Here is a 109,800-nt window from a genome sequence, read left to right as displayed (position 1 = left end):
TCTGCTTAACCACTGCAAGCTTGTATGTTACCTTGTATCCTTGGTATCCAATGCCAGCAACTCTTCATAAAATCTTGATTCATGCTGGAGAAATAATAAGACATTGTACTTTACCAGTTGGTGTATATGGAGAAGAGGCATCTGAATCGAGAAACAAAGATTACAGAAACTTCAGACTCAGGCACAGTAGACAATGTGATAGGAAAACAAACTTAGAGGATCTCTTTAATCGATTACTAGATACTTCTGATCCATTACTGTCTAGTATGAACAGGTTGTCTAGAGCTACAGAACACGTTTACCACTTTCAGCAGAAGTTAAACAGTTACTTTTGTTAGATACTCAAAATATGGAAAATGATCATAGCAGTGCCAGTGCAAATGAAGACGAATATGAATCGGAATATGAAACAGAGGCCGAACGCGATCATGAAATGATTGCGTCTAATGACGTTCACAAACTTCTAGATGAACTTGAACTATCAGAAGAAGAAACTTCTGATTCTGAATAAATTGAGCTTAAATGCAGATTCAAAAATTAAGTCAAATTAAAAAAAATTAAAAATTACAAAAATTACAACAAAAAAAAATTGAAAATTACAAAAATTACAAAAAAAAATTAAAAATTATTACAAAAATTACAAAAAAAAATTAACAATTACAAAAAAAAAATTAAAAATTACAAAAATTACAAAAAAAAAAATTGGGATACTAAATCGTACTAGAATCCTCCTCGCGGTGTATCCTGGGTGTATGAGTACAGCTAATTCTAGACATATTTTCTTTGTCTAAACCCCTAGATTCTGAGTATGAAACAAAAATACTGATTTTTTAAAATTCATGTCCGCCATTTTGGATCCGCCATTTTGAATTTCTCAAAGTTGACATTATATTCGTAATGTGCATTGTTCTAAACCCCTAGATTCTGAGTTTGAAGCAAAAGTACGGATTTTTTAAAATTCATGTCCGCCATTTTTGATCCGCCATTTTGAATTTTTTAATTTTGACTTCAGATTCGCATTCATAGAGTTAAAAAACTATAATAAACGTGGTTTTAATCGGTTTTATGGCCTTTTCCTAAGAAAAAAGAGTTTTGGCCACTCACTCGGGTCTTCTGGCCCAGTGTGTGCGCCTATGACTGCATTTCGTTCTTGTAGTCGCTAGGCATAGAATTTTAGCTTTGAACGGCATACGCATTTTGAAGAATAAAGTGAGTGCCCTGTGTGTGCGGTTGTATGCACATGCATATGTGTATATTAATAAGCATTGTTTTGCTTGAATTCAATTCACATATTTATATTTGCATATGCCATCTTCCTGTGTGCCTGGTAATGAAGCGTTTTGTATACAGAATTTTTTGATTTGATCAATTGAACGTACATAGTTAGGGCATCAAGTGTGCATATACGCACATGCAAATACGTCGATGCATATGCAGAAGAAATTGTTTTAGCATTTGCAGGAATTCGATCATTCGAATATTTACTCCCTAATTATTGCATAAAATTTAAGGCGATGCGGGTGAGGTGGGTCATGGTTGCTTCAGTACATACATATGCGTGCAACACTATATTTAATAAAGATGCAATTGAACTTAGTTGTCCCATACATGCAAATACGTTTCTTTGAAGTTTTCCTTTATTTATTTTAAAGTTTTATACTGTCTAGAAAATGCATACATACAAATGTATGTATGTATATTATTATTCACTGTAATGAAATGTAAATTGAAAAAAAATTTGGTTTGCCAAAGGAACAAATAAATGCATATTCAAATGTAAATACATATGTCGATATACCAAAACACTTGTATGCTATGAATTAATTTCGACTCAAAATATTAGTAAAAATTTTCATCAAATTTGTTTAGTTTTAAATTTACCAAAACGCACATACCAAAATGTGAGAGGTCGTTTTATAATGTATTTTTTTAAATTAAATCAAAATATTAAAGTTACTTTGATTTGAAATGTTGGCGCATATAATAAATATTCAATCATTTTTTTTTTCATCATCTTTGTTTGAAAATACAAATTGAATAAATTTTCGTTTATCAAGGGAACATAAAAATGCACAAGCAAATACTTTGCAAAATGACGTCGGCTATTCGTCAATTTGATTTCCTACAGAAGCCAAAAACTGTGCAGGGCCAATATGCTAAAGGAGAAATCGCTGTAAACAGCTCTGTTAAAAGTTTCACCACACCCCGGCGGCGGTTAGACTTCATTTTTGACAATTCACACTATTCGTAGCTCGTGAGAATTCTCTATCATTAACGTTCTCTGTTAATCCTTTGTTGGTAAGCGGCGAAAACGGAACAACTTAACGATTATCAATTTTAATGTCCAGCTGATTAATTTGGCTATTGTTGACCATCCGTTGCCATCAGTGGATCGCCGGCATTAAAGTTTATAGCATATGATTTCATTGAACACTCTTGCGGTAAAATCGTGACGATCAACAGGTGATTGGCCAGGAAATATTTCTTGTCAAATTTCTGTCGACTGTGCATGTGAATGTTATAAACAAATATGGTGGACCATAATGACGTACATACGATATAGTATCCTGAACGTATTCATTCATATGCCGCGGATTTACTACGTATGTTGCTGTAAGAATAGTTGTTCTACCAAGATTCTGTGCATTATCATCAGCATTGATGGCATCCCGAAGATGAATGTAATCTTCAGAACGTAGTTTCGCTTGCTTCAATCTGATAAATATCAATCGCTCAGTTTCAACATTTACGTATAGTTAGGAATAGAAGTAAGTATACACCGGACACGTTTTCAATTTCCCCCCAATCGATTCCTTCAAACAACCTAAGTTATAACAAAATTTTGTTTTATTTACATGAATGAAATACAAAAGTCATATTTAATCCAAATATTGACAAAATTTTAAAAAGGAACAAAGTTATAGCTTTTTATATTAAACTTTATAAAAATTCATGTTCTCTCGCAGGACACAATGCGCGAGGAGTGCATGCTGTTAGACTTGGAATCACCTCGAGTCCTTTTTGCGCTGGATGTATGGAGAATGAGGTTGAATCATCTCAGCACCTTATCCTTAGCTGCCCTGCTCTGGCGGGACTAAGATCTAGGCATCTTGGCACCTACTTCTTTGCCACGCCTGCTGATATAACTGGCGCTGACATTAAAAATCTGATGAATTTCATCAGCAGCATTAAGCGGTCGACGCAAACATAGTCATCGTTCGTAATCCGCACGCTCCTAACCATCCCAGCACCACCTCTCCCCGCTCTCTCCCTGTATCCCATCGGTATTTCTCTCTCGCGTCACCCCCTTCATAATGGTATCACAAAGGACGAATCTTTCTTCGTCCAAGTGTGCCCATTCCCTGGGCAATCATACCAACCTAACCTAACCCAGGTAAAAGTGCAACGGTTTGAGTTTTCCATTTTTTTAGGAAAGTGGCTTCGTTGATGCACGTTTGAAAAACTCCCAAAAATATGTCTTGGCGTTTTTAAATCGCTACTTTCAGGGCTCTATTTGGTATGTCAACCGAACTTGGAGCTTTCTTGGTCTTAATTTTACAACATTACACGCTGCTTAGAATTCTTGTTAGGTAACTCGATGGATATCATCTGCTTCGTACTGTATGCCGTGCGGCAGTAGGTTTTCAGTTATTTTAAAATAAAAAGTAAGAATATTGTATAACCTCGCTTTGCAGGTAACTTGAGGTGTTTGTACGCTTTTTGTTTTGATAAGCTGTGCCCCAGGGGTAGATATCAGCTTCTCCACAAAATTTCTTCAAACTTTTTTGTTTGTTGATTCTAACAACTGTGACCATTTTCGGCGTGATCGGGTCTTCCTGCATCTTACGTCGAGCGCGGAGGCAATGTGAACTTGAGCCTCCTTTTTGCAAATGTCCGTTACGATAGCCTAGTGGGCACTGTGGGTGTGGCCCTAGTTTACTATCCATTCGATCTTTTGAGTAAGGGATCTATTTTCCAGTGTAATACCTGTGACCGAACCCATTCCTATCCTTCGGTAGGTATACATAAGTTGATCCGCTATACAATAGTACAATAAGTACAATAGTAAATTGTCGTAAAGCTCGTATTTTACTTGTACGCCGGCTGCCCCATTCTGTTGCCCAGGTGGTAAAGTCACCTGCTATGAGTATAGGCGATTTTTCCACTAGCTAGTACAGTATTTTCAATGAGCTGCTTGTACTGGACTATTGTCAGACTGGGAAGCGAAACCTCCGGAAAGCCAGATAGCAGCGCATTCATTGCTGTCGGAGGCCCATGTGCTGTTATTTTCGCATCTTTCCTGAGCCCTACATTTGTAATAGCAATATCTGCTTTATTGGAATGTTTGTTATGGTAGGTCTTCAACGGCCTTACAGTGGTTCAAACTTATTTGAACAACTAGCTGATCCGTGAATCCTGTGAATCTAAAACTTTTAACTATGAATATTGAATTCGAATTGATTTAACTAATTAAAAAATAAAAACAAAGTGTTTATTATTCTAATGCTTCATACTAAATATTCTTAGTTTTGTTTTTTGATGTGTATGTAAATAGTTTTGTTGGTGTTCTGACACGGAGACAGGAGGCATATAATTGTGAAATGTGAAAAACATGGATTTTCAAGATTGATGCCACAAACACGATTGCCCTTTAGATTTATTTATCGGGACTGCATATGCTAACCGCACTGCAAATTGTAACCGCTTGAAGCCGAATTCGATGTCGATCGGAATCTGATGAATGCGCGGAATCAAACCGTCTTCGCCTTTCCACTTCCCGTTCAAAATTGTGGTTTCGATGACGTTGCTCTATAATTTCTTCCCTGCAAGTCGGATTTCATGAGAAAGACGTGTCTGGTTTATATTTCACAACATAATGATTACCTATCGGATTTTTAATTGCAGATTATAAGGTGGTAACCCAGGCAATTCAAGCGAATTTAAGAAATCCGTTGGATATTTGACAACATCATCTTGGTTAGTAACGGAATCATTTGATTTTCTTGTCATCAATTCGCCAGCTATGTTATTTTGAATTTCAAAACTCATTTCGTTGACATTAAAGCTGTTTGCAGCCAATATACCTGCACATAAATCTTTCTCTCAACCATACATGATTTTTGTAATTTTGAGCCAAAGTGTTTCAGTAGAGTCAATTGGTATTTTGCCATTACTAATATCGAGCAAATGTTCGTTCTGCAATTCAACTCGCATGTTCATATTTAATTTGATCGTTTCAAATTATTTCTATGAAATGGGTGACTTTAAACATGCGTTAAGCTCGTCGGCTAGTATTGCTTGGTGAAAATCAAGTTTGCAAGTTGGTGTTTCATTTATTTGCAAGTTCAACGACTTGAGTTTGGAATGAGCTGTTCGACCACCTTTCAACAACCTAACTGCAATACCTGACGAAGCAAGTGCAAGTGCGATATCATTTTGCCATCGAATTGTTGCTAAAATTTATGATAATAAAAACGATTTCTCAGTCCCACCGGGAGCATCTAAGAAAAAAACTGCCAGTTGCATCGTTCACTACTTTCGTTAGCGTATCGTAGGCATATTTTTGTTGCTCTTTTAAAAGGGGAACGTTTCTAGGAACAGTGTCTTTTAATGCCTCGGAATCATATTGGGTTTCGCGTCTCAACTCTAGATTAAATGCGTCGTGCATTAAGCGATTGGGCGTTGTCATTCCTAAATGTATTAATCCAGAGAACAGAGAATGACAGGAACGTGTGTATGGAATTTTCAGGGGTACTCGTTTTGCGCGCGAGGTACACCACAGCCACATTTTTCACCAAAAGTTAACAGTAAGGGGCTGAATTATGTAAATTTAGCAGCAGTCCATAAGAATTTGTTGGTGATTAGAAGCAAAGAATGTTAGGTAGCTTTTTATGATGACCTATATATTTGAATTTTTCCAAATCATCCAAAATTATATATGTACATATGTTATGTCTGTCTGTCTGGTGTCTGTAAAACTTTGTTGAATCCCTTCAACTGAATCAAAATCCTCTATAGAAAACGCTTCATTACATTTGCGCATACCCTACAACACAGTGCTGAGTACTTTCGCCAAAAATTCCAACACATTGACAAATATTTTATTAGTCTCTAATACATGCGCATTGACAAATTGAAAATTGTCGAATGAGCAAAAGAGATAACTAAATGTGAAACTTTTTTTTTCGTGAAAGCGCTGTTGAAATGCTCCTTTTTTATACTATTCGTCAGTAATGCCACAACGGGAGAAATATTGATTGGGTATTTTTAGAACAAAAATTGGGAATTTACAGTTTCCTTATTTTCATTGATGTAGATACATATAAGTATAAAAAAATAAGCACACTCAGTATAAAATACATAAATAAGCAAAAAATTAAAAAAACATACATATTTACATACAAAAACCAACACTCAGTTTTCAATAGAATTACATGTATTCAAAATGTATTCAGGAAAGTGTGATTGATTTTGACAGTGGTCTCATAAAAATTATATTATAACCCAAAAAACATATTATATAATATTTTAAAACAATTAATTATATGTATTACATTTAAATCGCGAAATTTTTCCTTTAACGTTAAAACGAACTGTTTTCGTCAATTATTTTTTGTGCTCTATTTCTTGCAGCTCGCCATTCCGACTATTAGTTGTTCCCAGGAATTGGCAATACTTAGAAGTATTGAAAGGAATTTCTAGGCGCGCTTTCAAACAAAAAACCCATCTAGTTATCCATAATTGTAGAAAATTTCCTCCTGGAAGGCGGTTGTACTTATTGTGATATTATTTAAAATATTGCCGCAGTGAAAAGTGGATTGTGAATAAATCGAGTGTAAATCAGGTATGCATATTCAAATTCTAACCAAATGTGATTCTATCGTGGTTTCATAAGCATTTTGGTAAAATAAGCATTTTTAACGTTCTACGTTACCGGATTTATATCCGGCCATGGACTGTCACTTCAGCAGTATTCTCCGTATATGTATGGATAATGCTTATGCTGCTTCAACAACAACGTGTGAAGTTGCAGTTTTGTGGCTGCTCTGAAGAAATTGTGATATTTTGTTGAAAATACTGAAAAGTGCGATAAAATAATATTTTCATAAAAAGTAAAAATAATAAATATAATAACATAAAAATAATAATAATATAGAAATAATAAAAATTTTCTTTTTTTCAGAAGATTATACATTCCTTCCTTCGGAGTTTTGCAGAATATCCAGGAATCTTAATGAAATAGGCAATTGGAAGTCTATGGAATTTAGACAACCATTTTACTTTATTGCATGCTGGAATTCGACTTCTTTCTTGTGAAAAGTCTTATAAGGTAGAATTGAATATCGCAAATGAAATTTTGAAAGAATTTGTAAAGTTGTTTGGGGATTTATATGGCGACTATTTAATAAGCTTTAACGTACACAATCTGTAAATATGTAAAATCTTTACACCTGTAAATATGTAAAATCTTTAAATCTGTAAATATGTAAATTCTTAGTTTGTAAACAAGAAATGAAAAAAAAATATATATTATTAGAATAAATTTAAATATGTAAATATATAATCTAAAATTTTAAAATACTTAGTTTGTGAACAATAAATGAATATAATACTATAAATGTAATTTTGCTGATGAGTTTATGATGACAACAATGAGGAGTTTAGGCCATTTGTGCTGATGAGTTTATGATGACAACAATGAGGAGTTTAGGCCATTTGTGCTGATGAGTTTGTGATGACAACAATGAGGAGTTTAGTATGCCTTTAGAGCAGGGCAGATATATTTTTCAGTTATAAGAAATAGCTATTGGTAAAAGAGAGATAGAATGTCACACCGACAAGGGGAAACTATCAGAAATTTCCCATGGCTAGAACAAAAATGTGTAGTTGGATGAGGATAGTGATGATGATAATATGAGTGCTTATATGATAGTCAGCTGTCTTGTAGGGTATGTATATGCTGTGTGTATGTATGCTCACTAGCCATGTAAAACTTCTCAAGAAATCTAGGCGCAGCGCACATTCATAGGCACACCATTGTACATATACACATATTTTCGTACATATATTGATGCATACATATGTACGAAGCCGCGGCCACTCGACTTGACAAAAATTCAAGATTTACCAAATATTGGCAAATAATTCTACGCGAAATATTCCAATATTGACTATTTTCGAATTGTCGAGAAAATTGGCATATGGGCGGCTCGTTTTATGAATGAAAGTACTTGCTCTTATAACTATGAGCTCAAATTTATCAATGAATTTTTTGATGATGAGTTTTTGTTGTACAGTACAATAGTTGAAACTGTTCGGCGCCGCCGCGACTGTTCAGCGCTATGGCAACTAGAATGATGGCCGCTACGCCTGCGCCTATGACTGCATTTCGTTCTTGTAGTCGCTAGGCATAGAATTTTAGCTTTGAACGGCATACGCATTTTGAAGAATAAAGTGAGTGCCCTGTGTGTGCGGTTGTATGCACATGCATATGTGTATATTAATAAGCATTGTTTTGCTTGAATTCAATTCACATATTTATATTTGCATATGCCATCTTCCTGTGTGCCTGGTAATGAAGCGTTTTGTATACAGAATTTTTTGATTTGATCAATTGAACGTACATAGTTAGGGCATCAAGTGTGCATATACGCACATGCAAATACGTCGATGCATATGCAGAAGAAATTGTTTTAGCATTTGCAGGAATTCGATCATTCGAATATTTACTCCCTAATTATTGCATGAAATTTAAGGCGATGCGGGTGAGGTGGGTCATGGTTGCTTCAGTACATACATATGCGTGCAACACTATATTTAATAAAGATGCAATTGAACTTAGTTGTCCCATACATGCAAATACGTTTCTTTGAAGTTTTCCTTTATTTATTTTAAAGTTTTATACTGTCTAGAAAATGCATACATACAAATGTATGTATGTATATTATTATTCACTGTAATGAAATGTAAATTGAAAAAAAATTTGGTTTGCCAAAGGAACAAATAAATGCATATTCAAATGTAAATACATATGTCGATATACCAAAACACTTGTATGCTATGAATTAATTTCGACTCAAAATATTAGTAAAAATTTTCATCAAATTTGTTTAGTTTTAAATTTACCAAAACGCACATACCAAAATGTGAGAGGTCGTTTTATAATGTATTTTTTTAAATTAAATCAAAATATTAAAGTTACTTTGATTTGAAATGTTGGCGCATATAATAAATATTCAATCATTTTTTTTTTCATCATCTTTGTTTGAAAATACAAATTGAATAAATTTTCGTTTATCAAGGGAACATAAAAATGCACAAGCAAATACTTTGCAAAATGACGTCGGCTATTCGTCAATTTGATTTCCTACAGAAGCCAAAAACTGTGCAGGGCCAATATGCTAAAGGAGAAATCGCTGTAAACAGCTCTGTTAAAAGTTTCACCACACCCCGGCGGCGGTTAGACTTCATTTTTGACAATTCACACTATTCGTAGCTCGTGAGAATTCTCTATCATTAACGTTCTCTGTTAATCCTTTGTTGGTAAGCGGCGAAAACGGAACAACTTAACGATTATCAATTTTAATGTCCAGCTGATTAATTTGGCTATTGTTGACCATCCGTTGCCATCAGTGGATCGCCGGCATTAAAGTTTATAGCATATGATTTCATTGAACACTCTTGCGGTAAAATCGTGACGATCAACAGGTGATTGGCCAGGAAATATTTCTTGTCAAATTTCTGTCGACTGTGCATGTGAATGTTATAAACAAATATGGTGGACCATAATGACGTACATACGATATAGTATCCTGAACGTATTCATTCATATGCCGCGGATTTACTACGTATGTTGCTGTAAGAATAGTTGTTCTACCAAGATTCTGTGCATTACCATCAGCGTTGATGGCATCCCGAAGATGAATGTAATCTTCAGAACGTAGTTTCGCTTGCTTCAATCTGATAAATATCAATCGCTCAGTTTCAACATTTACGTATAGTTAGTAATAGAAGTAAGTATACACCGGACACGTTTTCAATTTTCCCCCAATCGATTCCTTCAAACAACCTAAGTTATAACAAAATTTTGTTTTATTTACATGAATGAAATACAAAAGTCATATTTAATCCAAATATTGACAAAATTTAAAAAGGAACAAAGTTATAGCTTTTTATATTAAACTTTATAAAAATGCATGTCTCAAAAGTAAGTATACAGTTCAATATTTTATTAATTTGTGAAATAAAAAACATAATTTAAATCAAATCCTAGTATTTGGTAGGATAACTATTAGACTTTACAATCGCCTTAAGTCGTGATGGCATTTATTTCACCAAGTTTTCAGCTACAGCTGGTGGTATTTTACTCCATTCCTCTTGAAGGACGTTTTTCAGTTGTTCCTTATTTCTAATCGGATGTTTACGTATTTGCCGCTTTAAATGTTCCCATTAATGTTCGATTGGGTTGGTGTCCGGGGAGTGTGGCGGTGTTTTCAGCTGTTTTCTCACATTGTATAACAGCTACTCTCGTACAATGTTGGATGTAAGCTTCGGGTTATTATCCTGCTGGAAGATAAACGTTCCTCTAAGGCCCAATTTCGTAGCGCTTTCTTTTAAATTATTTTTCAAAATATTTAAATACCCATATCGGTCCATAATATTTTCGATAAATACCAAGTTTCCCCCTACATGCTTCACAGTGCCGGTCATATTGTTTGGATCCAATTCCGCGTTAACTTTTCTCCAAACTTTTTCACGGCCATCAGATCCACAGATACTGAACTAACACTCATCAGAAAATATGACTTGGTTCCAAAACGTTTGGTCATATTTTTCATGATCTTTTTTCGAATGAAATCCGTTTACTCCAATTGACACTACTCACGAAGGGGTTTTTCCTAACATTGCTCCCATGATAACTAGCACTATGCAAAACCCGGCGAATAGTTTGGTGCTAAATTGTTTTCCAGGCTCATTTTCAACTTCAGATTTCAATTTGGGGGCACTTATTTTGGGGCTTGTCCTGATTTTCCGTAAGTCTCAGCTTTTTTCTCTGTGACTTAAGAGCGGCGGACGCCCACAACGCTCTTTATTAGTGGTGCTTCCCACACTTTTATATTTATTCACAATCTTCTGAACTGCAGCAAAACTCCTATTTATCAAACGACCGATTTCTCGCAATGATTTATGTCCCTTGTGATATTTTATAATCAGTTTTTTAAATCATCAGAAAGCTCTTTCCGTCTTGGTGCCATTACTAAAAGTGTCGCAAAAATTAATACAAAACCTACTTCCCTAAATTTTTATACTCACTTTAATTATTTCCTTTTAATCGCTTTAAATTTTTAATCTATACGTAAAATAAATGTTATGCTAACTGAACAATCGTTTGCTGTATACTAACTTTTGTGTCATAAATATCGCTAGCATCAAAGACAAAGCAAAGCGTGGATAACGCTACCTAAAATTTACAGATAAATTAAGGCGCATATGAAAGCTTATCCCAGTACACCTTTACCATGTGTAAAATATTTTGATTACCAATAAAGGAAAGCGTTAGCGTCAAACCATTCCATAAATCATATCCGCAGAATGTTGGTGGAAGTGATGCCATTTCCCCGAACCACAAGCCTATATGAAAAATAATTCGTTGAACTAACGTTTTTGTCACAGACGTTGCAGTTGATTGTTACGAAAATGTAAAACAATATTCCGTTTTTCTAATTTTCACCCGCGCATTAAATCGTCTTGCGTGTTGTCTTGTATACGTCTTATCTGCTTTGATGACAATTTGATGGTTACTCGGCGGCTTGCGCTCCAATGCGGTCGTAAATAATGCAGCCAATTGGTCTTTTCATCGAATTGTTGTGTGCAAAACGCTGATCGACTCGACTTGCTCAATTGCCCATAAAATGAATTACTATTCGGCGTTAGCATTAAGGCACCTGCTAGATGATATATTTGACCCTGAGTCTTGAAAGTTGGCATAACTTTTATTGCGCCAAATGACGTCATTTGAAAACAATTATTGTATTGCTGGATATGCTCATTTCCCTCGCTCAATACAAACCAACTTCATTTTTAAACTTAAATTGCCTTACAATATTGGCACGAAACGTTCATTGGTCTAATAGCAACCATTTGCTGTGAACTGTAATCGACTTGCACGTTATAATTGAATGCAGCTCGATAAGGGTTAAATGCATAATTTCTACATATGTTGTTGGTTTCGATTCCATCGACTCCGATCAAGTTCATTCCACTCTTCGTGTTGCTCAACAGCAGAGAACATTAATGTATAGAGAAGTCTTAATGACGGGAACGCATGGAATTTTGAGGGGTACTCGTTTGGCGCGCGTGGTTAACTACAGACATATATTTCACCAAAAGTTAACAGAAATATACTCAACTGGACAAATTAAACAGCAGTTGAGTAAAATTCGTTTGTATGTAGGAAGAAAGAATGTTAACACTGGAGGCTAGCTACAGGCACTTTATCATAAAAAACAAATATGCTAAGTTCAATAGAGTTTTATAATACGTTCACATATAAGTAGATGACCTACTTTTTCGTGTTTAACTCCCAATCCGTAATTAAAAAGCGAGATATCCCATACAAAATTTTTCTCCCAAAATCTGAAATTATGAAATAATCCTAGATAATAGCCATACTTTTTGACATACAACCCTGTGTTATCGATAATTACTATTACGAATGTAGGGAGAAACATCAAAATAAAAACTAAATGAAATGGACGCCGGCAAAGAAAATAGGCCTGTAAACTTCCTTCTAATAAGATATGTATTAAATATTATTATATATGGATTCATTTTACAGAAAAAAGCGTGTCCATACACGTTTTGTCCTCTTATTACTTATTATAAAATGTTATATAGAATTTCCCACGGCGGCCGCCGTAGCCGAATGGGTTGGTGCGTGACTACCATTCGGAATTCACAGAGAGACCGTCGGTTCGAATGTCGGTGAAAACACCAAAATTAAGAAAAACATTTTTCTAATAGCGGTCGCCCCTCGGCAGGCAATGGCAAACCTCTGAGTGTATTTCTGCCATGAAAAAGCTCCTTATAAAAATATCTGCCGTTCGGAGTGGGCTTGAAACTGTAGGTCTCTCCATTTGTGGAACAACATCAAGACGCACACCAACAGCTGACAGCTGCTTTGCTTGCACGTGTTTCGGCTCGTCTTCGATTTTTACCTATTCAAAAAGATGGATCAAAGAACCTGTATCAAATTTTGTGTGAAAAACGAAGTTAACATAGAAAAACAACACACTAATGATGCCACAGAAACCGTATTCCCCAGATCTGGCCCCCTGTGACCTTTTCTTCTTCCCGAAACTGAAGAGGGCCATGAAAGGACGACGCCACGCTACGATTGACGAGATAAAAACGGCATCAAAGGAGGAGCTGAACAAGATAGAAAAAATGATTTTTTGAAGTGCTTCGAAGATTGGAAGAAACGTTGGCACAAGTGCATAATATCTCATGGGGATTAGTTTCAAGGTGACAAAATATATATTAATGAATAAAAAAATAATTTTTGAAAAAACACATAACTCGCGATACTTTTTGAGCACAACCCGTACATTATGTCTGTCTAAAACATCTACTGTTAAAACGTTGTTGAATCCCTCCAACCAAATCAAATCCTTCATAGAGAATTAATTCATTATCAGGCACACAAGAGGAGGACATATGCAAATTTAAATATATGAAGTTATATACATATGCGCATATATATATACATACTAGCGGACTCTCACCCGCTTCGCTGGGTGAAAGAAAAGTATAAATGAAAAGTGTTCTTTGTTTTTTTCTTGTTTCATCATTTAATTCATGCTCGGCCATTATTTTGTGACTTATTCTAATGTGGAGTTGCCTGATCTCCCATCGGGCGCGTCCCAGGTGGTGGATAGGAAAGCCCCGGGCATCACAAGAGTGGAAAACAATGGTATTATTACTCCAGGTGGAATCCACACAAGTGGCAATCCACCCGCTTCGGCGGCAGGGGCATGGATTCTGGAGGCCTCAACCATTACCCAAGTCTCTCAGCTCTACGAGCGAGAGCGCATCCTGGAGGAGACGTGGGTTGCTATCGCAATCTCCTCTCCTTCAGAGTCTGAGAAACGTTTCCCTGCTTCGGAGGGCCTGAGTAGTGAGGTCTCTTCGGTGGCTGCACGACCTTCCAAAGAAGCAGGGAAATCGAAGAGCGTGGCAAGGAGGAAGAGAAGAAAGCGGCGGGCAAGGCTCATGCGCGAGAAATCCTCATGTGGCTCTGCCGGCCCTTCTGCGTCTGTGTCTTCCAAAAGACCTCGGTCAGCGGAAGTGACACCCACGGAAGCTACCGAATCCTCGGTAGGCACGGGCACTCTCAAGTTGTCTCGCTCTCGAGGTAAGCGGGGAAAGACGGTGGCTGAAAGCAGCACACCTCCTTGCGCTGCGGTTGCCGCCAATGGCCGAGCCACGACCCCCCAAGGTACGAGCGCGGTCTTGGGTGCGGCCAGGCCATCTTATAGCGAGAAGGCTGCTGGCCCACGACCTGTGGCTGTGATTGGAAAACTCGGGCCTGACCATCAGCTGATGGATGCAGAAATCAAATACTGCAAAAGTCAACTGATGCGTCAGGTTATTGCCTCCGGTCCGGAAGCCAGCGCAAGGACAAAGGACGGCACCAGAAAGGTGACGTGCGCGTCTCTGGCCAACTTCGAGTGGATCAGGACCATGGTCAATAACGTGCCCCCCATGGGGACCACTCGCTTCGCAGTCTACAGTCTCGCAGTGTACCCCTCAGGCAGGTCATCTGCTGGATTCCGGATCCAGACCTGTCTACGGCGGATGTCCTATCCTGTCTACGTGCCCAGAATCCGGGCATCAACAAGAGGCTTTGGCGAGTCGTCTCGTACACCAAGAGCAAAAACCGGGAAGGGAAGGAAGAGGCTGCTCTTGTGGTGGCTTGAGCGATACCGTGATGTTCAGAAGATCTACAAGAGGCTTATTCGGGAATCGAAAAGACCCTCATTTAGGGAATTCTGCAGCGGTATTGAATCTCTGAGTGACACGGCGAAATTGATTAGGATCCTGAAAAGGAACCCAACTGCAAAGCTGGGGTCACTTAGGAAATCTGATGGCTCCTTCATGGAGCGGAAAAGAGAGACACTCAGCTTGCTGATGGAATCTCACTTTCCTGGTAATCAGATAAGCATCTGCCGGCAACAGCCCTTATTGATAGAGGCAGTTGTCAGAGCTGTTTCACCTTATCGGCATGACTGGTTCGTTGCCAGATCTGCGGTGAATGAGGCCGCCATTCGATTTGCCATCAAATCTTTTGGCGGCTACAAGCCGCTCGGACCAGATGGCATATATCCTGCCATGCTGAAGGAGGGTGCAGAGATCGTGACAGTAGCCCTGATGAAAATCTTCTCGGCATGCCTGGCACTGGCTTGCATACCACGCTCTTGGAGGATGGTGAGGGTCGCTTTCATCCCAAAGGTTGGAAAAGACGACTACACCAGCCCCAAAAGCTTTAGACCCATCAGCATGACCTCTTTCATGCTGAAAAGTCTCGAACGACTGGTGGAACTGCGCATACGTCAGAAGTCGCTGAAGACTCACCCTCTGTCTCTATTTCAGCATGCCTATCAGAGTGGAAAATCCTGCGAGTCGGCACTGCAAAACCTTGTTGCTAGGGTAGAGCTGGCCATCGACAGGAGGGACTACGCTATGGGCCTCTTTTTAGACAAAGAGGGGGCGTTTGATAATGCCACTTTTGATAGTATGTGTAACTCTGCTAGTAGGCACGGCGTTGACCGGGTGCCAGTAAATTGCATTCGTTCGATGCTGGCCCAAAGAATCGTTTCGGTGTGAGCAGAGGAAGATCTGCTGGTGTCATCTGGGGTTTATAGAGGCTGCCCCCAAGGCGGTGTGCTGTCTCCATTGCTCTGGTGCGTGGTAATCGATCCTCTACTCACCACCTTAAACGAGTCGGGAGTCTACGCACAAGCATATGCGGACGATGTTGCTTGTTTGGTAACAGGCCCTTCGCTTATGAACATCTGCAGGAAAGTGCAGAAAACTCTGGATCGGATTGACACTTGGTGCTGTGCGAACGGGCTATCGGCAAATCCCGCCAAGACTGGTATTGTCCTCTTTACAAGAAAGAGGAAGCTTGATGGACTCGTTCTGCCAAAGCTAAAAGGAGTCACAATCCAGCTATCCCAGGAAATTAAATATCTTGGAGTAATCCTCGATAGTAAGCTCCTATGGAAATCACACGTTGAAACAAAGGCATCCAAGCACTGACAGCTTTCTGGCAGTGCAAAGGTGTCTTTGGGAACAAGTGGGGTCTCTCTCCTAGCAAGGTCCTATGGATCTACACGGCTATGATAAGAACCATTATCACCTATGCATCAGTGGTCTGGATGAGTAGACTTTCTCTATTGGGAGTCAGGAGGACCTTATCGAGACTACAACGCACTGTGGCCATCTGTTGCACCGGAGCTTTTCCGACTACTTCAGGCCCGGCACTATATGCTCTGATTGGTTTACCACCACTTGATGCTTTCATCCAAGGAGAGGCCTTGAAGGCCATCTGCAGACTGAAACACAGTGGGAACTGGTACGGCCCTTGTCCGGCATTGGAACACAGAGAAGGCATGGACATCGATTCAACGATTCTCTCCATGCCCCTTGACTCCATGTAATCAAGAGTCGTACTTGAAAAGAGATACAGTGTAGTGCTACCAGAGGCTCAGTTGTGGGGGGACTCAGAAAATGAGCCCGGCAAACACTGTTTTCGCATTTTTACGGATGGCTCCAGGACCGAGCAAGGCTCCGCCTCTGGGGTCTACGTGGAATCCAGCGGGATAAAACTGCACTTTGCTCTTGGAATGCATGCATCAGTGTTTCAAGCGGAGGTGTATGCAGTTCAAGAAGCGATGAACTTTGTTGTGGAAAAACGATGGAGAAGCAGATCTATATGTGTCTGCAGCGACAGCCAAGCTGCGCTTATGGCCTTAGACAGCCCTCCAACCACATCAGGGGTAGTGAAGTCCTGTAAATCCAGGCTGAACTATGTCGGTAGACATAATAGCCTGATGCTAACATGGGTCCCGGGACTCCTGGGTATCACGGGTAACGAGACCTCTGACTCCTTAGCTAAGATGGGCTCTGAGGCCAACTTCTTTGGGCCAGAGCCCGCTTTGCCACTCCCTTCTGCGGCCATCACGGCCACGGTTAGCAAATGGGTAACTACCACCCACAAGCAAGCTTGGCAGGCTGAGAGAGGCTGCAGATGGACAAAACTGATGTTACCTGTCATGTCCGATCGACTGTCGCAAACCCTTCTGTCATTAAGCAGAGGGGAGTGCAGACGGCTGGTTGGACTGATGATGGGCGGCAAAGCACATGGAAAGGTTGTACCCTGCCCAGCTTGTGAAGAGGAGGATGAGACGCCGGACTTCCTGTGTGTCTGCCCCGCCTTCGCTCGAATCGGGTTTGAGGTCTTTGGCACTGATGTGTTAAGAAGCGACCATCTTGGCTCCTTGGCACCACAATATCTACTCAGATTTCTTCGGAGATCGGGTAGATTTAAAGAAAATTAAAAGGGAATCCAAGTGTAGTACAATGGACTCAATTAATGTCTGAGTGCTGCACGTGCTAATAACAATGTTTTATTTATTTTAGTGACTTACTCTAATGATTGTAAACTAATAATTTATTCTAAAGCCTTCTGATACACAAAATTTTTGGTTTTATTTTCATGCGGTGTATAAATATAAAGTAACGATGGTTTCCCTACTCGAGAACATCCTACATACAGTTGCCCATGTCCAAAGCATGGAAAAGTTAGGTCAATTAAACATAATTGAAGTGTTTGACCTTGAGACTTATTGATTGTAATAGCAAAAGCAAGGCGAATGGGAAATTGAAGTCGCTTAAAATCATTGGAATGCGCGGAATCAAAACATCTTCACCTTTAAATTTGCCTTTCAAAATTGTTGCTTCAATTACATTGTTGATTGTCCGTTTCACTGCTTATCTTGTCCCATTGCATAGTTTCGGCTGATTGATATTTCGCAACATAATGATCACTGCGCCGACTTTCAATTGCAAACGATGTGGTGGCAAGCCAGGCAAATTAAGTGAATTCAAAAATTCAATTGGATAATTCATTACATCGTCGGGATTAGTGATTGAATCAATTGATTTATAGATGACAACTTCACCTGGAATTTGAGTCAAAATACTGGCATTGATTTCATTGACATCGACATTTTTGGCAGCTAATATAGCTCTCTCGCTTAGCCAATCTTGATTTCGATAGTTTTGTGCAATATTTGGGAATACATTTTGCACTAATTGTACTCTTGATTCTGTTACGGTACAAAAATGAGTTGGAAGTGTGATCATGCCTGTATTCTTATCAATTGGCTTTCGTCCATTTCCAATTTGCAACAAATGTTCGGAAAATTCAGCAGCTGTTGGATCATTCTGTAACTGCACACGAACATTAGTAGTTAATGTGGGTTTTTGAATATATCTCCACAGATTAGAATTCAATTCATCAGCTGCTGTTGATTTGGGAATAACAGGCAAAGTTTGTCGAAAATCACCGGCCAATAGAATTAGTGCACCACCAAATATGTTTGTGTTATTTCGAAAATCTTTCTGTGTTCTATTTCAGGCTTCCAGTGATTTTTTATGAGCCATCGTACATTCATGCCATACAATAATTTTACATGTTTGTGAAACCTTTCCCATTCCAGAATTTTTAGAAATGTTGCAAGTTGGTTCTTCATTTACTTGCATATTTAATGGTAACTTTAATGCAGAATGTGCAGTGCGACCGCCGTCCAATAAAGTTGCCGCTATTCCAGATGATGACAAAGCCAGTTCAATATTATTTTGTGATCAAATGGTGGCCAAAATTAACGACAACAAAAACGTTTTTCCAGTCCCACCTGGTGCATCTAAGAAGAATATTCCTCCCCTTTCATTTGCAACATTGTCTATAATTGTGTCATATGCCTGCCTTTGTTCTGTGTTTAATTTTGGTAGGTTTGTTGTTACAAATGTGTTCAGATCATTTCGAACATTTTCTTTTTTACGTCTTAATTCTGCATTGTATGCATAATGCATCGGACGATTTGGTGCGATCATACCTAACTCACTCAGAGTTTTATTTGCAATCATCAGGCAAAAGTCTTCGATTTTAATTAATGCCTCATTATATAATTCATCTGTATAATTCAAATTTGGATTTGCAGTAATGCGACGTACTTGATGTAGGATATCTTCTGTCATGTATTCTTGGTAAGTACTCCACAATTCTTTTGGGTTTGCTGGGAAACATGTAGCAGTAATGATGGCAAATAGTGTTCTTATTTGGTGTGGAGAACTTGTTGCACATGCATCCATAAGAGTTGCATCCCACTGATTATCATTTTCAAGCAAATTCAATTCTTTGCATGCTTGCTGATAAGTACAACAAAAATGACCATTAACTCGTTTCAAACTTTCGAATGATCTTGGGCCGGGAATATCAAATAAGAGTAAACGTAAATAGAAACATTCCACTTTACTTGGATGCACAGTGTTAAGTCGTCCGATTGGATATCCATCTACAGGTATTCCTCGTTGCCTCCGTACCCAGGACCTTGATGATGCATTCCAAGTATAATATTTAGGAACATTTGAATAAAGCAATGTTCTTGCAAATGAATCTGCTTCACATAAGTTGAAAAATGCAGTTAATGTTGTTGCTGGTGGTCGTTCGGCCATTTGTTGAGCAGTATTTTCAGTGAAATAAACACTTTGTTCATTTTCTAAATGGACTGACGAATGAATAACAGCTGGATGGCGATCATGAATCGGAAATGATAATATTCTCCAAACTGCTTCGTTTCTACTAATGTATCTTCCCATTTGGTAATTAGTAATTTCATCATTTCGATTTACAACTCCAAATACTGCCATGTCACTTCCTTTATTGATATATTTGCATATGTATTTGATGGATTTTACGGAGTTACAATATTCAACATTTATATGTGCGTTAAATGTTTTCGATAATAATTTGGAATACGGAACTATCCAACGGTTATCGATATCCACATCTTGATTATTTATTTTCACAGTGACTGTTTTTCCATTATCTTCTGGTGATCTTCTACGGTACAATGGATATTCATCATTTCCAGTCATTGTTTCACCAATTAATTGCCTTGGGTAGTTTTTTGAACATTTACCACCAACCATACATGGAGAATTTTGATTTAACGTACCACACGGTCCATGAATCATGTTTTTGGTTACAGTAGTATGTAATTCTGGATCTTCATTTATATCTGGAATTTCTGCACATATAATATGATCAATTTTATCTGTGGTTAGTTTTTGTTTTAACCAAATCAAAATATGCGCATGAGGCAAGCCTCTTTTCTGCCATTCCACAGAATACATGAAACATTGTACATCTCCGTAAACTTTATGTTTTACAATGAAATCCATTAGAGACTGTAGCTTTCGTCTAAACACTCTTGCAGTAATGTCATGCCCATCAGTAGCTGATTTCCCAGTATATAAACTACTAGCAAACCCGGCCCCCTTCGCTAGGCACACTAAAATAGAATAGATATGGTTTAGAACAGAAAATATATGGTTTTCATATTATTTATTTCTTTATTCTTTATTCAAGCGCTTTGGCATAAACAATATTTTTTGTTTTTCTATTTGTTTTTGAGTAAATATAAAATATAAATTGAAAATCAGGAAAAAAGAAGATTGTTTTTAAATTTCAAATCAACGCATATGAATAAACAATCGTCTTGTTTCCTGATCAGCCATGAATTTTTCGTTTCAATTTATATGTTTTATTAAGCATTGGAGCTTTTTTAACCATTATCCATTTATATTTAAAAAAAAAAAAACGAAAAAAATTGTTTTTTCCACGAACACATAATTTCATTCGGATTTCACATTAAATTCTCAAATTTCGTAAGAAATTATTCACTGTTCCAAAATCCACTCCAAAAAATTCACAAACAATTTTTACATGTTGCACTTACGTTTTTTCCTTATGGCATCCAAATCAGAAAGAAATATTGACACATTGCAACTCACACTGTCAATTTGACAGTTCAGTTCCGCCCCAAGCGTTAAAAAAGTAAACCACATTATGGCTGGTTCAAAACAACGCTGTACGCGTTGCCAGTGTTCCGAATTACTACCAAACTTTACGAAACCCATTTTCAATACTTACTTAACAATGTGTGTAAGTTTGGTTTTATTCGGTGCAAAGACACGGCGGATCCACGTTTTGGCATATATTTCGAGACCCTAGTCATCAATAGGTATGAAAATTACCCCGTATTAAAGCACTTATCAACAGCTTTCATTTGATACCCATATTGTACATACACAACCAAAGGTTACCCGGGTCCACGTTTTGACCTATATCTCGAGACCCCAGTCACGGAGCGGCATGAGCAGTACTCTGTACTAAAGCATTCACCAACAGCTTCAATTTGATATCCATATTGTACATACACAAGCAAAGGTTACCCGGGACCATGTTTTGACCTATATCTCGAGACCCCAGTCACGGAGCGGCATGAAAAATACTCTGTACTAAAGCATTCGCCAACAGCTTCAATTTGATATCCATATTGTACAAACACATTCTAGGGTCCACGCTTTGGTCACTATCTCGAGACCCTAGTCACGGAGCGGCATGAAAAATACTCTGAACTAAAGCATTCACCAACAGCTTCCATTTGATACCCATATTGTACATACACAACCGAAGGTTACCCGGGTCCACGTTTTGACCTATATCTCGAGACCCCAGTCACGGAGCGGCATGAAAGATACTCTGCACTAAAGCATTCACCAACAGCTTCAATTTGATATCCATATTGTACAAACACATTCTAGGGTCCACGTTTTGGTCTCTATCTCGAGACTCTATTCACGGAGCGGCATGAAAAATACTCTGAACTAAAGCATTCACCAACAGCTTCCATTTGATACCCATACTGTACATACACATCCGAAGATTACCCGGGTCCACGTTTTGACCTATATCTCGAGACCCCAGTCTCGGAGCGGCATGAAAAATACTCTGTACTAAAGCATTCACCAACAGCTTCAATTTGATATCCATATTGTACAAACACATTCTAGGGTCCACGCTTTGGTCTCTATCTCGAGACCCTAGTCACGGAGCGGCATAAAAAATACTCTGAACTAAAGCATTCACCAACAGCTTCCATTTGATACCCATATTGTACATACACATCCGGAGGTTACCCGGGTCCACGTTTTGACCTATATCTCGAGACCCCAGTCACGGAGCGGCATGAAAGATACTCTGCACTAAAGCATTCACCAACAGCTTCAATTTGATATCCATATTGTACAAACACATTCTAGGGTCCACGTTTTGGTCTCTATCTCGAGGCCCTATTCACGGAGCGGCATGAAAAATACTCTGAACTAAAGCATTCACCAACAGCTTCCATTTGATACCCATATTGTACATACACATCCGAAGGTTATCCGGGTCCACGTTTTGACCTATATATCGAGACCCCAGTCTCGGAGCAGCATGAAAAATACTCTGTACTAAAGCATTCACATAGAGCTTCGATTTGATATCCATATTGTACAAACACATTCTAGGCTCCACGTTTTGGTCTCTATCTCGAGACCCTAGTCACGGAGCGGGATGAAAAATGCTCTGAACTTTCACCAACAGCTTCCATTTGATACCCATATTGTACATACACAACCGAAGGTTACCCGGGTCCACGTTTTGACCTATATCTCGAGACCCCAATCACGGAGCGGCATGAGAAATACTCTGTACTAAAGCATTCACCAACAGCTTCAATGTGATATCGATATTGTACATACACATCCGAAGGTTACCCGGGTCCACGTTTTGACCTATATCTCGAGACCCCAGTCTCGGAGCGGCATGAAAAATACTCTGTACTAAAGCATTCACATATAGCTTCAATTTGATATCCATATTGGGCAAACACATTCTAGGCTCCACGCTTTGGTCTCTATCTTGAGACCCTAGTCACGGAGCGGATGGAAATACTCTGAACTAAAGCATTCACCAACAGCTTCCAATTTATACCCATATTGTACATACACATCCGAAGGTTACCCGGGTCCACGTTTTGACCTATATCTCGAGACCCCAGCCTCGGAGCGGCATGAAAAATACTCTGTACTAAAGCATTCACCAACAGCTTCAATTTGATATCCATATTGTACAAACACATTCTAGGCTCCACGTTTTGGTCTCTATCTCGAGACCCTAGTCACGGAGCGGCATGAAAAATACTCTGAACTAAAGAATTCACCTCGGCAGAATACAAAGATCAGCATGTGCAATATTGGTCGGTGCAATCAGATCATGTCCTAGAGCGGCTCTCAATGTACTGACACACGTTATTCCAATAGACCTACATATTAAGAAGACGGCAACCATGAGTGCATTTAGGTTAAACGAAGCGGGTCGCTGGAGAGAAAAAACTTATGGTCATCCCAGTCTATTATTGCGACAAACTCAGTTAATCTCGGTGAGAACTGACTACATCGTCCCGACGGTAACTTTCAATAGGAATTTTGCCACTCTCTTTCCAACTAAGGAAGAATGGAATAAGGGATTCTCTCTAAACAACTTCGACACTACAGTCTATACGGATGGAAGTAAAATGGGCTGCGGTGTTGGAGCTGGCATATATTCTTACAGACTTAAAATTGAGAAATCTGTGCGTCTCCCTAATACCAGCAGTGTCTTCCAGGCGGAAGTAAAACTGAAAAAAATCTTATATATAAAATAAAGTCAACTTTTTGAGTATGTTCGCTAACCGGCCGTGTCTGCACCGAATTAAACCAAACTTACACACATAGTTAAGAAGGTATTGAAGATGGTTTCCGTATAGTTTGGATACCTATTGGTGGATAGGGCTCGAGATATAGGTCAAAACGTGGACCCGGGTAACCTTCGGATGTGTATGTACAATATGGGTATCAAATGGAAGCTGTTGGTGAATGCTTTAGCACAGAGTATTTTTCATGCCGCTCCGTGACTAGGGTCTCGAGATAGAGACCAAAACGTGGACCCTAGAATGTGTTTGTACAATATGGATATCAAATTGAAGCTGTTGGTGAATGCCTTAGTACAGAGTATTTTTCATGCCGCTACGTGACTAGGGTCTCGAGATATAGGTCAAAACGTGGACCCGGGTAACCTTTGGTTGTGTATGTACAATATAGGTATCAAATGAAAGCTGTTGATAAGTGCTTTAATAAGGGGTGATTTTCATACCTATTGATGACTAGGGTCTCGAAATATATGCCAAAACGTGGACCCGCCGTGTCCTTGCACCGAGTTAAACCAAACTTACACACATTGTTAAGGAGGTATTGGAGATGGTTTCCGTATAGTTTGGATACCTATTGGTAGATAGGGTCTCGAGATATAGGTCAAAACGTGGACCCGGGTAACCTTCGGATGTGTATGTACAATATGGGTATCAAATGGAAGCTGTTGGTGAATGCTTTAGTTCAGAGTATTTCCATCCGCTCCATGACTAGGGTCTCGAGATAGAGACCAAAACGTGGACCCGAGAATGTGTTTGTACAATATGGATATCAAATGAAAGCTGTTGATAAGTGCTTTAATACGGGGTAATTTTCATACCTATTGATGACTAGGGTCTCGAAATATATGCCAAAACGTGGACCCGCCGTGTCTTTGAACCGAATTAAACCAAACTTACACACATTGTTAAGTAGGTCTTGAAGATGATTTCCGTATAGTTTGAATACCTATTGGTAGATAGGGTCTCGAGATATAGGTCAAAACGTGGACCCGGGTAACCTTCGGACGTGTATGTACAATATGGGTATCAAATGGAAGCTGTTGGTGAATGCTTTAGTTCAGAGTATTTCCATCCGCTCCGTGACTAGGGTCTCGAGATAGAGACCAAAACGTGGAGCCTAGAATGTGTTTGCACAATATGGATATCAAATTGAAGCTGTATGTGAATGCTTTAGTACAGAGTATTTTTCATGCCGCTCCGAGACTGGGGTCTCGAGATATAGGTCAAAACGTGGACCCGGGTAACCTTCGGATGTGTATGTACAATATGGATATCACATTGAAGCTGTTGGTGAATGCTTTAGTACAGAGTATTTTTCATGCCGCTCCGTGACTGGGGTCTCGAGATATAGGTCAAAACGTGGACCCGGGTAACCTTTGGTTGTGTATGTACAATATGGGTATCAAATGAAAGCTGTTGATAAGTGCTTTAATACGGGGTAATTTTCATGCCTATTGATGACTAGTGTCTCGAAATATATGCCAAAACGTGGACCCGCCGTGTCCTTGCACCGAATTAAACCAAACTTACACACATTGTTAAGGAGGTATTGAAGATGGTTTCCGTATAGTTTGGATACCTATTGGTAGATAGGGTCTCGAGATATAGGTCAAAACGTGGACCCGGGTAACCTTCGGATGTGTATGTACAATATGGGTATCAAATGGAAGCTGTTGGTGAATGCTTTAGTCCAAAGTATTTTTCATGCCGCTCCGTGACTAGGGTCTCGAGATAGAGACCAAAACGTGGACCCTAGAATGTGTTTGTACAATATGGATATCAAATGAAAGCTGTTGATAAGTGCTTTAATACGGGGTAATTTTCATACCTATTGATGACTAGAGTCTCGAAATATATGCCAAAACGTGGACCCGCCGTGTCTTTGAACCGAATTAAACCAAACTTACACACATTGTTAAGTAGGTATTGAAGATGATTTCCGTATAGTTTGGATACCTATTGGTAGATAATGTCTCGAGATATAGGTCAAAACGTGGGCCCGGGTAACCTTCGGACGTGTATGTACAATATGGGTATCAAATGAAAGCTGTTGGTGAATGCTCTAGTTCAGAGTATTTTTCATGCCGCTCCGTGACTAGGGTCTCGAGATATAGGTCAAAACGTAGACCTGGGGAACCTTTGGTTGTGTATGTACAATATGGGTATCAAATGAAAGCTGTTGATAAGTGCTTTAATACGGGGTAATTTTCATACCTATTGATGACTAGGGTCTCGAAATATATGCCAAAACGTGGACCCGCCGTGTCTTTGCACCGAATTAAACCAAACTTATGCACATTGTTAAGTAAGTATTGAAAATGGGTTTCGTAAAGTTTGGTTGTAATTCGGAGCAGTGGCAACGGGTACAACGTTCTTTTGAGCCAGCCATAATGTCGCTTACTTTTTTAACGCTTGTGGCGGAACTGAACTGTCAAATTGACAGTGTGAGTTACAATGTGTCAATATTTCTTTCTGATTTGGATGCCATAAGGAAAAAACGTAAGTGCAACATGTAAAAATTGTTTATGAATTTTTTTGGAGTGGATTTTGGAACAGTGAATAATTTCTTACGAAATTTGAGAATTTAATGTGAAATCTGAATGAAATTATGTGTTCGTGGAAAAAACAATTTTTTTCGTTTTTTTTTTTTTGAAAAATATAAATGGATAATGGTTCAAAAAGCTCCAATGCTTAATAAAACATATAAATTGAAACGAAAAATTCATGGCTGATCAGGAAACAAGACGATTGTTTATTCATATGCGTTGATTTGAAATTTAAAAACAATCTTCTTTTTTCCTGATTTTCAATTTATATTTTATATTTACTCAAAAACAAATAGAAAAACAAAAAATATTGTTTATGCCAAAGCGCTTGAATAAGGAATAAAGAAATAAATAATATGAAAACCATATATTTTCTGTTCTAAACTATATCTATTCTATTTTAGTGTGCCCAGCGAAGGGGGCCGGGTTTGCTAGTCTATATATATAAAAATTAAGCTTAAAAAAAGTGTGCATTTGTCTCCGGTAATCTCAGCAACGCGTGTAAGGAAAACAATGAAAGTTTCACACATTGTTGGTGTTTCTTTGGAAAAGGTTTCTGTGAAGTTTGATTGAAAGCCGAGAACGCGTGTGTGTGCGGTGCGTCGGTTAAGTGAGTGTGTTTTTGCTATTTGCCGCACGTATTTTTTGTACCGCACATAGCATTCATTAGAATTGAATACATTTTGGTCGTGTGTGTCTGGGCCGATTATTATGAAAATTGGTATATATATATATTTTCCCACGGTGAAGGTTAGTATAATATGCTTATTGATTCCACTCGCCACCAGGTGGCGCTGCCGAAGGCCAAAACGAGGACCCGGGTAACCCTAGGATGTGTTTTTACATTGTGGGTATCAAATCAAAGCTACTGATGAGTGCTTTAATACAGAGTATTTTTTAGATCTCTGAGTGACCAGGGTCTCGAGATATAGCCGAAAAGGTGGACCAAGGTACCCTTGGATGTGTTTGTACAATATGGGTATCAGATGGAAGCTGTTGATGAAAGCTTTTAAGTGAAGTAATTTTTACTACCCATTTCTGGGATAAAGGAAGGAGATGGAGCTGGAGATGGAAGAGGAAAAGGAATAGCTACAGGAGGAGGAAGAGGAAGAGGAAGAAGACCACTTATTATTAAAAATTAAAAAAAAAAATTCTAAACAAATTTTAAAATGTTACATATACGCTTATTATATAATATAAACGTTAATCTGAAGTCAGTTATAGTGAAAAATTCATTGTATCATTGCCGGCGTTATTGGTCATCGTTTCCTTAATTTTTTTGCAGAAAGGTTATGCTAATATGAGATATTACCTATATCATTCATATATTTACGTATTACCTGTGTACTCACAAATATACGGTTGAAGCAAATATATGTCAGTTTTTTTACTTCGCCTGGAAAAGTTTATATAAATTTAAGAAGAGTAAATAGAACTTATTTTATATCAGACTTCACGCAAAAAAGCCATTTGCACCTGAACACATAGCTGGGTTAAAGCGGGGGGGAATAGAACAGTTCTCTTCTCCTCCTCCGCTTTTACGCACACGTATTTGTATGGGATGAGTGCACGATGGCACATAAAAAGTCACTGGAAGCACTTGATAGGACATTACGAGATTTACGTAGTAAAAATGAAATATTTGGTCGTGCCTTAGTGCTGCTGGCAGGTGATTTTAGACAAACACTGAATGTTATTCCTCGAGCAACTGTAGCAGATGAATTGGTTGCATGTTTGAAATCATCATATTTGTGGAGAAATGTTCAAACACTCAAACTAACTACAAATGTACATGTTCTAATGCAAAATGATCCATCAGCTGCTGAATTTTCACAGCAATTATTGGATATTGGAAATGGCAAAGTTCCTGTCGATAATTTAACTGGCTTAATAACTTTACAACCAAACTTTTGTCAAATAAGTCAAACGAAAGAACAGTTAATTCAAAGTATTTTCCCAAATTTGCCTCAAAATTACAAAGGACATGATTAAAAGATATGATTGGCTTAGTGAGCGAGCCATCATGGCTGGCAAAAATAAAGATGTGAATGAAATGAATGCGGCTATTTTGGCTAACATACCAAGTCCAGAACAAATATATCGATCCGTTGACACTGTTACAAATAAAGATGATATTGTAAATTATTCCACTGAATTTTTGATTTCCCTTGATTTACCTGGATTACCGCCACACATGCTAAACTTGAAAATAGGAGCACCGATTATTATGTTGAGAAACATAAATCAACCACGACTATGTAATGGCACTCGATTAACAGTTAAGAGATTGATGAATAACGTCATTGAAGCAACAATTTTGAATGGAAAATACTCTGGTGCCGTGACCGAGGTTTACTTGAAAACGATGACCATTGGGGAAACACTTTAAGCGAAGCTTCGTTGTCACAGTGTCCAAAAAAACTAAGGGAGTTGTTTGTAGTCATACTTTTATTTTGCCAACCATCGGAACCATTGAAGTTATGGGATACTTTCAAAGATCAGTTCTGTGAAGATATTAGACATCGGAGCAGACAACAGAATCAGGATAAGACTTTACCCTTCACTGAAGTCATTTATAATGAAGGATTATTTGAAATTGAAAACAAACTTATAGAATTAAACGACAAAAATTTAAGTGATTTTGGATTACCTTCTCCCGTTCGTACCCAGAATAATACTATTGACACAATGGTACAACAGTACAACAGAAATGATCTAACAGCGTTTGTTAATGACAATGTGCCCAAATTAGTACCGGATCAAAGACATGCTTATGAGACTATTGTGGACAGCGTGAACAATAACATGGGGAGATAATTTTTTTTGGACGCACCAGGAGGCACAGGAAAGACTTTTCTCGCAAATTTGATACTTGCTAAGATACGGCAATCAGGGAAGATAGCGATTGCAGTTGCTTCGTCAGGAATTGCTGTAACTCTCTTGAACGAAGGAAAAACTGCTCACTCTACGTTTAAACTCCCGCTATCCGTTTCTTTAGATCAACGGTCTACATGCTCTATTCGGAAAAATGGGCCTCTTGGTAAGTTGCTACAAAAACCAAAAACCACCTAATGCAAATAATTCATTTATCTTTAGTTACATCATGCAACATTGTTTTTAAGTTAATTTAATAAAACTTATAATTTTTCTAAGTTTATTTTGTAAATGATTTCAAAATGTACTGCTTGGTAACACTACGTAGTGAGAGAGCAATCAGCTGACACGATTCTACGGAAAATTCCAAAATCCCACGATAAAATCTACGATATTACGGAACGGAAAGGTGGTGATTTTTCATCTACATGGGGCTCTCGATAGTTTCATTGTAACAGCTGACCGGGGCCTGCGTTTACGTCGGTGACTGATGGCAACATTTCGTTGGCAACGAAGTAGCATTGGCGGAAATAGTATTGATTGTTTTCGTATTTCACCAACATAATACTCGTATATCACCGGTGGCGTCCATGGGGAAAAGAAATGAAAAGATGTGCTCAATAACAGACCGTTGTTCTCCCAAGTGACGTGGCAGCCAAAGTTCAACTTACAATTTTCTTTTTCACCGCAGCTAAATAGCATGCCTGGTAATCACCTATCAACCTTCTTGAAAATCTATCATCCTTGTCGGTGACGGTACGTTTTCCAACATAGCTGGAGGGCAAACCTGTTAGTCTATCATTCGTTCTGCGGTACATAGCTGGCGGGGATTATAATGCTAAAAAAGTCAATTTGGGGTTCAAGATTGACGAACTCCAAAGGACGTAATTTACTGGACGCCATCAAAAGGAACAACAGGAAGTTCATAAGTAGTGGCGACTCAACATACTGGCCAACTGATAAAAAAAAAAGTCCAGATCTGATCAACTTTTTTATAACCAAAAACGTTAACCACGAAGATATGTCAATTAAATCGTTAATTGAATTGTCGTCTGACCATTCCCCAATAATAATGATAGTATATCAGAGCTCATATACGAAGGAATCCTCGAATAGAAACATATATAACAAAAAAAGCTGCTGGGATACATTTAGAGAAATAGTCATCCGTAATCTTAACAATAAAATAAGCTTAAAAACCTTTGACGAAATCGACAGTGCGATAGCCTATTTTAATCACAAAATAATGAACGTTGCTATGAAATCAACTCCACAAGAAACTATCTGTTCCTCGAGCTACAACATACCTGCACACATCCAAGAAAAAATCAAAATCAAAAACCCCTTACGTAAACGCTGGCAAATAACAAGGCAGCCACTTGACAAAAGCAAGCCTTCTTTACACAGCTGATATCCCTACACCGGCCACTAAGAATTCTCTAATAGCAACATTTGCAGACGACACTGTCTTGCTAGCATCAGACAAAGATCCAAGAACGGCTGCTTTTAACTTCAGGAATTACTTGACAACACCACTCAATGGTTCGAGAAATGGGGAATCAAAACAAACGAAGATAAAACCGCCCACGTCACATACATTAACAAGAGAAAAAAACAATACAATCCAATATTCATAAAGAATAAACAAATCCACCACGACACAAGGGCAAAATACTTGTGTATGATTAAAGACAATAAACTTAACTCGAAGTTACACATTGAACAAAAACGACGCAAAATCAAGACTAGGTTTAATCAACTTCATTGGCTTTTGGGAAAAAATTCAACGCTCTCACTAGAAAATAAAATACTAATATACAAAGTAATTATACCACCAATATGGAAACATGGCTCAGAGCTTTGGGGAACTGCGAGCAGTACCAGTACAAATATAAAAATTATACAACAAACGCAAAATAAGATACTCCGTATACTATCAAAAGCAGAGTGGCATATACTAAATGATAATATCCATCGAGAAGTTAAAGTAAAAACAGTCCATGAAGAAATCCGCAACAACAGCTTAAGACACACAAACCGACTACTAGAATATTCTAACAGGGAAATTCGGCAACTTCCATTAAAACGAGGCTTAAGCACAAACGACCAACTGACCTGCAGATGTAAGTGGTGTCACAATTTTAGGAATATATTTATTTATTAAATAATTAAGTTAATTAAATAACGAGTTAATTTTTTTTTAAATAAATGTATGTAGTGGTATTGGCTTCTAAATACTGTTGAAACCCAAAAAGAAAGAACAATTGTAAATATTTTAAGTTGAAATAGAAACAATAATAAGGGGTTAAGAAAAAAAAATTTTTCTGCCCGCTAATTTTATACGTATTCACACACTCGTCCCATCAGTCGTTGTTCAGACTAGATATCTGGAACTATCGATGGTGAGCGATAGTTTTCGATAGTACATATGATACAAACAAGGATGTATTTATGGGGAAAAAGCAACCACTTAGTTTCATTTAAAAATACGATCACATTCATTATTACTATAAGTACAGAGTAGTATAGAAATGCCAGTTCTAGCTCAATTTATGAAAGGGAAATTATGAAAGGCGCGTGCCTGCGGTTGTGGCAGGTGCCTGCGGCTGCGGTTTGTTGCTTTGGCAGGTGCCTGCGGCTGCAGTTTGTGGTTTTGGCACGTGCCTGCCGCTGCGATTTGAAGTTTTGGCACGTGCCTGCAGTTGTGGCAGGTGCCTGCGGCTGCGGTTTGTGGTTTTGGCACGTGCCTGCGGTTTTCGGTGTGTGGGCGTGTGCACGTGGATGTTTTTTTTTAATCGAAGGGGGAATCTTACATAGATACCGTCAATATAAACGGCATGCACGATTCATACTGATCGGCATGCACGATTTCCCTTTCGGGAAAACGCACAGCCAGCATTACTACTAAACTGGACTTGCGAAACAGTACACCTACGTTCTAAACCCTACCACCGACTTCTGTAGCTTTAGTTTGCCCTGCGGTACCGCCGTTTATGCATTGAATCGCAGGGCCAAGCTAGCCAGTATGGCTCTTCATTTATATTTGTGCCCTCCGTCTGCCCTTCATTACTTCTTTGTCTTCTTTGTTTACTGCGCTTCCATTACTTTTTCCGCAGTTCCTGTAACGCATTTGCGGACCATTCTCTCATTTTGGTCCACAACAACTTCGAGTGCAGCATGTGATTTACAATGTTGCCCGGAGCTATTCTTTCTTTTATGATTTCTTCAATGGACATTCTTTCATATGCATATCTCGGGCAGAGACGAAGACATGTTCCACGTCCTCTCTACCATTGTCGCAAAACGAGCAGTCTACTGCGTCCTCGTGGCCGAGTCTTTGAAGATACTCTCTATAGCATCCACGTCCCGTCAGACAGTAATCTGTGTCACCATGTCCTCTCTCAACCCAAGCCTGCACACTTCTGATAAGTTTGTGCGTCGACCTCGCTTTTGTCAATTGTCTCAATTATGCTCCCCCGTCTTTCTTCCTTACGCTCTTCCGCCGTTAGTCGCCTGTTTAGGCTTTCGGCTTTGTCGTAGACTCTGCCCAGTTCAGAGGCCATTATATCTGGTATGATAAGACACATACTGCTTCAAACGAATCTGTCCTGAAAGCATAGGCAATTCTAAAGGCACTAAGTCTAAAAACTATTTCCGCCTTCTTGGCGTATGTTTTTTGCATCAGGGCTTTCCCCCATATGGGGGACCACCAATGTTGGCCATAATTTTCGACAGTGCCGCCGTCACCATGGCTGCTTTTCCGCATGCTTTTCTAATGTGATCCTTGAAGCTTAGTCGAACATCGATCATTACACCAAAATATTTTAGTGCTGCTTGGGTTGTGATGTTAAACCAATAAATGTTTATTGTGGTCGTTTCTAACTTTTTTCTACTCGTATTGAGAACTGCTTCTGTTTTTTGTCCTGCTAGTAGGAGGTTTACCGCCATTAGCCATTGTTTGACCTTTGTTGCTGCCCCGCTGCAGATGCTCTGAATCTGAGGGATTGTTTTGGCGACTATGGTCAAAGCAATGTCGTCTGCGTATCCTATTATTTGCACTTCTCTTGGCATTCGTTGCAGTACCCCATCATACAGTACATTCTATAGGATCGGAACCAGTACAGATCCTTGCGGTACTCCGCCCGTCACTGCATATCTCTTAGGACCCTCATCTGTATCGTATAGAAGTACTCTTTCCCACAGATAACTGTATGCTGGCGTTTTTTTCTCTTCCAGAGCCTTTATAATATGGGGCCAGTATGCCGAGTTGAAGGCGTTTTCGACATCCAGAGAGACAACTGCACAGTATTCTTTATCACCATGCATCCACCTGCCTTCCTCAATAGACTTGTTGCAATGTTTGTCACCCTCCTGAGGGCGTCGATGGCCGAACGACCTCTTCGGAAACCAAACTTATGTTGGGATAGTTCAGCTGGCACTTTCTCCAGATGCTGTTCCAGGCGCGTGCATATTAATTTCTCCAAGATTTTACCCATAGTATCTATCATGCAGAGCGGCCGATAAGAACTTGGGTCAGCCGCTGGCTTATTTGGTTTCTGAAGTGGGACTAGTTTTTGATTCTTCCATACTTTCGGAAATATGCCTTCATTTATACACTTGGTGAAGTGTTCTGCAAATGGCTTTGCGTTGCGCCTGATAGCGATCTTCAGCGCTTTGTGCGGAATGTCGTCAGGTCCTGGTGCCTTAGCATTGTCGAAACTTTCCGTTGCAAAATTACATCTGCCTCATTGATTGTTAAACTGTTTTCTGCTGCGTGGAATTGGGTCTAGTTTGGTTGCATGTCTTGCTTTGGAAAGAGTGTCTGTAAAATCTTTTGTAAAAGAATGGGGTAAGTTGGTGCCTGTCTTCTCCCTCCTTTGACCTTGGCCATAACGAGTCTGTAGCCATCACCCCACGGGGTTTCGTCCACACTCTGGCACAGTTCTTTAAAGTTGGCTGCCTTTATTTCTTTCCGCTCCTTTTTATAATTCTCTCGGAGCCTGTAGTATTCTGCGACAGTAGATGTACAAGGCTTTAAAGCATGTGACAATCGATTCTTTGTAAAGGGTATAGCTGTTGTTTTAAATAATGAAGAATTTAATAGTTTTCACATTAAAGCCTCTTTTGAATTTGCCGACCTAAACAAGTATAATCAACGGCAGGCTAATTGGTTAAAACTGCACGACCATAATTTAACATGGGCTTATGGCAGAGACAGTTATAAAGCCGTTAGAAACTATTTTATATCAAACTTAAAATTTCTAAATGTTTATGTAAAAGGGGAGAGAAACAAAGGTGGATAGCAGAATTCCTCCAAATGCCAGTATCCAACATTGAAGCAACTCTGGAATGTGATGCAATAAACCTATCTAGATTATATAATTTATATCCAGATGCTGTAAGTCAATATCATTTTAGAAATTGGTGCCATGAAAAAAGCACCCAACGTCAAATTCGTTGCGCTTTAAAGACAGCACTTATTTTTTACCAACACATATTGAATATTTAATCAAACTATTTTTAAATAAAAAGTATTAAGCTCAATGCTTTTATTTCAAAGGGTGAAACAAGGTAAGTATATAAATATTATATATATTTTTCCTGTGTCAGCCACATTTTAAATTGATGTGCGAAAAGGGATATATCACTTGCAAAGAAGTTTATATTTTACTTATTACTTATATACATATATTTATTGATGCTTTCCATTTCAATTCAACCGGGCTATTCGGGTCATGTTCTTCGATTTCGATGTAACTTAAATATGTTGCTCTCTGGTCAAAATAATGAGACACGTATTTTTTTTCGCCCGAAAAAATTTTTTTTCAAGCTTTATCGACAATTTTGTTTTTCGGCTCAAAATCGATTTTTTTTAATAATATAAGAAAATTTTGTTTTTAAATGCTCATAACTTAGTCAAAAATGAACCGATTTTAATAATTTTGGGTTCAAAAGGATCGTCATTACTTACACGAGCGATTTCATGTAGAAACAGTTGCAAAAAAGTAGTTGCAAATTTTTTATTTTGCAAAAAACAAAAAGTGCGAAACAGGTTTTTTACTCAAAAATTCATTACTCAAAAACAACTCATTTTAGCTACTGGGCATTCAGCTTAATTGAAGTTTGAGGTGTCCTCTTGATTTGGAAAAAGTTATAAAAAAAACAAGAATACACTTTTTGAAATATTGAATTTCGAAAAAATTTCATTCTTTTTTCTTTTTTGCTAAATAAAAAATTTTTAACTACTTTTTTGCAATTGTTTCTACATGAAGTCGCTCGTGTAAGTAATTACGATCATTTTGAACCCAGAATTATTAAAATCGGTTCATTTTTGACTAAGTTATGGGCATTTAAAAAAAAATTGTTTCTTATATAATTAAAAAAAATCGAGTTTGAGCCGAAAAACAAAATTGCCGATAACTCTTGAAAAAAAATTTTTTCGGCCGAACAAAAAAATATGTGTCTCATTATTTTGACCAGAGAGCAACATATTTCAGTTACATCGAAATCGAAGAACATGACCCGAATAGCCCGCTTGAATTGAAATGGAAAGCATCTCGAGTAATTAATGACGATCATTTTGAACCCAGAATTATTAAAATCGGTTCATTTTTGACTAAGTTATGGGCATTTAAAAAATTTTTTTTCTTATATATTTAAAAAAAATCGAGTTTGAGCCGAAAAACAAAATTGCCGATAACTCTTGAAAAAATTTTTTTTCGGGCGAACAAAAAAATACGTGTCTCATTATTTTGACCATAGAGCAACATATTTCAGTTACATCGAAATCGAAGAACATGACCCGAATAGCCCGGTTGAACTGAAATGAAAAGCATCTATTATTATTATCTATACTAATATTATAAAGAGGAAAACTTTGTTTGTTTGTTTGTTTGTAACGAATAGGCTCAAAAACTACTGGACCGATTTTAAAAATTCTTTCACCATTCGAAAACTACATTATCCAAGAGTAACATGGGTTACATTTTATTTTGGAAAAAAATAGGGATTTTTCGGACACAAACTGAAAAAAATCTTATATATAAAATAAAGTCAACTTTTTGTGTGTGTTCGCTAACAGGCCGTGTCTGCACCGAATTAAACCAAACTTACACACATTGCTAAGAAGGTATTGAAGATGGTTTCCGTATAGTTTGGATACCTATTGGTAGATAGGGTCTGGAGATATAGGTCAAAACGTGGACCCGGGTAACCTTCGGATGTGTATGTACAATATGGGTATCAAATGGAAGCTGCTGGTGAATGCTTTAGTTCAGAGTATTTCCATCCTCTCCGTGACTAGGGTCTCGAGATAGAGACCAAAACGTGGACCCTAGAATGTGTTTGTACAATATGGATATCAAATGAAAGCTGTTGATAAGTGCTTTAATACGGGGTAATTTTCATACCTATTGATGACTAGGGTCTGGAAATATATGCCAAAACGTGCACCCGCCGTGTCTTTGCACCGAATTAAACCAAACTTACACACATTGTTAAGGAGGTATTGAAGATGGTTTCCGTATAGTTTGGATACCTATTGGTAGATAGGGTCTCGAGATATAGGTCAAAACGTGGACCCGGGTAACCTTCGGATGTGTATGTACAACATGGGTATCAAATGGAAGTTGTTGGTGAATGCTTTAGTTAAAAGTATTTCCATCCTCTCCGTGACTGGGGTCTCGAGATAGAGACCAAAACGTGGACCCTAAAATGTGTTTGTACAATATGGATATCAAATTGAAGCTGTTGGTGAATGCCTCAGTACAGAGTATTTTTCATGCCGCTCCGTGACTGGGGTCTCGAGATATAGGTCAAAACGTGGACCCTGGTAACCTTTGGTTGTGTATGTACAATATGGGTATCAAATGAAAGCTTTTGATAAGTGCTTTAATACGGGGTAATTTCCATACCTATTGATGACTAGGGTCTGGAAATATATGCCAAAACGTGGACCCGCCGTGTCTTTGCACCGAATTAAACCAAACTTACACACATTGTTAAGGAGGTATTGAAGATGGTTTCCGTATAGTTTGGATAACTATTGGTAGATAGGGTCTGGAGATATAGGTCAAAACGTGGACCCAGGTAACCTTCGGATGTGTATGTACAATATGGGTATCAAATGGAAGCTGTTGGCGAATGCTTTAGTTCAGAGTATTTCCATCCTCTCCGTGACTAGGGTCTCGAGATAGAGACCAAAACGTGGACCCTAGAATGTGTTTGTACAATATGGATATCAAATGAAGGCTGTTGATAAGTGCTTTAATACGGGGTAATTTTCATACCTATTGATGACTAGGGTCTCGAAATATATGCCAAAACGTGGACCCGCCGTGTCTTTCAACCGAATTATACCACACTTATGCACATTGTTCAGTAAGTATTGAAAATGGATTTCGTAAAGTTTGGTTGTAATTCGGAGCAGTGGCAAGGGGTACAGCGTTCTTTTGAGCCAGCCATAATGTCGCTTACTTTTTTAACGCTTGGGGCGGAACTGAACTGTCAAATTGACAGTGTGAGTTACAATATGTCAATATTTCTTTCTGATTTGGATGCCATAAGGAAAAAACGTAAGTGCAACATGTAAAAATTGTTTGTGAATTTTTTTGGAGTGGATTTTGGAACAGTGAATAATTTCTTACGAAATTTGAGAATTTAATGTGAAATCCGAATGAAATTATGTGTTCGTGGAAAAAACAATTTTTTTCGTTTCTTTTTTTGGAAAATATAAATGGATAATGGTTAAAAAAGCTCCAATGCTTAATAAAACATATAAATTGAAATGAAAAATTCATGGATGATCAGGAAAAAAGACGATTGTTTATTCATATGCGTTGATTTGAAAATTAAAAACAATCTTCCTTTTTCCTCATTTTCAATTTATCTATACTAATATTATAAAGAGGAAAACTTTGTTTGTTTGTTTGTAACGAATAGGTTCAAAAACTACTGGACCGATTTTAAAAATTCTTTCACGATTCGAAAACTACATTATCCAAGAGTAACATGGATTACTTTTTATTTTGGAAAAAAATAGGGTTCCGTAAGACATTTGGCTTTTTCGGACACAAACTAAAAAAAATCTTATATCTATACTAATATTACTAGCAAACCCGGCCCCCTTCGCTGGGCACACTAAAATAGAATAGATATGGTTTAGAACAGAAAATATATGGTTTTCATATTATTTATTTCTTTATTCTTTATTCAAGCGCTTTGGCATAAACAATATTTTTTGTTTTTCTATTTGTTTTTGAGCAAATATAAAATATAAATTGAAAATCAGGAAACAAGGAGATTGTTTTTAAATTTCAAATCAACGCATATGAATAAACAATCGTCTTTTTTCCTGATCATCCATGAATTTTTCGTTTCAATTTATATGTTTTATTAAGCATTAGAGCTTTTTTAACCATTATCCATTTATATTTAAAAAAAAAAAAAACAACGAAAAAAATTGTTTTTTCCACGAACACATAATTTCATTCGGATTTCACATTAAATTCTCAAATTTCGTAAGAAATTATTCACTGTTCCAAAATCCACTCCAAAAAAATTCACAAACAATTTTTACATGTTGCACTTACGTTTTTTCCTTATGGCATCCAAATCAGAAAGAAATATTGACACATTGTAACTCACACTGTCAATTTGACAGTTCAGTTCCGCCCCAAGCGTTAAAAAAGTAAGCGACATTATGGCTGGCTCAAAAGAACGCTATACCCGTTGCCACTGCTCCGAATTACAACCAAACTTTACGAATCCCATTTTCAATACTTACTTAACAATGTGCATAAGTTTGGCTTAATTCCGTGCAAAGACACGGCGGGTCCACGTTTTGGCATATATTTCGAGACCCTAGTCATCAATAGGTATGAAAATTACCCCGTATTAAAGCACTTATCAACAGCTTTCATTTGATATTCATTTTGTACAAACACATTCTAGGGTCCACGTTTTGGTCTCTATCTCGAGACCCTAGTCACGGAGCGGATGGAAATACTCTGAACTAAAGCATTCACCAACAGCTTCCATTTGATACCCATATTGTACATACACATCCGAAGGTTACCCGGATCCACGTTTTGACCTATATCTCCAGACCCTATCTACCAATAGGTATTCAAACTATACGGAAACCATCTTCAATACCTTCTTAGCAATGTGTGTAAGTTTGGTTTAATTCGGTGCAGACACGGCCGGTTAGCGAACACACACAAAAAGTTGATTTTATTTTAATGGTCTATGGATAAGTTCGTGCGGTTTTACAACAGATGGCGTAACTTGATTATTATTCCATCGATCCACATTTCGAAACATTCATTGGAGAGCTACTGTCGTAAGGCACAAACGTCAGTATAAGTTTTTTATTTGAAGCGTAAACAACAATATTTTTACCACACTTGAAAATGTCGAATTTCGTGCCAAATAATGTGTTTTTGCGGGGAATTTTTTAATATGAAGAAAAAAGCAGCCGAAAGTCATCGTATCTTGGTGGAAGTTTATGGTGAGCATGCTCTAGCTGAGCGAACGTGCCAGAAGTGGTTTGCACGCTTTAAAAGTGGTGATTTTGGCCGCGCCGCCAAAGTTCATGGATACCGAATTGGAGGAATTGCTCGATCAAGATCCGGCTCAAACGCAAGAAGAGGTTGCAAAAACTTTGGGAGTTGATCAATCAACCATTTCCAAACGTTTAAAAGCCATGGGAATGATCCGAAATTCAAATTTCGAAAAAAACCGCACGAACTTATTCATAGACCTATATATATAAGATTTTTTTTCAGTTTGTGTCCGAAAAATCCAAATATCTTACGGAACCCTATTCTTTTCCAAAATAAAATGTAATCCATGTTACTCCTGGTTAATGTAGTTTTTGAACGCTCAAAGAATTTTTAAAATCGGTCCAGTAGTTTTTGAGCCTATTCGTTACAAACAAACAAACAAACAAAGTTTTCCTCTTTATAATATTAGTATAGATAAGTATACAATAAGCAGAGGTGTTAGTAGGGATCGCCTTGTGAAATTTTAATTCAATACTAATGCTGATGAGCCCGCTTTTTATAGATTCATTTTGATGTGAAACATCTAAAACAATTATTGGAGCAGTTTCTTCAAATTGTTGAGGAGATAAAAGTGGTTGAGGAGTGCGTCCATAGTAACTTTGTTGAAATTTTAAATACATATCATCTAATAAAGCATAGCGATTTCGATCAAATCTAATATTAAGATCATCATATGGATATGAAGTGGAGTTCAGGTGAACTTTAGCATCCAATAAGTCACAATGTTTAAATTTCTTTTCATTTTAAAATCCTAAAAGAATATATCGGGGTCTAGCATTTTCGCTAGCTACTTTCCTGTAGGGAGGGCTTGTGATAAACATGCCAACTTCTAAACGTAATGCTTAATGGTTGTTTACTATTAGTTGTTCGCAAGATATTTCACCGATCAGTGAGTAATTGACTGTCTACCAGTTCACATCTTCTTACTGTGTTTTGTGTTGTTGTATCGTGCTATTCTAATTTTCACTTGTTTAATTTTACACCCAATACGTGAAACTTAACTATATAAGTAAACGCAGTGTGATTAAAAAAAAAGTATCCACCATGTCCTCAGAGCGAGGAGGGAGGGATCATAATTACTTTGCAATTCTCGGGGAAGAGCCCCCCCCTAAACGTAAAACCCTTAACCTTAACAATACACGTGACTTTCCTTACCTCAAGAAAAACAACAAACCATTAAACGTCAACCCAACAATTTGCCCAAAATTTATTATTGTGAAAAACAAAGACAACACGAAACCACTAAAAACATTTAATATATTTTTACTACAAAAGGCCCTAGAGTCAATCACTACAGAGCAGCCAAACTCAATTTCGTTTACCAGAGATGGAGATCTCCTCCTATTAACAAAAAATAATCAACAAACCACAAAATTTCTTAAAGCTACTAAATTATCAAATTTATGTGATATTTCAGTGAGCCTTCACCTCACACTCAATACTATAAAAGGTGTGATTTACTCTACTTTTCTATCCACCTTAACAGAAAATGAAATCGTTGAAGGTCTACAAAACCAAGGAGCCACAGAATGCAAAAAAATTACTAAATTTAAAGACGATAAAGTCATAAACACTCCCTTGCATATTATTACTTTTAACGCATACGAACTTCCTGTCGAAGTCAATGTAGCTTGGCTGAAAGTAAAGGTGGAGCCCTACATCCTATCCCCAATGCAATGCAAAAATTCCTATACTTTAGGTCATACATTAAAATATTGTAAATCCGAAAATAAATGCAACGTGTGTTCCTCTACATTTCACGACCCCTCACCATGTATAAAAGTTGAGTGCATTAATTGTAAGCAACAGCATAGATCCAACAACATCAAATGTCCAACATTACAAAAGAGGAAAGATATACTTACCTACAAAACATTAAACAAGTGCTCTTTTCGCCAAGCCACTGAAGCAGTTAATCATAATCAAAAAGAATATATTTCCCCACGGGAAAATCTAGAAGAAGCAATTCAAAAAAAGGTAACAAAACCAAAAGAACAGAAAACATATACTCAAAACAACAACAGCAATAATCTGCTGACTATACCCAACATACCAAATCTCTCCCATACTACTGAAAGCACAGAAACCACTCAAAGAGCCACTTTTAATCCATCCACTACCCAACTTGAAAACTCTATAATAGAAACACAGAATACAGTTAACCAAGATAACTCACCAAATCACTCTCCTTTACCCAACAATACTATTCCTCTCTCTAACAACTCAAACTACACAAATACTATAGAAAACCATTTAACTACTCAAAACCACATGCTTAGTTCATCCACAAGCCAACAAGCAATAAACTCAACAATAAATAGCAACTCTATGAACCTCTCTTTATCAGACAGCAACAATCTCACTATTCCCAATGTACAAACATTATTGTCTCAAATAATTAATAGCACGCCACAACTACACAATACTGATAACATAACGCTTCCCAACAATTACTCATATTCCTCTCTAACTCCCAATCTCTATGGCTCTAATCCACCTGCCGACATGGAACAATAAAAAGAACTCTTACTACCGAAAACCAGTTTTTCGCTAGTAGAGATTCTAAACTTCACTCAGTTTGCTTATCATGGTACTTAAGATTCTGCAATGGAATCTTAAGGGTTATCTGAATAATTATAATGAGCTCACTTTACTCATAAAAGAAAATAAATACGATATAATCGCTCTGCAAGAAACCCACCTTCATTCAAGCCCACCATCAAACAGAATACCAAAAAATTTCTCTATCTACACAAACAACGATATAGAACCAAACTCTGTAGCAAAAAGAGGAGTTGCTCTGCTTATAAATAACACATTAGAACACACTGTAATAAACACGAACACCAATATTTTATCGATCTCAGTTAAAATTAAATCTAATATCCATCTCACAGTAATTAGTACTTACATATCGCCTACAGATAATATAGTTTCACAGAAATTGATTTACAACATCTCTTTCCAAGCTCAAATACCCCATTCTTGCTTTTGGGCGATTTAAACGCCTGGAGTCCGCTTTGTGGCTCCCCGAACTTTAACAAAAAAGGCAGAATAATCACTAACTTCATTCAAAACAGTAATTTGATTTTACTTAACGACAAATCCCCAACACATTTTTCAACAAGATCCACACACACCCACATAGACCTTAGCATCTGCAATCCTCCCCTCAACATCGCTGCTGCATGGAAAATCTTTGATGAGCCTTACGGCAGCGACCACTACCCAATTTCACTGAGCTTATTTAATCACAACACTCTGCCACACACAGATAATACCAAACGCTACAACTTAGAGCTAGCAGATTGGACCTCCTACCAGACCCTCATAGATTATCACTTTGACAATCTTACACTAAACAGAAACAACAGCAACCAATCAACAGCAATCCTAACAAGGAAAATTAAACTTTGCGCGAACGCATCAATTCCCACTCGTACACCAAACCATCACAGTCGGGTTACTTACTGGTGGAATGAAAATTTATCCTCTCTCAGACGCGAAAAAGTTTATCTCTGGAAAACTGCAAAACGCAACCCCACAAAAGAAAATATTTTAGAATACAAAAAGGCAAATGCCAAATTCAAAAGAGAAGCCAAAATTTCGAAAAGGGAACGCTTCGTAGAATTTACCAGAGATATAAATAACCAAACCCCATCAAGTACTCTTTGGAAGAAGGTTAATATCCTACACGTTAACTTCCCTTCGAACAGAATACATGTCATACAAACATCCGAAAACTCCTCCGCATCCTCTAATGAAGAAATCGTACGTTTCTTCGTCAAAACGTGGTCAGAACTTTCTAAAAACCGAACTTTCTCCAACGAATTTGTCTACAAAAAAAATCTTTATACCAACCCCGTCAACACTGGCTATATAACTGATAAGATAGCAATGCAATTAGAAGCCCCTTTTTCTCCACTGGAACTCAATGCTTGCATTTCGACACTTAAAGGCAAAACCCCAGGCTTAGATAACATCTCTTACCCTCTCATCAAAAACTTACCGCTTATAGGAAAATCTAAACTAAGCCTTTACAATATAATTTTCACAACGAGCATAATCCCCCAACAATGGAAAACCAGTTTAATTATTCCAATCTCTAAGCCTAACAAGCCAAAAAATACCATTGAGGGATACCGCCCCATATCACTTATACCTTGTTTATCAAAAGTCATGGAGAAAATGATAGCACGAAGACTAATGTGGTTTGCAACAACAAAAAAACTATTTTCAAACCATCAAACCGCCTTCAAACCAGGATGTGGCACAATAGATGCTTTACTAGCACTCGACGAACAGATATCTAACTCCATCTCCTGCAAGAATCATTTTTCAATACTTTCGTTAGATATGGAAAAGGCCTCCGATCGTGTTGGCTTACATACGATAATAGAACAGCTAATAAACTGGAAAGTCGTGCTTATTTAACGCGTATTAACTGGTAAATATATAACATTAATGTGTATTTCAGAAATTTTATAACCTGGGGTAACTCTAAGAGAAAACTGATGTATTGTATGCATAGATATTCCATTTATATAGAGCCCGCCATATAACTTTACGGAATTAAAAATGCTATAAAAAAAAACTACTCAATATTTTTCCAAACTGTTTTTTTTATTTTGAAGTACAATCCTTCCGGTTAATGATGGAACACAACTTCATTCATATGGCTGCCTCGGCTATGGGATGCATACGATCGGTCCAATTTTTCAACACATTTTCGATTGTATGCGGCTGTATTTCAGCTATGACATCGCGTGTGTTGGTCTTCAGTGCATCAATTGTTGCTGGTTTGTTGGCATAACACTGGTCTTTGACGGCACCCCAAAGCTAATAATCCAACGGCGTCAAATCGCTTGTTTGTCAATAAGCAACCTAGTTTCTCTTACTTTTTTCGCAAAGTAACGCACATACGCTTCATTCGGTGCTTTTCTTCTTCCCATTGCCGTATGTAATTTTCGTACACATTCTGCAACATTACCATGATTTTCAAAGTAATGTCGCAATTTTTCCCAGCGTTCTTTGAGCGTATACAGAACCATTTTCGTTCTGTCAAATCAGACGACAGCTAAGTGTTACCATTCTTCAAATAATACCTAGTTCAAATCCGTAACGATAGATGGCGGGCCCTGTATATGAATCGTTGATAATATTACATACATTCAACAGATATTGTGTTTACTTTTGTTATATCCGCAGGATTGTTAGAGTAATGAACAAACCCTGGCTTCAATATTCTTTTTGTGAATCCTAGTAATGATCCTATTGAGTATTCTTTCTCAAAATTCACTTCTTCTTTCGAACTTAAAATTTAGAAAATTGACTTTGATGTCAATAAAACTCGTGTTCATAGGTTCATATATTTCATAAATTGTCTCAGCAATATCACTCAGTTTATATGTTCCAACAGGTATTTCAATAACATTCGATCCGATGTGAAATAAATTGTTTTCTTTATGCACATTTGGAATTGTATGGTATGAGTCAAAACTAATTAACCCACAAACATAATCCTTTTTAAGTTCTATAATTTGCAACCAGTAAAGATGAATGACCATTTATTGCTAATGTTATCGACATGTTGATAGGTTATCATTAAATACTTAACTAAAAGAATTTGTTGAATACTATTCCATTTATAATACATACTATATATTTACTTATTAGATATAATTAATTTAAATCATTTTCATTCACCCAGGTATTGTGGGAAGAAAAGAATCCTAACCATTTAATATAAACTCTATTGTTTTTACGTTTTAAAACTTTTTCCACTAAATATACATTACGAAATTTAGTTTTCAGTAGTTCATATTCATAGAATCCACCCTTAATATCATTTCCTTGATAGTCTTCAAGTATGTATGTTGTTGGGTTTGTGTTTTTAATTGATTTTATTTTAAAAACTTCTGTTGTCCCTTTTCAAATATATGTTTATATTTACTTATTCTTATATTATCATTTATTTAAAATTTCGGTCTACGAAAAACTTTTAAATTATTGTATGCGGTGTCTAGTAAATATTGTTCATTTGTGGGATTCACTTCATTTGGTGTCATTTTAATGGTCCTGTGAATAGTGTTATTGTAATCATTAACTAAATTTTTATAGATATCAATCCATTTATATGTTCCCCGAAAGCTAAATTCCTCCCACATCATTCCTTTTATATATATATAATTGGCGCGTACACCCTTTTTGGGTGTTTGGCCGAGCTCCTCCTACTATTTGTGGTGTGCGTTTTGATGTTGTTCCACAAATGGAGAGACCTACAGTTTCAAGCCGACTCCGAACGGCAGATAGTTTGTTATGAGGAGCTTTTTCATGACAGAAATACACTCGGAGGTTTGCCATTGCCTGCTGAGGGGCGACCGCTATTAGAAAAATGTTTTCCTTAATTTTGGTGTGTCACCGAGATTCGAACCTACGTTCTCTCTGTGAATTCCATATGGTAGTCACGCACCAACCCATTCGGCTACGGCGGCCACCAATCATTCCTTTTAATGTTCTATTAAATCGCTCAATTATAGATGCTTTTAGTGATGAGAATGTTGAATAATGGTTGATTTTTTTTGTCCATAATAATCTTTTAGAGTGTGTATTGTAAAATCCCTTTCTATCCTCTGATTGGTGGTTTTTCGGTATTCGATTACTTGAACTTAAAATTTTAACCATTGCATTTGTGACATTTTCTTTAGTTTTGTCTTTAACTGCTTCAGCCCATGCTTTTTTAGAAAATGTATCGATAACAGTTAAAATATTATATATTGATACCGATTATTACTATTTGAATACTAAGTCATTACCACTAAGTCAGCTTGCCATAAATCACCGATTCCTTTAATAATAACACGTCTGCCTTTAAAATTTTTTCTAGCTTGTTTATGTAATTCTTCTACTAAATCTCTTTTGTTATTCATTTTGCTAAACCTTTTATAGTAGGGAATTTTATTTTTAATACTTCACGGTCTATTTATTTATTTTTTATTTTTTTTAAATTGGCGCGTTCATCCTTTTGAGTGTTTGGCCGAGCTCCTTCTCCTATTTGTGGTGTGCGTTTTGATGTTATTCCACAAATGGAGGGACCTACAGTTTCAAGCCAACTCCGAACGGCAGATATTTTTATGAGGAGCTTTTTCATGGCAGAAATACACTCGGAGGCTTGTCATTGACTGCCGAGGGGCGACCGCTGATACACCAATTCGTTGCATATCTGATAGTAGATATAAGGAAAAAATGTTGGGCATCAAGTGTTTTGAATATCGTGAGATTGAAACTGATCGAATTCTAAGTAATGGTGAGATTGAAAAGGTTCGAGTCAAAAATAAGTCATATAAAAGCCCAAATGTTATACATTGTTGATGTTAAAAAGTACAGGCAAACATATAAAAAGTGTTTCATGTGTATAGTGGATGGAACCGATATGAAAGTAACTAATTTAATAACAACTATACTATTCAGCTTGTTTTATTTACATTGTGGAAAAAGTCAAAACTTAAATATAAGCAGCTTTAAAAATTTGGTAAATAGTTTTGAATACAATATACCAATCACTTCATTACGTTTAAAAATAAATATTACAATTCAATTGATAGATCAAAGTTTGGCTGACCTGACAACAACAACAATGCAGGGCCCTTGGAGACCTTATAGGATTCCAACTTCCACCGACGAAACTAAGCCCCGTAGTGAGAAGAGAATTGTATATACTGTTCTCGAGGCTATTGATGCCTATAAAAGAGACTTAGCTGAAAAAGAAAAGAAAATTGGTGGTTTTCTTGAAAGTCCAGGCGTTTTTCATCGCCATTTCAATTTAGTTTACGATAATTGTGAAATACGAATTAAATGTTCTTTTTATAGCAATTATTCAAAGCGTACTCTAAATATCTATTACTTCGAATTGTTTGAAAACAATAGTAGGGGAGGAGAACGGGAAGCATTACAGGAGCGCAACTCATATTATATAATAAAAATCCAACAATTATTCATGTCCATTGTGTTTATCAAACATTATGATACATGTGCGGATTCAGTAATAAAAGAGATGTTGACAGCTACAGATATATACAATTTTCAAAAAAAATTAGGACATATTTTGCCTGGAGAGGGGAAGAATAGACTTATTAATATTCAATCAAAAATTGAATATAGAAGTAAATTTAAAAAAGTAACATTCCGTTTCGGTGATTATTACGAAGACTGTGTCTAGTCAAATTCGAATTGTAAGGCCGGGCCAGACACTTACGATATTAGACCGCTTGGATGACGAAGCCTTCAAAGTTATGGATACTTACATATAGTATATTAATATTTGTAGAAAACTTCGCTGTAAACATTGTAAATAATGCTTTAATATTTTTTAATAAGCCACTTTTAAAATAAAAACAATGTCTTTTTTTATACAGTGAGTCACAGTCAAAGTGAGCCACACTTCCTAGTCATCAGATTTAGTAGAAATTTGTTTAAAAATACCACAGATTGGAAAAAAGGTTTATGTGTTTTTATTGTTTGAATATTAGCTTCAATAATTCATCGCTTACATGAAGAACTTTCTTTGTTTATTATAAAAAAATGAACAAAAACTAAAATAATTCACAAATCTATCTCACAGTGAAAGTGAGCCACCTTAGCTGAACTGAACTTAAATAACAAATTAATACTTTGTTGGGCCACCTTTGTTGGAAATAACGGCTTTTAGACGTCGGGGCATTGATTTTAATAACTTACAGGTATATGTGGAAGCAATTGCATGCCACTCGTCTTGTAAGGCATCTAAAAGACTTTGTTTTGAAGAAATGCTATGTTTCCGCAGGTTTTGGTCAAGACGGAACCATAAGTTTTCAATTATATTTATATCTGGAGACTGCGGTGGTACTTCCAATACGTGGGATATAATAGATATTCCCACTCAACAAACGACTTGTGCTTAGGATCATTGTCCTGGTAAAAATAGAAGTCGCCTTCGATCCCTAGTTTTTCGACACTTGGCTTAAGATTTTGCTTCAAAACGTCTATATAAACGTATTTATCCATTATGCCTGGAATATGTTGAAGATTTCCAGTTCCACCACCTGCCATGCAGCCCCAAACCATGACGGAGCCACCGCCGTGCTTCATACTGGGAGTTAGGTTTTTCGGCTGAAACTCAGTGTTTTTTTGTCGCCTTACCATCTTCTTACCGTCAGAGCCAAATAAGTTAAATTTACTTTCGTCTGTAAAGAGAACCTACAAAAATATTATTATAGCCTCTACGTTGCATTATACCGTTATAAACCTTTTCCCAGAAACTCATATCCTTGTAGACATATTTCAGTGCAAACTGCAACCTTTTTTTCGATTTTTGCTGCTAATAAATGGCTTGTTTCTGGCCGTACGACCATTATAACCATGCTTTCTGAGAACTCTTCTTACAGTTTCGGGGTTAACGTGGATATTTAGCTGCTCCTCAACCATCTTCGTCAATTTCGGAGCGCTAAGATGAGGATTTTTCTCCACTTTCCGCAAAATTAATGCCTCGTCCCTTTCTGAAAACGCCTTTTTTTTGCTTTCTTTCTGCTTGTTTCCTACTCTTCCTCCTCTAGTAAAGCAATGCATGATGTGCTGGACAGTTCCTCGACTTTTATTCACATATTCCGCAATTTTTCTTTGGGATTTTCCTTTTTTAAAAAGATCAATTACTAACTGTCTAATTTCAACACTTGTTTGTCGACCCATCTTTATAACCCGCTTGATAATAAATAACTTAAACACTATGAATAAGATGCAAGCGAAAATTAATATCCAAAAATACATATCCCGTTATTTTAAAAGAAACAATGTTAGGTGGCTCACTTTGAGTGTGACGTTAGTTTGTGCGTTTGTTTTTGATCTTCATTATTACTCTTACTTCGGCAGCAAACAAACAGAAAAAATACAGTTAGATTACACAAGCATGCTCACTTGATAAAGTTGACAAAAAATAATGGGTGTTTGAAAGTATTTACAAAAGTTGTTTAATCAAATATCTTCAAGGAATTGGTGGCTCACTTTGACTGTGACTCACTGTATATTTATTTTAGATTAATATTGCATGGAGAAAAGTATGCTCCCCTCCTCCTCCTATCATCCTGCTCCGGGTCCGAAAATTCAATCCGGATCCCTCGTCCGATAAAATCTGGAGTCGACAAGAGACACTCCAAGAACTTCGCCTTGATTTCACCAATCAATTCCGTTTTCTCAAGGAACCCAGAAAGAGCTTCTTTATAGGCTTTCGCCTTAACGAATAAACTTTTTACCACACACTTTACGTTCACGATCATCTTTGCACATTAACTTGAATAATTTAATAACATAAAAGTTGAGCTTTTATAACAGAACAAATGGGAAAAATTCATATTCATACATTTTATCATGGATAAGTATACAATAAGCAGAGGTGTTAGTAGGGATCGCCTTGTGAAATTTTAATTCAATACTAATGCTGATGAGCCCGCTTTTTATAGATTCATTTTGATGTGAAACATCTAAAACAATTATTGGTGCAGTTTCTTCAAATTGTTGAGGAGATAAAAGTGGTTGAGGAGTGCGTCCATAGTAACTTTGTTGAAATTTTAAATACATATCATCTAATAAAGCATAGCGATTTCGATCAAATCTAATATTAAGATCATCATATGGATATGAAGTGGAGTTCAGGTGAACTTTAGCATCCAATAAGTCACAATGTTTAAATTTCTTTTCATTTTAAAATCCTAAAAGAATATATCGGGGTCTAGCATTTTCGCTAGCTACTTTCCTGTAGGGAGGGCTTGTGATAAACATGCCAACTTCTAAACGTAATGCTTAATGGTTGTTTACTATTAGTTGTTCGCAAGATATTTCACCGATACGAGTCTGAAAGTTGAATGTATGGCACTTTCCATGTAATATTCAAAAGTTTTAATGTTAGTTTATCTATTGGTGTAGTTGAGATCATCACAGCATCATCTTCTTTAGCTCGCATTAAGATTAACTCATGTTTGCAACTAATAATAATTTTATCAAAATCTTCAAAAAATCCAAGTAGGATTTTTAACGGTATACAAAAATTAAAATGTCCTGTTTTAGGGTTCATATTTTCAAAAGGACATTTTTAAGACTTATATTGTACTTTCAGATTCGTTAAACGAAACATAATTTTTCATTTCTGTTGCAATTCCCAGTGAGCCATACAATTATTTAAGAGCTTTACAGTTTTCGAAATTGTTGAATCAGCATTTGATATGAATCCCTCAATGTGTAAAATACTTTCACTTAGTAGCACATACAGGTCCTGATTTTGTATGGGGATACGAATTTCATCATTGTTTTTAAATGATTGTAAATATGATTTATAGCTATGGTATTGTTATTTTACTACACTATTATCAAAAAAGGGCTTGTACAAAACGTCTATTATATCACTCATTTTTAAAATTAAATCCTAGACTTTTTACGAACTCCTTATTGGGAAGGGTTAAACCAATTTTATGTTGAACAGTAGATTTTCTCTCCTTTAAGCGTTGATTTTCCTTTGTACCTAATGCTTTTGAGACCGATTGAAAACTATTTACAAAATCTATATGAAATTGCTTTTTATTAAAAATAAACATTTTTTATATAGGATTTAAATGTAGTCTTATTGATATATTCTCTCCGCGAAAATTAACCAGCCTCCCAGCTTGATCAACGACTTTAGAACTAGAGTGCTTATTTAACGCGTATTAACTGGTAAATATATAACATTAATGTGTGTTTCAGAAATTTTATAACCTGGGGTAACTCTAAGAGAAAACTGATGTATTGTATGCATAGATAATCCTTGAAGTACAATCCTTCCGGTTAATGATGGAACACAACTTCATTCATATGGCTGCCTCGGCTAGCCATGCACCATCCCATACGATCGGTCCAATTTTTCAACACATTTTCGATTGTATGCGGCTGTATTTCAGCTATGACCTCGCGTATGTTGATCTTCAGTGCATCAATTGTTGCTGGTTTGTTGGCATAACACTGGTCTTTGACGGCACCCCAAAGCTAATAATCCAACGGCGTCAAATCGCTTGTTTGTCAATAAGCAACCTAGTTTCTCTTACTTTTTTCGCAAAGTAACGCACATACGCTTCATTCGGTGCTTTTCTTCTTCCCATTGCCGTATGTAATTTTCGTACACATTCTGCAACATTACCATGATTTTCAAAGTAATGTCGCAATTTTTCCCAGCGTTCTTTGAGCGTATACAGAACCATTTTCGTTCTGTCAAATCAGACGACAGCTAAGTGTTACCATTCTTCAAATAATACCTACATAGTTCAAATCCGTAACGATAGATGGCGGGCCCTGTATATGAATCGTTGATAATATTACATACATTCAACAGATATTGTGTTTACTTTTGTTATATCCGCAGGATTGTTAGAGTAATGAACAAACCCTGGCTTCAATATTCTTTTTGTGAATCCTAGTAATGATCCTATTGAGTATTCTTTCTCAAAATTCACTTCTTCTTTCGAACTTAAAATTTAGAAAATTGACTTTGATGTCAATAAAACTCGTGTTCATAGGTTCATATATTTCATAAATTGTCTCAGCAATATCACTCAGTTTATATGTTCGATCCGATGTGAAATAAATTGTTTTCTTTATGCACATTTGGAATTGTATGGTATGAGTCAAAACTAATTAACCCACAAACATAATCCTTTTTAAGTTCTATAATTTGCAACCAGTAAAGATGAATGACCATTTATTGCTAATGTTATCGACATGTTGATAGGTTATCATTAAATACTTAACTAAAAGAATTTGTTGAATACTATTCCATTTATAATACATATATTTACTTATATGATATAATTAATTTAAATCATTTTCATTCACCCAGGTATTGTGGGAAGAAAAGAATCCTAACCATTTAATATAAACTCTATTGTTTTTACGTTTTAAAACTTTTTCCACTAAATATACATTACGAAATTTAGTTTTCAGTAGTTCATATTCATAGAATCCACCCTTAATATCATTTCCTTGATAGTCTTCAAGTATGTATGTTGTTGGGTTTGTGTTTTTAATTGATTTTATTTTAAAAACTTCTGTTGTCCCTTTTCAAATATATGTTTATATTTACTTATTCTTACATTATCATTTATTTAAAATTTCGGTCTACGAAAAACTTTTAAATTATTGTATGCGGTGTCTAGTAAATATTGTTCATTTGTGGGATTCACTTCATTTGGTGTCATTTTAATGGTCCTGTGAATAGTGTTATTGTAATCATTAACTAAATTTTTATAGATATCAATCCATTTATATGTTCCCCGAAAGCTAAATTCCTTCCACATCATTCCTTTTATATATATATAATTGGCGCGTACACCCTTTTTGGGTGTTTGGCCGAGCTCCTCCTACTATTTGTGGTGTGCGTTTTGATGTTGTTCCACAAATGGAGAGACCTACAGTTTCAAGCCGACTCCGAACGGCAGATAGTTTGTTATGAGGAGCTTTTTCATGACAGAAATACACTCGGAGGTTTGCCATTGCCTGCTGAGGGGCGACCGCTATTAGAAAAATGTTTTCCTTAATTTTGGTGTATCACCGAGATTCGAACCTACGTTCTCTCTGTGAATTCCATATGGTAGTCACGCACCAACCCATTCGGCTACGGCGGCCACCAATCATTCCTTTTAATGTTCTATTAAATCGCTCAATTATAGATGCTTTTAGTGATGAGAATGTTGAATAATGGTTGATTTTTTTTGTCCATAATAATCTTTTAGAGTGTGTATTGTAAAATCCCTTTCTATCCTCTGTTTGGTGGTTTTTCGGTATTCGATTACTTGAACTTAAAATTTTAACCATTGCATTTGTGACATTTTCTTTAGTTTTGTCTTTAACTGCTTCAGCCCATGCTTTTTTAGAAAATGTATCGATAAAAGTTAAAATATTATATATTGATACCGATTATTACTATTTGAATACTAAGTCATTACCACTAAGCCAGCTTGCCATAAATCACCGATTCCTTTAATAATAACCCGTCTGCCTTTAAAATTTTTTCTAGCTTGTTTATGTAATTCTTCTACTAAATCTCTTTTGTTATTCATTTTGCTAAACCTTTTATAGTAGGGAATTTTATTTTTAATACTTCACGGTCTATTTATTTATTTTTTATTTTTTTTAAATTGGCGCGTTCATCCTTTTGGGTGTTTGGCCGAGCTCCTTCTCCTATTTGTGGTGTGCGTTTTGATGTTATTCCACAAATGGAGGGACCTACAGTTTCAAGCCAACTCCGAACGGCAGATATTTTTATGAGGAGCTTTTTCATGCAGAAATACACTCGGAGGTTTGCCATTGACTGCCGAGGGGCGACCGCTGATACACCAATTCGTTGCATATCTGATAGTAGATATAAGGAAAAAATGTTGGGCATCAAGTGTTTTGAATATCGTGAGATTGAAACTGATCGAATTCTAAGTAATGGTGAAATTGAAAAGGTTCGAGTCAAAAATAAGTCATACAAAAGCCCAAATGTTATACATTGTTGATGTTAAAAAGTACAGGCAAACATATAAAAAGTGTTTCATGTGTATAGTGGATGGAACCGATATGAAAGTAACTAATTTAATAACAACTATACTATTCAGCTTGTTTTATTTACATTGTGGAAAAAGTCAAAACTTAAATATAAGCAGCTTTAAAAATTTGGTAAATAGTTTTGAATACAATATACCAAATACTTCATTACGTTTAAAAATAAATATTACAATTCAATTGATAGATCAAAGTTTAGCTGACCTGACAACAACAACAATGCAGGGCCCTTGGAGACCTTATAGGATTCCAACTTCCACCGACGAAACTAAGCCCCGTAGTGAGAAGAGAATTGTATATACTGTTCTCGAGGCTATTGATGCCTATAAAAGAGACTTAGCTGAAAAAGAAAAGAAAATTGGTGGTTTTCTTGAAAGTCCAGGCGTTTTTCATCGCCATTTCAATTTAGTTTACGATAATTGTGAAATACGAATTAAATGTTCTTTTTATAGCAATTATTCAAAGCGTACTCTAAATATCTATTACTTCGAATTGTTTGAAAACAATAGTAGGGGAGGAGAACGGGAAGCATTACAGGAGCGCAACTCATATTATATAATAAAAATCCAACAATTATTCATGTCCATTGTGTTTATCAAACACTATGATACATGTGCGGATTCAGTAATAAAAGAGATGTTGACAGCTACAGATATATACAATTTTCAAAAAAAATTAGGACATATTTTGCCTGGAGAGAGCAAGAATAGACTTATTAATATTCAATCAAAAATTGAATATAGAAGTAAATTTAAAAAAGTAACATTCCTTTTCGGTGATTATTACGAAGACTGTGTCTAGTCAAATTCGAAATTTTATTCGTTCTTTTTTCATATTATAGGTATCCACTAGGGGAAGGTTTTTAGCAAAAAAAAAATTCTTTTAAATATTTTCTTCATATAAAAAAAAGAAAAAATCAAAATATTGTACAAAACAAAACTTGCTCGATTCTTAGATTAAAGTAAGTTTCGAATCGACATTCATTTTATGTGTACAACTTTTTTTGAATTTTTCGTTATTGTATACAGAAATTTCAAATAATTCGAATGAAAAATTTTTTTTTTTTTTATTTCTTCCATAAAATATTACACCTGTCGTTAGACAATAAGTAATTTGATTTACAAAAAGATGGAATGAGAGTGATATTGAAGGGCCAATGCCCCCAAGCTCATTTAGAAGAAATATATACATATTATTTGAAAACAAGTGGTTAACAAACAATGACATATACGATTAGTTGACAATTGATTACAAGGATTTTGCAAGATCTGTTGGTGTTTGACGGTTAAGCCGACTTTGGGTAGATTTTTCTTTATTTGGTAGTCTTCTCATCATAGGATTTGTATGCGTTAATAGTCTATTTATGTGTCTTCTGCTAGCGCTTTGTATTGTTTCATCAATAGTATCGATGTCAAGGTCGCGATGAATATCTGCGTTAGGTATGTACCGGGGTGCATTAGTTAAGGTCCTAAGTATTTATGAAAATAATGTTTCAATTCAATTGAGCAATGCTTTCTTTGACCAATTCTATATGGAAATGAATGCGTTTGCAACCGATGTTTTCGGCTATGAACAAATGTTGGAATCGAATGAAAAAGGAAAGAAACGCGAAATGATAAAAAAAATTCTTGGAAAATTTAAAATGAATGGTGCTTCATTGGAAAAATTCAAAGGTAATAAGAACATACACAAGATAAAGTTAGAATTCGAATTTTTAGATTTATTTTGTTTATTTCTCATTTTTTCAGAAGTACACCACACAACAACTCATTCCAACTCTGATTTTAAAATCCTGTTGGAATTGGTGATCGATAATTTTGTCACTATAATGGTCAATGGAAATTTGCGTGTATCAGACCCTGCATATTATTTACCATATCAACTTTTTATGGAACATATGGACCAAATGAACACAAAAAAATAATTTAGTTTTGTTTTGATTTTTTGTAACATTTTGGTTTTCAGTTAATACAATAAAAACAAAACTGTTTTTTCGTGAACACAAAATTCTAAATTTATTACGTTGTTTGTTTAGAATTTTTTTAGAAAAAGGTAAATTTTTTGGTTTTGAGGAAATTTGTTTATTGTTGCTATTTGTGAAAGCGTAGATATTTGTAAGTATTTGACTATAATCCTAAAAGTTAATGGAATACCACTATGACACATAGGAAACATTTTTTCAAAGGGGTGTTTTTCGAAAATTATAAAAAAAATTGTTTTAAAAAATTTTGAAGAAATAAAGTAAAATAAAAAAATTTCGAGAGCATGAAATTTTTTCAAAACCAAATTTTCCTCAAAAAGATAAAAGAAATTTCTTCGAAGAGGTGTTTTTCTAAAATTACAAAAAAAAAAATTTCAAAAATTTTAAACAAATAAAAAAAAAAAACTTTTTCAAGGGTATGAAATTTTTTCAAAACAAAATTTTCTGAAAACCAAACAAAATTAAAAAAAAAAGGTGTTTTCAAAGCATTTCATATTCCACTATTAATAGAGAATATATTTTTTCGAGGGGGTGTTTTTCAAAGCGGAAAAAAATCTTTTTTAACAAATCAATTTAAACTTTTACAAAAGTATGAAATTTTTTCAAGAACAAAATTTTCTCAAAAACGTTAAATTAAAAAAAAATAGTTTTTTCAAAATATTTAATTTTCAGCAATTAACTGAGAAGAAATTTGTTAGAGTGAAGTGTTTTTCAAAACTTCAAAAAACACTTTTTAACCAAAAAAATAAACCTTTTTTCAAAAACAACAGGAATGATAACATTGCCTAACAATTTCTGCACTTTTGCACAGTCTAAAGAGGCATTGATACAGAGTGTATTTCCAAACGTAGTTCAACATTACAAAAACCATGATTGACTCAGCGAAAGAGCAATTTTAGCTGGGAAAAATAAGGACGTCAATGATATAAATTCAGCTATTTTAGATCAAATACCTGGTGACATAGTTGCGTATAAGTCAATGGACACTATTACTGATCAAGATGAGGTCGTAAATTATCCAACTGAATTCTTAAACTCACTCGATTTGCCAGGCTTACCACCTCATAATTTACGATTAAAAATTGGAGCACCGATTATTATGCTGCGCAATAGTAATGTGCCCCGACTTTGCAACGGTACCAGACTCGCTGTGAAGAAGCTAATGGGTAACGTTATCGAAGCAACAATTTTGAAAGGGAAGTACAAAGGAGAAGACATTTTGATACCCTGAATTCCACTGATTCCGGCGGATTTACCATTCGATTTCAAACGTTTGCAGTTCCCTATTCGCCTTGCCTTCGCTATGAGAATTAATAAGGCGCAAAGGCAGTCTCTACAAATGTGCGGTATTAATTTAGAATACCCAATTTTTTCTCATGGACAATTGTATGTAGCTTGCTCACGAGTTGGCAAACCATCGTCATTATTCACACGAAAGATGAAAAAACCAAAAACGTTGTCTACCAAAAAGTGTTACAATAAAGTTCGAATGAAATTGTATCAAAGAATTTGCTTTGTTTCGTATTAATTTTATTCTCTTTCAGCAAATCATTGAATTTATCGTCTAGCGAAGCGGGCGAGGGTACGCTAGTTATTCATAAAATTTACTTTTCGTCTAATGCTAACAACATTATCTAATTTTTGTTTCTTTCCTAAACATTGGGTATGAATGGTATCAATAGGTCTTCGCTTATTAGATTTATTTCTGTGTTCAACCTCCTTACTAACTGGCATTCCATTTATCTCATTTTTATCAATTATATTATTTGAAACAGCTTTACACTTGAGAGGGCGTTTACTTTTATATTTCAAATTGATCTCATAACGCTTTTTTTTATTTCTTCAACACTTGCTTCTTAATATTTCGTTTCCGAGTCTGTGTCATTCCAATCACTATTTGATTTATTTTCAGTAGTTGGTTAAGTACTAACTTCACTCTTTTCAGTTTCTTTTACCCCGTACGGTACTTCATCACCACCATTATAATTAAAATTATTAACATTATTTTTTAAATTTGAGTTTTTCAAACTATCAACTAACTCGTTTAGTGGTTTTGAAATGGGCCTAAATGTATTCTCCAACTAGTTAACTCTATCCAATTCACCAAATTTCATTCTTTTTACTCTTTCTTTTAGTATTTTTCTTTTTTTAGCAAGATTTGCTAATATAGTCATATTATTGTTTAACATGATTGAAAAAAATCTGCTTCCGATCAGCTATATAATTGCTATCAATCTGATCTAACATATATCTGCTTCCAATCAGCTATATATCTGCTTTCAATATGATCTAGCATAAGTTATTATAATTAGATGGTTTTATAATTGAAAAAAATTATCAAATCCCTTTCGATATCGAACTTTATTTAAAGGGTTATCTTTACTTATAACAATAAATCCATATATATCTTGCCAGGACTCGGAACAAATCTTATCACGAATTAAGAGTTATGAACTTTTTGTAGGTAGGTAGGTAGGGTGGTTGTCATAAAGACACACCCGCCTTGCAGTTTCCTGCTATATTCGTGTGGCCTGGCACCCAGAAAGGGTGCACTTTGTAGCAGTTAGATACGTCATTTAGTAGTTTAAAAAATTTTAGAACTGTTTTTGCCGAGTGCGTTTTTGATTCAAGCGCTTTTATTGCCGCTTCACTGTCCGAGTAAATGAAGACTTCATTTGTGGATAATACTCTCGTTTTTATTACCGTAAGTCCCTCTTTTATGGCAGTGACTTCCGCTTGAAATACACTGCAATGATCAGGTAGGCGAAATGATTGGCATACTCCGAGTTTATCGGAGTAAGCCCCTCCACCTACTTTGTTGTCCAGTTTTGAGCCATCAGTGTAGATGTTTAAATCATTTTTCTTAACAATAAGCCCGTAATCCCATTCCTCTTTGGAAGGAAATACTGTGACAATGGATTTTTTTAAATTGATGCCCTTGGAGGATTCATTTTAATTGATGCCGTTGTGCCAGGAACGCAGGGGAATTTTTTCTAAAATTGAAGAATGTCCTCTTTGGTTCGTTCTGTGTAGGCCGATTTCTCTTAGTCTGAGAGATGCTTTGGCAGCTGTTTGCTTACCGAATTGCTCTATTGATAAAAGGTTAAGCACAATATTTAGTGCATCTCTGGGTGTGGTCCTAAGGGCCCCGCAGATGCAAAGGCTGGTCATTCTCTGTACATGTACCATGGTTCTTTTAATGTATAATTTATCTAATATATGCCGTATACGATAGATGGGAAGAGACTCCAACTTAGTCCTATCAGCTGTTTGCAAGAATATAGTGCTATTGTCGCCTTTTTTACTCTATCTTCGACATTTGCCTTCCAAGTTAGTTTTCTGTCATTTTTCGGGCATCATCACTAAATGACAGTGCAGTTCCACCTAGAGTCGGGGGAGCTATATTTGGAAATTTATGTTTCCTGGTAAATAGGAAGAGTTCAGTTTAATTGGGGTTGACGCTTAGCCCATTTGCTTTTGACCAGTTTTCAACCATGTTTAGTAAATCTTGCATGACTTCTCTAAGTGTATTGGGAAATTTCCTTCTTACTACCATTGCAACATCGTCCGCATATGCTACGACGTGTTGTCCTCTCTCCTCTAGGCTCTTTAGCAAGGAGTTTAATACCAGCACCCATAGGAGACGGGACAGCCCCCGCCTTGAGGTGTTCCTCTGCTAACTTTTTTCGTGATCTCTGAGGTCCCTAGGGTTGCGATCACAAATCTGCTCAAGAGCATGTTTTTGATGAACTCAACCAGAGCGCCAGAGATCCCGAAATCCGTCAGTGTCTTTATTATGGTATCCGGTAGGATGTTGGTGAACGCGCCCTCGATATCAAGGAAGGCTACCAGTGTGAATTCTTTATTATAAATTGACTTCTCGATTTCTGTAACAAGTGAGGTAAGTGCTGTTTCAGTAGATTTACCTTTAGAGTACGCCTGTTGTGAGATACTAAGCTTATTAGGGCTGTTGTTAGCCTTAATATGCTCTTATATTATTTTTTCTAATGTTTTTAGCAAAAAAGAGGATAGGCTAATTAGCCTAAAATCCTTAGGTGTTGTGGGAACTTTTTCCCGCTTTAGGAATAAAGACAACTTTTACTTCTTTCCATACTGATGGGACACTTTTAAGTTTCAGAGCAGCCTTGAATATAGCCGTTAACCACTCCATAATGTAATTGAGTGAATGTTGTATTTGGGCCGGGAATAATCCATCTGGACCCGGTGATTTAAATGGTTTAAAGGTGTTCACTGCCAAGGTTATCCCGGATCCAGTGATTATTTCTTCAAGGTCAGATTAAGGTCTTTCTGTACTATTGTTGATTAATACGTTAGATGATTCGGTAGATTATCCGGTTTTTGGAGGTATTCGGGGGAATAAGGTTTTTTTGAAAGGATTTTACGCAGTCTTGAATCCTCTGTGGTTCCTTCGATTTCTCCACAGAGCGTTCTCCAACCAGACCTTTTCACTTTTTGTATAAGTTTGACATAAATAAAAATAATCAATGTTTTTATGGTGGCCCACACAAAAATAGTACTTTGTTTCTCACATATTACATCATCAAATATCATCGTTTTCACTAAATGTATAAAGATTTATTCCTTTTATCGGGTCAATAAGCTCGGTTGGTATAATGATTTTGAGTAAATGTATATGTTTTGGAATTGAAGCCCGTTTGGAGTTCCAATAAAACTGAGCATGACGATAGTTTTCCCACAATTCGATGGCCCCACAATTAGCACTCGTATAGAACTTGGTAAAAGGGGGCTATGGCTTTTATTGTTTTTTAAATTAGTATAAATATCTGCATTTTTCACCTTAATTTGGAGGCGTTGTGTAACTACTTTCATTTTCTTAACTAGATTTATGACAATATAAGCCACCGCTTTTATAATAAAGACATCGTTTCACTATTGTTCAATAAACCCATATCATTATATCAAACAATCGCTTCTGGGACTTATACATAAAAAAAAGAGGGTGACTGTAAAGTTGATTTACTGACGATAGTTTAACGTGACAAGGTCATAAGAAAATACTGATAGAATGGTTGGATTTTTCAAACGAAAATTTTAATTTTATTTGTTTGATAGATATTTTGTATGGACATACAAAGGAGGTAAATGGAATCGCAATGGAATTGATCAAGTTGCATTTACCCAAACGTGAAAAACTACGAAACATTTATCAAATTCATGAAAGATATGTTCCATTTCGATTGTGCTTCAGACGTTAAGAAGTCAACAACACTAAGAGGCTCCATCATCGATTTGACTTTTTCAAGACACATTACACTCGAAACACTCCCTTTCATTTCCTACATTTCCTATCATCGTCCAATTATCAACAGAGAAATGGTTCTTTACCATGCACACAGGAAAAAGGCATATGCAAATACAAATATGTGAATTTATATACATATGCGCATATACATACATATATATGCTCACTCAAGTAGGAGAGAGCCAGATGTCGAACGTTGCCGAACGCGGGGGCCGATTGTGCCTCTTTGTCGTTCGTTCCGCGCTCTCGCTTGCAGTTCAAGCAAGGTAACAACGCATGAGCAAGAGAACGACGCATTTTTCGGTGCGTGCAGCCGGCTACATCGAATTATAACACGTTATCACGTCAAAAGATTGGACACGGTATTCTAAATAGTTTAATTAATTCTTTACCTGTTGAACTTCATATACCTGGATATCAATTTTGTGGCCCTGGAACAAAGCTCCATCAACGCTTAGAAAGAGAAGATGAAGGTATGAATCGTTTAGATGCAGCATGTAAAGAGCATGATATTGCATATTCCCAATCGAAAGATATAAATAAGAGACACCAAGCTGATAAAGTTTTATCTGAGAAAGCCTGGCAGCGTGTTACACTAAAGACAGTGATTTAAAAGAACGAGCAAACGCTTGGTTTGTTGCGAATGCAATGAAAGCGAAAGTTAAATTAGGAATGGGCATTAAGAACAAGAAAAGCAAAGCATTCAAACGTAATAAACGAAAAAATATGAAAAAAAAAATGTCTTCCAACAAAATTTTTTTTCTAGTAGTTAAAAAAGGCACTAACATGCTAAAAAAAATGAAGCCGGAATCATTTAATGAGGCCTAAAACATTTCAAAGGATGTAATAAAAACTAACTTTAAAAATAAAAAAAATAAAATACCGCGATTAATACCGGTCCCAAAAATTGGACGAATTTTACGTTTACTTCCTATTTTAACAGCATTAGGTGCACTTGGTGGCATAGCCTCTGGTGGCTCAGCTATAGGAAAACTTTTAAATGATGTTAGGAATGGAAAAATACAATTGGCTGAGGCCAGTCGTCATAATAGATATATGGAATCAATCGCTATGGTGAAGGGGTTATACCTCAAGCCATATAAGCAGGGTTACGCATTATTTTTACAGCCTTATCCAAAAAACTAATAAAAAACCTACCCAAAAGACTATTGACAGACGTTGATTTAATGAAATATTGTAAGCATCTTAAACATTTCAGAGGAATTTTTATGCGAAATGCCTTTCCGAATGAGCCGAAATCCCAAGAATGTGTAATCCTTAATTTAGATGATGCTGGTACTCATTGGGTAGCCTATTTTAAAAATAAAAATTATAAAGAATATTTTGATAGTTTTGGAAATCTACAACCCCCAATAGAACTTATTAAATACTTAAAGTCTACAATACATTACAATTATGAGCGGAAACAAAAATATAACACAGTAATGTGTGGTCAGTTATGTTTAAAAGTTTTATTTGATAAATATTATGATACTGGTTGCCCGTATTCGACGGACCCATGTGTTTTTTTTAAATCAAAGAAAAACAAAATTCTTTTGATGTTGACGATAATAATAATTTTATTTGGTTCAAGTAGATTTGTTGACATCACTTTTTGAATATGATATCTCTCAAATGACCGCCTTGAGCCTGTACGGCGTATTGTGCCCGTTTTGCAGCATTTTCCATAGTTTTAGCTAACATTTCGGCTGGAATAGCGGCTATTTCCTCACGGATGTTGTTTTTGAGCTCTTCTCTGGTCTTTTTCTTATTAATATAAACCTTTGATTTTAAATATCCCCACAAGAAGAAGTCAGATGGCGTTAAATCGGGCGAACGCGGTGGCCAGTCAAAATCGCCATTTTTCGACATCAAACGACGAGGAAACAATTTCTTCAAAAAATCGATTGTGGTGTGAGCTGTGTGTGGTGGAGCGTCGTCTTGTTGAAACCAGAACTGCCTCATACGCTTTCGACGAATAATTGGCATCACAAAAGTGGTTATCATATCGCGATAACGCTCCTGATTGACGGTAACAGCTTCATTTTCGAAGAAAAACGGCCCAATAATCGTTTTCGCACTAACGCCGGGTACCTCTTGAATTTCGTCAGGATTTTCAGTGGCGTAAATACGGCAATTTTGCTTGTTTACCGTCCCATTCAATAAGAAATGAGCCTCACCGGACATGATGATTTTGTTCTTCTTCTTTTGACTTCTTTTGTTGAATGTAAATTTCAACAATTTGGGAACGCTCGCGTGGCGTGTACTGTTCCATGGTAAAGATTTGCTTGGACTGACGCTTCCAACGCGGTATGTCATTAAGCGATCTGACGTCTCTGTCAAAAGATACAGGGTTGCCAGATGGGTCCGTCGAATATAGGCAACCCTGATAGGTTATGAAAAAAATTATATTAAATATTAAAACATAAACAAATGAAAACATAAAATGTATTTTTTTTTTTGTTTCTCATTTTATTTATAGTGTCTCAAAATAATTATAAGTATAAGTATTTATATGATTTTCTCGTACAACTCGCTTATCATCTATATTGCTTAGGGCTACTTTAGAAATATTTTGTGTGTAAACGGTATGTAATTTAGATCTAAATATATACATTAAAGCATTATATAACTTATTTTCTAACAGACATTTTTTAAAATCATTAACACTTAATTTAGAGGTTACACATTTTTTTTATTCCTTTTATCTTTTTCTTTCATTTTCATCGTTATCAATTTAAAATGAATACATCTTTGCTCGCAAACCAATGATTTCCATCATAATTTTTCCATTGCATTCATCCTTCATCATAACAAGAACCTTCTTATTCACCCGTGGAAAATTAAAAATATTTCCAGTTGGATATGAAGAAGTATCAAAAAATGTATGAATATCATCGCGAATATCATTATAAAAGTCTTCGGTTCGAATATCATATATGAAAGAATCAGTATCCATATAATTTAAAGCAATATTATCTTGATATTCCCCTTTCATATAATCATAGTGGAAATTTTTATTTTCAAATTTAGAAAGTTCTAAAACGCTATTTAATTATCGAAAAATTGGAAATTTGGTTTCGCTATTAAAGCCCAAGCACCTATTTTTTTCCTTCCTTTGCCCCCAATACTAATAATCTCCCAATTTTGTACTAATTTAACATTTTACTCTTTTCTCAACATTTTCCATTGTCTTCATATACACTGCATTATTTAATAATTTAAAAAAATGCTCTTCAAACTTATTTGCCTCTAGTGTTCTAAGATAATTGCTTAAATCAATCTGATTGGTTAAATTTAAGTATTTGATGTATTTTTCTTAGAACAAGGCCATGCCTTAGGCACTGTTGTAGATTTTTATAATGAATTATATATTTTGTTTTATTTCCTAAGTCCCCAACCAACATTGTGATTTTTTCATTGGAGCAATTTTTTTATTTTCAAAACAAAATGGTAAGTCATTATTAAGATTGTGAATAGAAATGGGGTAATCTAAATCTACCTTTAATATTTACCCAACTAGAGAATCTTCTTGTATATTAAAAACGTTAAACCCATCTGCGTTTTCAACCCATTCAAAATTATTATGGGGAAGATATTGAGACATGGCTAGTCCATATAAGTTATTAACGTCTATATAGATCAAATAATTTGAAGGTGTGAGAGTATCATAGTCACTTAAATATTTATTGTTTGGAACTGAACGCCGTTTGCAACATTGAACAATGCCTCTAATCTCTCTCAAAACAAAATTATGTTTGTTGTCATCAGTAAATATGTAGTTCTAGTTCAATTCTAGTTAGTTTTAGCATTGTATCCCAAGATAACCCAGGAGATGTATAATATTGGCATGGTGGTAACTGATAAATTCCTTTACACAATTTTCTAAAATTTTCAAAAACGTCACTTAGGAGTAGCACGTCTGCTTTCAGATATAATAGTAAATAATCTAATAGATTAGAACCATTGAATGTTTCCCAAACATTTTGAGCGTGGTACACCCACATGATACTACATGGTTCATTCGATAATTTATTGAAGAAATAATATATGATTGTGGAGGTAATTGAGTTTCTGTAAGACGTTCTTCTGAATCTAAGTACATAGTCGTATGGGAAAATACCTTTTAGTTTCATTAAATTGAAGTGTAGATCGATTTGGAAAAATTATTTTGTTATTTCTAAATAATTATTATTTAAATTCTTAGCTAAACTGTCTAAACTAGAAGGCATACACCGAAATGAATCTAAAAACCGAAGTTCGAGTATCTTTATCATTAACATATATTCCCTTTGATATTGAAATGTATAACTCCTTATTAAGAGGAATGACATTTATATCTTCCTTAACAGGTGACAACTCTTTCACGAATAAATGGCAATCATATTTAGATAGATTATGAGACTGTCTAAACTAGAAGACATACACCGAAATGAATCTAAAAACCGAAGTTTGAGAATCTTTATCATTAACATATATTCTCTTTGAAATTGAAATTTATAACTCCTTATTAAGAGGAATGATATTTATATCTTCCTTAACAGGTGACAACTCTTTCTCGAATAAATGGCAATCATATTTAGATAGATTATGATATAGTATTAGAATAAAATGAGGAACTTGGTATTGGAGGTTGTAATCGTTATGGGCCGGGCCTCTATATTCATCAGTTAAATGACAATGGTCTGATACTCTTTCATTTAGAGATAATTCATTACTACAAATATGACAAATTATATCCTCTTTTTGTCGTCTACTTTGTTCGAGATTTAAAGGATGCATTTCAATGGGTTTACTTAAATATAGGTTGTTAATATCTAAAACATCATTCACAATACTTTGGAAATAATGTTTTGGGGCATCACTACTGCTATACAGGGTGACAAAAAATAAGTGTATCCAACATTTTTTAGTCAAAACAAATTGTGAAATTTTAATAGACAATGTTTGAGTAGCAGTTTCGAAGTGGCCACCTTTAGAATGAATACACAAGCTCAAACGTTTCAAAAAATTGTGGGCTATAGGCCGTAGTTCGTTACCGTTATGCGATCCCACTCTCGACGCAACGCTTGCTTCAGTGACTCCAAAGTTTTGTGGCGTTTTTATTTATTTATTTATTTAAGTCTATGAATTACAATCCTTTCAGACTATGACATAAAAGTTGCTTAGACTTAACTACAGATATACATGTTATTAAAACAACTACAATATAATATAGAATTCAGGAGATTTAAAAATGCTACTCTTGAAAGCGAAAAATCGAGAACAACATCATTATGCACGGAATTAAATTCCCGACAAGCACGAGCAATGGGAGCATTACTAGCATACTTAGTTTTAAAGTTTCCGCAATAAAAAGGGTAGAAGTTCCTAAGAGATCGTTGGGGAACATTAAGTGGAATGCTTTCCAACAAGTAGGGACAATCAATTACTCCAGTAATAATATTATGAGTAAAAGACAGGCACAGTATAGACCTACGAATTTCTAAGGACTTGAGACTTAAAAGCAGGGGACGAGCAGAATATGACGGCATGGGATCAATAAAATACCGAGACCGAAGGGCATATTTCAGAAATATTTTTTGCACACGTTAGATTCTATTGATAAGCTGCTGACTACACGGTCTCCAAATAAACACAGCGTATTCTAAATGAGATCTAACAAAAGATATATAGAATAACTTAATAGTGTAGGGATCAGAAAACTTAGTGGGGTTCCGTCTGACGAAGCCCAACATCGAAAAAGATTTTGAAGTAATATAATTTATATGGTTCTTAAAAGGGAATTTGTTGTTAAAGATAACGCCAAGGTCCTTAAACACGCTAACACACTGCAGGACACATGTTGAGATAATGTACTTAGTGCACAAAATGTTAGATGGTTCCGAATAAGGTATTTGAAAGCACTTAGATAAGTTCAGCGAAAGTCGTGAATTCTGGCACCACAAGTAAAACCTATTCAAATCAGCTTGAAGTTTAGTGGCATCCTCTTGAGTCTTGATCGCTGAGAAGATCTTAAGGTCATCAACATAAAGCAAAAATTTAGCATATGAGAAACAACTTTTGATGTCATTAATAAATAACCCAAATAAAAGCGGTTCCAAGATACTTCCTTGCGGAACACCAGCGGTGGTAGCAAAGGGGGTAGATGAAATACATACCATCAATTGTTACAACACAACGTCTATTGCTCAAATAAGAGTTTATCCATTGCAAAAATGCAGAATGAAAGCCAAAACAACCTAATTTTTTAACCAAGATTTTATGAGAAACTTTGTCGAAGGCTTTCGAAAAGTCGGTGTAAATACAATCGACCTGCCAGATTAGATACTGTAGATCTGTTAGCAATAAACCCATGCTGATAAGGGCAAATTAAAGATTCAACCGCAAAGCTCAGCTTTGCATTGACCGCGTGCTCAAAAATTTTGGAAATAGTTGACAGCTTTGAAATAGGCCTATAATTTCTAACGTCATTTTTATTGCCACTCTTAAAGAAGGGCGTAATGAAAGAGAGTTTCCATGCGTCAATGAAACACCCCGACGATAAAGATTTGTTGAAAATAATTTTCAGGGGATAGACCAAGGCCGGACAATTTTTTAACACAACTGCTGAAAGTCCATCAGCATCAGTTTGAGAGCATGAGTCTAACTTAATTAAAGCTTTACTAATATCCTAATGAGAGAGAGGAAAAGACCTCCAAAGTTCAGAGCATAAACTAAGTTAGAAGAAAAGTCGAACGGAGGATCAAGTTCTTCGTCAACAAAATTGGATTTAAAAAACTCAGCAAATAAGTTTGCCTCTTCACTTGGGCTTCGCGCTTGACTATTATCGAAAAACATACCAGTGGGAACACTGTCACTACTCTTTCTAGATTTTATGTATTTCCAGAAGATTTTGGGATTTGCTTTAATGTTGAACTCCATGTTGTTAATATAGCTATTATAGAGAGGTTTATTGAAATCGTTGAAATCCTTTAATGTTCGCTTATATTTAACGAAATACAAGTGATTCTTCGTAGATTCAAACTTCTTGAAATAATTATTTTTAAGATTTTTAAGCTTTTTCAAAGTCTTAGAATACCAGGGTAATTTATAAAGCTTTTTCTTTCTGAGCGGAATATTATCCAAGCAGAGTTTAGACAAGATGGCCGTAAAGGCGGAAAAACTACTAGATGTGTCAAGTTCAGCAAATAAATTATACCAATTAATGTCCAGTAATAAGTCAATGAAATTGGCAAAAACGCATAATGAATAATTGAATGATAACCTGGCATCAGACGGAATAGTAGCAAAACAGTAAAAATAGAGTTTGACAACTAAGGGTAAATGATGCTTATCTTTAGGTGTTATGGTATTCAAACATTCATTGATCTTGTAGTTTATGTTATCAGTTACAAATATGAGGTCCAAGATTCTATTCAGAGAATTAACGAAATTATTAATTTGAAATAAATCAAGACTAAGAATATAGAGACTCTAGTACACCAATTTATCTTAATTAAGTTGAAATCAAACTTTCAGGCGGCAAATACGAGGCAACTAGATATAAAGAGCCTTGTGACTTGGGACAACTTATGCAGACGGAGATCTAATCCAACCGTTCATGAGGGGGCACAAAAATGCGTTTAAGTTCACACCTGACACTTGATAACAATAAGAACGCCACCCCCGCGCAAGCACCCTGTTTTTGAAGCATCCTTGTCTTTGCGAAAAACGTTAAATAAGTTCGGGTCGAAGAATTCACTGTCGTAGAAACTTGTATTTAGCCAAGTCTCAAGGGGATGTACATACATACTCAGCGTTTGTACGCATGCCGGGTAAGTTCTGAAAATAGACCTTAAGACCACCACTAGGAAGATTCGAAGATGTTATTATGCCGGTGTCGGCTGCTGCGAATCCTTTTGAAAAAACCTAAACTTATTTTTCATACGAGGGCTCCGGAACTCCCAACTTAAAGTTCACCCTTTTAATGCTGGTTAATGAAACATCCTTTTTAATCAGTTTGAAACAGGAAAATAAATTTGTACTCAAGCCTGTATGCTTAGAGACGTAATCTTTAATAGCAGCTTCAGATACGAAGAGAGAGAAAGAAGCCAAGTGTAACCATTTGTATTTGACCGCGACATCCATTACAAGTTTTTTTTCTATTACTCGTACTTGGTTTTTGCTACGTTTCCTATTGACAGTGATCCACTGTGCATTGTCAACCGGAGCAGCAGGCGAATGAACAGAGCGCGAAGTGTTAGGTGTTTTTTACTCCGTCCACTGTGCATTATAGCAGTAGTAGGTGAGAGAGCAGCAGGGGAGACAACCACTGTTGGTGCCGAAATCTCAACGTGCGAATGTAAAACAGCACTTGGCCAAGTATTAGATGAGGATGGTAAATCATTAGTAACGACGGGCGAAGCAAGAGCAGCATGAGAAATTAATTCTAACGGTGGGCGGGTACATTTAGCAGCAGTTACTTCTTAAGCTGCAGCATTATCACTACCAAACTTCTCAAGAGCAACAGTAACGTATGAGTGTAGGTTATTAATCTCGGTTTTGAGTAAGGAAATCACATTATCTTTTTCCAGCCGATTTCGCTGCATAGAAAGAAGATCTGAGTGAAAATTCTCAGTTTTCTTCAAAAGTTTATCATTGTCCTCACGAATATCACTGATTACACTAGTTTACGAATTTTCACTTTCACAAATGGTCCTCGACCAAAAAGTGTTTTTTAGACTGAAACCAAAAAGGAATTTTATTTTTTTTTTTCAAAGAACGGTTTCCGAGATATGCAATTATACCTGCAATCGCGAAAACAGTGCGCGCCATTTCTATAAAGTGCATAAATTTCAAAAGGCACACATATAACCTACATGGCAATATATAATTTTCGCAAAACAGCTGTTGAAAGTTAAAAAATGCATTTTTGACTTTTTTTACTAAATTACACTATGTAACAAGATTTTTGTCCATGGGTTTTAATTGTTATTTCCTAGTCAGTTAGGTCCCAAAAGTATAGAAAACAGCTATTGTCCCAAGATAACTTTGCTTTTGTGACCATGGCAGCGCTTTTTTGAAAAATACGTTATCGCCTATACTTATACCATATATTGTGTGTGCATGTTCAATAAAGCATACCAATTAAAGAATGCATTTGAAAACTATTTTACATACATTGGTTAAACCCTAGATGCAGTACACACTACATTAGAGATTTGTTGTGGTTTATTGAGAGTTGTTTCTTATTTTATTACAGATAATTTCGTTCAAACATGGCTTCATGAGGCTGCAAGTATCCTGCAGATGCATTTTGTTATGTCTGCGGATATTTTATCAAAACAAGAGCGAAAAAGTACTCCTGGGAAACATGTTTTAAAATGTGCGAAGCTTACAATGCTTATTTCGGCATGCCTGTGGGTGATCAAGACAAATCCTGGGCACCTTATTTCGCCTGTGAAAACTGCAAAAGGACTTTGGAAGGTAAGACATTTTAAAACTATATTGCTTTGTTATGGGTAAAATACATGTTTCTATTAACTTTTTTATTAGACGGTACTTTTCTTTTCTAATTTTTTTTTGCAGGATGGTACAGAGGGGAAAAGAGAGCTATGAAGTTTGCTGTGCCAAGAGTTTGGAGAGAACCCACTGACCATTCAAGCAACTGCTTTTTCTGCATGGTAGACCCTTCCAAACGTCGGACTGGCAAAAAAGCAAGTCCAATCATGTATCCTGACATTCCTTCATCCATGGCTCCAGTTCCACACAGCTCTGACCTCCCCGTTCCTACTCCTCAAGAGAAAGAGCAGGTGTCTTCCTGTGAGAGCAATGATTCCAAGAGTGAGGAAGACAATGAAGGTGAAGGATTTAATTTACTAGCTGATAACAGAAACCCATACTATCCCAACCAAAAGGACATGAATGATTTGATCAGAGATCTGGGTCTCACCAAGTCCAATGCTGAACTTTTGACGTCCAGACTGATGCAGTGGAATTTGCTGGATCCTAGTGTTAAAGTCTCATGCCAGAGGAAGCGTCACGAACTATTTTGCAACTTCTTCATCAGCGAAGATGGGCTCTGCTTCTGCCACGACGTGCCCGGTCTGTTCGAGAAAATCGGAATTGATTTAGACCCAAAAGAGTGGCGCCTCTTCATTGACAGCTCATGGAAGAGTCTCAAAGCCGTGTTGCTCCACAATGGCAGCAAGTATCCGTCTCTTCCTCTGGCGCATTCAGTATCTCTCAAAGAGAACTACAACAATGTCAAGAAATTGCTGAACGCATTGAAGTATGAGCAATATGGCTGGGAAGTGATCGGAGATTTCAAAATAGTGACATTCTTAATGAGCCTGCAAGGCGGTTACACCAAGTTTCCTTGCTTTCTTTGCCTGTGGGACAGCAGGAACGACAGTGCACACTACAGTAAGCGTGAATGGCCACAACGAACTGAATTCACAGTGGGGAGGAACAACGTCAAGTGGTAGCCCTTGGTGGACCCTCAGAAGGTACTGATGCCACCACTACACATCAAACTGGGTCTTATAAAGCAATTCGTCAAAGCTCTCGACAAAAATTCTTCAGCGTTCAAGTACCTACAAGACTTGTTCCCTAAGCTCTCTGAGGCGAAAGTTACAGCCGGTATCTTCGTTGGACCACAAATAAAGAAAATCTTCGAGTGTGAGGAATTCCTCAAGAAGCTCACTCGTGTTGAGAAAGCTGCTTGGATGAGTTTTGTGTCAGTGGTACAGGGGTTCCTAGGCAATCACAAAGCCGCAAACCACGGGGAGCTGGTCGAAAGTCTGGTGGAGAACTACGGCAAAATGGGCTGCAGGATGTCTCTCAAACTCCATATTCTGGATGCACATCTTGACAAAGGAGAATATGGGAGCATATTCAGAAGAGCAAGGCGAGCGCTTCCATCAGGATATAATGGACTTTGAGCGGCGATACCAAGGACAATACAATGAGAACATGATGGGAGATTACATTTGGGGATTGATAAGAGAAAGTGACTCGCAGTATAAACGCAAATGTCGAAAAACCACCCACTTCTGATTTACTTTTATGTTTTTGGTTTTCTGAAGTTTTAACCCATTCGATCCCATTGTACTCGCTTGAGTACAGAAAAAGCATCTTTTTCGAAACGACGTCAAAAGCCAACGCTTACAAATTTTTAAATGTACTCGCCACTTTATAATACAGAGAAATGTCGAAAAGGAATACACATGTTGCTCCTTCTTTTTTTTTGAGTCCCGTTATCCGTTATTCACTTGTCTTTGGGTGCACCTTTGCTATTTTTCTTCTTTTCATGGTTTAGTTTGCAATAAGCTCTCTGTTTGACAAAATCTAAGTTATCACGGAAAAAGTTCAGTGTTGTAATATTCATAATACATATAATTTGTATACTTTATACCAAAAAAATGAAAAAAGTTGTGGAAAAGTGCATTTCGGTAGGTTTAAATTCTAGTGTACTCGCATGGGTACAGTGGGAACATTCATATATATTTTGTGTGCATATTTCATGTAGATTTGGTAATGGATGTAAAAAAATTTTACGGAAAGAGGTTTCATAACCTTTCTGTGGTCACCGACTATATTGAATCAAGCGACCGTAGTCACTTCGACTTCGCTATTATACCGCCAAATACCCACTGTGACACAGATGAGGAGGACATTGAAAAGGATAATATATTGCGTGATGATATTCCAACCTTGGAATCGTATTTTTCGATTCTTCTTTACGTCATATGACCTTCTTACAATTTTGAAAGAACAAGGATTTAAGGCTACTGGGACTGTTCGTGAACGGCGGACCAAAAAATGTCCTCTGAAAATGAACAAAGAACTACAAAAGAAGGAACGGAGAGAGTTTGATTTTATGTAAGTTTATCATAATGATTTATTTGAATAGTTGTTTTATATCAAATTTTGTAGGTTTTCTGACTCAGGAATACTTTTTGTGACGTGGAATGACAATAGCGTTGTGACAGTGGGAACAAACTTTGATAGAATTGAACCTTTACATACCGTCAACGAGCCCCAACAAACACAACGAGCCCCAACAAACACAACAGCGTACCGGTCTACTGGTGGACAGCAGACATTGCAGAACTGCGCAGCAAATGTATAAGAGCAAGGCGAATCTACCAACGATCTTGGGGTACGGACAGTTTCCAAGAAAACGAGCTCCAATATAAGCAAAGAAGGAAGGCTTAGGGCCTTAGGCAATTAAAAACAGTAAACGTCGATGTTTCCTCCAGCTATGCGAAGATGCCGATAATGATCCTAGGAGCCTCGGGTGAAAAAACTTAAAGTCTTTAAGCCACTCCCATCAACATGCCCAGCTACACTGCGTAATGTAGTAGAAACTCTGTTCCTCGTGCAAGACACTACACAAGAGCACGAATTGGTAAGATTCTGTGAAGGCGACCTAAATTTGCAGCTAACAAACAAAGAAGAACTCCTGATGATCATAAAACGTATCAAAAATAATAAAGCGCAGGACCGGATGGAATCCCCAACGAAGCCTTAAAAGTTGCTATTCAAAGTCGTGCCGACATCTACAATACATGTCTAAAAGAAGGTACATTTCCAACCCAGTGAAAGTTGCAGAAACTTGTTTTAATACCAAAAGGATCCAAGCCTGCGGAGGATTCTACAGGCTACCGCCTGTGCATGCTCGACACTGCAGGAAAAATCTTGGAACGTCTGATTGCAGTCCGTCTGGAGGCTGCTATAGAGGATGTAGGTGGTCTATCACCCCGACAATTTGGATACCGTAGAGCTCGTCCAACAACAGATGCTGTGTCTGCAGTCAAAACCATTCCGCAGAATGCAATTGAAGGTACTCGATGGCTATGCGGTAGCAAGGAGTATTGCCTAGTTGCGACACTGGACGTCAAGAACGCCTTCAATACGGCGAATTGGAGTAAAATTCTGATCGCGCTTGATAATATCCACGTTCCAGGATACATTCGCAGGATAGTCGCCAGTTACCTTTCCGACAGAAACTTGCGCTATAAAACCGATCCTGGTGTAAAAGAGCATAAAATAACTTTCGGAGTTCCACAAGGCTCAGTCCTGGGACTCTTACTTTAGATCGTCATGTACGATGGAGTTTTGAGCCTTAATCTGCCTCTAGGGTCGGAAATCATAGGATTTTCTGGGGACATAGCTGTTGTGGTCGTGGCTAAAACCCTCCCTCGAGCCAAAGAAACGTGCAACCAAGCTGTCGGCATGGTTGTGCAACAGTGGTCTCACTCTTGCGGACCATAAAACGGAGGTAGTATTAATTAGGAAGATTGTGGAGTCAGCTAATATAATGCTGGGCGACCATGGTATTGAATCGAAGCCATTCATTAAGTACCTGGTCGTTATAATTGACCGTAGTCTCAATTTCAAAGAGCACTTGGTGTACGCGAGCAGCAGGGCAGCAGAAGCAGTAACTGCGCTAACACGACTAATGATGAATATTAGAGGCCCTAGGCAAAACAGCAGGAGACTACTTAATACTGTGGTCTCATCGATTTTGCAGTACGCAGCTCCAGCATGGGCGGAAGCCACAAATTACAGCCCATATATTAAGTGTATGAAATTGGTGTACCGATTGAGTGCCCTCAGAGTGTGCTGCGCGTTTCGCACGGTATCGGAAGACGCCATTATGGTTATAGCAGGACTACTCCCACTCAACCTAATGGCAACAGAGTATGCTGAAATCTACAAAAAAAGCTACTTCAGAACAGGTGACAATACGCAAGATTGCAAAAGAGCGTAGCCTGCATTCATGGCAGGAAAAATGGAGCTCGTCCCCCAACGGACGCTGGACGTACCGTTTGATTGCCATAAACAAAAAAACCAAAAAAAAAAACACATACATGCTCACATACGCGTGCATGGTAACGAAGCCGTACGGAAAAAATAAAATAAAGACTGTGGGGTGGAGACGCTTGACGAAGAAATGTTCCAGATCATGCTAGAAGAGAACCCAACTAGCACCAATGATGTGGAACTACAGGCGGAGCTGCTAGTAAAATATGTTAGCAGCGCCTGCGATGCCGCTATGTGCAGGAAGCGCGCCCAGAAAACCTGTATACTGGTAGAACATGGAGATCAGCACTCTAAGAAGCGAATGTAAAAAACAAGGCGCCTTTCCCAAAGGAGTTATGGGCATATTTCCGGAAGTATGCAAGAAGCAACAATTAGTACTGCTTCAGAACTCAAATAAGCCAGCGGGTGACCCAAGTTCTTATCGGCCACTCTGCATGATAGATACTATGGGTAAAATCTTGGCGAAATTAGTCTGCACGCGCCTGGAACAGTATCTGGAGAAAGTGCCAGCTGAACTATCCGAACATTAGTTTGGTTTCCGAAAAGGTCGTTCAACCATCGATGCCGTCAGGAAGGTGACAAACATTGCAAACAAGGCTATTGGGGGTGACAAGTGGATGCATGGTGATAAAGAATACTGTGCAGTTGTCACTCTGGATGTCAAAAACGCCTTCAACTCGGCAAACTGGCCCCATATTATGAAGGCTCTGGAAGAGAAAAAAACACCACCATACCTAGTGCGGGCAATAAACAGTAATCTGTCGGGAAAGAGTACTTCTATACGATACAGATGAGGGCCCTAAGAGATATGCAGAGACGGGCGGAGTACCGCAAGGATCTGTACTGGGCCCGATCCTATAGAATGTACTATATGATGGGGTACTGCAACGAATGCCGAGAGAAGTGCAAATAATAGGATACGCAGACAACATTGCTTTGACCATAGTCGCCAAAACAATCCCTCAGATTCAGAGCATCTGCAGCGAGGCAGCAACAAAGGTCAAACAATGGCTAATGGCGGTAAACCTCCTACTAGTAGGACAAAAAACAGAAGCAGTTCTCAATACGAGCAGAAAAAAGTTAGAAACGACCACAATAAACATTTATGGGTTTAACATCACAACACAAGCAGCACTAAAATATTTTGGTGTAATGATCGATGCTCGACTAAGCTTCAAGGATCACATTAGAAAAGCATGCGGAAAAGCAGCCATGGTGACGGCGGCACTGTCAAGAATTATGGCCAACATTGGTGGTCCCACTCAGAGTAGGAGAGCGCTCCTGGCTAAAGTTACACAGTCTACATTCAGCAGTATGCAGCACCCATATGGGGTAAAGCCCTGATACAAAAAACATACGCGAAGAAGGCGGAAATAGTTTTTAGACTAAGTGCCCTTAGAGTCGCCAATGCTTTCAGGACAGATTCGTTTGAAGCAGTATGTGTCATATCATACCAGATATAATGGCCTCTGAACTGGGTAGAGTCTACGACAAAGCCGAAAACCTAAACAGGCGACTAAAGGCGGAAGAGCGTAAGGAAGAATGACAGGGGAGCATAATTGAGTAGTAAAATCGCTGGGACATAGCGACAAAAGGGAGGTCGACACATAAACTTATCAGAAGCGTATAGGTTTGTGTTGAGAGAGGACATGGCGACAAAGATTACTACCTGACACAGTTCCTGACGGGACATGGATGCTGTAGAGAGTATCTGCAAAGACTCGGCCACGAGGACACAGCAGACTGCTCGTTTTGCGGCAATGGTAGTGAGAACGTGAAACATGTCTTCTTCACCTGCCCGAGATATGCATATGAAAGAATGTCCATTGAAGAAATCATAAAAGAAAGATTAACCCCGGCAACATTGTAAATCACATGCTGAAATCGAAGTTGGTGAGAGAATGGTCCGAAAATTCGTTACAGGAACTGCGGAAAAAGTAATGGGAACGCAGTAAACAAAGAAGACAAAGAAGTTATGAAGAGCAGACAGAGGGCACAAATATAAATGAAGAGCCATACTGGCTAGCTTGGCCCTGCGATGCAATGCTTAAACGGCGGTACCGCAGGGTAAAGCTTCAGAGGTCGGAGGTAGGGTTTAGTACGTAGGTGTACTGTTTCGCAAGTCCAGTTTAGTAGTAGTACTGACTGTGCGTGGTCCCGAGTGAGGTGCCCCTTTAGCGATCAGTATGAATCGTGCATGCTGTCTATATTGACGGTATCTATGTAAGATTCCCCCTTCGATTAAAAAACAAAACATCCGCGTGCACACGCCCACACACCCAAAACCGCCGCAGGCACGTGTCAAAACCGCAGCGAAGTGATAAAACTACAAACGGCAACTGCAACCACAGCTACGTGCTAAGACCACAAACCGCAACCGCAGCTACAGCCACGTGCCAAAACCACAAACCGCAGCCGCAGGCACCTGCCACAACCGCAGGCACGTGCCAGGTACGCGCATTTCATAATTTTCCTTTCATAAATTGAGCTGGAGCTGTCCTTTCTATAATTCTGTCCAGCTTCGCTGAACATTCCATCGGATTCCAATGACGTCGTCGGCATGAAAAAATACTTCGTCATAATCATCTGTTTGACTAATTTTTTGTATTGAGATTTTATAATATGAGATTTTTAATAGTAGGTGAATATGAATTACGTAAAATCAAACCTTTACACTTTTGAGAACCCTTTTTTGTGCTAAATTCCTCTATCGTCGTTGTTCTTCACATCACTTGTTCGGAATCTCTTGTACTATTGTGGTACCGGCTATTACATTCAGTTTCTAAACGATTGTAACAAGTTAAAATTATCCTTTTCAACAAATTTTTCCGTTTGTGCCTACCTTGCGTTACAATATTTGTATATTTATCTATTTTACAGATCCGCCGAATTTATTGCTTAAAACCGCAAACGATTTAAGCAAAAATGTCATATTTACAAGAGTTGTCATAATCATCTGTTTGACTAATTTTTTGTATTGAGATTTTATAAAATACTTCCTCACCTGAATACGAGATTTTTAATGGCAGGTGAATATGAATTACATAAAATCAAACCTTCACACTTTTGAGAATCCTTTTTTGTGCTAAATTCTTTTATCGTCGTTGTTCTTCACTTCACTTGTTCGGAATCTCTTGTACTATTGTAGTACGGGCACTCGATTCCACAACAAGCGAACACATAAGCTCACTTAATGAAAACATAGAATTTCCTACTTTCGAAAGACTCATCTTTTGGTAGTTGAAATTTCGTTTTACTTACTCTCAATATCACATATAGTATAATACTTAAAATCCTTCAATGGAATCTTAGTGGCTACCGCAATAATAATAAAAAGCTTACTCTACTATTAAAAGCTAATCACTATAAAATTATAGCGCTTTAAGAAAGACTTCTTTTTTCCAGTCCATCGCTCACTCGACCACAATCTGGCAACCATTAATAGTAACATTCTAGTTATAGCTTCTAAAATCAAACCCCTTAGAACTTACAGTGTAATTCGCACTTCCATATACATATGTATCTCTCCTACAAACATTATGTCTGAGTATGATCTTCACTAACTCATCTGTAACTTCACCGAACCAGTTTTACTTCTAGGTGACTTCTTAGCATGGAGCCCACTTTAAGGTACTCTCTGATTTAATAGACTAAAAAGAGTTATCACAAAATGCATTCAAAACACAAACCTGATACTTTTGAATGACAACTCCCCCACCCAACTCTCAACCCGACCAACTGTAACCCACATACTGACCTACTTACTTACAAATCTGCAGCAATCTTATAAAGGGAACTTGATCAAAACGCATATTCATCCATTCCTATATCACATGCAACCTCTAGTTACCATAAAACTGATTGGTAGAAAGATAAATTATCCACCCACAGGTGTGGAAAGCTCGTGATGGCCCTACAAAAAAAGACACAGCGGTAGACAAACGTACGAAATGTAAAGGGAAGCTAACCTTCCTAAAAGAAATTCATTCATTGTATTTACCAAAGATATTATCTATAAAGCCTCTTTAAAAGTTATGTGGGGCAAACATTATCCAAAACTTCGGTAGTTTTGGTTGTTTTCGCGTTCCAAATGCGTTTGGCAATCCTTTGGGAGGTCGAGGCTTCCCATATATACTTCACATCTACATCCGTCCTTAAAATTCAGAGTAAGGAATATATATTCGACATATTCATCCTAGGCAAGCGGGTGCCTGCCTTGGCAAGCTCGTCAACTCTCTCATTTCCCTCAATTCCCTTGAGCTCGCAGAGCTCGTGCATTTTAGATCTACAGTGTTCCATGGTCATTACAGGCATTATTGCTTTAATAGCAACTTGACTATCGATGAAGATGTTTCTGCGAGTATCGAGGGGAGTATATTCCAATGCTTATTCACTTGCTTTCGTTACAGCATAGATCTCAGTTTGAAATATACTTCAGTGATTAGGAAGCCTCAAACTGCGGGCAAAAAACGGCCGCTTCCGGCAAACTAAATACAATGAATATTAACTATGCATTCAAATAAAAGAAAAAAGCTCGTGTCCATAAGCGTTTTGTCCCCTTATTTCTTACTCTAAAATGTAACATCGGATTTCGAATGCGTATTGCTGCCATAATTTTCTGAAACCTGTCCGTTTCCTTCATTTTTTTATTAGCCAATAGTAGCCAATTGCATAATAAAAGTAGCTATTCCTTCTCCTTGTCTTTTCTTGATATCGTTAATAATAATTAAACAAACCAAAAACTGCAAAATATTCCACCAAAGCAATTTCTATGAAGAAAAACCGTGCTTGTCTCCTTGTTTGTCTCCTTTTAAATCTCCTGGTTCTGTGATGCTTCAGAAAACAAGTGCCTCGGTGGTTCCTGTCCTGCACGAAATCTACTTGGCGTGTATCGCCAACTGGAAGACAACGAGGGTTGTTTTCATACCCAAGGCAGCACGGTGACGACTCGGCCAAGGACTTTAGGCCTATAAGTCTTACCTCATTTATCCTAAAAGTGTTTTAAAGATTGACTGATTATCATATCCGAGATCAAATCGAATCCAAATAATCTCCAGCGCAACACGCTTATCTGAAAGGGAAATCCACGGAATCAGCCTTACACGAGGTTGTAGGGACTGTGGAAAAATCTCTCGAAGGCAAACAATTCACTTTGTCGGCTTTCATAGATATAGAAGGTGCTTTTAATAACATCAGGGCACAGTCAACTATCACTGCGTGAGATAGATTACAGGTGGAAAGGCCTATCTGTCTCTGCATCTCGTCCCTGCTTGGCTGCAGGGAAGTTAATGTGGTCGCAACAGGAGCTAAAGTCACTAGATTTGTTCAACGGCGACGCTAGTTGCTATTGACGAAGTTCTGAAAATGCTAAATAAGGGTGGGGTTAAGGTAGTAGCATATGCCGATGACTTGGTCCTGATGGTATCGAGACCGCTTCCCTCAGTCATAGCTGAGGTTTGGAAAGGCTGTACTCAGTCGCTGGGCTTGCGGAAACTTGCGGTCTCCGAGTCAACTCTAACAAAGCGGAGCTAGTGCTATTTACCAGAAAATATAAACTTCCACCCTTTAGACTTCCAATTAAACAACCACGTTCTCCCGCTCTCATCGGAAGTTAAGTATCTTGGAGTGATTGTTGACACCAAACTCCATTGGAAGCCACACATTGAAAACCGCGTAAAGAAGACCAGCATAGCCTTCTACTCTTGCAAATCTATGTTCGGTAAAAAATTTGGACTCAAGCCGCAGGTCGTGCTGAGTATGTACAACGTAATGGTTTTGCCAATTTTAACGCAAGGAAGGGCTCTAATATCACTAAACTGGGGAGGGTGCAAAAAACTGTATGCATTGGCGTCACCGGATCATGTAAAATTACCCCAGTGCTGCCCTGAATGTCCTTTTGCACTTATTTCCCATCGATTTTTACGTTATTTCCATCGCAGCTCAAAGTGCAATAAGGTTAAAGGAGATTGTCCTCTGGAGGCAATCACTCAAGGGATAAGAGAACCGGAAATCCAGTTAACACCGTATTTCTCCGAACTTCGAACATATTCCTCTATCCGAAAACTAGAGTGTGAGGTTAGTTCTAAGGCAATCTTTCCAACTAGGCAGGATTGGATCGATTGGAAAATATGCACCGAAGCTGGCACCTCTGTCTTCACTGATGGCTCCAAGGGGAAATCAGGAGTCGGAGCAGGAGTTTTCTCTAAATCAGCAGCCTTTAAGCTGCCGAATAATGCTAGTGTTTTTCAGGCAGAAGTCTGTAGGCATGCAAAATGCTTAAGGAACGTGGGAGCGAGGTGGATATTAACATTTTCTGCTATAGTCAACCCGCGATCAAGGATCTGACGACGCCATGGCGCAGAACGAAACTAGTAAACTCCTGTAAGGTGAAGATCAAATCTCTTGGATGTGCAGGTACCTCCTATCTGGTCATCGGCAAATTTCTTTGGACTCCTCGCCATTCAATTTCAAAACTCTTAGCTGTGTTTACCAGACGCTGGACGATCGGCACACATGCGGAAAAGCTAGGGTTACCATTTCAGACCATTTAGAGAAGGAGACTGGTTTCCGGGATTGGCAGCTAGACGACTAAGGTCACTAAGCGCTCCTTTTTTCACAGCCTGGGGCAGTGCGCCAACCTAAGTGCAGTCAATCTCCTGCATTATATCAACATCTCTGGTTGTGCTTTTGGAGGAGTTCCAGACTGGCACTTCAACCATTTCACCTACCTACCAACTCACGTACCAAACTACGAATTTATTTAGGCGCCAGTCGAAAAGGTCTTTCCTTGCTCACAGCAAGGGTTACACTTATTCCTGCAATTCTTTGCACGCTCCCCAATCTTGTAACGCCGTTCACCATACTAACGAACCATAGCGGCTTACTGGTCTAATGGCCGCCATGCACAACTATATACAGTGCCAGCTCGCTAATCCGAATTAATGATTGCAGACCCTGATTCGGTGCACAGAATCACAGAAGGTGATTCTCTCTTTGCTCATTTTGGTACCAGGAGCAGACTTTTCTTTACAATGCACTAAAGTTTTTTCTGGAAACATTTTCCAAAAGAGTCCAGACTCATCAGCATTGTAAATTTGGTCGTCAATCAGATTTTCACTCTCGATAATGTCATAGAGCTTATTTTGAAAATCAGGTACAAGATCAGGTCTAGCAGATAAGGATTTGCCGCATATTTTCAAAATTCGCACAGAAAATCGCTGAAATTCTCAGCAAATCTTATAAAAGAATAAATATGTATGTACCGTAATATTTACAGAATACATTTTTTACACAGGTCTTTTACCTTTTAATATTTTCAGCATTTCTTGTGAAGCTCCTACACCAAATTTCTTTGCTAAAACTTTTCCTGATTGTCCACGATTTACTTCTTCTATTATTTTAAGCGTATCAGCTAATGACAGTGTTTTATGTGCACGTTTTTTTGCCATGTTATTTAAATTGATGTTTTCGCGACTAATACCACAACTAAACTATTCGCAACAAGATAAATACACACTTACATACATAGAAGGCTCTGTATTTCAATAATATCCCGTTAGTTTTAAAATTCCGTTCATGGTTTTGTAAAAAAACAGACTCAAAAATAAAAAAACTAAAATTCGGTTTAGCGAGCTTGCAATGAATGCGGACTATAGAGCACGTAATGCGTCATAAATTCAATTCGGATTGCTGGATAATTCGGATTACACACCCTCGGATTAGCGAGCTGGCACTGTATGTATATATTTAATCTTCATGACATTTTACTATCTGCAATAACTCCTAGGCATTTAGCCGATGTTTTAAGTGTTAAATCAACTCGTCCAAGTAACTAAGTGCGTCTTATCTGGATTTACTTAAAGTCGACCAGATCTGTCTACTTGTGGATTTCTTTGACCGTCCTTGTGAGTATTTCACTCACTCTACCCAAGATGATAACCGCCAAGCCGTCAGCATATCCCATCTATAATTGTTATATATGAGTACACTATATGTATTAGGGAATAACTAATCACAACAAATATTTTACGCAGATGACCGTAATATTTTCGCAAATGTAAAAAACGCGGTACATTTCAATAACCGTTTAACTAAGTTATTCGAAGATATCACCACATGGTGTCAGCGGAATTAAAATATCTTTCGAAATATGTAGCCATTTACACATTTGTACAAAATAATCTTCTTTTTCTTGTTCTTCTCAATCACAGTTCTGTCTGCAGAAATGAATTCAAACAATATTAAAATCCAAACAACGGAAGAGATTGAAGTAACAACAAAAATAGCACCACAGGTGCACGAAGTAATTTTACCAACAACTATTGCAGACGGCAATAATGACAGCGGTGAATTACTCAAAAAACCGTTCCAAAAGAGCTGAAGGTTGGCATATTCGCCACCAGGCGCGGAAAGAACCAGATCGGCGTCACCGTGTATGCAGCCCTTTGGCTTCATGAAGGCGATGACGGCCGAAGAAATATATCGAGCCCTCGGCAATAAAGTCAAAGAACTGGCTGAAATGATTGAGCTTCCGAAGCGAAACATAAACCAGCCAATGCGGGATTTGGTTACGAATATAACGGATCTACACAAAAAACTGGAGAGATCTATCTTTACTTGGAAGAGCCTGGCGTCAAGAGGGGCGCATGGATCACCATCTACTGTTAAAGACGGATGTACCCTAACATCACCTCTAATTACGCGTACAGCATCTACGCCAAAAAGGGCAATCGACAACGCTGCTGCAAGAAAAAAAAGAAAATAAGATATAAGAAAAACCGCGTCGAAGTCTTGAGAAATACGCCGGTTAAAATGAAAGTGGTGGTAAAGTTAAAAACATCAGGAAAAGTGACCTTTACTAAAAGCATTTCGAACTATGGATTCACATGAAGCTAAGTACATAAATATTAGTTCTTTCTTGTCTACTTTATGTTTCTTATTTTGTTACAATTCGAAAAGTTATTTCTTTGTTTTTAAGGCTGAATTCGTTTCAAACCTGAGAGAAAGTTAAACAAAAGAAAAAATAAATAAAATTAAATGAAATAGATTGTGTGATAGGCGTCAGTTTTAATAAAAAATCTGCGAAAATTCCGCATGGATAACGCCCGCTTGATGTCGCTTTCTCCCACTAAATTTACTGGCCTTTCATACAATCTGCCCTGCAAACATAAGGTTTTCTAATAAGAGGTGTTATTTTGATATTCAAAGAAAAATGGTGTTTTTTAATATAAATGATCGGATGTTTATTTCATTATAAAGAGGAAGGTATGCCATTCCATCTTTGAGGTCTTGAATCGACCCTGGGCTCTTGGCGTAGACCTTCTTTTTCACGTGGCCCCAAAGAAAAAAGTCACAAGGTGTTAAATCACAAGATCTCGGTGGCCAATTGTGATCATCTCTTCGAGAGATGACATGGTATGGAAACTTTTCTCATAAAATATCAATGGTTTCGTTGCTTGTGGGGCACGTAGCGCCGTCTTGTTAAAAATAAACGTTGTCCAGATCAATACCATCCCATTCCGGCCATAAAAAATCGCTAAACATCTTTCGATAGCGCAATCCATTTACCTGTAACACCTGTTATTGGAAAACCCTTAAGTTGTTTATACTGCTCTGAAGTGCGATTCACTAACTTTTAACGCATCCACCCACAACACAATTTTTTGCCTACCTGTAGCTAGCCTACAACAGCGTTAACATTCTTTCTTCCTACATACAAACGAATTTAGTTAACTGCTGTTTAATCAGAGAATGTTAATGGGATGAGAAGGCGCAAATGTTACTGTTAACTATTTTTAGTACAATTGAGATTTGAAAGGTTTTAAGAACACCGACTTTATAGACGTCACACTGAGTTTTCCACCACAAAAATTGAAAACACCACACATCTGCCACCTCAACACTTACCACATCTCTGTTACTTCGACATTAAACCAATTAAATTTTTACTTCTTTCTTATTTTTGAAATAATAAGCGAATACGTAAAATTTATTACACACTTTTTTTCGATTACATAAAAAAAATTTAAGGAAAAAAACAAAAATTTAATTTGGCGCTGAGTATTGATGTAGTGTCATGTGGCGAGGATAAATACGCAGTGCGTTTATTTCTGCGACTGAGTTGTGAACCAAGGTTTTGTGATGTCTACATACGTACATATGCATGCGCGCGACGCGAATAAATTTTAATAAAGTTCTGAAAGTATTTCATGAAGTTTTTCACTACACACATCCATAAATGAACGTATGCTATTTACATAAATGATGGTATATGACTATATAATATGTACATGTCAATAGGAGGTATTTACATTCACAAAACAAAAGGTTTAAGATGAATCAACACTTATTTTATAAGGTTGTCAAAAAAGTCTTGCGGTATTTTTATTGAATTTTCAATTGTTCATAAAATTGGTTATAATAATGCGATTTACGTCAAATATGCGCCGTTTGGTTCTATGACGAGTTCCCAACGAGATTCCAACTTCATAATACCCCTCGATCACCTCTGCACCAGAACGAAAACGTTGAAACCATCGTTGTGCGGTGGAAATGGAAACTGTATCGGGTCCATAAACTGCACAAATTTTATTGGCAGCATGAGATGCATTTTTGCCTTTATCGTAGTAGTACTGTAAAATATGCCGTATTTTCTCTTTATTTTGCTCCATGTTTGCGACGCTATAACTCACGAACAACTAAAAGCAAACAACAATTAATCAAACACGTGTTAGCACGTGAAAAGAGCTTTCCAAAAAGCTCTAGCGTGAACCGATGCGACGAATACAACTAGAACTACGCGCTTGCAAAGACAAGCTTGCGGAAATACCGCAAGACTTTTTTGACAACCTTATATATTAAATGTCAATTTATAGTTTATATATTCGATAGCATATTACAAATGTGTGTACGTACATTTGTATATGAAAAACAATAATGCGCAATCGGAAGAAGGACATGCGTGTATGCCCAAACAACCTTGACTTATAGATTTACACATGTCAAAGTACATCACAATAAGTCAAATGTAAATACGCACTAGTGAGCGAGTTTCTTCCTAACAAGTGCAAAAACAATTCTGGTCTAAAACCTATGTAGGTGTGTGTGTATATATGAATACCCACTTTATGCCCTAGTATACATACATATGCATATACCTACTTGCCTTCTAATCTTCCTACAAAATAATTGTATTCATACCTATATGTATAACTATATCCATGCACGTTCATAGATACATACTTATGTATGTGAGTGAGCACAGCGCTCCCGTCTTGCTTCCGTGTACTTTTGTCATCCACCTGTCGATATTCCGAATATTGTACTTACAAAAAAAATATCTTGATTGACGCAAAAGCAGCAGCAACCAAAACGCCATGACCGCTTTGCCAACACGAATTCTAAATTGTTCTAGAACACAACAAAAGTAGCGCACTCACTTCATGCCTCAATTTACGTATGCCGTCCAAACCCAAAATCTAGGCCTAGAGACAACAAAAACAAAATACATCCGTCGACGCACTCGCAGCGCCCATGATTCTATTAGTCGCGACGGCGCTGAACAATTTAGAATATTATATGGTACAAAAACAAAAAATTCATTCACAAGTTCGAGCTCGTATTTCTAAGAGCAAAGTACTTTCATTCATAAAACGAGCCGCCCATCTGCCAATTTTCTCGACCATTCGAAAATAGTCAATATTGGAATATTTCGCGTGGAATTATTTGCCAATATTTGGTAAATCTTGAACTTTTGTCATGTCGGTGGCCGTGACTCCGTATACTACATATGTATGCACCCTTATATGTATGTAAATATGTCTTCCACTGCTCGATAGCCTTGAGTGCCTTTGAATGCGAGTTAGATTCCTTGAGTAAAATTCAGCAAATAACATTTTTCTGTGCGCAAAGCCGCATATGTGAGTATATTCACATACCTGTACATATACGTATACCCTATGATCAGAAACTACCGGAAAAGTTTAAATAAAACCAAACCGGGTAAAATTTTAGGTAAATTTATTTTACCTCCTTCAAGCAACACATATGTGCCAACGTTTAACCCAGTCCTCCATGCACCGCTGGCCTTCAGCTCCTTCGTCGCATTCTCTTTGATCTCCTCTATCGACTGAAATCTCCTTCCACGAAGTGGTATCTTCAACTTGGGAAACAAGAAGAAGTCGCACGGGCCATATCAAGTGAATACGGTGCTTGTACGATGGGATTTAGTTGGCGTTTGGTCAAAGCACAGTTTGTTCTCGGTGCGATGGCGCGTTGTCATCATGCAAAATCCAAGAATTGTTTGCCCACATTTCCGGCCGTTTGCGACATACAGCATCTCTCAAACGCTTCAAAACGGATGAATAATGTTCTGTATTGACTGTCTGGCCCGATGGAAGGTATTCATGGTGCACTACAACTCGGTGCGATGGCGAGTTATCATCATGCAAAATCCAAAAGTTGTTTGCCCACATTTCCGGCCATTTGCGATGTACAACATCTCTAAAACGCTTCAATAGAGATGAATAATATTCTGTATTGACTGTCTGGCCCGATGGAAGGTACTCATGGTGGACTATGCCTTGGCAATCGAAGAAAACAGTCAACATCACCTTCCCGGTACTTTTTGATATACATATCCCATCTTTTCACTGACGGACAAGAATAGGGTCGCAGTTGTTTTTTTATATACATACATTTTGCGTTCGATGAAGGTTTGTATACATTTATGTATGTAGTATATATACATATGCGTGTACGCGCGAGTTACATATTCAATTTCAAAGTTAAATTCACATTGTAAAACAGACGAAATTGATGAGTTTGTAAATAAAATAATGAACAATAAGTAAATGTAATTGGAAACGCATTTCCTGTTTTGCAACAGTTTAACTTACTTGAAAAAGTGTGGGAAAGGAAATGCTGAATAAGATATTGACAACAATTTTGTAAAATTAAATATTAAATGCAGAATAAGCAAATACATATGTACGTTAGTTTAAGTCTAAATGTAATAATTGATATTATAATAAATCAGTTGTTGAGAATCCCTTCAAGGCAAAAGTAATCTTTGTTCTTTCTTTTATTTTTTTTCTTGCCCGCTTGAGTAGAATACAAAATTCGCGTTTGGTTTCCTGGGCGGATATTAGAATGATATTTTCTTATCAATATAGCTTAGATTTGATTAAAGAGATTAAATATATGCATGTTTATATGTACATATTTTCTTTTTGATGGACTTATGTATGTACATACATATATAAAATCAGTTCACATCCAGTATGAACTATTTTATACCGAGGAGAAATTTCTAAATATCAAACACAAAAAAACTTAAAACACTAATTTAAGGCAATTATAATTAAAAAAACTCAAAAATGTTACCAAAACTTTTCTGGTTTGAGTTGTAAAAAAGAAATCGTGCAAAGAAAAAAATATGACTCTTCAGGATTTGCACCTGAATTAAATATGTGCCACAAAACAACATTGGAATCATTCCGCAGACTTTAGTACCTGCGTCACAAATCAACTATCAGGTCAATCCATAAGTTCGTGCGTATAATTTCACTTTTGTACGATTTTTGCATACAAAAAATTATTCGCGGAATATAACGGAACTATTTATATTTTTATTGATATATTGTGCATTCAACAAGTGATTTTAAACGCGGATAAAAGCACGTGTTGTTAAAAAATAAAATGGAATCTTCGAACGCGTATAGAGGCATATTTTGTATGTTTTTTATAAAAGTGGTAAAAGGGCAACAACTGTTGCTGCAGAAATAAACACTGTTCACGGAGAGGATACCGTGAGTGTAAGGACTGCGTAAAAGTGGTTTTCAAAATTCCGAAGCGTCCTGAAGTCTTTAACTCCGACGCTTTGCTCGAACTCATGGAAGCTGTCCCAAATTTGACAGTCGATATGATAGCTCAGAGGTTAAATTCATCGCATGGAATAGTTCACAGGCACCTGGTTCAGTTGGGAAAGGTTTCAAATCTGGGAGAATGGGTTCCGCACTAACCTTCAGCAGAGAGTGAATGTGTGTTCCCAGCTGCTGCAACGGATTGAAAATGAAAGTTTTTCGAACCGTATCGTTACTGGTGATGGAAAATGGGTCCTTTACAATAATCCTGTTCGCAAGCGCCAATGGTTAGATAAAGATGTAACACCAGAACCAAGCCCTAGAGATGGCCTTCACCCCAAGAAGATTCTCCTATCTACTTGGTGCGATATGGCCGATATTGTTTATTACGAACTTCTGGAACCAAACCAGACGATAACTGCTGATTATTATTCCTATCAGCTATCAAACCTGAATGAGACACTTAAAAATAATCGACCGTCTTTAGTGAATAGACGCAAAGTTTTGTTTCACCACGACAACGCGAGACAAAGCAAATATTAGGCAAGTTGAACGAGATTATAAGTGGAGATTTAGGCCTGAAAAATCACCCGTCGGCTAGATATTCTTGATTCGCCAAGTCTTAGAAAAAACCCATGAAAGAAGAATCGGCACATACCATCTTTTTTTCTATTTTAAAGCTGCCTTCGACAGCACGAAAAGGAGTTGTATACATGCGCAAAACTAATACCGCTTTGCAAAATGACGTTGCCCAGCGGTTTCTTTGGCTGGGACATGTCGTTCGAATACAAACGCTTCGGCTCGGAAAGTATTCGATGCGGTACCAGCTGGTGGTAGCAGAGGATGGCCGTCTCTGCTTTGGAGAGATCAGAATTCTAATTTTGAATTAGGAAGAGATTTAATGTCATTAAGAACCAGCATTAACACCAATACTAGTGTCAGTCTTGAAATCCAACGGAGAGTCTCTCTTGACAACAAATGCTACTTTGGGCTAAGTAAACAATTGAGTAATTAAGTTCTCTCCCGACTAACAAAAATCACAATTTCTATGACACTCTTCATTCCCATCTTATTGTATGGAGTATAAGCTTGAACGATGGCAACATACCTTGGAATGTTCGGGAGAAGGACTGTGGAAGATATTTTGCTCGTTGGCGACGGCAAACATCGCGGACGATGGAAAAATTAGCTATATCAGCTTTACGTGACATAGACATAATACAGCGAATAAAGATTGGATCCGTTGACTAGGCCATGCATACGCCATGAGCATACATCTTCATTTATATGAGATTATTTATTTATTCACTACAAATACTGATTGAAAAATTATCTATTCCGTAAAACGTCTTTTGTTTATTTAAATATATAATCGTACACCTCTGAAAACAACGCATTTAATACTTTAAATGATTAATAATTTTCTAGATACGAAGGAAATAAAATGAAATCAATAATCATACAAATTGAAATACTTTACTTTGTATTGTTCAATGATGTAATAAAACCATTTAGCAGCATCCTTGCTTTCTTGAGAAATATATAAACTTGCGCTTTCTAATCACACGATTATGTATAATTGCTAAAAAAAATGCAGTAGGTCACTGTTTAAATATTTTACTTTGGCTTAAGGTATGCGTTAATCTATCTTCCACTTACGTATTCGAGAATTTTCACAAAGTTACTGTGAAATGAGTTTACGTGTAAAATAAAGGTTCCAATCTTGAAAACACCAACACTTAGAGATAAGTAAACTTAAAAACTATTCCATACATTTAAATCAATGAACGGTCGCAGCTAAGCATATTGGGCTGAAAATAACTCAATATTGTACGGCTTCAATTGCAATGAAACAATGTCAGTGAATATTCAGGTAAATGAAGAAAAGCTTACACGTCGCTTTTAACCCTCTGCAGTTAAATGTATAGCGGCCGGAACTCGGGGAACGTAGGTTCGAATCTCCGTGAAACAAAGAGTGTACGCGCCAATTATATATATTCCCTTCGCATATATATTATATATACATATATATATACATATATCCATATATATATATACAGGGTGAACGATATGAAGTGTTACCTATTCAAAACACCATAACGTTTTTGTGTGAAATTTGTTTTTATTGATTTCAAAGACAAAATTGTTCAATGATTACAATTTTAACATATCGCACTTGTTACGTTAAAGCGTAACAACTCAAAATCTGAACATTTTCAGTAGAGACGAAAAACTGTTTCCGTAAATATTAATAGAATAGGTATTACAAGGAAAAAATATGTAATTGCACGAAAATATCATTAAAAACAATATAACGGTTGTTTCATTCTTATTTGTTTAGTAGTTGCGCTAAGATAATAAATTTTTGAGTTGTTACTCTTTTCCTTTTCATTTTGAGTTGTTACGCTTTAACGTAACAAGTGCGATATATTCACTCTAGATCAATATGACCACCTTTTAGCTTGACTATAGCCTTCAAACGGTCAAAAACTTAGTTGCATGCTGTACGAATGTGATCTTGAGGTATTTTGGCCCATTCTCGTATAATCGCTTTTTTCAGCGCATCCATACTGGCGTATTTTTTAGTCTTCACCTTGCTCGCCAAAATGGACCAGATGGAATAGTCCATGGGATTTGCGTCTGGTGAATTCGAAAGCCATTGTGTGGACGAAATGAAGTGTGGAACATGATTTATTAACCATTTTTGGTTCACACGAACTTTATGAGACGCAGAGTCCTGTTGGAACGTCCATGGTCTACGACCGAAATGTTTGCGTGTCCACTGGTCTAAAGCAGCTTCTAAAACATTTTCCCGATAGTAAGTCGCATTCACTTTGACACCAGGCTCGATAAAAACGATGAGCGTCCGTCAGCGGTCACTGCGGCCCAAATCATTACTTGCGCTGGGAAATTGCTTCAAGTGGTCATACGTAGGCTTAAATTCTCGTATGAGCATTCGGTCAAGTAAACACGATCGCCTTGAGTGTTTATGAACTGCTCAATTGGGAAATTTTTTTCATCAGAAAACACAATGTTAGGAAATTCACCACGTTCGTGCAAGCGCAACAACACCTTTGCTCTTACGCACCGATCTTTTTTTTGCTGGGGTGAAAGATCGTGTGCTTTTTGGAACTTGTAAGGCTTGACCTTGAGCTCCTTTTTCAATATGCATCGAATGCTGTCTTGCGATATTTTCAGTTCTTTCGCCATTTTTCTTCCACTTCGACGTAGATTTCGTTCAAGTCGAGCCTTCACTTTCGGAACCGTTTCTGGCGTTGTTGAGGTTTTTTTGGTCCACCTCCAAAGCCTTTGCAATACTACCAGTATCATTGTAACGTTTTATAGTGCGATATACAAACATTTTATTCACTTTGAGGCGACTGAGCTCACGAACAATGGCTGGCTGCGATTTTCCAGCCAAATATAACACAACCACACTATTACGTTTGAATTCCATCACAGAAAAAAAAATTCAACAAAACTGAGGCGCAAATGCTTTTGATGGCTTGTAAACAATATACTGAACTGTCATTAGAACAATTTTGATGTTGATGTCATGAGCTGTAGCCGTAGCCGAATGGGTTGGTGCGTGATTACCATTCGGAATTCACAGAGAGAACTGTGTGTTCGAATCTCGGTGAAACACCAAAATTAAGAAAAACATTTTTCTAATAGCGGTCGCCCCTCGGTAGGCAATGGGAAACCTCCGAGTGTATTTCTACCATGAAAAGGCTCCTCATAAAAATATCTGCAATTCGGAGTCGGCTTGAAACTGTAGGTCCTTCCATTTGTGGAACAACATCAACACGCACACCACAAATAGGAGGAGGAGCTCGGCCAAACACCCAAAAACGGTTTACGCGCCAATTATATATATGTATATATGTCATGAGCTGTTTTACAGATGCAAGCAGTGTGAAGTTTGTAACACTTCATATCGTTCACTCTGTATATATATTTATGTATATAAAGTTCAATATATAGAGAATAAAACAAATTGAATTAGTACCGCTTTTGTATGTTTCAAAACAGCGGCGGAAATTGGGGAGGTGGCGTGGATTTATGGTTTTGGGTCCGGACCTCAAATTTCACGAGATGTTGCTATATTTGATTTTTGCGGGTTTCAAATTACTTACTTAAGCTCCCTCACTATCTGGAAGCTATTAACCCGTTACGTGGGATCACTAGAAAAAGTAATTAATCCATCTTATCCGTTTCTGTTTTCAATGTAGTACAGACTTAGCGTCTAAATCATTCGATTTTAAATGCCCCAGATTTCGTTCTCGAATTAATCTTATTGACCGTACGTATTTTATTCTAATTTATAGCGATGTATATAATGTATTTTAGTTGTACATGGTTAGTTGGCCTCAAGCTCAAAATATCAGATTATAGGAATCTTATTTTTAAGATAATAGCAAACGACATATTGGAGAAGCTCGAGCTATTTATAAAAGCATTCACGACATTTAAAGGGTCTTTCAAAAGACGCGTTTTGAAATAAAACATGTACAAATTTAGATTATTTCAGGCTCCACTATTTTTTTTAACACACTTTTATTAGGTCGGGTTGTATGTATGTATGTATGTATGTATGTATGTATGTAACGGCCCAACGGCCCAACGGCAACCAACTGATTGGACCTTATCAGTGTGGCTTCAGACCTGGAAAGTCTACCATCGACCAAATATTCACAATACGCCAAATCTTGGAAAAGACCCATGAAAGGAGAATCGACACACACCATCTTTTCGTCGACTTCAAAGCTGCATTCGACAGTACGGAAAGGAGATACCTGTATGCCGCGATGTCTGAATTTGGTATGCCCGCAAAACTAATACGGCTATGTAAGATGACGTTGCTCAACACCAGCAGCGCCGTCAGAATTGGGAAGGACCTCTCCGAGCCGTTTGATACCAAACGAGGCTTCAGATAAGGTGACTCGCTGTCATGTGACTTCTTGAACCTAATGTTGGAGAGCATCGTACAAGCCGCAGAACTTAATCGCTCAGGCACAATTTTTTATAAGAGCGTACAATTGTTGGCGTATGCCGATGATATTGAATTCTCGCGCTGTTAGTTCTGCCTTCTCCAAACTGTATAAAGAGGCAAAGCGAATGGGTCTGGTGGTGAACGAGGACAAAATGAAGTACCTCCTGTCTTCAAACAAACAGTCGGCGCACTCGCGTATCGGCACCCACGTCACTGTTGACAGTTATAATTTCGAGGTTGTAAAAGACTTCGTTTATTTAGGAACCAGCATTAACGCCGATAACAATGTCAGCCTAGAAATCCAACGTAGAATCTCTCTTTCCAACAAGTGCTACTTTGGACTAAGTAGGCAACTTAGCAGTAAAGTCCTCTCTCGACGAACAAAACTAACACTCTACAAGACTCGCATCATGCCAGTCCTAACGTATGGCGCAGAAGTATGGACGATGACAACATCAGATGATGCGACGCTTGGAGTGTTCGAGAGAAAGATTCTGCGTAAGATGTTTGGACCTTTGCATGTTGGCAACGGCGAATATCGCAGACGATGGAACGATGAGCTGTATGAGCTTTACGACGACATAGACATAGCGCAGCGAATAAAGATCCAGCGGCTACGTTGGCTGGGTCATGTCGTCCGAATGGATACAAACGCTCCGGCTTTGAAAGTATTCGATGCGGTACCAGCTGGTGGTAGCAGAGGAAGAGGGCGGCCTCCTCTGCGTTGGAAAGATCAGGTGGAGAAGGACTTGGCTTCACGACTGGCACGCTTTGTTAAACTCGGCCAAAATCGCGTAAGCGATTATAGCGCCAATTAAGAAGAAGAAGGTGTAGGGTTCAAAATGCCTTCGTAGTTACAGCGACCGTCGTCTACTGCGTCGTGTGGTGTGGCCACTAAAACGATCCCTCTCCCCTTCTGAGGAGACACCCTTCCCGAAACTGCTTTCTATATTACTTCGGGAGGGCCCAGAACGGCATCCATAAAGGACCAATGCTATTCACCCACGTCTGGGTCCACCATATTTGTAGCCAGCTTTCATGCTATAGGCTCGACTTCTTGTGTCTCTATCTGTGCGGCTTCGCTTTGTTGCACTGTGTCGAGGTCAATCTTTTTTTTCGTAGTACGTTCTCGATGTATTTCTTTACCGTGTTCCAGTTGTCCCCGCGTTCGAGCATTTTGCTGATTATGTTGCTCGGTGCGATGTCGCCGATCTTCTCCCTCAAAGCATTTCTCTCCGCCAGCCATCTGTCACAACTAAAAAACGTGTGTTCAGCGTCATCGCTCGGTGCTTCGCAGTATATGCACTCGGAATCGGACTAAGTAGGCAACTGAGCAGTAAAGTTCTCTCTCGACGAACAAAACTAACACTCTACAAGACTCGCATCATGCCCGTCCTAAAGTACGGAGCAGAAGTATGGACGATGACAACATCCGATGAAGCGACACTTGGAGTGTTCGAGAGAAAGATTCTGCGTAAGATTTTTGGACCTTTGCACGTTTGCAACGGCGAATAGAGATCCAGCGGCTACGTTGGCTGGGCCATGTCGTCCGAATGGATACAAACGCTCCGGCTTTGAAAGTATTCGATGCGGTACCAGCTGGTGGTAGCAGAGGAAGAGGGCGGCCTCCTCTGCGTTGGAAAGATCAGGTGGAGAAGGACTTGGCTTGACTTGGTGTGTCTAACTGGCGCCGGTTAGCACGAGAAAGAAACGACTGGCGCGCTTTGTTAAACTCGGCCAAAATCGCGTAAGCGATTATAGCGCCAATTAAGAAGAAGAAGGTGTAGGGTTCAAAATGCCTTCGTACTTACAGCGACCGTCGTCTACTGCGTCGTGTGGTGTGGCGACTAAAACGATCCCTCCCCCCTTCTGGGGAGACACCCTTCCCGAAACTGCTTTCTATATTACTTCGGGAGGGCCCAGAATGGCATATAAAGGACCAATTCTATTCACCCACGTCTGGGTCCACCATATTTGTAGCCAGCTTTCATGCTATAGGCTCGTCTTCTTGTGTCTCTATCTGTGCTGCTTCGCTTTGTTGCACTGCGTCGAAGTCAATCTTTTTTTTCGTAGTACGTTCTCGATGTATTTCTTTACCGTGTTCCAGCTGTCCCCGCGTTCGAGCATTTTGCTGATTATGTTGCTCGGTGCGATGTCGCCGATCTTCTCCCTCAGAGCATTTCTCTCCGCGAGCCATCTGTCATAACTAAAAAACGTGTGTTCAGCGTCATCGGTCGGTGCTTCGCAGTATATGCACTCGGAATCGGTTACCTTGCCCATACGGTATAGGTAACTCCGGAAGTAACCGTCCCGAGAGGAACTGGGCTAAGAAGTTTACTTCTCCGAAGCTCCTTTGGACCCATTTGTCAATTGATGGAATAAGTTTCGCCGTCCATCTGCCACTCGGTTCAGTGTCCCATCGGCTTTGCCACCGCAGCATGGTTTGGTGTCTCTGTTCTAGGAAGCTACTGATTACGTGTTTCTTCTTGGAGTCCCACGCATCCATTCGTTCCCGGAGCATGAGGTCGATGGGTATCTGACCGCTGGTCTAGGTATGTATCTTCTGGCATTTCTATGCTGAATATCTCATCGTAGCTCAGATTGCAGGGATCGGGGCCGAGTATAGATCCTTGAGCTGCGCCAGATATTATTTCTTTTGTTTTCTGACCATCTGGTGTGTCGTACAGCAGTTCGCGCTCGCTCAAGTAGCACTGGAGAATCCTTATCAGGTCTGCAGGTATTCGAAACCTTTCTCGTAGTGCCTTTATAATGTCTGTCCATCGTAGGCTGTTAAAGGCATTTTGTACATCAAGCGTAGCCAAAACGGTGATGCGATTCGGGTAGTGACGTCTGCGTTGAGCGCTACTCCCTACCTCCTCTATTGCGCCAAGGGTTGATTTTCCGCGTCGGAAACCGTATTGCCTTGCCGATAATTCTCCTGCTGTTTCAACAGACTCTGCAAGTCTCCGCTGCACGAGTTTCTCAAACAATTTTCCGGCGCTGTCCAGCATGCAAAGCGGACGCCAAGCTGACGGTTGCGCTGGGTCGTCCTTACCCTTACTAATCAACATCAGTGTCTGTATTTACTTCAGCTTATTGAAGATGCTTTGCATGCATGCATTGTTAACGTCGAGCATCACATCTGGTCGGCTGTCAGCCACAAGTTTGAGTGCTTCAGCTGGGATGCCATCTGGGCCTGGAGCTTTGTTTCTTTTGAGGCTTCTTGCACCGGTTTTAAGCTCTTCCTCGGTGAAGGGTGGGAGCATCTCGTCACCTTGGGGGTCTCGGTTCCCGTACAGCATAGGGTGCGTGGGGAACAGTCTGTCCACTATTTCGCTGATAGCATCACTGTCCAAATGTACGGTTGTGGAGTTGGCGTTTAGCTTCCCCGTTACAATTTTATAACCTAGATCCCAAGGGTTGCTATTTAGATCCCTTCGAAGTTCTTCCCATTTTGTCTTCTTATTGGCGACGATTGCTTGCTTCAGCGCTTTTCGGGATTGTCTGAAATCAGCAGCTTCCGCCTCTGCTTCTCTATTTCGTCTGGCTCTGGTGTACCTTCTTCTATTACAGAAGGAGGTTCTTTTGAGCTCTGCGATTTCTGGCGTCCACCAGTACACAGGTCGCCTTCTTGAGCGTGGTGCCGATGCGTCACAACTTTTGGCAATGCGGTGCATCATGTCGCTTGAAAGCGAGCCAGCGTCACCACTTATGTGCAGCATGGAATTTGCATCAAAGTGATCAAGAAACACTTCAGTGTTCACTCTGGCCATGTTACATTTGCGAGAGCCCTTTGTTATAGGTGTTGGGGTAGGGCCAGTTCTCGCACTGATCCGGAATGTGATATACTGATGGTCACTTCCAGTATATTCTTCCAGAACTTCCCACCCGTTGATTGCCCCAGCCAGACTATCAGTCACTAGGGTGATATCGGGCGTGGTGTGTTCACAACCTGGTCTCCTAAAAGTAGTGGGGCTTCCTTGTTTGCCACTACAACTCCAGTCTGGCAGCCATGTCTAGTACATGTCTTCCCCGTGTGTTCGTAGTAGGGGCGCTCCATTCGACAGCCTTGGTGTTGAAGTCTCCGGCTACGATGAAGGGGCCACCTATTTTGCGAACCTTGCCCTCAATTAGGTCCAGTTTCGTTCTAAACTGTTCAATACTGTCGCTGGGGGTAAGGTAGTAGCTTAGCATTGTGAGGCGTTTATTTTGAACGTATGTGTAGCAACGACCGGCTCCGTGATGTGTGGCGGCGACTGCGCTACCGCTTGGTACCCAGAGTGCGGCGGTTCCTGCCTCGTCTTCGAACCAGGTTCCCTTGGCAATCCGTCCGTACTGCTCGCTGATGATGACCGCATCTAGCTCCCTCTCGATAGCTATTTTTCGAGCAGAGCGTCTGCTGTACGACTTCTATGCATATTTGCCTGGAGTACCTTCTCTCATCACTTCTTAGCTAGAGGGCATCACCTTGACCCTGGCAAGTGGTCAGTGCGGTCGCGTTTCGCGTCTATATAGTGAACGCAATTGGGGGCTGTTTTGCAGTCTTTTATTTTGTGCCCTGGTTTCCCGCATCTGATAAACGTATCAGTTCTATCAGGGCCACTGCAGTTTGCTTGTGTGTGCCCTATCCCAAGGCAGCGATAGCATCTCCTAATTTGTTCGCATGGACGCATCTTTGCTCGGATCCAGACGATTTTTATATCGCCGATCTCTATGTATTAGCTTAGTGGCCCCTTTTGTAGATGGCGTGAGGAAAACACGTACTTGCTCTCGCGCATTCGGCGCCGTTATCCTCGTCTGTATTTGTTCCTCTTGATTGGAAAGTAGTTTCCGGACTGCTGTTTCTCCTCCCCCTTGGCCGTCAAGGATTCGAGATCTCGTACCTCAATCATGGCGGTCGGTTTTAACTCCGCGATGGAAGCCGTATCCTGTACATTGCTTTTCAGCTGATTCACGAACTCTGGTGTGACTTTCTGTCCTCTACTAAACTTCAGAAATATGGCCGCAGCCTTCGTTTTCCTGACGGAGCTTACTTTGACTGACTCATGTCGTAATCTTCGCGCCCAAGTCCTTCAGCATAATTGCATAGCTATGGCCTTCTGCGGGTTTTATCCCAACAGCTTCTGGCTTTGCGTGTTGTGTTCGCGGCTTGCTCCTTTTGCTTGACTCGGCTAGCTTATCCTTTGGCTTCTTTTGGTTGACCTTCTTGGTAACTGTCTGCCAGCCTTCATCCGTTTTCTCAGAGTGTCCTTTTTCGTTCCCTGTGGGTCCATTTGCCCTGGCTTTCTTACAGATCTCAGGGGCAACCGGGCTGGTTACCAGTCGCTTCGGGCTCGTCGTCGCAGAGGTGGGAGTATCTGTTATCGCAGTGTTCTTACGGAGGCTCGAGAGCGGCCTTCCGTCTTTTGCTGCCTTCCACGAACGTCTGTAATTCAGCGTTACATCTAGCAGCTCAATCATTTCGGGCACTCCAGCTTTGACTTCATTGCTAGTGTTCTTGACGTCTGAACGCTTGCTGCATAGACTTTATCACCAACGTACATTGGGAGATCGCATCTTCCTCCATACGCCTCATATTTTTTATTAGCTCGAGCCGAGGAGACATTTCAATAGCGTCGATTGACGCGCTCTCTTTTGTGTGGATCATTTCTGTATTGTCATTCGCTGGAATGTGACTAACGAGTCGTTAAGCCACGGTAAGAGTGCTGGTGGGCGTATACTGCACTGATTGTAGCCCTCCAATGGAGATATTGGAGGCATTCTTTATAAACCATTCATTTACATCAAGGGTTAATACTCAACAATATATTTTACTTTTTAAATTACTATGTATATTCATATACTACAAAGTGTTGGATACATCCGACAACTACAATCCGTATTTAAGTGAAAAAATCTTGACCTGCCTCATAACACAGCTCATATGCAAATCTACATATAAAAAGTTGAAGAGTAAATAGACAAACATATGCAAAGAAATTTCTTACATATGCAAAAGAACTCGTCTAAACCGTATTGGGGTTTTTGTTTGTTTGTTTTTATGGAGGTGCCCCAAAGAATTGAAAGCCGAAAAGTGTGGGACTTGCCTTTCGGCTCACCCACTAAATACCCACCCCAACTCTGTTATCTTCCGCGGGACAACCGTTAAGTAATACTTCATGGGAGGGGGCATTAGTCCGCTCTCTTCATGAATATCTTCACTGTTTTTCAGCGCGACGCAGCTTGCAAACTACTATTTTTGTTATATTACATACAGCGGACCTATGTTCTACTGACTCAGTCATAATCAGCCGTAATTGGCTTTCCCACACTAGTGCTTACCTCCTCCCTTTCGCACGCAACTCGCGGGCAGACAAACAAATCAGTACGTCGTCTTCGTGCTTAAGCCTATACAAATGGGATTTAAAGCACCCATGTCCTGTCAGTATTTGGGTTAGATAGTAGTCTAACTGTCCATGTTTTCGGTTGACCCATTTGGAAATTATAGTACCTGCTGATACCGCATCGAATACTTTCAGAGCCGGAGCGTTTGTATCCATTCAGACGACGTGACCCAGCCAACGTAGTCGCTGGGTCTTTTTTCGCTGCGTTATGTCTATGTCGTCGTAAAGCTCTTACAGCTCATCGTTCCATCGTCTGCGATATTCGCCGTTGCCAACGTGCAAGGGTCCAAAAATCTTCCGCAGAATCTTTCTCTCAAACACTCCAAGCGTCGCTTCATCGGATGTTTTCATCGTCCATACTTCTGCGCCATACGTTAGGACGGGCATGATGAGAGTCTTGTAGAGTGTTAGTTTTGTTCGTCGAGAGAGAACTTTACTAATCAATTGCCTACAACTAGTAAGTTGTTTACCGCTGTCATTATTCCAATCTACAATGGCAGTTGGAAGTATTGTATTACTTCGTGCACCTGTGATGCCATTGTTGCTGCTCAGTTGCCTACTTAGTCCGATTCCGAGTGCATATACTGCGAAGCACCGAGCGATGACGCTGAATACACTTTTTTTAGTTGTGACAGATGGCTGGCGGAGGGAAATGCTTTGAGGGAGAAGATCGGCGACATCGCACCGAGAAACATAATCAGCAAAATGCTCGAACGCGGGGACAACTGGAACACGGTAAAGAAATACATCGAGAACGTACTACGAAAAAAAAGATTGACCTCGACACAGTGCAACAAAGCGAAGCCGCACAGATAGAGACACAAGAAGTCGAGCCTATAGCATGAAAGCTGGCTACAAATATGGTGGACCCAGACGTGGGTGAATAGCATTGGTCCTTTATGGATGCCGTTCTGGGCCCTCCCGAAGTAATATAGAAAGCAGTTTCGGGAAGGGTGTCTCCTCAGAAGGGGAGAGGGATCGTTTTAGTGGCCACACCACACGACGCAGTAGACGACGGTCGCTGTAACTACGAAGGCATTTTGAACCCTACACCTTCTTCTTCTTAATTGGCGCTATAATCGCTTACGCGATTTTGGCCGAGTTTAACAAAGCGTGCCAGTCGTGAAGCCAAGTCCTTCTCCACCTGATCTTTCCAACGCAGAGGAGGCCGCCCTCTTCCTCTGCTACCACCAGCTGGTACCGCATCGAATACTTTCAAAGCCGGAGCGTTTGTATCCATTCGGACGACATGACCCAGCCAACGTAGCCGCTGGATCTTTATTCGCTGCGCTATGTCTATGTCGTCGTAAAGCTCATACAGCTCATCGTTCCATCGTCTGCGATATTCGCCGTTGCCAACATGCAAAGGTCCAAACATCTTACGCAGAATCTTTCTCTCGAACACTCCAAGCGTCGCATCATCTGATGTTGTCATCGTCCATACTTCTGCGCCATACGTTAGGACTGGCATGATGCGAGTCTTGTAGAGTGTTAGTTTTGTTCGTCGAGAGAGGACTTTACTGCTAAGTTGCCTACTTAGTCCAAAGTAGCACTTGTTGGAAAGAGAGATTCTACGTTGGATTTCTAGGCTGACATTGTTATCGGCGTTAATGCTGGTTCCTAAATAAACGAAGTCTTTTACAACCTCGAAATTATAACTGTCAACAGTGACGTGGGTGCCGATACGCAAGTGCGCCGACTGTTTGTTTGAAGACAGGAGGTACTTCATTTTGTCCTCGTTCACCACCAGACCCATTCGCTTTGCCTCTTTATACAGTTTGGAGAAGGCAGAACTAACAGCGCGGTTGTTAAGGCCGATGATATCAATATCATCGGCATACGCCAACAATTGTACGCTCTTATAAAAAATTGTGCCTGAGCGATTAAGTTCTGCGGCTTGTACGATGCTCTCCAACATTAGGTTTAAGAAGTCACATGACAGCGAGTCACCTTATCTGAAGCCTCGTTTGGTATCAAACGGCTCGGAGAGGTCCTTCCCAATTCTGACGGCGCTGCTGGTGTTGAGCAACGTCATCTTACATAGCCGTATTAGTTTTGCGGGCATACCAAATTCAGACATCGCGGCATACAGGTATCTCCTTTCCGTACTGTCGAATGCAGCTTTGAAGTCGACGAAAAGATGGTGTGTGTCGATTCTCCTTTCATGGGTCTTTTCCAAGATTTGGCGTATTGTGAATATTTGGTCGATGGTAGACTTTCCAGGTCTGAAGCCACACTGATAAGGTCCAATCAGTTGGTTGCCGTTGGGCCGTTGGGCCGTTACATACATACATACATACATACAACCCGACCTAATAAAAGTGTGTTAAAAAAAATAGTGGAGCCTGGAATAATCTAAATTTGTACATGTTTTATTCCAAAACGCGTCTTTTGAAAGACCCTTTAAATGTCGTGAATGCTTTTATAAATAGCTCGAGCTTCTCCAATATGTCGTTTGCTATTATCTTAAAAATAAGATTCCTATAATCTGATATTTTGAGCTTGAGGCCAACTAACCATGTACAACTAAAATACATTATATACATCGCTATAAATTAGAATAAAATACGTACGGTCAATAAGATTAATTCGAGAACGAAATCTGGGGCATTTAAAATCGAATGATTTAGACGCTAAGTCTGTACTACATTGAAAACAGAAACGGATAAGATGGATTAATTACTTTTTCTAGTGATCCCACGTAACGGGTTAATAGCTTCCAGATAGTGAGGGAGCTTAAGTAAGTAATTTGAAACCCGCAAAAATCAAATATAGCAACATCTCGTGAAATTTGAGGTCCGGACCCAAAACCATAAATCCACGCCACCTCCCCAATTTCCGCCGCTGTTTTGAAACATACAAAAGCGGTACTAATTCAATTTGTTTTATTCTCTATATATTGAACTTTATATACATAAATATATATACAGAGTGAACGATATGAAGTGTTACAGACTTCACACTGCTTGCATCTGTAAAACAGCTCATGACATATATACATATATATAATTGGCGCGTAAACCGTTTTTGGGTGTTTGGCCGAGCTCCTCCTCCTATTTGTGGTGTGCGTGTTGATGTTGTTCCACAAATGGAAGGACCTACAGTTTCAAGCCGACTCCGAATTGCAGATATTTTTATGAGGACCCTTTTCATGGTAGAAATACACTCGGAGGTTTCCCATTGCCTGCCGAGGGGCGAACGCTATTAGAAAAATGTTTTTCTTAATTTTGGTGTTTCACCGAGATTCGAACACACCGTTCTCTCTGTGAATTCCGAATGGTAATCACGCACCAACCCATTCGGCTACGGCTACAGCTCATGACATCAACATCAAAATTGTTCTAATGACAGTTCAGTATATTGTTTACAAGCCATCAAAAGCATTTGCGCCTCAGTTTTGTTGAATTTTTTTTTCTGTGATGGAATTCAAACGTAATAGTGTGGTTGTGTTATATTTGGCTGGAAAATCACAGCCAGCCATTGTTCGTGAGCTCAGTCGCCTCAAAGTGAATAAAATGTTTGTATATCGCACTATAAAACGTTACAATGATACTGGTAGTATTGCAAAAGGCTTTGGAGGTGGACCAAAAAAACCTCAACAACGCCAGAAACGGTTCCGAAAGTGAAGGCTCGACTTGAACGAAATCTACGTCGAAGTGGAAGAAAAATGGCGAAAGAACTGAAAATATCGCAAGACAGCATTCGATGCATATTGAAAAAGGAGCTCAAGGTCAAGCCTTACAAGTTCCAAAAAGCACACGATCTTTCACCCCAGCAAAAAAAAGATCGGTGCGTAAGAGCAAAGGTGTTGTTGCGCTTGCACGAACGTGGTGAATTTCCTAACATTGTGTTTTCTGATGAAAAAAATTTCCCAATTGAGCAGTTCATAAACACTCAAGACGATCGTGTTTACTTGACCGAATGCTCATACGAAAATTTAAGCCTACGTATGACCACTTGAAGCAATTTCCCAGCGCAAGTAATGATTTGGGCCGCAGTGACCGCTGATGGACGCTCATCGTTTTTATCGAGCATGCTGTCAAAGTGAATGCGACTTACTATCGGGAAAATGTTTTAGAAGCTGCTTTAGACCAGTGGACACGCAAACATTTCGGTCGTAGACCATGGACGTTCCAACAGGACTCGGCGTCTCATAAAGTTCGTGTGAACCAAAAATGGTTAATAAATCATGTTCCACACTTCATTTGGTCCACACAATGGCTTTCGAATTCACCAGACGCAAATCCCATGGACTATTCCATCTGGTCCATTTTGGCGAGCAAGGTGAAGACTAAAAAGAGGTTGTCTGTAAAGTCGGTTTACTGACGATAGTTTAACGTGATAACGTCATAAGAAAATACTGATTGAATGGTTGCATTTTTCAAAAGAAAATTTTAATTTTATTTGTTTGATAGATATTTTGTATGGATATAGAGAATGAGTTAACATTAACATAACATAACATAACATAACATAACATAACATAACATAACATAACATAACATAACATAACATAACATAACATAACATAACATAACATAACATAACATAACATAACATAACATAACATAACATAACATAACATAACATAACATAACATAACATAACATAACATAACATAACATAACATAACATAACATAACATAACATAACATAACATAACATAACATAACATAACATAACATAACATAACATAACATAACATAACATAACATAACATAACACATAAGCCACTCAGCATCATACAACTCAATGCGAATCGTTGCTATGAAGCACACAATGAGCTAATACAATATATTGCTTCACATGATATAGACATTGTACTCTTATCTGAACCATACACCGGTACTAGAACTGTTAGCACACTAAGTGGATTCTCAACGTTCCAATTCCCGATGGTGAATCGAACAACTAAGGCGTGCATTTTAATAAAAAATACTATTGGTGCTGCACTCGGTATTTTACAATACTCAACTCCAAATCTCAGCATCATTAAGCTGCCCTTAGCACAACGATCGTTATATATCGCATGCGCTTATGTCGAACCAAGCGATGATAAATTTGATACTCTCGACGCTGTTAATAAATTTCTTAGTAGCACGAGGCCAGCACTACAGCTCATAGGTGGAGACTTCAATGGTTGGCACTCATCATGGGGCTCAAACAGATCAAATGATCGTGGGTTAGCAGTTGTAAATATTATAGCTGCCAACGATATGGAAGTAAGCAATCAGGGTAAGGTTGCCACATTCAACGCGATACGGTATGGCGCACATGCTTGTTCAATCATAGATATAACGATTGCTTCAGGAAATCTCGCACACCATATCACAAATTGGTCAGTGAATGTTGAGGCCATTCAAAATTCAGATCACAGCGCAATAACTTTTAAAATCGAAAACAGCTCCAGCGTTACTGCTGCAAAAAGTACATCAACCTATCTATACAACAATAAGACAGCCAACTGGAAGAAGTTCGAAGAAGTTTTAGATGAACAGCTCAACATAAAAGATATTTTAAATGTAGACCTTGCCAATTGTACCGCATATGATCTGGACAATACTGTAGAATCTCTTACTGGAATTATCAAGAAGGCGTGCTCAATATCTATGAAAATTCGAGGACGTGGCAAAGCAGCAAATCCATGGTGGAATAATGAACTCGAGGATCTTAAGAAAAAGTGCATCCAACTTCATCATAAGCTAAACAACTCAAAAAATACTCAAATTTCGACAGCAGTTGCTATGCAACACTCCAATGCTAAACGCACATATGCCGCTGCACTAAAGAAGGCATCAACTGAGCACTTCCGAGAATTCTGCGCACAACAAGGCAAAGAAAATGTCTGGTCACTGACAAATCGATTAATTAAGGATGCACCATTACATCGACCTCCAATGACGCTTCAATATAGCGGACTATACTCTGACACCAGCGCCGGCACAGCTGAAGCTCTCCTGCAACATTTCTTTCCTGACGACACCGTTGACTCTACGCGTGAACATCTCCACCGTCGCAATAGAAACAAACATTACCTTAACACACCCAAGGATGAACCATTCACTGAAGAAGAAGTACTCGAAGCGTTAGTAACCATGAATCCAAATAGAGCCCCAGGTTTAGATAACCTAACCTCAGACATATGCTTGGCTTTTACAAAGAAATATTCCAAATTTCTCACAGCTCTCTATAATGCATGCCTCCGTGTGGGTTACTTTCCAAAAATTTGGAAAAAGGCTTACATTAAAATTTTACCAAAGCCAAACAAAGTTGAAACTAATGAGCTAGGATCTTACCGCCCCATAGGACTCCTTCCTGTGTTCGGAAAGCTGTTAGAGAAACTCTTTACCAAACGCCTTATATATCATGCTGAATCGAATCAACTATGGTCTCCAAAACAATATGGTTTCAAAGAGCAGACCTCAACTTTGGATGCTTTGCGTAACGCAATTGAAACTATTGAGAAGGAGAAGCGTAAAAAGCGGCAGGTAATTTGTGTGTCTCTAGACATTAAAGGTGCGTTTGATCACGCTTGGTGGCCGGCGCTCTTAAATCAGCTAGAACGAATGCAAACTCCGTCTAATATTTACAGGCTTATTATAAGCTATCTTACAGATCGCAGCGCTTCACTAAACTACGCCGACGCCACTGCAACAAAAGCAACAACTAGAGGCTGTATCCAAGGGTCTGTATGTGGTCCAATTTTTTGGAACATTATCATAGATGAGCTTCTTTCTATGCCGCTGCCTGAAGGGTGTGAAATTCAGGCCTTTGCAGATGACATCCTCTTAATAGTCAGCGCCAAAACTGTAAAAGAACTGCAACTTTACGCTAATGATGCTTTGCGCCTAATATATAATTGGGGAAAGAATGTGAAGTTGACTTTTAGCGACACCAAGACATATGCTATGGCATTTAAAAGTAATGCTAAACAAGCTGAACTATTTTTAAATGGCAATCGACTAATCTTCGTCAAAGAAATTAAGTACCTGGGTGTAGTAATAGATGATCGACTGAGATTCACCAACCACGCTAAGTACGTTGTCGATAAAGCTCAGCGAGTATATAAAAACTTGTGCCGATATGTTAGACCCACATGGGGTGTACACGCAGACAACGTTATCACAATCTATAAGCATGTTGTGGAGCCAACTATAACTTACGCTGCAAGTATATGGGGCAAAGCTATACAGTTTAATTATATTCGCCGTCTTCTTCGCTCGTTCCAAAGAACTTTCGCTATACGAGCAATCAGAGGCTTTCACACAGTTTCGGCTAATTCGGCTCTGGCGCTTGCAGGATTCACACCGCTGCATCTGAAGATAAAAGAAACTATGCAAATCGAAAGTGTCAAATTATCCGGAGTATATGATGAAACACTAAACGTCATGCTTGAACAACGCACTACACCAAAAAATCAACTACATCCTTCCGAGCGTCAGTCTATACGTTTTGAAAGTATAGCATCACAACAGGAAGCTGACAATACTATGGATGCAAATGCGACCCACATCTATACCGATGGAAGCAAGTTAGAAACAGGCGCTTGTGGATCAGCTTTTGTCGTTCATAAACAAGATGACGACTGGACGTCACGTAAATTTAAATTACATGACACATGCACTGTCTTCCAGGCTGAAGCTCTAGCAATTGACACTGCACTGAAATGGGCTCAGAATGAATTGAAAACTGAAAAGCTAGTCATATATAGCGACAGTCGCTCTTGTTTGGAAGCTATCCAAAATCGGAGCAACCCCAATCCTTTAATTGCATCAATTCATCAGCACCTGTACCTTCTTCGCCAGCGACACAGAATTGACTTTTACTGGGTCAAATCGCACATCGGTATTGAAGGAAACGAGCGTGCAGATGAACAGGCAAAAGAAGCAGCAAATCAAGGAGGCGATCCAGTATATACTGCATTTCCCTTAAGCTATGCTATACGGCAAATACGTTCTCAAATATTCGAGTCATGGCAGCAGGAATATGCCGACGATACCACTGGCTCCATTACAAAGATTTTCTTTCCAATTCTTGAAGATGCGCAACTATACCGACAACTCTTTGGGATATCATTTGAATTGACACAGCTCTTTACTGGCCATGGTTTCAACAAGGCATACTTAAAGCGATTCCAAATCATTGACGAAGACTGGTGCCCGTGTGACCAACTCACTGTGCAGAGTATGCATCATCTTTTGCACGACTGCCCACGCTTTCACAGTGCACGACAGAGACACGAAACATTCTGTGCACAATATGATATTCCCGCATTCAACATAAAACAAATTTCAAAATATCCTAGTTTGATAACATCATTTAATGAATTTGTCAAAAAAATAATTGATAATTTAAAAAACTTCAATGCTTCAAACATTCCTACCTAATGTCTTAATCATAATAGTAATATAGTAGAATAACCATCTAACTGCTTGTATCCAATCGCAGGCATTTTATTTCAGTTAGTTTTGTTAAACTATAAAATATTTATGTAATTGAAAATACTTGTAATCTATCTGAATATTATACTGCACATATGTATGAAAATATTTGCTCTAGAAAACAAACTAATTGAAATAATAAATTACTCGAAACGCAGTAAGCGCGTAGAGCCCAAGGAAAAAAAACATAACATAACATAACATAACATAACATAACATATAATAAAGCATTCACCAACAGCTTTCATTTGATACCCATATTGTACATACACGTCCGAAGGTTACCCGGGTCCACGTTTTGACCTATATCTCGAGACCCTATCTACCAATAGGTATTCAAACTATACGGAAATCATCTTCAATACCTACTTAACAATGTGTGTAAGTTTGGTTTAATTCGGTTCAAAGACACGGCGGGTCCACGTTTTGGCATATATTTCGAGACCCTAGTCATCAATAGGTATGAAAATTACCCCGTATTAAAGCACTTATCAACAGCTTTCATTTGATATCCATATTGTACAAACACATTCTAGG

General features: G+C 38.1%; 1 protein-coding gene and 1 long non-coding RNA gene across 2 annotated transcripts; both read right to left on the bottom strand.

The window, feature by feature from the left end:
- Nucleotides 1-6,842: 6,842 nt before the first annotated feature.
- On the bottom strand, nucleotides 6,843-91,249 carry LOC129249963 (uncharacterized). The gene is made up of 3 exons (XR_008582760.1): nucleotides 91,106-91,249; nucleotides 90,927-91,028; nucleotides 6,843-7,077 (listed from the first exon to the last, which is right to left on the bottom strand). It is a non-coding gene; the product is annotated as an uncharacterized LOC129249963 (long non-coding RNA).
- Nucleotides 91,250-97,522: 6,273 nt separating this feature from the next.
- On the bottom strand, nucleotides 97,523-98,212 carry LOC129250211 (uncharacterized). Its single transcript, XM_054889846.1, has one exon. The coding sequence runs from the start codon at nucleotides 98,210-98,212 to the stop codon at nucleotides 97,523-97,525; it is 690 nt and encodes a 229-aa protein (XP_054745821.1).
- Nucleotides 98,213-109,800: the final 11,588 nt, after the last annotated feature.

This window comes from Anastrepha obliqua, chromosome 6 (assembly GCF_027943255.1).
Source record: "Anastrepha obliqua isolate idAnaObli1 chromosome 6, idAnaObli1_1.0, whole genome shotgun sequence".
In the NCBI taxonomy this organism is placed as follows: Eukaryota; Metazoa; Arthropoda; class Insecta; order Diptera; family Tephritidae; genus Anastrepha; species Anastrepha obliqua.
Note: the sequence above shows the minus strand (reverse complement) of the source record. Positions and strands in the feature narration are given on the sequence as shown.

Bases quoted from the DNA above. Each gene is read 5' to 3' on its own strand.
- LOC129250211 (XM_054889846.1), bottom strand. From the start codon at position 98,212: ATGGCCAGAGTGAACACTGAAGTGTTTCTTGATCACTTTGATGCAAAT.